Below are 144,179 nucleotides of genomic sequence, written 5' to 3' on the forward strand. Positions count from 1 at the left end.
TAAATTAAATTATTTCACATTTTTTTAAATTTTTGATGTGGTTACTAGAAAATTTAAAACTTTGTATGTAACCTAAATTGTATTTCTATTAGATAGCATTTATCTACACCACTGGGCTCACCAATGGCAGTTGTTTTCTCAGGAAAAATTCCAATGCCAGGTTTTAAAGTGATGTTTAATATCTTTCTCCCCTTCGTACACTATACGGTGAAAACACTATAACACAAAAGTTCATCTTCTCATAGTTTATTTTCCCAGTGATAAAGTAAGAGGGGGTTGTTCATTTGACAAACAGTTCTGGAACTTCACAATACAACTGGTACTAGGGATTTGAGGTGAATGAAATAACATAGAACCCACCCTCAGGGCTGGATCCAGAAGAACTTTATGATCCCTTCTATTTCTAAAATATTCAAGTCACCTCAAACCTTCAATTTTCAGTTGCACAATCTAGAATTCCTCCACTTGTGGTCCAAACATGAAGTCAGAGTCTTGGAACTTGAGAAATGTTTTTCCATAGACGTTCCATTGTAAAACATGAAATATAGGCCTTAGACGACTATATTTTTTAATTGATAATTACAGTAATATATTATTATTCTGCAAACACTATACATTTTTAAGAATTGTCTCATTTAATTTTCAAATCAACCATGAGAGTTCAACATTAATATATTGGCTTTTCAGATGAAGGAACTGACATTCAAAGAAGTTTAGCAACTGTCCAAGTTCACACAGCGTAAAATACTAAAACTGGTTCTTGAATTGTACAGATGTGGAGGAGAGGAGGGCTGAAAACCATAGCATGTGTCATTAAACCCAAGTAGAATTGGAGGAAAAAACTCTTCTTCCTTTCCCTCTACTGGACACTCCATTAGATTTTCTTGCCTTCTCTGTTGGAATTTGATCCAGAGCATGAAAGCTGTTAAGAATCCTGAAACAAATGGGACTTTTTCTCTTACAACTTGTAGCTTACAAAGGATGGAAAATCCAACATACCCTGATTTAAGCCAAACAAAGATGGAGACAGAGTCAGAATTATTGCCTCAGCAATTACAAAGTTTATGGATATTTGGCTTCCAGCATAGCTTGCAGTAGTTCAACCCATGTCATCAGGCCCTGGTTATCTATCCATTTCTTGGCATCTTGTTCTCCTGATTCCCTCTCCTGTGCTCTATGATCCTACAGCTTCTATCCTTCATAGCAGTAAGACTTCCCTTCCCTACCTGCTGCTGGGTGTGCGCTCAGTAGTGTCTGACTCTGTGACCGCCAGGCTCCTCTGTCCATGGGATTTTCCAGACAACAATACTGGTCTTGTTGCCATTTCCTACTCCAGGGAATCTTCCCAACCCAGAGATCAAACCCGTGTCTCGGGTCTTCTACATTGCAGATGGATTTTTTACCACTGCACCTCCTGGGAGACCTCACTTCCCTAGAGATGCTGCCAAAGCTTCATAATTAGCTCTGATTGGCTGTGAGTCATGTGTTCATTTATGAACTCTTTGTGGCAAGCAGAATGAAATGCTCTGGCTGGCCAAACTAGATCACATGTTCACTCTGACCTGGGGAATATAATCAGTCCCACTCAAACCACTGGCCTGAATTGAGGGAGGAGTAATTCCTCAAAGGAAATCTGCTGTTACCAGGGGAGGCAACTGCTGCTGCTGCTAAGTCGCTTCAGTCGTGTCTGACTCTGTGCGACCCCATAGACGGCAGCCCACCAGGCTCCTCTGTCCCTGGGATTCTCCAGGCAAGAACAATGGAGTGGGTTGCCATTTCCTTCTCCAGTGCATGACAGTGAAAAGTGAAAGTGAAGTCGCTCAGTCGTGCCTGACTCTTAGTGACCCCGTGGACTGCAGCCTACCAGGCTCCTCCATCCATAGGATTTTCCAGGCAAGAGTACTGGAGTGGGGTGCCATTGCCTTCTCCAAGGGGAGGCAAAAGAACAGACAAAACCCACAAACATCAACTGTGGGTGTTATGACCAGTATGCAGGTAAACTGGCTCTCAGAAAACAAACAGACCCTGATTTATAACATTTGAAGATGTCATTGATGTAAATAATCTCACCATGGCTAATTTTAAGCTACCAACAGTTTAACAACTCCTTCTAAAATTCCCTAATATTTAACAGTGTGTTCTCTTAAGCAAGTCAGAGGTGACTTCATCATGCCACTACATCCTCCAAAGGAAGAAGAGAAGAACCCTTCAAGAGGAGGTATTTATAATAGGAAAGGGATTTCTTAATCCCTTTTTTATTTGGTATTTTATTAAATAAAAGCGTAAGTATACTCTGAGAAGATGTCCTTCCTCTAATCCCTAGAGCTCAGGGAGAAGCAGGTGACAGCTCCAGTGACCTCAGGGTAACCAGTTCTAATTCTTCAGATACTGTCAGAAGCTCCACCATCCATTTATGCAGAATCTCTCCACAACAACACTTATTGCCCACACTAAAGCTCCTCTTTCTACCTTAGGATTTGGGTTTAATGTTATTATCAAAACACCAATTCACAGAAGATTCTGCTTTCTGTGAATATCTGTTGTCACTGGTTAGAAACCACTCAGACCCAAGTTATTTCCCATCTTGCTCAAATTAACAGCAAAGAGACACCATGGCCAAGTTCTTCTAAACAACATTTAAGAAACTGAGATGTTTCCTTAAATGGGCAGGCAGATGAGAACTCACCATAACAACCATGAGTACCAGGAAGTGCAATGCATATTGCAAACGTGGAGGTAGCTGTATTAGTCTGGGTTCTCAGAGAAATAGAATCAATAGGAGATAGATATGGATACCAGTTGAACTATTTCAAATCCTAAAAGATGATGCTGTGAAAGTGCTGCACTCAATATGCCAGCAAATTTGGAAAACTCAGCAGTGGCCACAGGACTGGAAAAGGTCAGGTTTTATTCCAATCCCAAAGAAAGGCAATGCCAAAGAATGCTCAAACTACTGCACAATTGCACTCATCTCACATGCTAGTAAAGGAATGCTCAAAATTCTCCAAGCCAGGCTTCAGCAATATGTGAACTGTGAACTTCCAGATGTTCAAGCTGGTTTTAGAAAAGGCAGAGGAACCAGAGATCAAATTGCCAACATCTGCTGGATCATGGAAAAAGCAAAAGAGTTCCAGAAAAACATCTATTTATGCTGTATTGACTATGTCAAACCCTTTGACTGTGTGGATCACAATCAACTGTGGAAAATTCTGAAAGAGATGGGAATACCAGACCACCTGACCTGCCTTTTGAGAAACCTATATGCAAGCCAGGAAGCAACAGTTAGAACTGGACATAGAACAACAGAATGGTTCCAAATAGGAAAAGGAGTACATCAAGGTTGTATATCATCACCCTGCTTATTTAACTTATATGCAGAGTACATCATGAGAAACGCTGAGCTGGAAGAAGCACAAGCTGGAATCAAGATTGCTGGGAGAAATAACAATAACCTCAGATATGCAGATGACACCACCCTTATGGCAGAAAGTGAAGAGCAACTCAAAAGCCTCTTGATGAAAGTGAAAGAGGAGAGTGAAAAAGTTGGCTTAAAGCTCAACATTCAGAAAATGAAGATTATGGCATCTGGTCCCATCACTTCATGAGAAATAGATGGGAAAACAGTGGAAACAGTGTCAGACTTTATTTTTGGGGGGCTCCAAAATCACTGCAGATGGTGATTGCAGCCAGGAAATTAAAAGACGCTTACTCCTTGGAAGGAAAGTTATGACCAACCTAGATAGCATATTGAAAAGCAGAGACATTACTTTGCCAACAAAGGTCCGTCTAGTAAAGGCTATGGTTTTTCCTGTGGTCATGTATGGATGTGAGAGTTGGACTGTGAAGAAAGCTGAGCGCCGAAGAATTGATGCTTTTGAACTGTGGTGTTAGAGAAGACTCTTGAGAGTCCCTTGGACTGCAAGGAGATCCAACCAGTTCATTCTAAAGGAGATCAGCCCTGGGTGTTCTTTGGAAGGAATGATGCTAAAGCTGAAACTCCAGTACTTTGGCCACCTCATGCGAAGAGTTGACTCACTGGAAAAGACTCTGATGCTGGGAGGGATTGGGGGAAGGAGGAAAAGGGGACAACAGAGGATGAGATGGCTGGATGGCATCACTGACTCAATGGACGTGAGTTTGAGTGAACTCTGGGAGATGGTGATGGACAGGGAGGTCTGGCATGCTGCTATTAATGGGGTCACAAAGAATCGGACATGACTGACCAACTGGACTGAACTGAACTGAACTCCTTGGAAGGAAAGTTATGACCAACCTAGATAGCATATTCAAAAGCAGAGACATTACTTTGCCAACAAAGGTCCGTCTAGTCAAGGCTATGGTTTTTCCAGTGGTCATGTATGGATGTGAGAGTTGGACTATGAAGAAAGCTGAGCACCGAAGAATTGATGCTTTTGAACTGTAGTGTTGGAGAAGACTCTTGAGAGTCCATTGGACTGCAAGGAGATCCAACCAGTCCATCCTAAAGAGATGAGTCCAGGTTGTTCATTGAAGGACTGATGCCAAAGCTGAAACTCCAATACTTCAGCAACCTCATGTGAAGAGTTGACTCATTGGAAAAGACTCTGATGCTGGGAGGGATTGGGGGCAGGAGGAGAAGGGGATGACAGAGGATGAGATGGCTGGATGGCATGACCGACACGATGGACTTGAGTTTGTGTAAACTCCAGGAGTTGGTGATGGACAGGGAGGCCTGGCGTGCAGCAATTCATGGGGTCACAAAGAGTCAGACACGACTGAGTGACTGAACTGAATTGAACTGAACTGATAGATATCTATGATAAAGAATTGGCTCACATGATTATGAAAGATAAAAATTTTAAGATAAGCCATTGGCAAACTGGAGATCCATAAAACTCAGTGATTTAAGTTCCAGTCCAAGTCTGAGGGTTGATTGTATAATTTTTAATCTGAATCCAGAGGCAGAAGACTGGTGTCCCAGCTCAAAGACAGCCCAGTAGAAAGGATGCTTTCTTTCTTACTCAATTATTTATTCAGGCTTTCAGCAGATTGGATGAGGCCCACCTACTTTGGGGAGGGCATTCTGCTCTACTGTCTTATTATTCAAATGCTAATCTCATACAAAAACACCTTCACAGACTCACCCAGAAGTGTTTAACCTAATGTCTGGGCACCCCCATGGCTCAGTCAAGTTGACACATAAAATTAAGTATCAAAGAAGCTACTTCCCCTATATTCCAAGTGTTCAGCAACAGTATATTAGTCTGAGACCTTATATTATGCATTTTATAGTGGAGTTCTGTAGAGAAATATCACACAAGTTCAATCCTCCTCACTTCCTCATGTTTGGATTCCAAGTGAGTGGAGTGATTCTTAGGTTGCACCACTGAATATCGGAAATTTGATGTTTTTATGCTGGATGTCTTCATCCAGAGGGTTAGCATAACAAAACAAGAACTCAGCTTTTGAGTTTGGATCAGTTCAGGTCAGTTCAGTCACTCAGTCGTGTCCAACTCTTTGCAACCCCATGGACTGCAGCACACCAGACTTCCCTGTCCATCACCAACTCCCAGAGTCTGCTCAAATATGTCCATCAAGTTGGTGATGCCATCCAACTATCTCATCTTCTCTCATCCTCTTCTCCTCCTTCCTTAAATCTTTCCCAGAATCAGGGTCTTTTCCAGTGAGTCCCCTTTTCCCATCAGGTAGCCAAAGTATTGGAGCTTCAGCTTCAGGTGAACAGAACCCAGACTAAAACCTTCTAATGAATATTTAGGACTGATTTCTTTTAGGATTGACTGGTTTAATCTCCTTGCAGTCCTTGGGTTCGGATAGACCTGGGTATACATCCCATCACTACCACTTTCTAGCTGAGTGGCTCTGAGCATATCTCTTTTAATGTCTCTGAACTTAAGTTTCATATCTATGTGCTGGGAATAATAACAGCACTTCTTCCCAGAGAATAATGGTTTGAGAAAATACAAAGAATTTTAGCACTGGGGCTCCCAGTTGATAGGCTCCCAAGTAGTAACAAATAATTTTTGAATCTCAATATTATTCCCTTATTGAAAATGCCCCCATGACTTAGGTGTTAAGCCACTGAAGAGAAGGTTGATAAACACATGAGCTGTGTCTAAGGGGGTCTATAAAAGAGGCTGTCTCATAGCCTGTTTGCTTTAAAGAATGCAAGACTTCAACTAGGTAAGTTTTAAACTTCTTTTGCTGTGAAGTGCTTCTTTCTGTCAGCATTTATTATAATCTATTACACTAGGTGCTGTAGAGGTCACAAAAGAAATAGAAGAGACGGAAGATGAGGAAATGCAGTGATCAGTGTGAATTTAGAGCCCAGCTCTATAATTTTTTTTTCCCCCAACTCTACTACCTTTTGAATGTGTGACTTTGGGCAGGTTATCTAACCTCATCAAGAAAATGAAAATTGTCCCTATCTAACAGTATGATTTTGAAGATTCAGTGAGATAATGCCTGAAAATATCTAGAATTTAGTTAAGAACAACGTTAGAACTCCTCTGCCCACAGGTGGGAGCTGATTTTCTAGGAGAGAAAATAAGATACACAGAGAAGCCATTTGTATTATGTTTACAATGGACCGGAATTTGCATGCTGATTTATCGTGTTCTTCACCTTGTTACTGTCACAGCAAAAAAAAAAAAAAAAAAACAAAACACGATACTTTCCCCGCCTCCACCCATGCTGGAATAAAAGGACTTTGTTGGGGGAAAAATGCAGCCCCATCAAGGAATCAAGCTGAAGTGATCTTAGAGAGGTGTAACGAGAGTGAAGGGAGCACTAAGAGCAGAGAGGGGAGTATCCTAAGACTGGGAGCACCCGGTGAGGGGCGGGGAGGCTATCCTCAAGAGAAGAGTCCTGGACCCTAAGGAATCAAGTCACTCCACCCTAAGGAATCAAGACCCCACCCAGAAAAAAAACAACTTCCAGAGTCTCTTCCTTTGAGCCTGGGCAGCCTAGGTGAGCATAGCTAATTCCCAAGCGCCTCCAGCGATCAGAGGACCAACTGTCAGCTAGGGTACCCACAAAAGCAACCTCAGATGGAGATCTCTGAGGATCAAGAATGAGCCTTTCTTCAATTTTCTTTAGCCTGTGGAGTTCTTTTAAAATCCCAGTGGGAAGACAGACTGAACTCCACCAACCAAACAGATGAGCCTTGAGGATCGATTTGATTTGTTGCAGTAATAATGATAATATATTTCTTGAATCTGAATGCCATTTATAGGTAAGGCTTTGCTAAACATGTTCACTCATATTCTGTCTAGCAAACGTTAATCAGGCAACAAATTGTCCAAATTACCCTATGAGACAGGCTTCAATACTTCCACCTAACAGAGAAAGAAACTGAGGCTACAAGATTACAACAAATTGTTTTAGATCACAATTAGTGAGAAATGGTTAAAGGACATTTATAGCACCGACTATATATTTGACACAGGGTAGGTGGTTAATACATATGTGTTGAATTGATGACTGAATGAACAAAATAGGTAACTTCTCAGTAAAATCCAATTGAAATAAAACTGGATAACAATAATAGCTGGCATGTGCCAAAATTGTTTTAGAACTAGACTCATCTAATCCCCAGACAAACCCTAAGAGATATGCTGTCTCTGTTCTACAGATGAAAAAGCCAAAGCCAGAAAAGTTCGGATGTTTGCTCTGTTAATTGCCTAGGAAGTGGCAAAGTCAGCATTTAAACTCAGTATGTCACTTGGCTCCATAGGCCAAGTGTTTAAGTGCTGTATTACCTAGTGTCTGGATGGGATACGGAGTGAAGGAACAATCCTAGGAATTGGCACAACAGGACCTCACTTTTTCTTTCTAAGATTGGGAAACAGGTAACATGAAGGTTAAGAGCAAGAGCTCTGGAGAGAGAAAAACTTAACCCCAGCTCCCAGCTCCAACACTTTCTAACTCTGTGATCTCAGTCAAGTAACTTTGTTCTTCTGGGACCCAGTAAGCTAGAGGTGACAATCAATTGTGGAGAGAGGCAAATGTTACAGCCCCTAACTCAGCACACAGGACCTGGTGTAATGGCAATAAATGGTGTTAATCATAATAATAAAAGCAGTAGCTAGAATGGCAGTTATGATAATGATGTTGATGATACCAGTGATGAGGAAGGAGGAGGAGGAGGTGGAGGTGGGGAAGAGGAGTCCCTTCCAGGAAGAAGGGACTTCTAAGATGGGTTTTGAAGATAGAGAGGGATACAAAGTCAGAGAAGAGAATATTCCCCAAATTGGGCAAGGGCATCAGGGAGGATAGTACATCAAAAGACACAGACATTAACTTTGGAACCCACTCTTTGCCAAGCATGTGCTGGACACCAGGGAGAGGAGAGCCCCAGACAGGCAGATGAAGAGGCAGCCCCCTGCCAACCCAAGGCCCAGCAGCTTAGCCCCTACAGTCTACAGCCGTTTTTCAGCAAGTCTGTTATTACAGCCCAGATGACTTCACTTGGAGACATTGGATGGCACACACAACAAGACTGAATTTCCAGCCACATCCTCCACATCCATTTTGGCACAGATGCTATTTGCAGGGACCAGTCAGAAGTGTCATCTTAAATGCAACTCCCTTGATTGGAGTAACATCCTCCCAGGGCCTTGAGTGCCTCAGTACACGCAGACAGACACTGCTTGTGCTTGAAGTGTTAGGTTTGCCTGAAGCAGTTGAGCAGAGACCCAAATTCAGAAAACAATTTGCCGTTCATACGGAGCTATCACTCAGAAATGCACTAACCGGATTTGGAGCTTTCACTCAGAAATGCACTGACCGGATTTGAAGAATCAAGGCCATCACCTGTGGCTCCTTATTGCTCTACTTAGATTGGATGACCTTGAGACATGGGGCTTCCAAGGTTCAGGGTCTAATAACATTTTTGTTGACTAAACAAAGACCCCATGCACTGGGGCCAGGAACCAGAGAAGCCAGCATAAGAATCTCAAAGCCAGGAGAAGACAGAATGAGTCTCATGCTTCCTCCTCCCTCTTCTGTCAATGGGATTTCCACTTGTTGCAGTCGTTAAAGACCTTGGTTGTTCAAATCATGGTCCATGGAAAAGCAGTGGTAGCATCATCTAGGAACTTGTTAGAAATGCAGAATCTTAGGCCTTATCCCAGCCTTGCTGAATCAAAATCTGTATTAAGCAAGATCCCAGGTGATTCTTGGGCACATCACAATGTGAGAGGCATGGTTTGGAATGAATCACAGCCTCTGAACTCATGTGCATAGCTGAAAACACATCACTGTAGACTTAACTAAAGGCAAAGCAGTCATACGTTTATGAAAGAATCAGGACAGCTACATTTATCAAGGGACCCTGGCATACCAAGGATAATCCACTTCCCTTCTCCCACTTTCCAGATTCAGCACTGAGACTCAGAGAGGTAATGCAACTTTCACAAGGTTATCCATCAGGTAAGTGACAGAGCTGGGCCAGTTCTGGTTTATCCCCAGACCAGGGGATATGGCTCACTTTCCCAGAGCACATGGCCATAGGCTATATTATCAAGGAAGATGGAAATGGTTATTGGATGGGACACCAACAGTGTCAGCCACATCTGGACTGGAAGAGTAGACTCTATTCACAAAGCCCTGACACTCATGAAATGAGGGACATGTCTCTCAAGAGAGAGCAGTCATTGCCTCAAAGAAGGGAGGGTCTAAAGGAGGTAATGATTCCTCTGCTAGTGTCTGGGTACCCAAGTGCTAGTTCTGATCTATTGCCTGTCCTCATAATAGTACAGGAAGGAAGGGAACTGATTTTGTTCGGTGCTTGAACCACCTGATCTCACTTCATCCTCAAATAGGTCCTGTCATTGTTCTCACTATACAGATGAGTAATGTGTGGTTTGTAAAGTGAAAGTGAAAGTCGCTCAGTCGTGTCCGACCCTTCAGGACCCCATAGACTATACAGTCCATGGAATTTTGCAGGCCAGAATACTGGAATGGGTAGCCTTTCCCTTCTCCAGGGGATCAAGGTGATATCAATTCCCCAAAGACAGCTGAGACTCAGATCCCCTCTGGTACAACAGCAGAACCCAAGCCCATCTTACAATATGACACAAAAGATGATAATGTCCTGAACAGCAAAAGAAATGATAAAGGAGATAAACAGAGGAGACCTCACAGAAGGAGAATCTGCCTGTCTGGGTCTTTCTTTAATATTGCAAAGGCAATATTAAAGGTCATTCTGAAATTTAAAGTTGACCACTGTTAAGCATGGTCAAGTGACTCATCATCCTTGTCAAAGTTAATTGTTTAGCATTGAATTTCCAAGGGTTGGAGAAAGAACACTTTCAATCACAGGGGATCCTGTTCAATTACATAGCATCCTCTTCCTCCACGTCCTTCTCCCTAATGTTTACAATAATTTCCAGAAGGAATATAAGTGAGATCAGAGGCAACCACCTCCAAATCAAATATCCCAGGTCCATGGGAAGATGGCCAAAAGAGCCTGCAACATCTTTTACCCACTGGAGAGGCCTAGGAAACACACCCCCCTCCCACCCCATTCCGCAGATGCTATTACTCACCTGACATCCACACACTCTCTTTTCATCTCACCATCTTTACCTCCATTTCATCTCATGGAACTGACCATTCTTCTTAGGGCGTAACACAATTCCTCCCACCTCAACTCCCTATCTCCTCCAAAGCTGGAGAATCTTTTGGACTAAATATTTGAATATTAAGGAGGAGCTTTTCTCTCATGTAAAACTGCTAAGCCTATTTCCCAACTGACAACAAATCCAGAATGAACATTAACATGTCCTCCCCATGTACAGAACCCCAATCAAAATTAACGCATCTACAGAAAAGCATCACCACAGTTAGTGGTGATGGTCTTCTAACTGCTCATTCGATTCTCTATTGATTGAGCGTTCACATCTACTCTCACCTCAGTCAAACTGATCTTCCACACAACCTTCAGAGTGATGTTTTTAAAAAATCCAAATTGGATTATGTCATTATTCTGCTTAAAGCTTTCAGTGACCTCCCATTGCATTATGATAAATTCCAAACTTGTTAACATGGCCTGTGAAGTTCCACATGATTGGGTCCCTGCCTTCTTCTTACATATTCTCTGATGCTTCTTCCTAAGTAAGTATCACCCTTAGATCTGGAAAAAGAGGAGTCCTCATCCTAGGGCTGTGTCCTCACAGTGTACACAGCCCACAAACACAGAAAAATAAATTTTTAAAGAACACTAGGACAACTCTTAAAACCACTTGAGATCTGTCATTCAATTTCAGCACACGGGGGCCTATACCCTTAAAGATGCGCTCTTATGACTAACACCATTCAAGCCACAGGGAAATGCTCCCTGCATCTTTCGCTCTGTATCTTTAAAGAGGCAACTGCTTCCAAATGCCTTGAAGGATTGTCTCTGATGCCCCTGCTGATTTTGGAAACAAACACTGCTTGGAAGTCAGAGATTTCAGCATTTCACTTAGGTAAGAGAAAACGAATTAGTTGACTCGTCACATCCTTCCTCTCAGATAACACAAATGCAATACATTCTTACAAAATGAAGCAGTGTTTCCTAATAATGTCAAGCAGCCATTTTGTTGCTTCCCTTCATGTTTCAATTCATGAATCCAGAGGTACTCACAGATTAGCACAGTATTTGCAATGGTTGGACATGATAGCTCAGAAATATTTAGCAATATTAAATGATGTATATTACCCTGAAGTTTATATGTAGGTCTAGATTCTATTCAAGGCAAGCATAAAGCATGATATCTAATCTTTACATGGATAACTTGCTGAACCTTGAATGCTAAAATTAGTTAATGAGTTTGAATTTAAGTTCTTTTTAAATAATCTTATTTATTTTACTTTCTTAGCTGTGCTGTATCTTCATTGCTGCACAGGCTTTTCTCTTGCTGTGTCTAATGGGGTCTACTTTTCATTATGGTGGGCAGGCTACTCAGTGTGGTGGCTTCTCTTGTTGCGGAGCACGGGCTCTAGGGCACATGGGCTTCAGTAGGTGTGACATGGGCTTCAGTAGTTGTGACTGCAGGCTCGGGAGTTGCAGTTCCTGAGCTCTAGAGCACAGTCAATAGTTGTGGGACATGAGCTTACTTGCTCACAGCACATGGGATCTTCCCAGGCCAAGGACCAAACCCTTGTCTCCTGCATTGGCAGGCAAATTCTTTATGGCTGAGCCACCAGAGAAGCCTTTCTATTTAAGTTCTTAAAGCCTTGATTTGCTTTATTTAAATCATTTTGATTTGTATTTTGATATTCATATAATATCAATCTCAGTAGAATCCCTTGAGTTCCTCAAGTGCAATGTCCTCTTTCTTACCTCAGGCCTTTGCACATGTAGCTTCCCTCACTTGGGTCATACTTCCCCTCAGTACACTTCTGGACAACTCCTCTCACAGTTTATGAGTGAGTGGGTGAAAGTCACTCAGTCACGGCCCACTCTTTGCGACCCCATGGACTGTAACCCTGCAGGCTTCTCTGTCCATGGAATTCTCCAGGCAAAAATACTGGAGTGGGTAGGCATTCCCTTCTCCAGGGGATCTTTCTGACTCAGAGATTGAACCTTGGTCTCCTCCATTTCAGGCAGACTTCTTACCATCTGAGCCACCAGGGAAGCCTCTCACACTTTATATGTCAGCTTAAACTTCTCACTCTTTAGGAAGCCTCCTTGGTTCCTGGCTGTGTTCCTTTATCATGTATACCCATCAACTTCTTTTATCATGTATACCATACAACCTCTTTTGTTTGTTTTGGTTCAATATCTGCCGTCTCCAGTAGACTGTAAGCTCCTTGAAGGTAGAGACTGGGTCTGTCTTGTTCACACCTTTCTCTCTAGCACCTGGAAGAGAACACAGTATACATCAGATTCTCAGGAAATGTCATTCAACTAAACCAATAACTGGGCAGAGCACCAGCTCCAACCAAACTGAATTGGAATTGCTTATTTAAGTCTTTCCAGTCATGTCATGAGCCTGAGGCCAAAAACTGGCAAACCCTGGGCTACAAGTGGCCTGCAGTTTGATTAGTTAGTCCTGCAAAATACTGCCAACACCATGTCTTTAAATTTTTTAATTAACTGTCAATGTTTACACACTGGGAAATCACACTTTAAAAATCCAGGTTTTTGTCTTGTCCTGAAAAAACTAAAGATCTGGTAACATTTTCACACTGCAATGCTTCTCTGAGCTGAGATGCATCCGCTCCTACAGAGTGCTCACTTGCTCTGCCCACCACTGTCCTGATCTATTCTATCTCACTCCTTCCATTACATGCCTGTGGCTGAGAGTAACATTCCATCACCAAACATTTTCCTCTTCTCCCTGAGCTCAGAGCTATATTACATTTTGCTGCCTGCCTTGCGGGTAGGTATGGCCACGTGACTGAGTACTAGCCAATGAATTCTGATAACATGTGATGAAGATCACTTCCGGTCCCAGCCCATAAAAAACTCCTATGCAAGGTTTTCTCTCTCTTCCCTCATCTGTCATCTGAATATTTATATTCAGGGCAGTTCTGGAAGGCACATGTTAAAGATGGAAAAACCTCATCAGCCTAGGTTCCTGAAAGATTGGGTAGAAACTTCCCCACCTAACTGCTGCCCACCAGGAACACCCATTTGGGACTGTTTCATTAGAGAGTAAAACATTCTTATTGTGTGAAAGCCACTGAAATGTTGGGTTTTATTTTTCACAGCAGTTAATGTTACTCTAAGACAGCCTCCATAAGGCATTTGAATTTGGTACCCCTGCATAGGGTTTTGCTGGTAGCTCAGATGGTAAAGAATCCACCAGCAATGCTGGAGACTCAGGTTCAATCCCTGGGTCAGGAAGATCCCCTGGAGAAGGGAATGAATACCAACTCCAGTACTTTTGCCTGGAGAATTACATGGACAGAGGAGCCTGGTGGGCTACAGTCCATGGGATCCCAGAGTTGGACACAACTGAGTGACTAACACACACATATGCACACATATCTGGGCATAAGCTTTTGGAAAACAGAGATGATATCTTGCTCACTCCTTTATCTGCAAGGCCTACCAGAGTGCTGGGCCCATGATGGATGTTCAAAACATGTTTTGAGCACATTTGCTCATGAATGAATTACAGCAATACAAAGAATCCATGTAAACTGTAAGAGAGATGAGACAGGCCAACTCTACCGCACCACACTCCTTAATGGCAGCACCAGCCCTACCTATCACCAATTCCTAGCCTTGCAGTCCAGACTTCTCCTACAATACCCTCTCCAGTTGGACTCAGATCTCCCTTATCTCCCATGCTGTCATGGCCCATACCTGTGCAAAGGACAGTAGGAAGTGACATGTGGAATTGGCAGTAAGAGATAGGCACATAGTTAAAGAAGCTGCTTGGAAAATAAATTGCATGGAACCAACTGCTACTCCTACTCAAATCTCACCTGGAAACTGCTCTTGGAGTCCCTGCTTCTGCTTCCTTCTCTTGGTTGCAGAATGCCCTGGAAACAGAGTTCCATTGGTAAGAGGAAGAACAGAAGAAAATCTACCTTCAAAATCATGCATCACCAAATATTTATTACGTGACTAGCTTAGATAATAGTTGATGCTGAGCAATTTCTATGTATGCCTTCTTGTCCAGGAATGTGAATATTAACAACTCGTATTTTAGATCACAGCTTGAAAATCCCATTTAATATTGAAACACCCATGTGGTAATATGCAGGCAGGATAGGGATAGATGCATTACACAGATGCAAAAAGTTCTCAAATTTTTGCTTTATATACGCCAGGCACTATGCCTCTTGAGAAACCTGTATGCAGGTCAGAAAGCAACAGTTAGAACTGAACATGGAACAACAGACTGATTCCAAATAGGAAAAGGAGTACGGCAAGGCTGTATATTGTCACCCTGTTTATTTAACTTCTATGCAGAGTACATCATGAGAAACGCTGGGCTGGAAGAAGCACAACCTGGAATCAAGATTGCCAGGAGAAATATCAATAACCTCAGATATGCAGATGACACCACCCTTATGGCAGAAAGTGAAGAGGAACTCAAAAGCCTCTTGATGAAAGTGAAAGAGGAGAGTGAAAAACTTGGCTTAAAGCCCAACATTCAGAAAACGAAGATCATGGCATCTGGTCCCATCACTTCATGGGAAATAGATGGGGAAACAGTGTCAGACTTTATTTTGGGGGGCTCCAAAATCACTGCAGATGGTGACTGCAGCCATGAAATTAAAAGACACTTACTCCTTGGAAGGAAAGTTATGACCAACCTAGATAGCATATTGAAAAGCAGAGATATTACTTTGCCAACAAAGGTCGGTCTAGTCAAGGCTATGGTTTTTCCAGTGGTCATATGTGGATGCAAGAGTTGGACTGGGAAGAAAGCTGAGTGCCAAAGAATTGATGCTTTTGAACTGTGGTGTTGGAGAAGACTCTTGAGAGTCCCTTGGACTACAAGGAGATCCAACCAGTCCATTCTAAAGGAGATCAGCCCTGGGTGTTCTTTGGAAGGAATGATGCTAAAGCTGAAACTCCAGTACTTTGGCCACCTCATGCGAAGAGTTGACTCATTTGAAAAGACCCTGATGCTGGGAGGGATTGGGGGCAGGAGGAGAAGGGGACGACAGAGGATGAGATGGCTGGATGGCATCACCAACTCGATGGACGTGAGTTTAAGTGAACTCCGGGAGATGGTGATGGACAGGGAGGCCTGGCGTGCTGCAATTCACGGGGTCACAAAGAGTCGGATACAACTGAGCAACTGAACTGAACTGATGCTATGAACTTTGTATGCATTATTTCATTCAAAGCTCAAAACTACTCTGAGGCATTTTCTATTACCTACCATTGTGTCTATTTTACTACTGAGGACTCTGAGGCCTAAAAAGATGAAGTGACTTGCTTTGACCCATAAGATAGGAAGACTTAGAGCCACAAATTGAACCCCTGTCTGTCTGACTCTAAGGTGCTATATATTTCTTAGCTTAGTAGAATTTGAATAGTAATTGAGTTATTTTTGTTATGTATATGTCTGTCTTCTCTACTAGATTACGAGCTCCTCTAGGCAAAGACCGAGCCATAACGCTCTTCCCAGCAAGCACGGTGCCTGACACCTCCAACAGTATATATGTGATAGATGACACACAAAAAAGGAAGAGTGAGTGAGACTTTAAATGACCTGCCCACAGTCACAGACCCAGTAGCTCCCTGACTTGAGACTCAGAGTTTTGAATCCAAAAACTTTGCAATAATAGTAATGGGAATAACAATACTGATAGCTATCATTTATTGAGAACTCGCGTCAAGCATTTTTATGCCTACACTGTTTCATTTAATTATTGAAATAACCTTGTGAAATGAGTATAATAATACCCTCATTTTGAAACAGAGACTCAATGAGATTAAATAACTTGCCCAAGATCACCCAGCTAACTAAAATCAAAGACTCAGTTTGTCATATCTGGGTGACTTAACACTTCACACCTTACTTCTCTGAGAGTTGGACCCAGTCTCTGTAACTGTTCCAAGCTGATTGAATCTTTCCAAACCATGACTTTCCACATTTGACTATAAGAACCTCACTACTCAGATGGAGCTGAGATGGAGTTCCACCTCCAGAGGAAGCCCCTTAGATAAGAAGAATGCTCCTCAGAATTATACCAGAGGGGCCAGTAGCAGGAGCTTCTGCACCAGGCAGACCACGTTCCAATGCTCTGCTGCTTTCTAGCTGCATAAGTAGTTAGAAGAAAGAAAGGATTTACTGCAGGCTATTATTTCTCTATTTAGTGTGGTCTTCAGATAGATTATATTCTTTGCAGCCAAAGATGGTCAGCAAAAACAAAACTGGGAGCTGACTGTGGTTCAGATCATGAACTCCTTATTGCCAAATTTAGACTTAAATTGAAGAAAATAGGGAAAACCACTAGACCATTCAGGCATGACCTAAATCAAATCCTTTATAATTATACAGTGGAAGTGAGAAATAGATTTAAGGGACTAGATCTGATAGACAGAGTGCCTGATGAACTATGGACTGAGGTTCGTGACATTGTATAGGAGATAGGGATCAAGCCCATCCCCATGGAAAAGAAATGCCAAAAAGCAAAATGGCTGTCTGAGGAGGCCTTACAAATAGCTGTGAAAAGATGAGAAGCAAAAAGCAAAGGAGAAAAGGAAAGATATAAGCATCTGAATGCAGAGTTCCAAAGAATAGCAAGAAGAGATAAGAAAGCCTTCCTCAGCGATCAATGCAAAGAAATAGAGGGAAACAACAGAATGGGAAAGACTAGAGATCTCTTCAAGAACATTAGAGATACCAAGGGAACATTTCATGCAAAGATGGGCTCAATAAAGGACAGAAATGGTATGGACTTAACAGAAGCAGAAGATATTAAGAAGAAGTGGCAAGAATACACAGAAACTATACAAAAAAGATCTTCATGACCCAGATAACCACGATGGTGTGATCACTCACCTAGAGCCAGACATCCTGGAATGTGAAGTAAAGTGGGCCTTAGGAAGCATCACTATGAACAAAGCTAGTGGAGGTGATGGAATTCCAGTGGAGCTATTTCAAATCCTGAAAGATGATGCTGTGAAAGTGCTGCACTCAATATGCTAGCAAATTTGGAAAACTCAGCAGTGGCCACAGGACTGGAAAAAGTCACTTTTCATTCCAATCCCAAAGACAGGCAATGCCAAAGAATACTCAAACTACAGCACAATTGCACTCATCTCACAGGTTAGTAAAGCAATGCTCAAAGTTCTCCAAGCCAGGCTTCAGCAATATGTGAACTGTGAACTTCCAGATATTTGAGCTGGTTTTAGAAAAGGCAGAGGAAACAGAGATCAAACTGCCAACATCCACTGAATCATGGAAAAAGCAAGAGAGTTCCAGAAAAACATCTATTTCTGCTTTATTGACTATGCCAAAGCCTTTGACTGTGTGGATCACAATAAACTGTGGAAAATTCTGAAAGAGATGGGAATACCAGACCACCTGACTTGCCTCCTGAGAAACTTGTATGCAGGTCAGCAAGCAACAGTCAGAACTGGACATAGAACAACAGACTGGTTCCAAATAGGAAAAGGAGTACGTCAAGGCTATATATTGTCACCTTGCTTATTTAACTTATATGCAGAGTACATCATGAGAAACGCTGGGCTGGAATAAGCACAAGCTGGAATCAAGATTGCTGGGAGAAATATCAATAACCTCAGATATGCAGATGACACCACGCTTATGGCAGAAAGTGAAGAGGAACTCAAAAGCCTCTTGATGAAGGTGAGAGAGGAGAGTGAAAAAGTTGGCTTAAAGCTCAAAATTCAGAAAACAAAGATCATGGCATCAAGTCCCATAACTTCATGGGAAATAGATGGGGAAACAGTGGAAACAGTGTCAGATTTTATTTTAGGGGGCTCCAAAATCACTGCAGATGGTGACTGCAGCCATGAAATTAAAAGACACTTACTCCTTAGAAGGAAAGTTATGACCAACCTAGGTAGCATATTCAAAAGCAGAGACATTATTTTGCCAACAAAGGTCCATCTAGTGAAGGCTGTGGTCTTTCCAGTGGTCATGTATGGATGTGAGAGTTGGACTGTGAAGAAAGCTGAGCACCAAAGAATTGATGCTTTTGAACTGTGGTGTTGGAGAAGACTCTTGAGAGACCCTTGGACTGCAAGGAGATCCAACCAGTCCATCTGAAAGGAGACCAGTCCTGGGTGTTCATTGGAAGGACTGATGCTGGGGCTTAAACTTCAATTCTTTGGCCACCTCATGTGAAGAGTTGACTCATTGGAAAATACTCTGATGCTGGGAGGGATTGGGGGCCAGAGGAGAAGGGGACAACAGAGGATGAGATGGCTGGATGGCATCACCAACTCAATGGACATGAGTTTGGATGAACTCTGGGAGTTGGTGATGGACAGGGCGGCCTGGCGTGCTGTGATTCATGGGGCTGCAAAGAGTCGGACATGACTGAATGACTGAACTGAACTGAACTGGGATCTGTAACACATCTTATATTGTGACTATATATTTCAAGATGTTCCATCCATCCATCCATTCATTTATGCACCCATTCCTTTTTTTTTAATATAAATTTATTTATTTTAATTGGAGGTTAATTACTTTACAATATTGTATTGGTTTTGCCATACATCAACCCAACCCATTCCTTTTTAAATCTATCCATCAATCCATCAAACTTGTATCCTTTACTTTCTTTTATCCATCCTTTTAACAATGTACATTCCATCATCTTTCCTTCTTCCTTCGTTCATTGCTTCCTTTCTTCCTTCAATCCATCTACTCAGGAATTGTCTACTAAACAATTGTCAACTGAAAACAAAAATGCACCATCTAAAAGTTGAGAACTGTCTCTTACTCAGGAAACAGACTGAAGACTAAAGCCTGGGGGAAGCCTCTCAGATACCTCTGAGGGACTCTTCTGAAGAGGTAAGGGAAGAGCTAGGATATATAAGAGGTTTTGCAAAAAAAAAAAAATACATCCAGGTAGTCAGAACATCGAAACATTGCTGTTAATTAAATAAAACCAGATATCTTAAGTTAGTGAATTTAGCACTTTTCTATGTATGGGAAAATACAAGAATCTGGGCTCACTGAAATTATTCCTTTGATATACACCATAACTATCTAAGACCAGTCTCCTGCTGTTGTCCATCCTAAACCTCTTCAGGGTGCAGTACGGGGCAGGTGCAGTGACTGACACTTGATGGCCACAACGTCCTTTGATTACTGGTGTGGCAGGTAACATTTTTCACCCACACACAATAATCCCACTACTGTGTTTCCAACATTGTACTGGGCTCTAGGTTTACAAAGGTAAGACACACACATGATATAGTATGGTAGTCAAGAAAGGGGTCAGCAAAGAGAGAGAACTGAGTTAACATCTGGGCTCTGTCACTGACAATCTGACTTGCAAGTGACAATTACAATTGTCTGAGCCTCTCTGAATCTCAGCTTCCACTTAAATAAAATGGGGGGGGGGGTAGTTCATGACACCTAAAGTTACTTGTGAGGAGAAGACAAGATGAAGCATACAGTCAGTGCACAAACACCCTCAGCTAGCATTGTTATTATAAAGCCAGTTCCTGCCCTGGAGGAACTCACAGGAAGGCACACTTGTAAATAAGTTAAGACTTGTGATAAGAGACCAAGTGGCCGGAAGTAAATAAAATCAGCCTGAGGCATTAAGGCATCAAGAAAGAGAAAGATCCCAGCTTTTTTTCTAATAAAAAGGTACCTCTTCCAAGAGAAGATACATCCTGAATTACTTGATGACCTTGAGGCATTTAAAATGACTTTACGAGTAATCACCTCTCTCCTCCCCTTGACCAAGGTCTCTGCCAAAGTATTTTTAACACCCTGGTTCTGTGCTAATATCCTGTGTCTGTTTTTGAGTTTAACAGAGCTTCATTCTTCCATATACTGCATCTAGAATGTACTTGGATCTTAATATATCTTAGATACATCATAAAATTACAGCAATGAAAAGTACCTTAGGTACCATCTACCCTACACTTCTACACTCACTAGAAGAAAAGGCCCAGAGAGGTTAAGTGAGTTGTCTGAGATCACACAACTAGCCTTGTGACTCAACTGAGATCTGATCCAAGGTATTGCAAAGCGTATTCCAAGGTTACTTCCAGCCTACCATGATGCCTACTCCTGTAATTTCTTATGCCACCTAACACCAAACTGCCACCCTATAGTTCTCTTTCCGTGTGTTACTTTCTCTCTTCCTCACCCATCATGGGGTCGCAAGTTGAGGGCCAAATTATTTGAGAAAACTACTTTGCCTTTCTTCACTGAGTCTGTTTTCCCAACCGTAAATGATCTTGAGAAAGCCAACTTCGTGGATTTGATGTAAGAACCAAAGGAGAGAAGTTAAGTGAAAGCACTTCAAGAAATGCTATATATTGCCTTTGATTTTCAGAACAGAGTATAAGTGATAGAATCAGGACTCAGACTTAGCTGGACCTGATGGCAATGTATATGTGCTTTGCACTACATTTCTGGCACTTAGTTGATGATTAACAAATAAATTCGGGAAGGCAATGGCACCCCACTCCAGTACTCTCGCCTGGAAAATCCCATGGTTGGAGGAGCCTGGTGGGCTGCAGTCCATGGGGTCACTAGGAGTCGGACATGACTGAGCGACTTCACTTTCACTTTTCACTTTCATGCATTGGAGAAGGAAATGGCAACCCACTCCAGTGTTCTTGCCTGGAGAATCCCAGGGACGGGGGAGCCTGGTGGGCTGCTGTCTCTGGGGTCACACAGAGTTGGACACGACTGAAGCGACTTAGCAGCAGCAGCAGCAACAAATAAATTAGCTTCCAAGAAGGTCAAGTAGATGTACTTTTCTCTATTCCTCTGCTAAGTCCAACTAAAATCCCTGGACATTATATATAAAACAAATGTAAGTACAACTTCTACTTCTACCTGAAAGTACAAGGCAGCACCACCCCTCCCCGCTGCCAGAACAGTGTCAGAAAAAAAAAAAAAAACACTCAACCCAAATGCTTCAGGAAGATCCAGGGTCTCCAGCATAATACAAAAATGTACACACTTCAATTAAAAATCACTCATAAAACCAAAAAACCAGGGTTTTTTCTAGATGGCAGAGGAGTAGGTGGATATAGAGTACGTCCCTCTCCATAGATGCATCCGGAATACATCTACAGATGCAACAGTTCTCACAGAACACTGACTGAATACTAGCAGGAGTCCTGATCATATGGATCCATGCATAACTGGCTGTGATGAAAGAAAGAAGGAAGGAGGGGAGCAAGCAGGACCAATCCATACCCTGGGGTGAGGGAGCTTAATTAAGCGAGAGATTCCTGCCTCTGAGGAAATTGGTTGAGACAGAAGGGAAGCATTTGAAGGTACCAGAGAAGGGTGAAGCAGCTGACCTGTGACAGTCTGGATAGAGTGAGAAACACACAGACAATCCATGCCATGGCCCTAAGTGCTCCAGACTGGGACTTGCATCCACTGGTGCATGTGGGGACTGGGAAGAACATGGGGAGAGAGAGAGAGTTAATTCTTAGGTAGGTTGATAAGGAGTCCAGGGATCTCAAGAAGGACTAAAGGGTCCAGAGATGTCGAGGAGGAAAAAGAGACAAACTTTTTTTTCTACATTCCTTTGTTTTAGTCACATAAGACATTTTTTCTTAAACTCTGAGTTGTTATGACAACAATCTTTAAGACTAACTTTCTATAAGCCCAGAGCTAATGGCTAAAAGATATATTTTTCCTTAAGCTCTGTACCAATGATAATGTAACTGTACTAATGATTCAGTTAGTTCAGTTCAGTCACCCAGTCATGTCCAACTCTTTGCGACCCCATGGACTGCAGCATGCCAGGCTTCTGTGTCCATCACCAACTCCCAGAGTAAGGCAATGGCACCCCACTCCAGTACTCCTGCCTGGAAAATCCCGTGGATGGAGGAGCCTGGTAGGCTGCAGTCCATGGGGTCACTGAGGGTCGGGCACGACTTGAGCGACTTCACTTTCACTTTTCACTTTCATGCATTGGAGAAGGAAATGGCAACCCACTCCAGTGTTCTTGCTGGAGAATCCCAGGGACGGGGGAGCCTGGTGGGCTGCCGTCTATCGGGTCACACAGAGTCGGACACGACTGCAGTGACTTAGCAGTAGCAGCATGCCCATTGAGTCAGTGATGCCATCCAACCATCTCATCCTCTGTCATCTGTTTCTCCTCCTGCCTGAAGGATCTTTCCTTCAGGCAAATCTTTCCCAGCATTAGGGTCTTTTCAAATGAGTCAGTTCTTCGCATCAGGTGGCCAAAGTATAGGAGTTTCAGCTTCAGCACCGGTCTTTCCAATGAATTTTCAGGACTGATTTCCTTTAGGATGGACTGGTTGGATCTCCTTGCAGTCCAAGGGACTCTCAAGAGTCTTCTCCAACACCACAGTTTAAAGGCATCAATTCTATGGTACTCAGTTTTCTTTTTAGTCCAACTCTCACATCCATAACATGACTACTAGAAAAACCACAGCTTTGCCTAGACAGACCTTGTTGTCTCTGCTTTTTAATATGCTGTCTAGGTTGGTCATAACTTTTCTTCCAAGGAGCAAGTGTCTTTTAATTTCATGGCTGCAGTCACCATCTGCAGTTTTAGAGGAAAACATAGGCAGAACACTCTTTGACATAAACCCAACAAGATCCTCTTTGACCAGCCTTCTAGAGTAATGGAAATAAAAGCAAAAAAGAGCAAATGGGCCCTCATCAAACTTAAAGGCTTTTATACAGAAAAGGAAACTATAAACAAGATGAAAAGACAACACTCAGAATGGGAGAAAATAATTGCAAACAAAGCAACTGACAAAAGATTAATCTCCAAAATCATGCAACCCAAAAGCAGCTCATGCAACCCAATATCAAAAAAAAACCAAGCAACCCAATCCAAAAAAAAAAAAAAGAGCAGACCAGACATTTCTCCAAAGAATACGACATACAGATGGCAAACAAACACATGAAAATATATTCAGCATTGCTCATTATTATAGAAATGCAAATCAAAACTAGAAGGAGTTATCACCTCACACCAGTCAGAGTGGCCATCAACAAAAAATCTACAAACAATAAATGCTGGAGAGGTTATGGAGAAAGGTGAAGCCTCTCGCACTGTTGGTGGGAATGTAAATTGATAGTCACTATGCAGAATGGTATGGAGATTCCCTAAGAGACTAGGAATAAAACTACCTTATGACCCAGCAACCCCACTACTGGGGCATACACACTGAGGAAACCATAATGCAAAACAACACATGTACCCTAATGTTCACAGCAGCACAATTTACAATAGCCTATCTTACCTTCAATATACTAACATTAAAAGAAAAGAGAAATAGAAAGAGCAGAGAGTACATCACCAAATGGGGTTTTGACCAGCATCCAGACTTAAACAGCTCTGGGAAGTCCCGTGTCACAGCACATCTGGAGTCCGAGTTGGGAAAGGGACATTCATTCATAGATAGATGAATGAATAAAGAAGTTTTGGTACATATATACAATGGAATATTAGTCATAAAAAAGGAATTAAGTTGATTCAGTTATAGTGAGTTGGATAAACCTAGAGTCTATCACACAGAGTGAAGTAAGTCGGAAAGAGAAAAATAAATATTGTATATTAATGCATGTATATGGAATCTATAAAATGGTACTGATGAACTTATTTGCAGGCCAAGAATAGAGACACAGATGTAGTGAACACATTTACAGGAGACAGTGGGACGAATTGAGACAGTAGTAGTGACATAAACACATTACCATGTGTAAAATAGACAGCTAGTGGGAAGCTGCTGCATAACACAGGGAGCTCAGCTTGGTGCTCTGTGATGACATAGAGGTGGGATGAGAGTTTGGAAGGGAAGCTCCAGAGGGAGGGGATATATATATATATACTTATAGCTGATTCATGTTGTTCAGCAAAAAAGCTAAAACAACATTGTAAAGCAATTATCTTCCAATCAAAAATTTTAAACATTAAAGTTAGGAAAAAAATACAACTGAGAATATCTTAAATTGAATGAAAAATGCAATTAATGGATGCCAACACCAAGACGTCAGAAATGCTAAAATGATCTGACAAGAAATTTAAAGCAACCATTGTAAAACTGCTTTAATGAGCAATTACAAATACATGAGACAAATAAAAAGATTGAAAATCTCCATTAATAAGTAGCAACTATTTATAGAAATAGGATAGAAACTGTCAGAAACAGGTAGAAGATATGAAAAAGAACCAAATGACATTTTTAAAAATGAAAAATACAATAACAAAAATTTTAAAAGTCAGTGAATGTGATCAGAAACATAAAGGATGGGAGAGAGGAAATAATCAGTGGACTGGAAGATAGAATAATAGCAATTACTCAATCACTTCATGGCAAATAGATGGGGAAACAGTGGAAACAGTGGCTGACTTTATTTTTCTGGGCTCCAAAATCACTGCAGACGGTGACTGCAGCCATGAAATTAAAAGACGCTTACTCCTTGGAAGGAAACTTATGACCAACCTAGACAGCATATTAAACACCAGAGACATTACTTTGCCAACAAAGGTCCATCTAGTGAAGGCTATGGTTTTTCCAGTGGTCATGTATGGATGTGAGAGTTGGACTATAAAGAAAGCTGAACGCAGAAGAATTGATGCTTTTGAACTGTGGTGTCGGAGAAGACTCTTGGGAGTCCCTTGGACTGCAAGGAGATCCAACCAGTCCATCCTAAAGGAGATCAGTCCTGGGTGTTCATTGGAAGGACTGATGCTAAAGCTGAAACTCCAATTCTTTGGCCACCTGATGCGAAGAGATGACTCATTTGAAAAGACCCTGATGCTGGAAAAGATTGAGGGCAGGAGGAAAAGGGGATGACAGAGGATGAGATGGTTGGATGGCATCACTGACTCGATGGACATGTGTTTGGGTGAACTCCAGGAGTTGGTGATGGACAGGGAGGCCTGGCGTGCTGCAGTTTATGGGGTCGCAGAGTTGGACACGACTGAGTGACTAAACTGAACTGAATTGAACTCAATCTAAATAATAGAGAAAATATGCTGAAAAAAAGAAAAGTGAAAAAGCCTCATGGACCTATGGGACTCTAAAAGGTCTAAGACTCAAGTCATTAGAGTCCGAAAAGGAGAAAGAGATTGAGTTTGAAAAAATACTCAAAGAAATAATGGCCAAGTCTTCCCAAATTTGGCAAGAGAAAGAGACCTTCAGATTCAAGAAGTTAAGCTACTCCCAAACCCAAAGAGAATTACAAATCATGAACAACCTTCTGGAAACTAAAGAAAAACAAATAAAAAATTTTGAGAACAGCCAGTAAAATAAAAATGACACCTTACCAATAGGGAAGAAAAAGTTCAGATAACATCAGATTTACTATTAGAAACCATGCAAACTGAAAGGAAATGGCACAATATATTCAGGTGTTGAAAGAAAGAACTGTCAGTCCAGAATCCTATACTCAGTGAAAACGTCCTTTAGGAATAAAGAGGAAATCAGTATATCCTCAGGTGAAAAAAATAAGAGAATTTGTCACCAGAAGCCTAAAGAGTGGCTAAAGAAGGCTCTCTGAACAGAAAGGTAATACTTTTTTTTATTGGACCATCAAAAAGGAAGAAAAAACACAATAAATAAAATATAAATAAATATAATAGTTTTTCCTTTTTCTATTGTGTTTTCTAAACAAGGTTTAATGGTTGGAGAAAAATAGATAAATTGTCATTATAAGAAGAGAAAAAATATTGGAACTAATAAAAGTTTTGGAAATTTTCAAATAGAATATCTTAATATCTGTATTATTTAGAATATCCAAAAACTTCATTTTTCATTTCCCCTCTAAAAACTCCAAATGCCAAGAAGATCTATCTGTCATATTTCACTTCTTCCTAATCAAATTCCACCCAGGTAAGGCACTATGTGCCCAGCACCCAGAAAATTCTCCTTTGTTTCTCTAGAAAACTTCCTTAAGCATGGCTAAATTAGAACTCTTTGATTGCAAGTAACAAATACTCAGTTTGAACTTTTTTAAGTCAAACAATAGGAAGGTCAGGCCTGGTGCTAAAAAATGACTAGAATAGGTGTCTCCAATGCCATCAACTTACCTTCCATCTCTGTCTCTTGCACTTCTTTCTGCATATCAATTTCATGATGTCCTGTCTGGGCTTTCTCTGAGTTTACATCCTGAGAGCCCTGGACCAGAGTAGAAAAATATTTTTTCCTCTGCCTCTCATTTGAGAAAAAAATATCTTTGGAAATCTCTTGCAGTCCAGTGATTAGGACTCAATGCTTTCGCTGCCAGGGCCCAGGTTCAATCCATGGTCAAGGAACTAAGATCTTGCAAGCTGCCCAGCATGGCCAAAAAGTAAAAAAGCAAAGTCTTAGGAAAGAACGCTTGTTATTTCTGAGAATTTTCTTCCCTTTTGACCAATTTTTAAAATCTATGCCTAGAGGGTGGGATCTTTTACCAAAAGAGAGTTTTGATGCTTGTGAAACACTTAAAAAGCATTGAATCAAAGCAAGGCTTGACTATTCTTCTCCCACTAAATGTATCTTCCCTAGTTAAAAATCCTTAAGGAATCTGATCATAGCAAGGCAGGGTTTCTCTGCCTCAGCTCTACTGATGTTAGTTGCCAAATAAGCCTTTGTTGTAGGGGCCTGCCCTGTGCACGGTAGGATGTTGGATAGCATCCCTGGTCTCTCTGCCTACTAGATGCTAGGAGCAGTGCTCCATCTCCCATTTGCAACAACCAAAACTATCTCCAGATGTTGCCAAGTGTGCCCTGGGAAACAAAACTGCTCCCAGCACAGTCACTGCAGTAAAGGAACGTGACATGGGAGAACAGAGGGCCTTTTCCCAGAAGCTATTACCAAAATGTGCATCTTGAGGGTGAGGGGAAGATAAGGAGAATAACATGGAAAAAGGGAAAGAGGAAGGATTGAGACAGCAGTGCTTCCAGCACCTTCCATCTCATTTACCATCTTCCCATTAGGCCCTGCTGCTGCTGCTGCTGCTGCTGCTAAGTCACTTCAGTCGTGTCCGACTCTGTTCGACCCCATAGACAGCAGCCCACCAGGCTCCCGCATCCCTGGGATTCTCCAGGCAAGAACACTGGAGTGGATTGCCATTGCCTTCTCCGCCATTAGCCCCTGGGAACCAATTAATTTATCATGTTATCTAGCTGTCACCTTGGAAGAAGAGCTAGGATCCCAGGGCTTCTGAAGCAGAATGAAGCATATGAATACTTCAACCTGGGGATGTGGGGAGGAAAGAATGGACTAAGGATTCAGAATCCTTAATTAAGTAGATGGTGATAGTTCAGCATCAGTGACCACAACCTGAGGGTCCTGGACTGTGTTTCTTGTGAAGGTACTGGATTTTTTCTTGAGTCTACTACCAATTGTTATCCATACTAACAAAAGAGATCACTTGTAATTTAGAGTTTTCATTAGGCTTTTCAGACCCAATCTTCTTTAATTCTCCTCTAAACCCTCGAAGTGGGCAAGGTAATATCTTGTTACTCCCATGAGAAAACTGATATCCACTATATAGGAAATAGAGACACTATCACATGAGCACTAAAAGTATGGAGCTTTTAATACAGACAAATCAGACTTCAATTCTTGGTTCCACAACTTGCTAGTTATTTGATCTTGTCATGTTACTTAACACTTCATCTGTAAAATGTAGTCAATGCCTAGGTAATACAGGTTGTCATGAGAACTAGGTTGATTAATGCAGGTAAAGTATCTACTATAGTACCTGACACTTAGTAAGCACATAACAAAAGATAGCAGGTATTATAATCATAGTTATCAATATCCTCACTGAAATTCCAAGAAAAATGAAAATATACCAATATAGCCAGAGTCTCACAGCCTGTAAAGGATGGGTCACGTCCTTAAAATCAACTTTTGAACATCTGGTATCATTTTAATATTCTGTGATAACAGATTGAGTAAGGAGATAAAGACTGATTATTCACTATTTACATTACCTTACTTAACCTCACTGTGTTAGAGAATCAGTCAATGGAATCTCTATTTCACAAGAAACAAAATTTGAGATTTAGAGAAATAACTTGCCCCTGTCACCCAGGTTGAGAGTAGGGTTGGATCATCAGTTTTGTAGTATTGTTGCAAGAAGAGGGACCCCTTTCAGAACATAAATCTAATACCTTAATTTAGATCAGGTGGGGAGAGTCTTCTACTCTATTAGACAGACAGCACCCACTCCCAGAAGAAAGTAGTTACAGAAGAAAGAGATGTCTACCACAGTTCCCAAGATGTATCTTAAGTGAGGTCTCTCGGGGTTGGGGGAAGGGGGGCAGTTATTAGGGAACTGTTGACCAAAACTACTTGTGTTGGCCAGGCTGGTTTACCTTGGTTGTCTCACAAAAGGAGGCTCCTGTAAGGAACACGGTGCTGACACTGAAAATTAACTGGGAGAATTCAAGAGGCCAAAAGTTTCTGGACCACATGTCTTATGAGTCTAGGAAATATTCCCTCTTGTTGCTTATTCCTGTATCTAGAGTTCAGTTCAGTTCAGTTCAGTCTCTCAGTCATGTCCGACTCTTTGTGACCCCGTGAATCGCAGCACGCCAGGCCTTCCTGTCCATCACCAACTCCCGGAGTTCCCTCAGACTCATGTCCATCGAATCAGTGATGCTATCCAGCCATCTCATCCTCTGTTGTCCCCTTCTCCTCCTGCCTCCAATCCCTCCCAGCATCAGAGTCTTTTCCAATAAGTCAACTCTTCTCATGAGGTGGCCAAAGTACTGGAGTTTCAGCTTTAGCATCATTCCTTCCAAAGAAATCCCAGGGCTGATCTCCTTCAGAATGGACTGGTTGGATCTCCTTGCAGTCCAAAGGACCCTCACTATTACAACTATTGATCTCATATAGAACTGTATATCATCAGTTTATTGGAGGCTCAGTCACACACTTGGTAATGCAAGAAACAACAATTTTTTAAAACAGGCAATATAAAAAATATAACAGCTAGGAGTACTAGTAAGGTCATAAGCAAGAACTTAAGTCAAGAACTTCCATGGCTATAGCCCACTATATTCCAGGTCATCTGACAGTCTGTTCTGTACCAACTTTTGTATTTAAGGAAAATTACATATTGGTATTGTCCATAAAGCACCCAGCCCAATTTCCCAGTGCTACTAGTCTGGCTATTCCTAGTACAGTTTGATTGTTCCCAACATAAGGGAGACTTTAAATTTAAATGACCATAGCCTAATGTTAATCCCCTGGTTGCAGATCATGAAGCATCTGATCTTCATCCAAAGATTACTGAGTTAAGCTTCAGAAACAAATTTAGAGTGTTCTTTTAGTAATTCAATTAAAGTTTACAACAATATAACCTAACAACAAAGAACTATCTGGGAAGTGAGTCAGTAAATAGAGACACCAAAAAACAGAATTAGAATTTGATATCCAGAAAAGACCCTGATGCTGGGAAAAATTGAAGACAGGAGAAGGGGACGACAGAGGATGAGATGGCTGGATGGCATCACCGACTCGATGGACGTGAGTTTGGGTGGACTCCGGGAGTTGGTGATGGACAGGGAGGCCTGGCTTGCTGCAGTTCATGGGGTCGCAAAGAGTCGGACATGACTGAGCGACTGAACTGAACTGAACTGAAGCCCACTGGGGCTTCCCTGTTGGCTCAGTCAGTAAAGAGTCTGCCTCCAATGTGGGAGACCTAGATTTAGTCCCTGGGTCAGGAAGATCCTCTGGAGAAGGAAATGGCAACCCACTTCAGTATTCTTGCCTGGAGAATCCCGTGGACAGGACAGCCCATGGGGTCATAAGAGTCGGACACGTTTAAGTGACTAAACCACCACCATCCATTGACGTGTCTCTTTCTCTCTAAAAGTATGTTCTGTTTTTATCAAATATGGTCAAATCAAGATTAATTTGTCTGCGAATTGTCTGATTAATTGATAAAAGATCCCCTACGAGCAGGAAAGCCATGTCAGAGGTTTGCACCAATTTTGCCTTGCAGATTTAAGTGAATTCCTCCCTTTTTGAGATCCACAACATACCTTCAGACTCCTGCACCTATTAGAGGGTGGCCTTCCTTACTTAATTTATCTGATAATGCTGCTGGGAACCTAAGAGTTTCCAATCTCTGGAAAGATCAAGTAGAAAGAAAAGAGAAATTTTTCAATTTTATTCACAGTGGTGTCATTTACGGAAGTGCTGTAAGTCATAAGTAACTTGAGGGGAAATGTTTCCCCATATTTGGAAGACACAATTCAAAACCAGTAATACTCCAAGATGAAACCCATAAAAATTATAACCATATTCACCAGGTCACTCAGTAAACAATCCTGTTGTTAGCTTTTCATGAAGACTTCCTGGTGGCAAGCCCATCTCTCAACCAAGATGGATTCCAGCAAGAAGGACTCTGGGAGGTTGGTCATCTCCTCTCTCTTTTGATCCCTCCTGAATTATCCCAGTTAGCTGTTGGTGGCAGCACTATGCTCCTTATAACTCAGGCAACTCAGGGAAGCAGGCCTGGTCAAGGTGGGTGGTTTTGATCAACAGTTCCCTAACAGTCCCTTGGACTGCAAAGAGATCAAACCAGTCAAACCTAAAGGAAATCAGTCCTGAATATTCATTGGAAGGACTGATGTTGAAACTGAAACTCCAATACTTGGCCACCTGATGTAAACAACTGACTCATTGGGAAAGACCCTGATGCTGGGAAAGATTGAAGGCAGGAGGAGAAGGAAACGACAGAGGATGAGATGGTTGGATGGCATCACCAACTCGATAGACATGAGTTTGAGCAAGCTCCAGGAGTTGGTGATGGACAGGGAAGCCTGGCATGCTGCAGTCCATGGGGTCGCAAAGAGTTGGACACAACTGAGTGACTGAACTTTCTTTCTCCCTAACAGTATGAAGTGGAGAAGGCAATGGCACCCCATTCTAGTACTTTTGCCTAGAGAATCCCATGGATGGAGGAGCCTGGTAGGCTGCAGTCCATGGGGTAGCGAAGAGTCGGACATGACTGAGCGACTTCACTTTCACTTTTCACTTAGAAGTAAATGGCAACCCACTCCATTGTTCTTGCCTGGAGAATCCCAGGGACGGGGAAACCTGGTAGGCTGCCGTCTATGGGGTCTCACATAGTCGGACATGACTGAGGCTACTTAGCAGCAGCAGCAACAGTATGAAGCCCTACCACTCATTCTTTTGCAGTTCTAGCGACTGATTGAAGTGTGGAATGGCAAGATAATCCTGCCCATGAAAATCTGAAAAGTCTCAAGACTGCTGCTGCTACTCCTGCTAAGTCACTTCAGTCATGTCCGACTCTGTGCGACCCCATAGAAGGCAGCCCACCAGGCTCCGCCATCCCTGGGATTCTCCAGGCAAGAACACTGGAGTGGGTTGCCATTTCCTTCTCCAATGCATGAAAGTGAAAAGTGAAAATGAAGTCGCTCAGTCGTGTCTGACCCTTAGCGACCCCATGGACTGCAGCCTACCAGGCTCCTCTGTCCATGGGAGTTTCCAGGCAAGAGTACTGGAGTGGGGTGCCATTACCTTCTTCTCAAAGACTAGGGGACCTTTTAAAAAAGCTTTTCTTCATAAAAAAGTAAAGATGCATAGGGGAAGAAATGGCCCTTCTTTTGTGTAATATGCACAGAATGAATAGCTGCCACCATCTTGCAAGCATGAGAAGAACAAACCAGAGAGGAAAGATGAAACATCAAAGACAGCAGAGCAGATGACAAAGACATCTGGGCCATTGATGATGTCGCTCAAGAAAGTACTGATTTAACAGACCTGGGAGCTCTATGTCAGCTTTGTTTTCATGGGAGAAAATTAATTTCTATTACATTTTAACCATTTGAATCAGATTTTCTGTTATTTGCGGTGAAATGCCTGATAAAATTAGCCATAATGATATCTGTATCTTACTATGATAACTGATGTCTTATTACTACTAATAAGATTTATTGTACACTTACTACATTTCAGATACTGTACTAAGCTTTTCAGGTATTTCCTTTGAAATATTTCATGTTTCATTCCTATAACAAATTCATAAAGTAGATACTATTATTAATTCCATTTTGCAGATATGTAATAAAGTAGAAGAAAAGAAACTAGCATTTGTAGGTTACAAACATACCTATGTAACTTCCTGGGACATTGAGAACATGACTCAGAGTGCAGACTCCTGAGTCAGACCATCTATGTTCAAATAGTTTTTAATCTCGTACCAGCCCAGATCACAGATCTTGGGCACGTACTTACAAAATATTATCTTTGAGCCTGTTTCCTTAAAGTGACATGATAATTGCATCCATCTGAAAGTGTTATTGGATGAAATCAAATTCATTGAATCAACAAATACTGTGTGTATGATTTAATATTTCCCTTAATTTTGCAAGGGTGGGAAATACTACCTCCATTTATGTAAATGAGGAAACAGGTTTAAAGAGGTAAAATTATTTGTCAAATTCTATTGTTATTGTTAATAAGCAGGGTGCTGGGATCCAAATCCAATTAGGCTTCTTTTAGTTTCAAAGAAAATGGTATAGTTACATGACAAAGGTTGTTTGGGTCCAGGGTTGGGACAGAGAGCTGGGGGATGAACTAAACACAGGCTGTGAAGAGCTCTTTGTGCTTTTTCAAGGAAAGCGGGGAACACATTGGTGTGAGAAGAAGGCAGCAAGGTCTAGATCTGGCAGTGGAGAGCAGGAGAAGGGAAGAATTGCCAGATGGGTGACACTCCATCTACAGATATGCAGCCAGTCTCTGGCGATACACTCTCCAAGGATGGCTATGGGATCACCTCATTCATTATTAGATTCGCCTTGTGCATTGTGATATTGTGAATTTTAATAAGACATATGTATTTGTCTCTGTCCTGTTTCTGGCACAGAGCTCATAAAATGTTTAGAATTTTCTAAGTATAGGGAGTGATTTCGGTGTCTTCTGTTATGTAAATGAGGTGAGTTTGGGACCACACCCAGATGAGGGATGGTTGTCCAAGTAACCAACCCCATGATTAGAAGGTTGGAACTTTCAGTCCCATAGCAGGAGGAGAGAGGTGCTGGAAACTGAATCAATAGCCAGTGGCCAATGGCTTAACCAATTATGATTACGTAAGGAAGCCTCCAATAAAAACCCAAAAGAAGGGTGTCCAGAGAGCTGCCATGTTAGCAAACATGTGGAGGTACTGAGCTCCAATTCCCCTCTCCCCATACCTTACTCTTTGTATTTCTTCTACCTGGCTATTCCTGAGTTATACTCTTATAATAAACTGGCAATCTAGTAAGTAAAATGTTTCTCTGATTTTTGTGAGTCACTCTAGCAAATTAATTGAGCCTGAAAAGGGGGTTGTTGGAACCTCTGATCTATAGTCAGTTGGTCAGAAGCGCAGGTAAAAACCTGGATGACCAATAGACATCTGAAGTAGGACAGAATAGGAGTGGGGGACATCCTTGTGGGACTGAGCCCATAACCTGTGGAACCTGACATTGTCTCCAAGTAGGTGGTGTCAGAATTGAGTTCAATTGTAAGACACCCAACTGGTATTGTAGAATTGCTTGGTGTATAGAAAAAAAATCACATATTGAAACAGTGTCAGAATATTATGCACCTTTGTTGACAAAAATCCTTGAGATGTTGCCGATTGTTACAGTTCAGTCACCTTGCCATCAGCCAACATGGGCACAAACTCACCTCAAGCATTTGGGCAATCAGGGCTATGAAGTCTCAAACTTGTTGAGCCACTCAGTGCTGTCTAACTCTTTGCGACCACATGGACTGCAGCACGCCGGGCTTCCCTTCTCCCAGAGCTTGCTCAAATTCATGTCCATTCAGCCATCTCATCCTCTGTCGTCCCCCTTCCCTCCCACCTTCAATCTCTCCCAGCATCAGGGTCTTTTCCAATGAGTCTGTTCTTCACATCAGGTGGCCAAAGTATTGGGAGTTTCAGCTTTAGCATCAGTCCTTCCAAAGAATATTCAGGGTTGATCTCCTTTAGGACTGACTGGTTTGATCTCCTTGCAGTCCAAGGGACTCTCAAGAGTCTCCTCCAACAACAGTTGGAGGAAAGCATCCATTTGAAAGCATCAGTTCTTGAAAGTATCAGTTCATCAGCACTCAGCCTTTTTTATGGTCCACATCTACATCCATACACGACTACTGGAAAAACCATAGCTTTGACTATACAGACCTTTGTTGGCAAAGTAATGTCTCTGCTTTTTAATATACTGTCTAGGCTGGTCATAGCTTTTCTTCCAAGGAACAAGGGTCTTTTAATTTCATGGCTGCAGTCACCATCTGCAGTGATCTTGGAGCCCAAGAAAATTAAGTCTGTCATTGTTTCCATTGTTTCCCCATCTATTTGCCATGAAGTAATGGAACCATATGCCATTATATTAGTCTTTTGAATGTTGAGTTTTAAACGAGCTTTTTCCCTCTCCTCTTTCACCTTCATCAAGAGGCTCTTTAGTTCCTCTTCACTTTCTGCCATAAAGGTGGTGTCATCTGCATATCTAGGTTTTGATATTTCTCCTGGCAATCCTGATTCCAGATTGTGCTTCATCCAGCCCAGCATTTCTCAAGAAGTACTCTGCATATAAGTTAAGTAAGCACAGTGACAGTATACAGCCTTGACATATTCCTTTCCCAATTTGGAGCCAGTCTGTTGTTTCACATCCAGTTCTAACTGTTGCTTCTTGATCTGCATACAGATTTCTCAGGAGGCAGGTTAAGTGGTCTGGAATTCCCATCTCTTGAAGAATTTTCCACAGTTTGTTGTGATCCACATAGTCAAAGGCTTTAGTGTAGTCAATCAAGAAGAATTAGATGTTTTTCTGGAATTCTCTTGCTTTTTCTATGATCCAACAGATGTTGGCAATTTGATCTCTGGTTCCTCTGCCTTTTCTGAATCCAGCTTGTACATCTGGAAGTTCTTGGTTCATGTACTGCTGAAGCCTAGCTTTGAGGATTTTGAGCATGATCTTGCTAGCATATGAAATGAGTGCAATTGTGCTGCAATTTGCACATTCTTTGGCTTTGCCTTTCTTTGAAAGTGGAATGAAAACTGACCTTTTCCAGTCCTGTGGCCACTGCTGAATTTTCCAAATTTGCTGGCATATTGAATGCAGCACTTTAACAACATCATCTTTTAGAATTTGAAATAGCTCAGCTGGAATTCCATCACCTCCACTAGCTTTGTTCGTAGTGATGCTTCCTAAGGCCCACTTGGCTTCACACTCCAGGATACCTGGCTTTAGGTGAGTAATTACACCATTATGGTTTTCTGGGTCATTAAGATCTTTTCTGTATAGTTCTGTGTATCCTTGCCACCTCTTCTTAATATCTTCTGCGTCTGTTAGGTCCATACCATTTTTGTCCTTTATCCTTCCCATCTTTGCATGAAATGTTCCCTCAGTATCTCTGATTTTCTTGAAGAGATCTCTCATTTTTCCCATTCTATTGTTTTTCTCTATTTCTTTGCATTGTTCACTTAGGAAGGCTTTCTTATTCCTCCTTGCTAGTCTCTGGAACTCTGCATTCAGATGGGAATATTTTTCCTTTGCCTTTCACTTCTCTTGTTTTCTCAGCTGCTTGTAAGTCCTCCTCAGACAACCATTTTGCCTTTTTGCATTTCTTTTTCTTAGAGATGATTTTGATCTCTGCCTCCTATACGATGTTATGACCCTCCATCCATGATTCTTCAGGTACTCTGTCTATCAGATCTAATCCCTTGAATCTATTTGTCACTTCTACTGTATAATCATAAGGGATTTGATTTATTTCATACCTGAATGGTCTAGTAGTTTTCCCTACTTTCTTCAATTAAGTCTGAATTTGGCAATAAACAATTCATGATCTGAGCCATAGTCAGCTCCCAGTCTTATTTTTGCTGACAATATACAGTTTCTCCAACTTCAGTTGCAAATAACATAATTAATCTGATTTTGATATCAACCATCTGATGATGTCCAAGTGTAGAGTCATCTCTTGTGTTGTTGGAAGAGGGTGTTTGATGTCTCAAACTATCTTATTCTAAAAAGAAAAAACAACAACAAAAAACATGATCAAGTGGCTACAGTAGGAAGTTTGGGGCCAGACAGAGGTGGTCTGGAATCCTTCTTACTAGGTGATCTTAAGCACAATGCTTGCCTCTTGGGCCCTCAAAATGATGGTTCGAGAGTCAGACTATCCATATTCAAATCTTGGGTTGCCACCTACTGGCTGTGTAACCTCAAATAAATCACTGATAAGCTCTCTGAAGCTGTTTCCTCATCTGTAAAATGGGGAAGATAAGTTTACCTACCTGTTAGAGAGGTTTAGATGAAATTATGTAAGTCCTATATTCAACGAGTAGTTGCTGAGAACCTTCTAAACACCTGTCAGGGTCTGGTGGTGACAAGATAGGCAAGATCCCTGTTCTTGTGGAGCTCACACTGGAGTGAGAATGAAGAGATGATACAGAGATAATTGAAATAAGAAAATAATATTAAGCAGCTATCAAAATAGAGCTGCTTTGGACACAGAAAGGGAGGCCTGAACCAAAGTTGAGTATTGGTTGACCAGGGGCAACAGCAGGTACAAAGGCCCAGAGACAAAGCAGAGTTTGGCACAATCATGGAGGAAAGGACCAGAGTGTCTGGACTGAGCAAAGGGAAGGGCAGTGCAAGAGATAGCCAAGGGTTGGGCCCCAGGAAGCCTTGTTACTCTTATTTTGGGGTTTACTTGAGAAAGGAAGACATTGGTGGAGGTTTTAAAGCAGAACAATCCTTAGCAGAGTGCCATCCATTCTAAAATTCATTCCCAGGATTTGTTTGAATGAGGTATGGTTCGACATGCAGACATGGAAGTGACTGTCATGAGGGAAGAAGTTCATACTCACAGATGCCTAGAAGGAGGGATCCTTCACAGGAGCCAGGCCAACACAGGGAAGCACCAGGTTCAGCCAGGAGGCAGAGGTGGGTTAGGGCAGAGTGTGGCCCAGGGCCTCCATTGGGGTGCTCGCAGGAAAGAAAGGGTGAGGCAGGGGATGCTTGTTGAGTAACTTTAAAGCTGGATGGTTTGAACAATTTTGATGGGCTCTGGACTCTAGTGACAGTCCCTAGCTGTCTAGTTCCTGGCCCTGGGGTGATTTAGGGCAGGGGAAACACTGGTTCTGTGTGTGAGAGTTTGATAAAGGAAATGATTGGAGAGTATGGGTTCTTTACTAGTTGGTTTGTACATCAAAAGCACACTCAACAAGAGAAGTTGGCCATTTCTAGGAATTAGCTAGCCCTGAGAAGGGCCATCTCTCTAGCATCAAGGCCCGAGATGTCAAAACATCAAGAATACAGAAAATAAGGAAGTTATATCCAATACATTATCATATAACAAGTTTTTCATAATTGATATCCATTAGTATTATCTAATCAGAAAAGGCAATGGCACCCCACTCCAGCACTCTTGCCTGGAAAATCCCATGGACGGAGGAGCCTGTTAGGCTGCAATCCATGGGGTAGCTAAGAGTCGGACATGACTGAGCGACTTCACTTTCACTTTTCCCTTTCATGCATTGGAGAAGGAAATGGCAACCCACCCCAGTGTTCTTGCCTGGAGAATCCCAGGGACGGAGGAGCCTGGTGGGCTGCCGTCTATGGGATCGCACAGAGTTGGACACGACTGAAGCGACTTAGCAGCAGTAGCAGCAGCAGCAGTATTATCTAATAGAGATGAGGGCAATGCCTCCTATTTTGAAAAATTGTGAACAATTATTATACAATGTATGCAAAGAACTTAAAACATAGAAAGCACTCAAAATTTTTATTTCTTTCTCTTTCCTGCTACAACACATTTTGACCTCTAATGATGTATTCAGACCAGAAAATACCCTATAGCAAATGGGTTCTGACCTGCATTTTAAACTGATAACAAAGTTTTACCTTCCACATATCAAATCAGCCCTGACATATGATTTTTTTAGTATATTCATTGTTAGATATTGCCACCATATTTGAACCTCTGACAGTTACTTAAAAAGACGGTGGGATGATTTGAGAGAATAACATTGAGACATGTATATTACCATATGTGAAATAGATGACCAGTCCAAGTTCGATGCATTAAACAGGGCATTCAAAGCCAGTGCATTGGGACAACCCAGAGGGATGGGATGGGGAGAGAGGTGGGAGGGGGATTTCGGGATGGGGGACACATGTGCACCCATGACTTATTCATGTCAGTGTATGGCAAAAACCACCACAATATTGTAAAGTAATTAGCCTCCAATTAAAATAAATTAATTATTTTTTTTAAAGTAGTGAGAACAACAGGGCAAGGGAAAGAGAATAAACATTTGTTGAGTGTATGTTATAGGTCAAGCCATGTGTAAGATGTCCATCATCACAGTGTTTCCCCAAATACAGTCACAAAAGATGCTATGGTCTGACCATTGTACCCATATTTCAAATCTTGTGCTGAAATCCTAACCTAAAAAGATGAAGGAGTTAGAAGGTAGGAGCTTTGACATTGATTAGGTCAAGGGTCAGAGAAGGCAATGGCACCCCACTCCAGCACTCTTGCCTGGAAAATCCCATGGACCGAGGAGCCTGGTGGGCTGCAGTCCATGGGGTCTCGAAGAGTCGGACACGACTGAGCGACTTCACTTTCACTTTTCACTTTCATGCATTGGAGAAGAAAATGGCAACCCACTCCAGTGTTCTTGCCTGGAGAATCCCAGGGATGGGGGAGCCTGGTGGGCTGCCGTCTATGGGGTCACACAGAGTTGGACACGACTGAAGCGACTTAGCAGCAGCAGCAGCAGCAGGTCAAGGGTGGAAACCTCATGAATAAAATTGGTGCCCTTATAAATTAGTGCCCCACAGAGCTTCCTAGTCCCTTTCCATCGGATAAAGACACAATGAGAGGGCTCTGTTATGAGCCAGGAAGTGAGGTCTCACCAGCCACCACACCACATCTGCTGGCACCATGATCTTAGGCTTCTCAGCCTCCAGAACTCTGAGAAATTTCTGTGGTTTATAAGCCACCCACTCTGTGGTATTCTATTATAGCAGCCTGACAAACCAAGGCACCATGGAAAAGATAATTTTAGAGATCCCTAGACCCAATATTAAATGGCATTGAATCACCTGAAGGGAGAATTAATCCCTTTCCCACCTTTCCAACTGCAGCAAGAAAAAGTCCCAAGCGGGCCCTGCTGCTGCTGCATCGCTTTAGTCATGTCCGACTCTGTGCAACCACATAGACGGCAGCCCATCAGGCTCCCCCATCCCTGGGATTCTCCAGGCAAGAACACTGGAGTGGGTTGCCATTTCCTTCTCCAATGCATGAAAGTGAAAAGTGAAAGTGAAGTCGCTCAGTCGTGTCCGACTCTAGCGACCCCATGGTCTGCAGCCTTCCAGGCTCCTCTGTCCATTGGATTTTCTAGACAAAAGTACTGGAGTGGGGTGCCATTGCCTTCTCCGAAGCGGGCCCTAGCATTCCTTAATGCCTCTCTAACAGTAATCTCCCCCTTCAACAAAGAAGACTTGGAGCCTTGGCAGGCTACAATAATAGCTAGAATTCTAATGATATTGGTGTTTCCCCTTTGATTTCTTTTTTTTAATATAAATTTATTTATTTTAATTGAAGGCTAATTACTTTACAATATTGTATTGGTTTTGCCCCCCCCGCCTTGATTTCTTAAATGATTTCCTTCTTTACAAAGCAAGAGAGACTAGTGTGACTACATGTGATAAAAATTAATTTAAAAATTAATTTTAAATATCTAATTTTTAAATAGAAGTATTTCTAAGTGAATCGGCTTAAAAAGAAACACTATGTTAATAATAGTACAAGCAGCAAAAATCACGCACATCGTATACACACACAGGAAATACTAGATTCTTTCCTTTATCTCAGTGGCATCCTCATGAGGCAGACACCGTATTGATCTCTGGTTTACCTATAGGAAACCGGGACACAAAAAGGGGAAATGACTCAGCCAAGGTCACACAAGCCTCTGCAACCCAGTTCCATCTGGCTCCAGAGTTTGAGATCTCACCACACTGATAAATCAGGGTGTTTGTTTCCAGAATCAAAAGTTATCAATTTGGGAAAGCCTCCTATGTCTCTCTTAAGGAAGCTAAGGGACCTGCTGTCTTTAGAAATTAGCAGCCAGGAGTCTGGGTAACCCTCACCTGGGAAGCCTGGGCAAAGCACGTGATTCTCTCTTCAAGTCTCCAGCAGCTTCTCCTCCCATATCACAGCTAAAGAGAAAGGCAGAGCAACACTAGAACCAGATGTTACATTATGAATTGATCTCTTAGATCAGTAATGCAGAGTCCCTGGGAAGACAACCTTGTTCTGGAGAAAGCAGCCTTCAGTGCTCAGGTATTCAGGACACTGTGAAATTTCCCTGAACAGGACAGATCATTCTTCTGCCCCACCTAGCCTGGTTCAGCCATTAGATGGCCTGCCTGCTGTCCTTTCTAGCTGTTCTTCTTCTGTGCCCATTGCTGCCTAGTGGAACTGGCCTTATCCAGACATTGATGAGTCATGCTTCTGTACATTTCAATGTTTTATCCCTGCAGGGAAGATTCTGGTAAGTATCTTCACTCTCACTGTTCTTAATACCCCATGTCTCCCTCTTAGGACTATTTCTAAGACTCTTAAAGAAAATTGAACTTTTTGGCAATGATTGGGAATGGGAAAAAGCTCAAAGATTGGGGTGGGGCAGGGGGCGGTGGTCTCATGATTAGCTGGCTGGAAAGAATATTCAAACCGTCTCTCTTCTTCTAGTTTCACAACTTAAGTACCTCGAATGTTCTAGGTGTTACACAGTACGTGAGAATTCTTGGTCTCTGAAACTCCACAAATCAAAGGAAAATGACATTTGGTAACTTTTTACTCATACAACACACAGACATGATGGTAACTCTACTATTATTGTCTCTTTTGGAGCCAATTCTCAGTTGTGCTGAGAATGGCTTCAGCTTTGAGTTGTACAAGCTGTGTTTATGTCCCAGCTCTGATGCTAATGCAGTGTGTGGTCATGGACATATCACTTAACTTCTCTGGATCTCAATTCTCTCATCTGTAAAGTGGGGCACTTGGATAGAATTCTCTCTGTGGGTCCCACTCAAACACTAGGTCATTGTAGGCACACTGCTTCCTCTCTCTGAGCCACAGATTTCCCATATGCAAAATGAGCTACTTAAGCCCTGGTCACTTCACAGAATAATGATGATTAAAATAGAATGGTTTATGTGGCTATACAGGCATACCTTGAAGATATTGTGGATTTGGTTCCAAACTATAGCAATAAAGTAAATATCACAATAAAGTGAGTCACTCAAATGTTTTTATATCCCAGTGCACACGAAAGTTATGTTTACACTATACTGCAATCTATCAGGTGTGCAATAGCGTTATGTCTAAAAAAACACATTAAATAAAAGATACTTTAGCTAAAAGATGCCAACCATCGCCTGAGCCTTCAACTAGTCATAATCTTTTTGCTTGGTGGAGGATTTGAAATATTTTGAGAATTACCACAATGCGACACAGAGACATCAAGTGACAAAATTCAGTTGGAAAGATAGTGCCCTGATGGATGTGCTTAATGCAGAGTTGCCACAAACTTTCAATTTGTTAAAAATGCAGTATCTGCAAAGCCCAATAAAACAAGATATGCCTGTACTTTGTTAAAAGTCCTATCAATTGTGAAGTGTTACTGTAATGAGAATAAAGATCTTTGGCTGATCAATGTGTGTCTTTTAAAGGAAAGGCAGAGTATTAGGGGTGTTTTTGAGAAGTACTCCTCTCATCATTACAGAGTTTTATCTAGACCATCTTTGTCTCTAGAAGATTATTTTTAAATTGTAGGAAGAACATTTGGGCTTCTCAGGCAGCACTAGAGGTAAAGAATCCATCTACCAATGCAGGAGACATAAGAGACACAGGTTTGATCCCTGGGTTGGGAAGATCCCTTGGAGGAGGGCATGGCAACACACTCCACTATTTTTGCCTGGAGAATCCCATGGACAGAGGAGCCTGGCAAGCGACAGTCCATAGGGTCTCAAAGAGTCAGAAACAGAAGTGACTTCGCACATAAGAACAAAGCTGTGGTACATATACACAATGGAGTATTACTCAGCCATTAAAAAGAATACATTTGAATCAGTTCTAATGAGGTGGATGAAACTGGAGCCTATTATACAGAGTGAAGTAAGCCAGAAGGACAAACACCAATACAGTATACTAACGCATATATATGGAATTTAGAAAGATGGTAACGATAACCCTGTATACGAGACAGCAAAAGAGACACTGATGTATAGAACAGGCTTATGGACTCTGTGGGAGAGGGAGAGGGTGGGAAGATTTGGGAGAATGGCATTGAAACATGTGAAATGTCATGTATGAAACGAGATGCCAGTCCAGGTTCAATGCACGATGCTGGATGCTTGGGGCTGGTGCACTGGGACGACCCAGAGGGATGGTATGGGGAGGGAGGAGGGAGGAGGGTTCAGGATGGGGAACACATGTATAATTTTTTTTTAATTAAAATAAAAAAAAAGAAAGGAGCTAGAAGAAATAATACAAGTAGCTAGAAGAAAATAATACAAATATATATATATATATATAAAAAAGAAGATCTGCCCTTTAACAAATTTTAAGTGTATAATACAATATTGTTAATTATAGGCACGATGTTAAAGATAAGATCTCTAGGATTTATTTGTCTGGCATAACTAAAAGTTTATGCCCTTTGAGTAGCAACTCTCCCTTCCCACCCACTCCCCAGACCCTGGCAATCACCATTCTACTTCTGCTTTAATGAGTTTGCTTTGTTTATGCAAGGAGAATCATGCAGTGTTTGTCTCTCCGTGACTGGCTTGTTTCATTCAGCCTAATGTCCTCCAGATTCATCCATATTATCACAATGACAGGAATTTCTTCTTTTTTAAAAGCTGAATAACATTCCATTATTATATATGTATGTACATATGTGTATGTATATATATATATATATATATATATATATATATATATATATAACACATTTTCTTTGTCCATTTATCCATCAGTGAACATTAGGTTGTGGCCACATCTTGGAGACTGTGAATAATGCTGCCACAAACATGGGCATGAGGAGATACTAGAGGGTTCACGGGGAAGCAAGAAGTCACAAATCTGGAATGGGCAGAAAGCATGAATCACAGAAATGTCCCCAGAGCAGATGAGTCCTGTTGGGCTGTCCCCACAGAGATGAGTAAAATCCATCTCTTCTGCCCATGTTCCACTCATTCAAGATTCTAAGCCCCAGCAGACAGAATCTAACTGACCAACTTTAGGGTACCTGACCGGCCCCCACTGTCCCGATTCAAAGGATCTGGCCTCTTCTGCTTCTGTAAAGGGATGACAACTTCCTGAATTCACGCTCCTTCTGAGAACACATCCAGCGGGGAGGATCACTCTTTGAAAGGAAATCAGGATCTGTTAGGAAAGGGAATAAGATTCTGTGCAGCCTCTGAGTGTTAAATAGCCACTTCCCAGAGGTCACTTACATGCTTAAGTATTGGCAATCACAACATGTCACCCTCAGATATGATTTCTTTTTTTACCTTTTGCTGTTGCATGTTTCCCCACCTTATAAGAAAGAGGTCATTTGATGAGACAGACTGGTTGTCTCTTACCTCCATCTCCTCTCTCTTTTCTCCTCTCCTCACTCCTCCCCTTGCTTCCTGTCCTTCCCCTCCTCTTTTCTCTCTCTCCCTCACCTCACTTCTGTCAGGTATGGTGACAGGAGCAAAATGAGCCTTAAAGGCTATTTAGTAGTCTTGTAGGTCTCTCTGAACAAGAGAAAAGACTGTTCTCCAGTTTCAACATCCCGACCAATTACAACCTCCCTCATTCTACCACACACATGCACATGCCTTCCCTCAATCTAACAAGCACAATCTAATGTACACCTATGTGTGCACACATACACACATGAACACACACATATGTGAAGAAATACACAAATACACATGTGCGGGTACATCACAGAGGCCTGCACACACGTGCACGCACATACAAATGCTTGTACTTATATATACATGTTCATGCACACAGGTCAAATACACACACACACACACACACCTAACTTTCAAATCCTTTCCTCTCAGACAAAAGCCCATTTCCTTTCCCTCATCCACAGCCACTCGTCTCCTGTTGATGAAATTTACCTTTTCCCCCCACAGAGCCATAGGGGAGAGAGAGGCACACAGTTATGGAAATAGTCTCTTCCTGCACTGACCACTTGACAGGTCAATAACAAGAAACAAAAGACTTGACCCAAATTCCATGAGAATTGATATGCTCCTCAAAGAACCTAGTGCATGGCTATTACAAGCAGTGCTGTAATGAGTCCTCAGCAGCCCACCAAGATGTCCTCAACCATAAGCCGTGCCTGTGGAGTAAAACCAACACTGCCTAGGAACTCAAGGAAAGCAAACAAGAGGCTGCAGACAAAGACAAACTGGTAAGGGATCTATCGGAGCTGACCAAGGGCAGCAGAGAACCAGGATAATCAGGGGGATATGTCAGGTACCATTCTGACAGCCTAATAGCAGGGAAGGAATGGTCTTCTGTAACACGTCTGAAGGCTGGATGTCTAAGGCGCTGCAACACCACAGGAGGTGTTGATTTCAACAATAGCTTGTAATAACCTGCTTGGCCAAGAGACTTCACACAAGGCATTTTTTCCTATGTATTACTATAAGAATTTTCAAGGATACATAAAAATTGAAAGAGGTTTCACAGTGAAAACTCATATACCCATGACCTAGACTCCACTGTTAATATCACCTTGCTTAAACACATATCTATCCACCCTTCTCTCTAGTCATCAATGCATTTCAATTTCTGATGCATGTTACAGTGGCACACTGAGTTCTCACTCCAGAACTTCAGCAGGCATGTCATTAACTAGAGTTCAGTGTTTGTTTATGGTTCACACACAAGATACTTTTGATATTAAAAAGGAGGGTTAAGCAAAGTTGGAAAAGACACATATAGCCCCATGTTCATTGCATCAGTATTTACAACAACTGGGACATGGAAGCAACCTAGAGGTCCATTGACAGATGAATGGATAAAGAAGTTGTGATACATTATAATACAAAGGAATGTTACTCAGCCGTAAAAAGAAACTCATTTGACTCAGTTCTAATGAGGTGGATGAGCCTAGAGCCTATTCTACAGAGTGAGGTGAGTTAGAAAGAGAAAGACAAATATTTTGTATTAACTCATTTACATACATGGACTCTAGAAAGAGAATACTGACGAACCTGTCCACAGAGCAGCAATGGAGACTCAGATGTAGGGAACAGACTTGTGGGCATGAGGGGAAGGACAGGAGGGCTGAATTGAGAGAGTCACATTAAAACATATACATAACCATATTTAAAATTTGATAGCCGGTGGAAATTTGCCATATGACACAGGGACCTCAAATCCAGTGCTCTGAGATGACAGGGTGGCAGGTGGGAGGGAGGTTCAAGATGCAGGGGACATGCATGTACCTATGGCTGATTCACGTTGCTATATGGCAGAAACCAACAAAATATTGTAAAGCAATTATCCTCCAATTTAAAATAAAAATTTTTAAAGGGGGCCTAGGAAAAGGAAAGGATGAATAGGTGAAGCACAGAGAACTTTTAGGGCAAGGAAAATATCCTTTATGATGCTATAATGATGGATAATGTCCTTAAATATTTGTATAGACCCATAGAATGTGCACCACCAAGAGTGAAGGCTAGTGTAAAACATGAACTTTGGATGATAATGTGTGTGCATGTTCATCAGTTGTAACAAATGCACCACTCTGGTGAGGAATGGGGGAGGATCCACTCGTGTAAGGGCAGAAGAAATATGGGAAATCACCCTACTTTATGCACAATTTTGCTGTGAACCAAAAACTGCTCTAAAAAAACTTAAGTCTGGTTTTTAAATTACATAAATAATTTTTAAATGAAACAAAACATATGACTTAGCTCTAAGAGAGGACTAACAGACTGGCATCCCATGGGCTGAATTCAGCTTCCAGATGTGCTGGCTTTACCTGCCCAGCATCTATTCCCATTCCTTCTGCTACAGAATCTCAACTTTCCTTTGGATAAGTGGTCTATCTTATTTCACAGTCCAAGTGGTTAGGGAGGAATTTACTGCTTCTCTTGGCTCCATCGCTGGACCCATGAGCCCCAGATGACCAATGGGTACATTTTTGGCTGACTTCAGAAGTCCAGTGCAAACTGGTGAGTTTGGTTGACATGGATACACAAGAAGGGCTGGTCCAACAAGAGTCAAGCTTCTCTTTTAGCTCAAGTTACTAACCTGTTAGGATACACCCAAGGATGTCCATCTTATTATGATGCTGTAAGAGCCTGTAAGAGAATGCAGCTAATCCAAAGCAAAGCAGAGTCCACTGGTGGAAAGGGACGGGTACTTTTTGCTCCTGGATCCAGCCAGGCCTAAAGTTCAGCAAACATCCATACTTTCCAGTTATGACTCAATACATCCCTTTAAAAAAATGAAGCTGGTTTGATGGGGCTCTGTAACAACTTGGAGGGATAGGGAGGGGTGGAAGGTGGGAGGGAGGCTCAAGAGTAAGGGGACATATGTGTACCTATGATTGATTCATGTTGACATATGGCCGAAACCAACGTAATATTGTAAAGCAATTATCATTCAATTAAAAACAAATAAAATTTTAAAAATTAAGCTAGTTCGAGCTTTTTTATATTGATTTCAATAAAAAGATTTCTGATGAATACACAGTAGTGAGCTGATCTGCGATATGCATCCAGGTCTGGGTTCAAGACTACACCAAACCTGCCTCTTGAGAAACCTATATGCAGGTCAGGAAGCAACAGTTAGAACTGGACATGGAACAACAGACTGGTTCCAAATAGGAAAACGAGTATGTCAAGGCTGTATATTGTCACCCTGCTTATTTAACTTATATGCAGAGTACATCATGAGAAACGCTGGGCTGGAAGAAACACAAGCTGGAATCAAGATTGCCAGGAGAAATATCAATAACCTCATATATGCAGATGACACCACACTTATGGCAGAAAGTGAAGAGGAACTCAAAAGCCTCTTGATGAAAGTGAAAGTGGAGAGTGAAAAAGTTGGCTTAAAGCTCAACATTCAGAAAACAAAGATCATGACATCTGGTCCCATCACTTCATGGGAAATAGATGGGGAAACAGTGGAAACAGTGTCAGACTTTATTTTTTAGGGCTCCAAAATCACTGCAGATGGTGACTGCAACCATGAAATTAAAAGACACTTACTCCTTGGAAGGAAAGTTATGACCAATCTAGATGGCATATTGAAAAGCAGAGATATTACCTTACCAACAAAGGTCTGTCTAGTCAAGGCTATGGTTTTTCCAGTGGTCATGTATGGATGTGAGAGTTAGACTGTGAAGAAAGCTGAGCACTGAAGAATTGATGATTTTGAACTGTGGTGTTGGAGAAGACTCTTGAGAGTCCCTTGGACTGCAAGGAGATCCAACCAGTCCATCCTAAAGGAGATTAGTCCTGGGTGTTCATTGGAAGGACTGCTGCTGAAGCTGAAACGCCAATACTTTGGCCACCTCATGCGAAGAGTTGACTCATTGGAAAAGACCCTGATGCTGGGAGGGATTAGGGGCAGGAGGAGAAGGGGACGACAGAGGATGAGATGGCTGGATGGCATCACCAACTCAATGGACGTGAGTTTGAGTGAACTCCGGGAGTTGGTGATGGACAGGGAGGCCTGGCATGCTGCAATTCATCGGGTCACAAAGAGTTGGACACGACTGAGTGACTGAACTGAACTGAACTGGGTTCAAGGAGCCACTACACACCCTGCAGCGAGGTCTTAACAAAAGATTAAGACTTCCTTCCTCTTCCTCTATAAGGAAGAAAACCGACCCTGCCCATGAGGTAATCCAAGTCCAGAACTGCAGGTGACAGGTAATGCCTGAGTGGCAGCATAACACGGTAGGTGTTGCAGAGGAGGAGTGTGGTCAGGAAGCTGCAGGGGGTGTGCTGGGCAGGAAAGGCTTTGGGGATGAAGAGTCTCAAAAAGTGAGGAGGGACCAGTGGTCAAGTTACACTCTTATGGGAGGTGGGGGAGAGCAGGTGGGGCCTCCAGCACTCCAAGCCCTTTTACTCCAACCCGCCCAGCTTGAACCATCTCAGTCATAATCACTGTGGGTCTCTCTCTCTATCCGTCTGTCTTTCCATACATCCATCCCTCGTCTCTCCATGTCTCTCTCCGCATCTTTGTCTCTCCCTCACTGTCTCTTCCTTATTTTCCTCTCAACCTCTCCCTCCCTCTCCCTCTTTGTCTGGTGTGGCCCCGTCTCCCTCCCCTTCCTCCTCCTCCCTCTGCTTCACCCACTCTCTCCTAACTTCTGGGAGGCAGTCGGCTCTATCACCAACACCACTGGAGTTCAACGGAGCATCATTTTTCACGTGTCCAACTCAATAGCCTCAAACTTGTCTTCCCACCCTCATTCTTGCCTCCCTTCCATCAATCCTCCACCTCCTGACAAAGCAAATGTTTTAAAATGCAAATCTAACTCTGGCACTCCCCTGCTTACAACCAGGGATAAAGACCGAACTTCTCAGCACAGGCTACAAGGCCCTTCCCACTCTCCAAGCACAGCCAGGTCCATGCACCCTGGCTCACTGCACCCCAGACTCCCACCTCTTCTCAAAGGGTTCGTCTCACTCCCGCCCCAGGACCTTTGCTCTTGTTCTTCTTTCTCCCTTGAAATGCTCTCCTCACTCCCAACCTGCCATCTCTTTCCTGAGTAACTATTATTCATCCTTCCCATCTTCTTTCAGGTCCAAATATCACTTCCTCAGAGAAGCCTTCCCTGATTGCCAAGCCACATCAGATATCACTGTTATATGCTCTCTCATTCCTTTGACTTTTTCTTTAAAGAATTTATCCAAGTTTATTATTATATGTGTGAGTGTGTATGTGTCTGTCTGCTTCTTCAAGGTATCAGATAGATTAATTCATGCCTATCTTGTGCACTTAAGATCCAGGAAAGCAGAGACCAACTTTTTAAAATAACTATATACCCTGAACTCAGTACAGTGGCTGGCACATACCTTTAGTTTTTTTTTTTTTTTACAGTCCTCACCTCTTCCTATGATTTCCCAACACTGAAAAAGTGTTAGTTACAATATGTATTATATTTTTGCAACTGTTTTTCTCAGAGTAAAGAATCATTACTTCATATCCCTGTCCCTGTAAAGGGAGGAGAAATGAAAGCTAGACCAAGAGGGCCAGGTGTCACCAGGAAAATGGCACATTTCCTTATGGAAGTGAAGAATAAACCATAGTTCTGCTCCACTCATGTTTATTACCTCCCCAGGCTTATAGGCATTTGAGTTTGCAACTCTCTCCCCTAACATTCTCCATATATTTCTGTTCTATTATTTAAGATTTGTTGCTGGACATCTCCCTGGCACTGTGCGCTGCAACACAGCAGGGGACAAGACAGAGGAAATCACTGCCCTGGTGTCACGTGGAGTCCAAGTTACATTATGTGACAGTTTTCTGTTGGATACTTGTCCTTCCACTAAACTAAGCTCCTCCCAACTGTTATAGCACAGGCTCTGAAGCCAGACTACCTTCAACCTAATCCCACCCAGGTGGCCTTGGCAAATTACTAAACTTCTCTGTGCTTTGGTTTTCTCACCTGTGAAATGGCGCTAATCATTGCACCTTCCTTCCAGTGTTACCATGAGGATAAAATGGGTTAAGACATAGCTGTTTCATAAACCCCCAATCAACGTTAATTTTCATTACTCACCTCTGTATCCTAAGCAGTACCAGCTTCACAGGCATGCTGTCACATAGGCCCCTTTCTTAGAAGAGCTCCTTATTTGGTTTAATGCTCTGCTGTCTTTAATTAAAATTAAAGAATTTTAATAACCCTAAAATTCTTAATTTTTTAACAAAGGCCCTACGTACTCATTTTTGCATCAGGCTGTGCAATTATGTGGCCAGTCCTGGTCGACATACATCAAATGTCCAGCAAAAGTCTGTTGAAAAATGAATAAGTATATAATTTTCACCAACCACAGTTGTCAGCTCGCATACACCATTGTCTTAGAGAACCAGTCAAGTGGGTCAGCACTTGAACAAAGTGGGTCAGACCTTGTTGTTGACTCATCACGTCCCTCTCCCAGAACCAAGAATACCCAAGGCCTGACCTAGGACTGAAAGGCTTTCTCATCCAACCCACCCATTTCCCAGGAAACTTGGACTTTGACAAGCTGCCAAGGCTCTTGATAGAGCCACAGAGAACCCAGTCCAATTCTCTGTTCTCCAAAATTGTACTCTGCACTGTCTCTGCTGTTCCACACCCTCTCTCCCTCCTCAGCATCCTTCAAATGAGGCATACCTAGTTTCCTTCATCCCCATTTTATAGATGGAGAGATGCAGGCTCAGAAACAAGGCCCATTAAAATTCCCCATGTAGCACAGTTCCTCTGCTCAGTCAAGTTTCTGGTTTTATAAAGAGTCTCTAACCAGAGTCCTCGTTCTTCTAGTCAAGGCTACGGTTTTTCCAGTGATCATGTATGGATGTGAGAGTTGGACTATAAAGAAAGCTGAGCGCCAAAGAACTGATGCTTTTGAACTGTGGTGTTGGAGAAAACTCTTGAGAGTCCCTTGGACTGCAAGGAGATCCAACCAGTCCATCCTAAAGGAGATCAGTCCTGGGTGTTCATTGGAAGGACTGATGTTGAAGCTGAAGCTCCAATACTTTGGCCATCTGATGTGAAGAGCTGACTCATTTGAAAAGACCCTGATGCTGGGAAAGATTGAGGGCAGGAGGAGAAGGGGACAACAGAGGATGAGATGGTTGGCTGGCATCACCGACTCAATGGACATGAGTTTGGGTGGACTCTGGGAGTTGATGGTGGACAGGGAGGCCTGGAGTGCTGCAGTTCATGGGGTCGGACAAAGCTCATGCTGCAGCAGAGTCGGACACAAATGAGCGACTGAACTGAACTGGAGTCCCAGAATCCAACCACATAAATTATTTTTAAAGTATCAGTCATACATGATAATTACATGCTAAACCTGAGCTTGTGCCCTCCCCAACCCTACTGGGGCCCAATTTTTTGACCCTCTATTCCACAAAGACAAACTCATTTCCCTATACCCTGCATGCCCCAGGTCAGTGCTGCCAGGGCCCTCCATTCTTTCAGTGTTTGTTGAGAAGCTGCAAAATGCAAGCACTGTGTAGAAGCACAGATAAGAAACAAGCTAAAAAACAAATTGTATATAGTATGTCCATGGTGCCAAGCTTAGAGAGAAAATCGAGCAGGGGAGGGCCAGAGGAGTAAGCATTTTGGCCAGGAGTAGGGTGAAGACCTCAATTTTAAATAGGAATGTTAGGGAATGCTTCAGTGAGAAGGACACATATAAGCAAAAACCTGAAGAAGGTGAAGAAGCAGGTTAACACAGTTTTCTGGAGAAAGAGCACTACAAGCTGAGGAAAGAGCCAGTGCAAAAGCCCTGAGGCATTATCCATGGGTCACAAGGTAAGGAAATCTCTAAATAGCCTGGAAGCTTTGTCAAATCACACACACCTGCCCTTCCCGAACCCCAGTTTCTCATCTCAGTCTGGTCGCCTGCAGACAAATCTAATCTATAGGTTCTTGAACAATTATTTGCCAAACCTCTATGATGGCATGCTTTATTTATTAACAACCTGGAAGGTTTTGTTTTGTTTTGTTTTTATTTGGGGTAATCACATTTAAATGGGAGAGTTCACAGAAAAGTTTTAATATCCAACTTGGCTTGAGTTATCATGTGGCCTCACCGGGCCCACATGACTCTGTAATAATCTAACAATGACATGTAATGATCTAACAAATCTAATGATGGGAACTGGACACAGGTTGCTTGTTGGGCAGGGGAGAGGCAAGATAGAGGGGCCAGGAGCCTCTTTATCTTGGGCCACCTGGAGTGCACCCAATTCACTTCCCTCTTGCAATAAATGTTGAAGGAGAGTGGGACACAGAGGGGAGACTTAGTCTTCTCTCAGCTCATCATATGCTCCTGCCATGGCAGCTGTTCATCCCCACCTCTCCTTGGGATTTATTTTTAATTTTAATTGGAGGCTAATTACTTTACAATATTGTAGTGGTTTTTGCCATACATTGACATGAATCAGCCATGGGAGTACATGTGTTCCCCATCCTGAACCCCCCACCTACCTCCCTCACCCATCTCCTTGGTATTTCTATAGAATCTCTAACTCTGTCACACACACTGTCTTGAGTCCTGGACAGGCATATCTCCTTTACCAACTCTGTTGTGGCCCACAAAAGAGCCACATGGAGAACTCTCCCTCTGCCTACTGTGACATGGGAGTGCCTGTTGACCCCAACTCTCCAAGATTGCTGATATCCCCACCAGCTTCATTTCTTTTATCTTTCACTCAACCTTCAAACATTAGTCCACCCCGCAGATAGTTTCCACGTGCATCTGTCTGGGTGCCCCCTGAGTGTGGTCATTGTGCATGTTGATGAGGGTGCCCCTCCATTTTCACATGTCTAGATGTGGGATGAAAGGGTTTCCACGTGCAGGCCTGAGTGTATGAGTGCGCCCCCGTGATGAGGTACTACGTTTGTGAGCATGGATGAGTCTGCCTGTGTGGCTGCCATCCTATCTCTGGCAGGAGGGCTCCTGTGTGGAGGGCTTCTGCTACCCTGCCCGCATCCCATTCAAAGGCACTCAGCTCAGGTACAGCCCACCTCGGGCCTCCCCCAGAGTCAGCACACACACTCAGCTGCACACACTCTTTCTTTTAAACTCGGGCCCTCTGGACCAGGAAAACAGAGAACCCTAGAGCATCCTCATGTATGGATGTGAGAGTTGAACTATAAAGAAAGTTGAGCACCAAACAATCGATGCTTTTTAACTGTGGTGTTGGAGAAGACTCTTGAGAATCCTTTGGACTGCAAGGAGATCAAACCAGTCCATCCTAAAGGAAATCAGTCCTGAATATTCATTGGAAGGACTGATGCTGGAGCTGAAGCTCCAATACTTTGGCCACCTGATGGGAAGAACTTACTCACTGGAAAAGACCCTGATGCTGGGAAAGATTGAAGGCAGGAGGAGAAGTGGATGACAGAGGATGAGATGGTTGGATAGCATCACCGACTCAATGGACATGAGTTTGAGCAAACTCCGGGAGTTGGTGATGGACAGGGAAGCCTGGCGTGCTGCAGTCCATGGGGTCACAAAAAGTTGGACACGACTCAGTGACTGAACTGAACTGAACTGAGAGCATCCTTGCTTCTACTACAGCCTCCTCTTCTCACCCCCTGCCCTGAGTGGAGAGTCTTCTGTAGGAGATGGACTTGAAGCACTGGCAGGAGGGAGGAGGGGGAGCGGTAGGTAAAGGGGGAGAAGAGAGCTGGATGAGGGGAAGGTCGAGAAAGGCAAACTGAGGACACGCCGCCTCGATACAGAACCTTTGCTGGAGAAGCAGGTCCCACCCACACCACGCCCCTCCCACTCAGGGCGGGGGACGGAGGGTTGGAGATGAAGGTAGCCTGTTTCCACCCAGTGTTCCTTTGGGGTTCTCAAGTCTAAGTTCATATCTCCTCCAGAATCTGGAGCAGAAAGGGGCAGCTGGGACCCCTTCCTCCAGGGCATCTCACTCGACCCCGCCACCCCTTCCTTCCACCGGGTCCAGGCAGTTGCTGATTGGCTGCGGGGACCGGCGTCCCAGCCCCCCGGCTCCGAGGCGGGAGCCGAGCGAGCCCGAGGTGGGAGGCGCACAAATGGGCTCCGGGAGCCCCTCCCGAGTCCCAGCGCCCAGCGCCCTGCGGGAGGGCTGAGCCGGGATTCCAGGCGGGCAGGTGCGGAGGGAGCGGAGGGGACCGCGGCCAAGGGTAGAAGCAAGTCCTGCGGGAAGAGAGGCGCTGCTGCTCCGGCTGCTGCCTAGGCGGTCGCCACCACCGAGCCGGCGTCCGGAGCGGGGCTGGCAGGCCGGGCGCCGAGCCGCGGGGAGCGAGGGGCGCGCTCATGGAGCACACGCACGCCCACCTCGTAGCCAACAGCTCGCAGTCCTGGTCCCCCGGCTCGGCCTGCGGCTTGGGCTTCGTGCCCGTGGTCTACTACAGCCTCTTGCTGTGCCTCGGTTTACCAGGTGAGGGGCGTGGGGGAGAGGGAGGGAAGCCGAGAGCCCAGAGAGTGCGGGGCGAACCCTGCCCAGGGCCCCCGGGCCGGGCCACCTTCTCGGTGAGATCCCTGGCGCCCCCTCTGCAAAAAGTTTACGCCTTTCCGGGCAACTGCGGACATTTCCAGACTCTGGGGGGTGAGAGGAAGTTGCGGTGGCCTGGCGGGGACGGTGCGTGTGTGTGTGTGTGCTTCTCAAGAGTATGCGCGGTGGGCGATGGGCCAGGATGTGTGGGGGGTCGGTGCGAGCGAGGGGACTTTGAGCTCCTCGGTGTGTATTTGTGTGCGCGACTGAAGGGCTCGGTCAGGCGTCCGTGAGGGGCTCCAGGGAGGGCCGTGTGTGTGTGTGTGTGTGTGTGTGACTCGACTGCAAGTCCGGACAGATGGTGTCATGGGGGCCTCCTCTCTCCCGTCGCCCCCCACGTCCACCCAGACTAGGGGCACCTCTGCCCCGCGCCGCCTAACCCCAGAGGACGCTGGAAACCCTGATCCTGGGCACTGTCTTGTTCCGGGGGGTGCTGGGATGGAGCAAGGGATGAGCCCCCCGCTGCCACCCTGAGGAAGGCGAGGCCGGCTAGGAAGAGTCAGGGTGGCTCCAGGACCATGACCTGGACAGGGCAAGGGTGCGGAGGGACATGCGGGCTACCGAGGCCGCCACCGCAGCGGGTCACAGTCTCCTTGACGACCTGCCTCACCCCTTGGCTTTGCCTCCCAGTTCACCGACCCTGGGCAGCTCACTGCTGCTGCAGATGTCTGTCTGGTTCCACATCTTAGCCTGCTGTCCGAAGTGTAGCTGAGACTTGTACTGAATTCCTGAAGAGAGCTTGGGGGGGCGGGGAGGGCGGCAGGGGGCGTTGCCGACGCGGGGAAGTGGGGAGTTGGTGCTTGCCAGGGCACCTGAGGCAAGGAAGGGTTTGGGGGGCTCCAGCTGGAGATGGACATTTCTCCCAGATAGTCCCTGCGACAGTCCCTGAATCTCTGTGGCAGAAATATTCCTGAAGATCACTTGCGGGCAGATGGGAGAGAGGGACAGAAAGAAATAGGAAAAAAAAAAAAAAAATCCAGTCCTACCTAAAGCCTAGAATCATAGCATCATCTACCCTACTGCCTTCAGGATCCTGGGAACTTGGGAGCTGGATTTCTGAAGAGCCTGGCTGAGATTTCCTTTCCAAAACATTCAACTTGGTAGCCACAGCCTCTGCCGTATTTAAATAAATCACCCCTCTCCCAAATTTGGCAGGTAGGAGAAAGCATAAGTTTGCTAAGACTGAGCCTCTCTGTCAGTGAGTGATGAGGCTTTTATTACTAACTAATTGCTCTGACTGCCCTGGCAGAGAGCTAGCCTGATTCGCACTGCTGGGGTGGCGGGCACGTGTCCTGTAATTACCCCAAGCTGGGATCGATTTAGGCCCAGCTCCCACCTCCCCACCCCTACCCCCTGGCCCTCCTGAACCTCTCCAGAACTGTCCTTTGGGGAGTGTTTTTGAGAAGGTTGCTTATTTGATGAACCACAGTAATGACAGAGCCCCCTTTCCTTTTAGCCCTCATAACAGAGTATATCTGACTCCCATCAGTCACCTCTCCATCTCCTCTTTAGACTGAAGTTACCACTCTCTTAGGCTTTTCTTCTGAAAACCCCTTGAGGCATAGAACCATAGAGACAAGGAAAGGCTCTAAGGGTCCAGAGCAGGGAAATGAGGGTGGGGAGAATGAGGGAAAGCTCGTATCTTCAAACTCCTCAGGGTGGGAGTCAAGGTACTGCACACATTTACAGATTAACTCCCATGCCTGCCAGGACCTTCCTGGCCCTAGCATTGGCACCTGTCTTATGCCAGGCACAGACTCTTCAAGGCTGAGCCCAGGGCTTGGAGATTTAAAAGAGTGAGGAATTTTGATTAGAACTTGGAGGACATTGATGTGTTCATACATTCAGAGTTATGACCACCTACTGTTGTGCCAAGAGCTGAGGAGGTATGAAGAGGTGACTCAGAGACCCCTAAGACACAGTCTCTGAGATCAGGGAGCTCAGAGATGGACGCAGAGGGACCAAACATCCTGGAGAAGAACCACTGGAGAGGCCAGGCTTGCAGGAAGATCATGGGCTGGTAACAGCTTGGTTAATGGCTTGCAAGGTAGTTCAAGGGTGACATCCTTAAGTCATTCTCTTAAAACTGTAAGGACAAAAAATACGTCCTAGTGACTAAGAGTGCAGACTGTAGAATGAAGCAGAGTTGGCTGTTAATCTATGAACTTTTTAATGTCTCCGTGCCTCAGTTTCCCCTTCTGTGAAATGGGCATTATGAGAGTACTTCCCTGGTGGCTCAGACGGTAAAGCGTCTGTCTACAATGTGGGAGACCCGAGTTCGAGCTCTGGGTTAGAAAGATCCTCTGGAGAAGGAAATGGCAATCCACTCCAGTACTATTGCCTGGAAAATCCCATGGACAGAGGAGCCTGGTAGGCTACAGTCTATGGTGTCGCAAAGAGTCGGACACAACTGAGCAACTTCATTTCACTTTTCACCCTTGAAATTGTGGTGAGAAGTAAAGATGTTGATGGAGATGAGGGTGCAAGTCAAGCGCTCAGCTCAGTGCCCAACACACCACGCATTGATTGCTGCTGTGTGTGCTGCTGCAGTTGTGGTTATCATGAAGCTGATTCAGTTGTAGGAAGGATGGGGGCTGCTTAGCCATGCCTGAGCTGGAGGAAGGACTTGGAGGCATGCTGAGAAGAGCATTGGGCTCAATGCCGGCTCCTCCGGCAGAGCTCACTTCGGTATTCCCCGCCCTGCCCCCAGCCCCCAACAATTAGCAAACCCTGCCTCCGAGGCTGAGCTATGCTGGGTGTGAAGTAACAGACCGAAGAGTTTGGTAATATTGTGAAAACTGAGATTTTAATTGAATCACTTTCCTGGCAGTGGACTCACCCCAATTTCAAATTCTCACTGTGGTGGTAGAGGGTTAGGGAGTGGCTGTGTGTTGGCAACAGGGGAGCCAGTAACTAGGAGAAAGCAAGGCTGTTTCTTAGCCCCGTCAGCCTCTAGATTGATAGGAAGAGCTTGAGAAAGGCCATATGGTCCAATCCCCTGCCTCTAGGAATTGCCCCCAGACAGTCTGATTTAACTGGTCTGGTGGAGCATACAGGGGTTTCTAACGTGGAGTATAGGCAAAGCTCTGCCACTTGAGAATTCTTACTCTCTGCACCACAGTTTTCCCCACCCATAAAATGGGCGGAGCACACAGGCAGTTTATGTTAAGATAACCTATGTTAAAATGGCTTACCACAGTGCCCAGACTGTGGAAAGCACTGTCACTCAATACCTTCTCCACACTGGATCTTTTTCCTGTATTATATGCTTATATTGTTGCACTGAATCTCCCCATGATGTGTCCATATCCTGAACGTGTTTTACGGAGGAGCAAACTGAGGTTCTGAGAAGTGGAGCATCTCGTCTATAGTTGAGCAGTCCAACCAGCATGTGAACACCTGTCCTTTCCCTTGCATCCAGTACCTTCATTACTGTTGAGAAGTTATTTCACTCACTTCAGTCCTTGCTGTGTGCTCAGTGGAGAAAATTGGTGTCCCAGCTGTTCCTAAAACTCAGTCTCTTTCCTCCTCCTTTTAAAATAAGCAAGATATTTCCAACTTTTCAAAACACATACAATAAGCCAACAAAATTGAGTTGGGGACCCTGATTGGGCCAGCTGGGACAAGACAGTGCACAGCAGAAGGCAGTGCAGGAGGAAAAGATGAGCCTGAAATGCTTGAGGAAAGAGAGCAGGAGAGAGGACCAGTGAGCCTGCCTGATAAGGAAGGAGAAACGCAAAATTATACTGAGATTTGAAAGAGATATTTTTAAAACTTTTCCTGCTAAAAGGCACAATGGATGTTAAGGGAGACAAAGGGAGGGAGATGAAGCCTGAAACTACATGCCACACAGCAGACGGGAGCGTTTGCCCAATTGCCTGTCTGCCTCTGGGGGTTGGTGCAGGATGAAAGGAGATGATGAGGCTGTAGCCTATCAGGTAGTAAGTGCTTTGACATGTGCTAGTTACTGTCGTCGGAGAAGGCAATGGCACCCCACTCCAGTACTCTTGCCTGGAAAATCCCATGGATGGAGGAGCCTGGTAGGCTGCAGTCCATGGGGTCGTAAAGAGTTGGACACGACTGAGCGACTTCACTTTCACTCTTCACTTTCATGCATTGGAGAAGGAAATGGCAACCCACTCCAGTATTCTTGCCTGGAGAATCCCAGGGACAGGGGAACATGGTGGGCTGCCATCTATGGGGTCGCACAGAGTCGGACACGACTGAAGCGACTTAGCAGCAGCAAACTGTTCTGAGCCTTCTAGACGTGTTCTCTTTTGCCTCTAAACATCTTTGGAGAAAGTGTAGTAAACAGATTAAGAGTACCCAGTCTGAAGCTGGACTTCTGGAGTTTGAGTCTTGGCTTTGGTACTTAGAAGCTGTGTGACTTTAGACAAGTGACTTTAACTCCTCTGTGCCTCAGTTTCCCCATTTGTAATGTGAGGATGATGACAATAATGGAGTCATAGGGTTCCTGTAAGGATTAAATAAGCACTTAACACAGTGCCTGGCACACAGCAAGCACTCTATAAGTCATTTTTTCATCATTTAAAAATTAGGGAAATCAAGGGAAGATTCCTGACTTGTTATATGACATCAACTTTACCCTAATATCAAAACAAGACAAAGACATTATAGGAAAACTAGCAACCAATAGTCCTCATGAACATAGACATAAAAATCCTTAACAAAATATTAGCAACTCTAATCTGGCAATATATCAGAAGGACAATATTGAGTTGGCCAAAAAGTTTGTTCAGGTTTTTCCATAACACCTTATGGAAAACCCAAATGAACATGTGAGCCAACATAATACACAAGACCAAATTGGATTTATCCCAGGAATATAATATAGTTATATATAGTTATAAAATAGTTCAATAGTTGAAAATCATTCACCATATTAACAATGTGATTCACCATACTGACAAACTAAAAAAGAAATTCTGTATTATCATTTTAATAGATGCAGGAAGTACTTGACAAAATTCAGTATCCTTCCATTTGATAAAAAACTTATCAAACTAGGAACAGAGAGAGAACTTCTTGAATCTGATAAAGAACATCTATTACCTACAGCTAACATCACATTTAATGATGAAAGATGGAATGCTTTTCTCCTAAGATCTAGAACAAGGCAAGGATGTTCTCATCACTCCTATTCAGCATAATACTGGACATTTTAGCCAGTGCAATAAGGCAAGAAAAGGGGAGAAGAAGGTGTACATGGAGGAAGAAATTAAATTGTTTCTATTCACAGATGATATAATTGCCTTCATAGAAAATTACAAAGACTCCACAATAGAAGCTTCTAAGGACAAAATTAATGAGTTAACATGTTTGCACACTGTTAATATGCAAAAACCCTATTGTATTTCTACATATTAGCAATGGACAATTTGAAATTAAAAATTGGAATTAGGGGCTTCCCTGGAGAGGGCAATGGCAACCCACTTCAGTACTTTTGCCTGGAAAATCCCATGGACGGAGGAGCCTGGTAGGCTGCAGTCCATGGGGTCGCTAAGAGTCTGATAGGACTGAGCGACTTCACTTTCACTTTTCACTTTCATGCATTGGAGAAGGAAATGGCAACCTACTCCAGTATTCTTGCCTGGAGAATCCCAGCGACAAAGGAGCCTAGTGGGCTGCCATCTATGGGGTCGCACAGAGTCGGACACGACTGAAGCAACTTAGCAGCAGCAGCAGCTGGTGGCTCAGTGGTAAAGAATCCACAGACGAATGCAGGAGACACGGCTTCAATCCCTGGTCCAGGAAAATCCCACATCCCCCAGAACAACTAAGCCTGTGCACAACTACTGTTGAGCCTGTGCTCTAGAAAGCAAGAGCCGCAGCTACTGAGCCCATGCTGCAACCACTGGAGCCCACACGCCTCGAGCCTGTGCTCTGCAACCAGAGAAGCCACCACAATGAGAAGCCCAAGCACCGCAACTAGAGAGTAGCCCCAGCTCACTGCAACTGGGGAAAGCTCTCTCACAGCAGTGGTGACCCAGTACAGCCAAAAATAAATAAATAAATAAAACTGAAAAAAAAAAAAAAAAAAGAACACTTAATTTCAACTCTCTACTGTAAAAAAATAAAATGGGATTAAAAAATATATATTTCCAGGTTCCCTTAAAAAAAAACAACTGAAAACATTAGACTCCTGTTCCCAAAAAGTAGCAGTCAGCTAGAGCTGAGCAATAGGCTGCTTTGCCTTTCCTATGCAATTATGTGTGTGTGTGTGTGTGTGTGTGTGTGTGTGTACACGCACATTAACAGGTAATAACATTCATAGTACTTGAAAACCTAATAGTATAGAAAAGGCACACATTGCAAAGTCTCCCTCCCGTTCCCTTTCCCCTGCTCATCAATACCCAAAACCATCCCACCATGACCACCACACATAAGTAATCACTGTATTAGTGTCTTTGTTGTCGTGTTTCAGTCACTAAGTCCTGACTCTTTGTGACCCCATGAACTCCAGCATACCAGGCCTCCCTGTGTTCTGCTATCTCCCGGAGCTTGCTCAAACTCATGTGCACTGAGTCTATGGTTCCATCCAACCATCTCATCCTCTGTCACTCCCTTTTCCTCTTGCCTACAATCTTTTCCAGCCTCAGGGTCTTTTTCAATGAGTCGGCTCTTCACATCAGGTGGCCAAAGTATTGGAGCTTCAGCTTCAGCCTCAGTCCTTCCAATGAATATTCAGGATTGATTTCCATTAGGAGTGACTGGTTTGATCTTGCTGTCCAAGGAACTCTCAAGAGTCTTCTCCAGCATCATAATTCAAAAGCATCAATTCTGCAGTGCTCAGCCTACTTTATGGTCCAACTCTTACATCTGTACATGACTGCTGGAAAAACCATAGCTTTGACTATACGGACCTTTGTCAGCAACGTGATGTGTCTGCTTATTTAATTTTAAAAAAGTGTCTAGTTTCCAATTTATTTCAAGGTTTTTTAGTGTATATATACAAGCAAATATGAATAGGGGATTTCAAGTCTCCTTTTTTTTTTAATTCTCTTGAGCACATAATATACACCATCCTATATCTTGCTGTTTTCTCACTTCGTATATCGATAACCCAAAACAGTATATATAATGCGTTTTCCTTCTTTAATGAAGCGATGTAGGATTCCATTGTATATTTGTACAATCTATTGAATGGTTACCCCTTCAAAAGGACACAGGCACCCCAGCTCGAGACAGTCCCTATGTGGTGCACCTAATTCTCTGTAACCTGTCTGGCCCCTCTTAATTCTCATTTGGGCTTAGGATCCTCGTTATAACAGTGGGAGAAAGAGCTTTGCATGAGGAGTCCTGAATTCCAGGCTTGGTTCTGGTAATAACCCACTGTGTGACCTTGGACAAGTCATTCTTAATGAGTTTGTTAAAGGCCCAGGAGAGCTGAACTCTGCTTGTGTTGCTCAGTTGGAGATATTCCCCATTGATGGGATTTAAGCACAGACCAATGAGATAGCTATGCTGGAGGCTGTCTGGGCTGGCCTTGGGCTGGAGTCCAGAACAGTAGCTTTGTAATCCTTGCCTCTGACTAAGAGTTCAATAAATGTTATTAACCTTCTATTCCCTGCATTGTTTTGTGGTAATTTGAAGTAAAACATGCAAAGGCTTCGCATGGTCCTTCACACATTGTAGAAGCTCAATAAATAGTAGCTCAGATTGTTTTTATTGCCTAACGTATCAGTGTGTTCAAGCACTGTAAATCCCCTAAGCCACAGACTGCTTTGTACATAGGACTTTTCCATAAATGCACAATTCCACTCCAAGTGTACCCACCAGGCATGAAGCTCCACGTCCTGGCAAACTAGGAGAGAATGATCCAGTGGATTAAGCAATCAGTGCCATCATAAGCCTAGGGAATTTGTACCCCTAAGAGAGTTGCCTGTGGCTCAGTGAAGCCTCCAGAAATAATATCAGTCCAGGTCATGATATGGTCTTCAGCTAAAATTTGTGAAGAGAATGATAAGCACCACCAGCAAGTTCACACTACGTGCTACAGCTAGGATGGTGAACAGACGAGGGAAGAGAAGTGAACACAGATCCTGCCACTCAGCCTCTATGTGGATCTGAAATATGTGGATGATGTTTATAGGAGATGCAGCTCTGCAGTGCTAGGGGTGGGGCAGTGCAGGTGTCTTGAATTCAGATACCTGCATGGGGCAGCCCAACAGTGTAAATAAACAAAATGGGCCAGTTTTAAGAACTGTTTCACTTATCCAAAGAATTGTGCTTCCCTGCTGTTTTGCTGAAAACATGTGACTCTTTCAGTCTATTTCCTTTTTTATCAATGGAGACATATGTACCAAAAACACTGCCCTTTCCTCTTAATGATTGCTAACACTTATGTAGCACTTACTTTGTGCTGGAGATTCTTCAAAGCACTTTACATACATTCAGTTCAATTCAGTCACTCAGTTATGTCTGACTCTTTGCGACCCCATGGACTGCAGCACGCCCAGCTTCCCTGTCCATCACCAGCTCCCAGAGCTTACTCAAACTCATGCCCATTGAGTCAGTGATGCCATCCAACCCTCTCATCCTCTGTCATCCCCTTCTCCTCCCACCTTCAATCTTTTCAATGATTGAGCATCAGTCTTTTCATCAGAGTCTTTTCAAATGATTCAGTTCTTCGCATCAGGTGGCCAAAGTATTGGAGCTTCAGCTTCAGCATCAGTCCCTCCAATGAACACTCAGGGCTGATTTCCTTTAGGATGGACTGGTTGGATCTCCTCACAGTCCAAGGCACTCTCAAGAGTCTTCTCCAACACCACAGTTCAAAAGCATCAATTCTTTATAGTCCAACCCTCACATCCATACATGACTACTGGAAAAACCAAAGCTTTGACTAGACAGACCTTTGTTGGCAAAGTAACGTCTCTGCTTTTTAATAAGCTGTCTAGATTGGTCAGAACATTTCTTCCAAGGAGCAAGGGTCTTTTAATTTCATGGCTGTAGTCACCATCTGCAGTGATTTTGGAGCCCAAAAAATAAATTCTGTCACTGTTTCCATTGTTTCCCCATCTATTTGCCATGAAGTGATGGGACCAGATGCCATGATCTTAGTTTTCTGAATGTTGAGTTTTAAGTCAACTTTTTCACTCTCCTCTTTCACTTTCATCAAGAGGCTCTTTAGTCCTTCTTCGCTTTCTGCCATAAGGGTGTTGTCATCTGCATATCTGAGGTTATTGATATTTCTCCCAGCAATCTTGATTCCAGCCTGTGCTTCATCCAGCCCAGCATTTCTCATGATGTACTCTGCATATAAGTTAAATAAGCAGGGTGACAATATACAGCCTTGACATACTCCTTTCCCGATTTGGAACCAGTCTAGCTTATTTAATTCTCATGACAACCCTTTGAGGCATGGACAATGATTATGCCCATTTTCAGATGAGAACATTGAGACACTTACCCAAGGTCACACAAGTAGAAAATGATAGAGCAATATTTGGTACTGCTGTCCAGGTTTATTATAAGAAAATGGCAGCAGGTGTGCAATGACAGCTGACAATTGACACTCAGGCTGGACTGAGAGGTGGGGGTGATAGACATAGGGAGGAGGAGGACCTGTGAAGAGTTGACTCATTGGAAAAGACCCTGATGCTGGGAGGGATTGGGGGCAGGAGGAGAAGGGGACGACAGAGGATGAGATGGCTGGATGGCATCACTGACTCGATGGACATGAGTCTGAGTGAACTCCGGGAGTTGGTGATGGACAGGGAGGCCTGACGTGCCGCAATTCATGGGGTCGCAAAGAGTCCGACACTACCAAGCGACTGAACTGAACCACCACTCAGTTTACCAGCCAATTGTCCAGTGTTGTAAATTGTTCTAAAAACTCTAGAAATCCAGATATTTACATGAAATGCCCAATGTTTCAATGTTGGCACTGAAATTCAAAAAATTTTAAATCACTGTGTGAGCCAGCACCACCAGAGCCAAATCAAACATGTCTGCAGGCTTGATGCAGCCCACCAGGCTGCCAATTCACAAACTCCCAAGTGGGCAGAACTTCAAGAAGGACCAAGAAACAGCAAGCAGGTCACAGTGAATTGAGAATAAAAACAAGCTGAAGGGAGGAGCAAGAAATAATAGAGATGGAAACCAAAAGAAAGTGTGGGTAAATCAAAAAAGCATACCAACTCAGAAAACCAGGGACTTGGCATAAACTGGAAGGAAAAGTTCCAAGAAATCCACAAACTTTATGCTGACAGTGTCTTGAAAGCCTACCATTTAGGGGGAAGGGAAATGCCCTGCGAATCTGACAGTGATCGCTCAGTGGTCCCCAGCCATGGATTCAGGTTCTAAATTCGTGGCTTCTATAGGTGGGGCTCTAGCAGATTGCTCAAAGCTCTCTGAGCCTCCACATTCCTCTCTGCAGAGAGAGTGGAACAGTGCCTTTCTCACAGGGTTGATGGTATGGACAAAATGAGATAATTTGAGACTAGCCAGGGCCCAGAGCCTGCCACTCCACGGTTGCTGGGTTTTGGTGAATCTAAACACTCCCATTTCCCAAAATGAGGAAACTGAGACCTCACCCAAAATCGCAGTGCTGGGAATGGCCGGGTCTGAACCAGAACTTGGTTTTTCCAAGTCTTACTTAGTTCACTTCTTACAAGGTCACATGCTAGTGGTCTCTGAAGAGGAAACAAACTGAAAAGAGTAAAGGAGCAAAAGGCTGCTTTTAGAGCTAAGAGTGATCATCTAGATGCAGAGGAGGGGGGTGGGGGGCGGCGCTGGTCCTGTTGTTGTTTTATGTAGGATTATTTTAGGTGGTACAAGGCTGCAGCATCAAAATCCCTTTTCAGTTTTCTTAATCCTTCTAATTCCATCAAAGGGAGAGTCTCAGCTAGGTGCCAGTGTGTCTTTAACACCTTTTCACATGTGCTAAAACTCTCCCTTTCTAGCAGACACAGAGCAGACCTAGAGCTCAGCACCTCGGCAGGAAGCAGTATCTGGCGAGAATTTAATGTCACTCTTGTATTGTTATTGTATTTATTTTTAAGGCTACCTTCTGTTTACAACAGGGAGGTGGGTTTGTTTGTGACGTGTACGATGGTCACATGTCCATGCTGTCCAGTATAGTCACCGCCAGCCACATGTGGCTCTCGAGCACTTGACATTTAACTAGTACAACTTGCAGAACTGAGTTTTTTATTTCATTTCATTTCAATTAATTTACAATTAAAATCTGATACTTGACTCAGTTATTAGAAAATAACTTTGGAACAACGTGAGTATGTAAGTCTATCCTTTCAACTGTACATTTCATGACATCTAAACAGATCAAGGATTTTCAGTGAAAATTTAGCATCCATAGAGAGATGTGCAGGAAGTATAAAAAAATACAGCAGACTTTGGACATTTAGTGTGAAAAAAGAGTTAAATATCTGGATAATTTCCATTGATTACATTTTGGATGAACAAGGTTAAATAAAATATATTGTTAAAATTAATGTCACCTGTTTCTTCTTATTTTTTTCTAATGTGGCTTCTAGAAACAATGAGAGTGCATATGTGGTTCACATTACATTTATATCGGAGAGTAGTATTGTATAAAGTATAAATTCAAGAAAAAAGCATATCACTTTAAAACAAGATGCCAAATAAATAATAGTACACAGGACACAGAATATGGCAAAAGTCACAACATTAATGGGTCAGGTACTAAAATATGGGGAACACTGATCTAATAGAATGTTCTTGATGAAGAAACTGAGACCCAGAGAGGGCAAGTTCCCCCAAAGTTTCATAGCTAATTAGGGGTGACCTTGACCCCAAACCTTCCAGATTCCAAAGTAAGTAAGCTTTGACCACAGCAAGGGGAATAACCCTTCCATCTCCACCTCCACCAAAGGAAACATAAGGAAAGATGGATCACCGTGTGGGGAGGAGGTGGCTACCCTGAGTCCCAGTGGAATTCAAAGGGAAGGAACCTCTTTGTATGGATGACTTAGGAGCTTGGCCTTCCTACCAAGTGAAAGCAGAATGATTGGGACTTCTCTTGAGGAAAGACATGACCAGCTGAACTACATTTAGGGCAAAGTAGGCTTTTATCCCAAAGATAAGTATTCATTTTGCCCCATGACAAAGAAGGATGAGATAAGAAATCAGACAGCACAGTTCCATTCAGAGAGCATCTGCACTCATTGATTCACTAATCCACCCATCCCTCCATCCATCCACCTGTCCATGTGACGGGCAATGCCAAGTGCCAGGCACTGTACTGGCATGCCGTAAACCAAAAGAGATCCCCGCCTTGCCTTTGTGTGCATGTGCACACAACCACACACACACACACACACACACACACACACATGTACATAAAGAGATGGGGAAAACCAGCATGATCAGAAATCCTAATAAATGTAAACAGTCACCTGTGAAAAGATCTTGAAGCAGAGAGGGGCACGTGGTGACCTGCACATATAGGGAGCCTCAAGGGGAACAGCTGAAACCCGAGGCTGAGGAAAGAAAGGATGGAAGGATGAGGGCAACGGGAGTGGGCTGTGAAGCCACCCTTCAGGAGGGGACCCGGTGCCCACACAGCTGAACAGAAAAGGCACCCAAGTCTGGGAGTAAGGTGGCTGAGGCAAGGCGAGAGCACGGTGTGAGGTGCAAGCAGAAGGGAACAGAAAGCCAGAGCTTCATTAAAACCATGCACACCGATCCTGAGCTGGGACAACACACTCTGCAGTGTGAGGACTGGTGTGTCCACCAGCAACTTCTATCCTTCCCCATCGTTTGCTCTTGCTAGAGCTCAGGGAGTTGCTTTTCTGCCACAGACATTTCTTATCATTTTCAGCTAAGTGCAGAGCAAGCTATCAGCCATATCTCTTCAACTGGGGGCCTCTACACACACACACACTCACAAACAGACACATAGACAGACACATACAGACATGCACACATATACACCCCCCACACAGACATATACTCCATAGTCAAAGGAAAAGAATGGCCTGTGATTCTCTTCTGGCTGCAACCCTTGCTTTTAGCATTCCTGGCCTCACCCCACGGTTCAGCTCCACAGAACCTGCTGACAAGGGCCATCATCTGCCTCTTGAAAAAAAAGCAGCGGCGTCCCTAGAAGGTGGTAGAACAGAGTGGTGATTGCAGGGGCCAGTGCTGTGAGGAGGGGGTGCTGCTGCTGCTGCTGCTAAGTCACTTCAGTCATGTCCAACTCTGTGTGACCCTGTAGACGGCAGCCTACCAGGCTCCTCTGTCCCTGGGATTCTCCAGGCAAGAATACTGGAGTGGGTTGCCATTTCCTTCTCCAATGCATGAAAGTGAAAAGTGAAACTGAAGTCACTCAGTCATGTCCAACTCTTCGCAACTGTAGACTAGTCTACAGTCCATGGCTCCTCCGTCCATGGGATTTTCCAGGCAAGAGTACTGGGGTCAGTTGCCACTGCCTTCTCCGAGGAGGGGATGGATGTGCCTTAAAGGAATCACAGGCCCCACGAGCTCTTGATCTTCACAGAGCACGGTTCTCATACATGTCCGCCCTCCACACCCAGGATCCTTCCAGAACTCCACTGCTCACAGCCAGAGGGATCACAGAAATAACACTGGTTTAGGAATTAAGTGCCATCTTGCCAGTTGTGAGGTCTCTCCCCATCTTCAAGCCTCAGTCTCCCACTGCGCATGTGTCTGTGGAGACCCTGTCAGGTGCCAGGTACCCCTGTGGGCACTGAGGGAGGCAGCAGGCCCTCCAGGAGGCAGACAGCAGTGAGCGAGAAAACAGTGTTGCCACAAAGTCACGTTAGACGCTGATACAGTCTGAGAGGGTAAGAAGTGGTAGAGGGAGGGGTTCAGGACAGGGCTCCCCAGAGAACTATGTCTGAGCAGAGGCTAGAATGACAAGAAGGAGGGGCATGGCAGCGGGAAAGGAAGGGGCAGGCAGAGTGTGAAAGCGGGGGAGGGGGTGTGCTGCTCGAGCTGGAAGGCAGGGCTAGGGGGCTGGAATGTGACGCTGAGAGGTGGGGATCAGGGAGTCGCACGCTGGACGGTGTGGGCCTTTGGGGTCGATGAGGCGCTTGGTTTTACTCTAAGTGTTGCAAGACACACTAAGCAGGTGACATGACCTAATTTGAGTTTTCCAAAGACCTGTCTGGATGCTGTGAGAAGAATCGAGGGAAGGTGGTGGGAGGGGAGAGGCTGAGGAGGTGGCTGCCGTCGAATGGGGTGTGAAGGGCCTCCGGGAGCTGGCACAGGGCAGGGCATGCGGTGGGAGTGTGGGTCAGAGGTCACGTGTACAGCCCACCCCACATCCCACTCCTGCCCCATCCACCATCTCCTCCGTCTCTAAGTAAAACAAGCAGCCAAGAGAAGTGAGCCAACTGAGGATGTCTTCGGACATGTGCCTGCTCCGGGGCGGTGTGGGACCCTGTGCTGGAAGATCCCTGATCAGGGTCGTGGCCCCGAGCAAGTCCCGCTGATGACCCAGCTGTCAGTTGCGGAGAGTTCTGACCAGAGAGGAGGCGAATGCCTGGGTGAGAACAGTAAGTCACCTTCAGCTCTATCACTTGACAAAGGAACGGGAGCGAGTTGTGGCCGGCGTGGCAGCAGGACGTCGTCATCGTGGCTGCACTCAGCTCTGAGGCCTAGGGTCCAGTAGGAGGAAGGGAGTAATGTCCCCAGGGCTGTGGTGGAGACGCTGAAGACATTGGGACCACAGACGGAGAGGTGTGTGGAAGACGGCAGAAAGGGCTCTTGGATCGTCTCAGAGGAGGCCTTCTGGCCAGAAGAGGAGGAGTCTGAGAAATGAGATGACCTTTTTTTTTTCTTAATCACTGCCAGCACTAAATGCTGGTCAGATGCTTGCTGATTAACACCCTCCTCAAGCCCTTTGTTTCACTTCCGGAAGAGGTCTAGACCGGGGGTCACAGCTTCCGGCGGCCGACTGGAAACTCAGACCTTTCAGAATATGAGAGAAGCCTATTCAAGGTTTTCTTAAAAAGTAGCAACTTCTCTATTAACCTTCAGAGAGAAGTTCATAACAATTTACATTACTCATGACTCTTGAGAAATTTTAAAGTCTGGCCAAACTAAGCTCTCCCCGACTGTTATCAAGCGTCCAGAACCAGGAAGCCTGACCACCTTTGCAGGGAGCTGGTGCTGTGCAGTTTACCGCAGCCCCACCTCTCCTTCAGTTCAGTTCAGTCGCTCAGCCGTGTCCGACTGTTGCGACCCCATGAATCGCAGCAGGCCAGGCCTCCCTGTCCATCACCAACTCCCGGAGTTCACTCTGACTCACGTCCATCGAGTCAGTGATGCCATCCAGCCATCTCATCCTCTGTCGTCCCCTTGTCCTCCTGCCCCCAATCCCTCCCAGCATCAGAGTCTTTTCCAATGAGTCAACTCTTCGCATGAGGTGGCCAAAGTACTGGAGTTTCAGCTTTAGCATCATTCCTTCCAAAGAAATCCCAGGGCTGATCTCCTTACTCACGCTCAATACAAAGATTTTTTTCTTCTACCTGGCCTGCATCTCTCACTTAAGTCCTCTGCCTGGCCCCTCTAGGATTTTGAGTTTTCTGTGTTAATACCTTTCCTCAAAGGTAACTATGTGTATACTACACACACACCCCCATGTAAAGTGTGGGGGTGTAAATGGACATGGGTGTGTGTGTGTAGTGTATAATTTTTTGCATACTTTTTTTGCACACTTTTCTTACACACTTTATTGCAAGAAAAGTTGCTAAGACCTGGATTTGAGACCCACTGGACTTTCTAGGTGTATGTAGTTAACCTCTTTGAGCCTCTATTTCCAGATCTATTACATAAGGTTAAGAGTACCCACCTTGCTGAGAATACATGACATCATGTACATCAAGGGTGTAGCAGGTGCTTAATAAATAAGGCTGACAAGCATTTCCTATCTGATCCCCACTTGGGCTCTTAGGCTGCATAAAGTATCAGGCTCCATTTCATGAGGTCCTAATTTGTGCAGAAGATTATAGGGGATAATGATGGAGGGAAAGAAAAAGATACAGTGAAATGGTCCCTTAAATCAATATCATAATATAATGTGACACATTCTCTAACAGAAATGAGGGTGAGGCATTGAAATTCATGTGTGAACCCAAACTTACCTCTGCCTGGGAGCAGCAAAAAGATACTGAGTTAGGTAATGTGCCCTTGACAGTAGGCACAGAGTCTGAGTCCTCTCTTTGATTCCAGTGCCCTCTGGTTTTGGCACATGCCAATGGCTTTGGTAAGTATTGGGTGGGTGGATGAATAGATGGATGGATGGATGAATAAACAGACGACTGCCATCTCAATGCCATAAGTATAACTTCCTTAATAATCTTGAAGAGACTGAAAACACATCTTGACCATAACATCATCATCACCACCACTACCATTACTGAGCCCTTACTCTGAGACAAACACCAGAGCAAACATTTTGCTCCACAATGCCTCATTTAATCCTCACAGCAGTGGCTATGAGCTTGGAACTTCTGTGGCAGGAGGGGAAACTGAGGCTCTGAGAAATACAGTGAGCCACCCGAGAGAATTCAGCCACTGAGCAGCAGATCTGAGCTGTGACAATCCTGTGCACCCCTGCTTGTGCCTGAGCTGCCACTGGGCCTGCCGTGGACATTGGTATTCAGAGTATAAGAAAGGACAAATGCTGTGTCTACAGACCTCTGCCTTGGTTCACCCTCCCAGCCTGGTCTTTGCAGGCATTTTGAGGGACTAAGTCTTCCTTTCTGGTTGAAGACACTTCCTGGTGTCCCTATTGCCTTTTCCCCAAGCAGATGCTTTAATTACTTGAAATTATTTTTAAGCAAGGACGGGAAGGTGAATTCCCTATCCACCCCACACCTAACCTACAAAATGGAAATTGAGTTGCTTTTTTTTTAAGTAGCATATTGTGATGAAATGACTCCCTGAAAAACTCTGCCATCTTCCAGAGACTTCCAAGGTGTCCTTTATCAGTCAGAAGCAAACTCACTTCAGTCAAGTGCTCAGAATTCCAAATCCAATTTATGTGGTGAATGTTTATTGACCACCTATTATGTGCCAGGCTCTGTTCCTAATCCTTAAAAATAGTCATCAGTAATAGCCATTAATGTTAATATAGTGTTGGCCAATATACAAAGTGAATTAAAATTTACAGAGGGCTTGCTCATCCATTATGAAACTGAAGTTAGGAGAAGTCAAACAGCTTTCCCAAGTTACTCCCAATAGGCAGGCTTGGAAAAATAAAACTACATCCTTGAACCTCAAACCCAGGGCTCCATGTTCCACTAAATGCACAAAGCTATGAAAGACAGGAATGACCCCTACCCAAAATGGAGCCACCCCTCTGAATCTTGCTAGGACTGTACAGTATTCATTCGTTTGAAAATAGAGTGCTCCCTACTGGTGCCACAAATAGATCTGTGCTCCTGTCCTTGGGGAGAGCACAGTCTAGTTGAAGAGATGAAAAAGCAGGTACATCTGTGTGGTATACATCTGTGGGGTGTGGTATACCATGGGACACAGAGGAAGGTATCAACTGCAGTCCTGGTATGGGGGATGGCAGTGTTGGAGATGGGGTGGAGCTGTCAGGGCAGATATTTACCACTACCTGGAAAATCCCCTCTTCCCCTCTGGGATCTGACATGCTACGTGTGTTTTGATCACAAGTCTGTTTCTTCATCACACACACACTAAGCGTCTCCTTCAGTGTCAGAACCACTGCCAAGGACTGGGGATGAGAAAGGAGAATGAACTTTTCCCATGCTTTCAAGACATGCACTACACTGTCCAGCACACAAAACAAGTAAATTGAAAATGATTAGGTTGTATCATATGAAATTGCCAATATTTGGCCACTTCTTAGCTTTTAAAAAGTCCATTCTGTATGGTTCAATCGATTACTCAATAATGTAATAACTTGCTGTACTAAAGAAAAACTCAAGATGATGTGAAAGTCCCAAACCCTCAGCACACTTCTTCCTCCACCATCCCCCTGTGGCAGAATCCACAGCTGCAGCTTGGAAAGCAGGACCACTGAAACCTTGATGGTAGAATCATAACGAACTTTGAGTGTCTGCTACCTGTTGGACACTGTTTCCAGCACTTTCCATGAATTAACTAATTTAATCCTAATCAAGTAGGTGCTGTTATTACCCCTCATTTTACAGATAAGGAAACTGAGGCACAAGGTAAGGGATTAAGTGGCTTGAGGTCACGCAGTTAGTGCTACTGCAAAGACAGACCTCTGACCCAGACACCAGGAGCCAGAGCCTGTGTGCCCATCTATCAGCTGCAGCAAGAGATGGAGATTTCCATGGTACTTTCCACCAGTTTTGTGAGAGATTTAGGGAGATTTCAGGCACAAGCAGGGCTGCTTGGGAACCCAGGGGACAAAGTACAAACCAGAGTTGGAAAGGAGACCATTCTCCCCACCGTTGGGAGCTTAGAATGCTGTGGATAGAATCTTCTTTCTGTTCCATTTTCTAATCAACTATTGTTATTACATTTGACTTTGGTCCTCTTGAGGTCTCAGCTGCTGGTCCCAATAATGTTTTGACTACTTTCTTGAGTTCTCTAAGCATACTATTGTATTATCTCCAAATAAGAATAATAAGTTATGCTTTCTTGAATAGTTTCACCTCTTTGTTTAGTTTCCTACCTTAGCATTTTGTTTAAACTGTAGATTTGTATTAGTAGTAGTATTAGTATGTAACATTAGTTAAGTTAGTTTTACCAATTTCATTAGACTGAGGAAAATGGATTGAGGTTTTGAGCATATGTAGACAAATGGCTTCAGGAACAGAAGGGCAAGAGCCAGGGTGGAGCTGAGAAGTCCTGCAGTAACTCAGGTATAATATGATGCCATCTAGACGTGGTTGCTGCACTAAACAAATATTTGTCAAGTGTCTACTATCTGTCAGAAACTGTGCTAGAGACACAAAATGAGGCAGACATACACCTGTCCCCTACCCCAGAGCTCCCAGTATCAGGCTGCCTGAGGAAAGAGAAAAGACAGGGTGTATCTAGGAAGTATTTGGGTAAAGAACTAGCTGGATGTGGTCTTACGGGTGAGCAACAAAAATTATTTCAAGCCTCAAAATCTGGTAGTATATAATTGATAATCACTAGGAAATCAACTGATATTTTTATTAGCTTCCAAAATCTATTACAATCTACTCACCTGAAAAAAAAAAAAAAAAGATGAGAACAAGGAAATGGGAATTTTTCATTTATGAATGCTTTTGAAAATATGGATTCAAGAGAAATTAACAGGCATTTTAATTTTCTGCTATCTCATTCCTGATACCAATGAGGCTCCTCTGAAATATCTTGTGATAATTAACATTTGCCTAGTGCTCTTCCAGTTGCAAAGCCGCTTCCCATGCATTGTCTCCTTCAGTCCCCACAACGACCTTGGGAGTTTGCAAAGCAATTTCACTGAGGTTCTCACTCTGCAGTCTTGAATTCTCAAACCTCATTTCCCCACGGTCCATATGCTAGCCAAGCCTGTCATTTTACAGTTCTGCAAACACAGCATGGTTTCACACTTGCTTGATTTTGTACTTGTGGTTCCCTCTGCCAAGAAAGAAGCCCATCCCTTCTCTGTCCAACCAAGGAGGGCCCTCTGCATTCTGGGAAACCCTGGGCAGGTAGGGAAAGACCTTTTACCCTGGGGCAGCAAGGAAGGTCCAGTACCTTGGAGTTGGGAGCACCCCAGGATGGTGCCCATGTCAGTGGCAGACCAGCAGACTAGTGAACACAGAGTCTGTCCTGCAGCTGATTTGGTGTCAGTAGAAGCAATGGTCCCAAGGCCCTCTGACTTCTTAAAAAGTGTAGCAGTTAACATTTTGCAGTTGGACAGACCTGAATTCAAATCCTGGCTTTGTGACTTAATAGCTGTGTAAACTTGGGCAACTCTTTAAATCCAGTACAATACCCTCCTCTATAGGATGGATCTGATAATACCCACCTATAAAGTGAGGGAAGCAGCAATGAAAATTGAGTATAAAACACTTATCATAAGATTGCTAAGTAGAAGTTATCCTTTTTATTATTAAGACCACTTCCAGGCATTCCCTGGCAGTCCAGTGGTTAAGACTGCACTTTCACTGCCAAGGACCTGGGTTCAGTCCCTGGTCGGAGAACTAAGATCCCACAAGCCATGTGATGTGGCCAGCCAAAAAAAAGAAAATGGAAACAGTGTGGAAACCTGGAGAAATATAGTAATATTATTTTTTAAAAAGACCACTTCCTTCATGACAGAAAAATATACAGAATCATTCATTGTCATCATCATCATCATCACTGTTACTACTACTGCTGCTATTATTATTTACATTTTCTCTTATATCTAAAAGGGAAAAAAAAGACTTGCATTTTTTACTGACATTTTCCCTATCATCTCTTGGAAATGGTATTTCTGCTAAGAAAAGAAAGAGAGGCAGAGGCAGATTATTTTGTCATAGGGAGACCATAGGAGCATCAATGGGGGGAGGGGTGGACTAGACCAGCTGGCTCCTTAAGGGTCAAGGACAGGGGTCATCCTAATGAAATGGATGAGGAGCATTACAGGAAGGGAGAACTCCATAGGCAAAGGCTCAAAGCTGGAGACAATGGGCTTGTTTGGGGTGCTGCAGGTGCCACGATTCCTCTAAACTGGGAAACAGGGAAGGAAAGAGTGGTGAGTGAAATGGGATGGACAAGGGAGCTGAGGTCATAATTCCAGTGGTGTCTACTATGCACTTTTCTAAGCACTTTCGATGCATTGACTTATTTAGTCCTCACAGTTGTCTCCATTTCAAGATGCGTACATGGAGGCACAGAGAAGTTAAGTGATTTGCCCAGGGTCACACAGCAAGTAGGAGTCAGATCTGGATCCCGTGCCCATGCTCATCATCACAGCACTAGTAAGGGCACTACTGGTTTCTTTTCTTCTGTGATGTTCAGGCAGGTGTCCCCAAACCATAAAAGATACAGGCCCCCTCAAAATCACAAAGAAGCAAACTGTCCTTCACCTGCTGAACCCAGCTTGGGCAGAATGGTAGCTAATCTCTCTCTCTGCCACCTCCCTGTGTGCAGAGGTGGGTCTTTAGAAGTTCCCAAACATAAATCCATTTCCATATAATTATAGCTCCTTGACCTACATGTCGTTCAGCTGTGTACATGGGCTGGAGGCATAAAAACCAATTTCTCCAAGCAGAGAAAATTGCTTCCTGAGGCCCCCGGGTAATTAGACATTGTCTTCCGGGCATGGCCTGTTCCCTGTCCGTCCACGTCCCCTGGCACAGGTGCTGCCACTTCAGTCCCGCATCTGCTCAGGGGATACAGGTCCCCTTGTGGAACAGAACATCCACCAGGACGGTGGCCTTGAAGAGCGTGCAGCATATGGGGGGTGTGCATCAGAGAATTTTCGATGTTCTTGAACATCCAGATCCTGTGGAAGTTTCCCCTGCTAGCCTAAGAGGAGAAGGGGACACATTATGCAGGAAGATGGTACCTCTAAACATTTCTGCTGCTGCTGTCAAATTGTATATAGGAGGAGAGTTATTGCATATATGAAGAGAGTAACATGGAAACTTACAATACTATATGTAAAATAGATAGCCAGTGGAAATTTGCTATATGACTCAGGGAACTCAAATGGGGGCTCTGTGACAGTCTAGAGGGGCGGGGTGGGGAGGGAGATGGGAGGGAGGTTCAGGAGGGAGGGGGACATGGGAAGAAAAAAACAGGAAGCTACAGTGCCAACCCATGTTTGAAAGTTTCAACGAAGTATGTAAAGGAAACTGTTCTCCACCACCCCTTCATCTACCTTCAGGGATGTCTGTGGTTAGGTACAGAAATAACAGTCCTCTTCCTTAGTAAAACCCTTTAGTGCTTAAAGCCCTTCAGTGAATCTCCATTGCCTCAGGACAAATTCAACTCAAACCCAGTTTAAATCATTAGAATCAAGTGCTATTACTTCTCTACCTCTTCTCCCACCAGGGCTCCCTCCAGCTCCCAGTCCAGCTCTGGGCTGGGGCAGGCAGATGGCAGACATGAGTGAGGCCCATGGGGGACTTGCTGAGCTGGAGGCTAGCCCCAAGCGGAAATGTGGGCCCAGTGAGGCCTGCCTCCAAGAGCCTCCCTCAAAGAGGTCAAATCTTTGATTGGACATGAAATATTCCAATTTGTAAACATGGCAAGTGATTCAAAAACCTCAAAGACACACCTGCAGCCTGAAATCAGCCCCTTGGGCCCCCAGTCTGTGATTCTCTAGGTCAAACTCATCACCCCTTCCTAAGCACATCCAAAGCATGCTTCCTCCTGCTATTGTGGAGCTTGTCTCTGGGGATTGATCTGGCTTCTGCCAGGCTAGGAGCTCCAGGAAGGAAGAAACTATTTCCTCTGATTTACTAGGGCATCCATGGCTGTAGCAAGGTGCCTGAATCCAGCAGGAAGTCAGTATCTCTAAGGGTTGGCCAAAAGGTTCATTTGGGTTTTTCCATGTGGGCATGCACGCAAAGTCACTTCAGTTGTGTCGGACTCTTTGCAACCCTGTGGACTATAGCCCACCAGGCTCCTCTGTTCATGGGATTCTCCAGGCAAGAATACTGGAGTGGGTCGCTGTTTCCTTCTGCAGGGGATCTTCCCCACCCAGGGATCAAACCCACATCTCCTGTGGCTCCTGCATTGCAGACGGATTCTTTCCACTGAGCCACCAGGGAAGCTCACCTTCCTCTGTAAGATGGCTCTAATAGGACTTAGTTGTCTTTAACTTCATTCAGAACAATTTTCTTAGATAGTATTGTGATGGCTGACATATCAGGATGCATTTTTCAAAAAAGTATCAAAATTGGTCAATTTTTGTGTAACCATTTTATTACTGAAGATGGAAGGGAAAAAAGCAACATTTTTGGCATATTATGCTTTATTATTTCAAGAAAGGTAAAAACACAACTGAAATGCAAAAAAAAATTGTGCAGTGTATGGAGAAGAGATTATGACTGATTGAACGTGTCAAAAATGGTTTATGAATTTTCTTGCTGAAGACCTTGCTAGAACAGTTGAAGCTGATAGTGATCAAATTGAGATATTAATTGAGAACAATCAACATTATACTACACAGGAGATAGCTAATATACTCAAAATATGCAATTCAAGTGTTGAAAACCATTTGCACCAGTTTGGTTATATTAATCACTTTGATGTTTGGGTTCACATAAGTTAAACGAACGGAGAAGGCAATGGCACCCCACTCCAGTACTCTTGCTTGGAAAATCCCATGGACGGAGGAGCCTGTTAGGCTGCAATCCATGGGGTCGCTAAGAGTCGGACACTACTGAGCGACTTCACTTTCACTTTTCCCTTTCATGCATTGGAGAAGGAAATGGCAGCCCACTCCAGTCTTCTTGCCTGGAGAATCCCAGGGACGGGGGAGCCTGGTGGGCTGCTGTCTATGGGGTCGCACAGAGTCGGACACGACTGAAGTGACTTAGCATAGCAAGTTAAATGAAAAGGAAAAAAACCTCCTTGACTGTATTTCCACATGTAATTCTCTCCTTAAACATAACAAAAATGTTCTATTTTTAAAACAAATTGTAATGGGTAATGAAAAGTGGATATTGTACAATAATGTGGAATGGAACACGGGACAAGTGAAATGAACCACCACCAACAATACCAAAGACAGATCTTTATTCAAAGAAAGTGATGTTGTGTATATGGTGGGATTGGAAGTGAGTCCTCTGTTAAGAGCTCCTTCTCGAAACCAAACAATTACTTCCAACAGTACTGCTCCCAGCTAGACCAACTGTAGGTAGCGCTTGATGAAAACCATTCAGAATTAGTCAACAGAAAATACATAATCTTCCATCAGGATAACACAAGACCATGTGTTTCTTTGATGACCAGGCAAAAACTGTTACAGCTTGGCTGGGAAGTTCTGATTCATCTGCTGTATTCACCAGACATTACATCTTCAGCTTTTCATTTATTTTGGCCTTTACAAAATTCTCTTAATGGAAAAAATTTCAATTCCCTAGAAGAATGTAAATGGCACTTAGAACAGTTCTTTGCTCAAAAAAATAAAAGTATTGGGAAGATGGAATTATGAAGTTGCCTGAAAAATGGCAGAAGGTAGTGGAACAAAATGGTAAATATATTGTACAGTAAATTTCTTGGTGAAAATGGAAAATGTGTCTTTTATTTTTACTTAAAAAACTAAAGGAACTTTTTGGCCAACCCAGAGGTAGGAAAGGGCAGGAAGCTGGACTGAGTAAGGAGTCCTGGTGAACACACAAAGTCCTCTTCACCCCTGAGTCTCTTTCGTTGAGCTGGCAAGCAACAAAATGACCACTTACTGAGCACTCACTGTGTGCCAAACACGCTTCTCAGCCCTTGATTTAATTCCCTCAAGAACCCTAGGAGACAGGAATTATTTATCCCCACTTTACAAATGAGGAACTTTAAGGCACGGATTATTTAAGTAACTCAGCCAAGACCACAAAGCTAGGAATTGACAAACTTGGGATTTAAGTCCACAAAGTCTGGTTTCTGAATTGGTGCTCCCCGCTTTCCGACAAGGGAAAGAGTTGATGCTTTAAGAAAGAAGCTATCACATCCAATGTACAAGTGTGTGTGTGCTCAGTTGTGTCAACTCTTTGTGACCCATAAACTATATCCCACCAGGCTCCGATGTCCACAGAATTTTCTAGGCAAGAATACTGCAGTGGGTTGCCATTTTCTCCTCCCGGGTATCTTTCCTACCTAGGGATCGAACCTATGTCTCTTGCATCTCCTGCCTTGACAGGCAGATGCTTTACCACTGAGCCACCTGGGATGAATAATACTTTTGAGCACCTACTAAATGCTAGGCATAGTATGAATGCTCTACTGTATGAGGTTACTCAGTCTTCTTTTTTAAAAATGTATTTATTTATTTTTGGCTGCCCTGGGCTTTGCACTTTTGCCTTCACTGCTGCACATGGGCTTTCTCTAGGTGCAGCAAGTGGGGAGTACTCTCTAGTCGCGGTGCACAGGCTTCTCACTGTGGTAGCTTCTCTTGTTAGGGAGCACAGGCTCTAGAGTGCAGGCTTAGTAATTGTGGCACATGGGCTCAGTTGCGCCATGGCATGTGAAATCTTCCTGGATCAGGAGTTGAACCCAGGTTGCATGCACTGGCAGCCTGATTCCTATCCACTGCACTACCAGAGAAGTCCGACTCAGTCTTCTTAAGAAGTCCTTTGGGAAATAGTATTATCCCCATTGCACGGATGAGGAAACTGAGTTAAGATCATGCCTGGACAAGTAAATGGGTAATCTGAACCCAGATCCATCAACCATCTTAGGAAGAAACAAGAAAATTTTCCCAAGAGGCTACCTAGAGATACAGGGTTTAGAGAGAAGACAGAGGGATGGGATAAGATCATGTCATCATGGACAGAATGGAGCACCTCAGAAGTGACAGCCAGCAGATGAATGCTCCACAGAGACTGCCTTGGGGAATCCATTCATCCACTCATCCATCCATCCACCTGTCACTCTTTTATTTCTCTAACATTGACAGAGTGCATACTCTTTGTCTGCCCTGTGATAGGCCCCCAAGGTTCACAGAAAAGAAATACAGTCTCTGCCTCCCAGGGACTCCCAGTTAATGGATGGTAAAGATTATAAAAAGGTTCTAAATACTCTATCCAATAAGGTGCTTACCTCAGTGCCTTGAGAATAGGAAAGGCTTTAAAAATAAAAAGTCTGCCACGCCAAGTGGTATAGGCAGGGAAAGGATTCCAGGCGGAAGAAATAGCCCATAGTGTGCTACAAAGCTAGAAAAGAGCACTGCACCCTGGGGCAACAGCTCATGGAGTGAAGAGCATTTGCATGGGATGCAGAAGGGAGCTAATGATATGGAAGGTATCTGGGTGTCGGTGCAAAGATACGGGATTTTGCTATAGAGCAGAGGTCTCAAATCCGAGACCATGGGTCACTGTGTGTTTTTGTATGTGTGTGTTGCTTGCAAGTCTCTCTTGAATTATTGGATAACCAAGCCACAGTTGGCTTCCCTGGTGGCTCACTGGTAAAGAATCCACCTGCAGTTTGACCCCTGGGTCAGAAGGATCCCCTGGAAACAGAAATGGCAGCCCACTCCAGTATTCTTGCCTAGAAAATCCCATGGACAGAGGAGCCTGGCGTGCTGCAGTCCACAGGGTTGCAAAGAGTCGGACATGACTGAGCAACTGAGCACAGCCACAGTTGGTTGTCATTCCCTCCTGGGAAACCACTTGTTGTTGTTGCTGTTGTTTCTCAGTCATGTCTGACTCTTTGCAACCCCATGGACTGCAGTACGCCTGGAGTTTATTCAAACTAATGTCCATTGAGTCGACGATGCCATCCAACCATCTCATCTTCTGTCTCCCCACTCTCCTGCCTGCAATCTCTCCCAGCATCACGGAAGCCAGTAGGTGAAACTGAACAGTGGCCGCTCTCTTGAAAGGGGATATAAGCTAGGGAGTCGACTAAAGGCCCCTGCAGGCTCACCTCACACATTGATGTCACCTGCCTGGTATCTTGTGCCATCTGAGTTTATAAGCCATGGCATAGTCATTGAAGGGAGCAAGGAGTTTGAATGATTTCTCATGTTGCCTTGGGATGAGTTATTCAGTAAGATCTCAGCGCCCTGAGCCCAGGGTCCTGTACTCCTTGAGAGACTGATCCAGGCTTGGCACATAGTTAGGCATCACTAAATTTATACTGAACCGAAATTGGAGTCACATGGAAGATTCTGGCACAAAACGTGGAGAAGCTGATAGTCTTTAAAAGATCTCTCTCCCACTGAACACTAAATTAATTTCCAATTACCCTTGATCACATCACCTGACTTATTTTCCACAGTAAACACTTAGCAATCTTCTAGTCTATTCAAAACTATGACAAAGCCCTTTTCTGCATGTCTACAATGCCACATTAATCTATATTCATAATCATTCATTCAATAGATATTTAGAGTACCATTTAGAGTACCTACCATATGCCTAGGGCTTCTTTCATGGCTCAGTGGTAAAGAATCCACCTGCCAATGCAGGAGATGCAGGTTAGACCCCCGGGTTGGGAAGATCCCCTGGAAAAGGAAATGGCAACCCACTTGTGTATTCTTGCCTGGGAAATCCCATCAACAGAGGAGCCTAGTGGGTTACAGCACATGCTTGCTAAGTTGTTGCAGTTGTGTCCAACTCTTTGTGACCCAATGGCCTGTAGCCCACCAGGCTCCTCTGTCCATGGGGATTCTCCAGGCAAGAATACTGGAGTGGGTGTCATGCCCTCCTCCAGGGGATCTTCCCTACTGAGGGACTAAACCCGTGTCTCTTATGTCTCCTGCATTGGCAGGCGGGTTCTTTACCCACTGAGCCACCTTGGAAGCCCGAGTTACAGTACATGGGGGTCACAAAAGAGTCAGACACAACTTAGTGATTAAACAACAACCATATGCTTGGGACTGTGTAAGAGGTTGGCAATACGTGAATAGTAATAAGCAAATACACTTCATGCCCTTCTGGACTTCTAACCTAATAGTTATGGTGTTAAAATTATATGGCCTATATGGTACCATGCACTGTGCTTGACACTTTCCATGTATTAATTCATTTAATGCTCACAAAAGCCTGTACTGTATCACCTTTTACATAGATGTACCAAGTGAAGCACAGAAGGGTTAAGTAAATTGTTCAAGTTCACACAGCTAGAAAGTGGCAGAAGCAGGTTTGCACCCTAGCAGCAAGTCTCCAGAATCTTTACTCTTTGCCTCTTTTCATTCTGGGATGACACTGGGAATCCCTGAAGTGCCTCCCAAATCATCAAAGAAGTGGTTGCGAGAGTTGTGCTCAGGTTGGTGGTGTCTATGGCAGTGGAACCCTGGGTAAGTAGATTAACCTTTACAACGTGTCCTGGGACTTTTGTTATCCTAGTGAGTGGGATTTGTTTCTTGGCATCACCTGGTATTGCTTTTCCTTCTTTTAACTTGGAGACATTTGATGCAGACCTTATTCTAGAAAGCAGCTGGAGGTGCAAAGTCGACAGCTGATTGCTGCAGGTTATACCTGGCTTTAGCTGCAGGGCAATCAGCTGTCCCTAGGAAATGGCCCCTGGGAAGAGAGCCTTCAGGCTAGAAAGACAGCTTGGGTTATTAGCTGAAGAATTATTTGTTTAATTTATCTATTATGTTCCTCGTTCTTGACTGTGTCACCTATGACCCCATTTCCTTTGCTCATGCAGGTCCTGGATCCCAGCTCCTCTTCACACTTTCATGCAGCTTTCCCAGGCCCCAAAGTCAGAATTCATTCCCACCTTCTCCCTGTGGGACCAAGAAAATACCTGGGCCCTCTAGATCACACTCGCTTCTCAGTCATGCAACCTCTTTCCCTTTCTGCCTCCCTTGCCAGTGGAGAGAGACTTGCCTCCTCACTCCAGCAGCCTCAGTACTGTGAATGCCACTTAGCACCTGCCCAGTACATGCTTTTTGAATGAGAAAAGGTCCAGAGAAACGCGTGATTCACCTAAGGCCTCAGAGCTAGTAGGTAGCAGAACAGACCTCTACTTGGTTAAAATAGATCATAAGCCCCTTGTGGACTCGTTCCACCTATGTGTTTGCACAGCACTGCATCTGCAGTGCATGGCCCCGTGCCTGGCACAGGGTGAGTTGCTCAGTAAATGTTTGTGAAGTGTGTAAATGAGTGCCAGCCTCCTTTAATTGTCCCATTGTCCTTGACTGCACAGAAGAAGACAGGCAACAGAAATGAAGCTTTCATACTGGCTGTGTTTTATATGCATGATTGATAAGAAATTTGCCCATAGCTGCAAATACCTACCCCCAGCAGCCATTGGGAGACAGATGGTGCTTAGCGCAAGATGTTTAATCAAACAGTGACAACCTGAGCGCAGCCACAATTAGCCTCTGACACCCAAGTGAACTCCAGATGAAGAGCCCAGAAGCCTCTGACTTCCTGTTGGTCCCCTGACACCCAGTGACCATCACTCTGGGTCCACAAAACTGTCAAGCAAATGAGCATCCTGTGTACACAGCAGCCACCAGTGGCAAGCACCTGGGGTGAATCCCAGGGAGGATTAGCCGGTGCGAGCACCATTCCATATCCGGAGGAGCCATGGAGAGGGCCCCAGTCATAAGCCTTGTACTTGAAGGAAGAAATTAGACCCTCAGAGGCAGAGATGAACCCCCTGTCTCTTTACCCTTGTTTATTCCCAGGGGCTGGGAGTGGTAGGTGTCCTTTTTTAAAAAAAATAACTTCTTACTTTGTATTGGGGTATAGCCAGTTAACAATGCTGTGATAATTGCAGGTGAACAGTGAAAGAGTTCAGCCATATGTATACCTGTTTCCATTCTCCCCCAAACTCCCTTCCCATCCAGACTGTTGCACATCATTGAGCAGAGTTCCATACGCTATGCAGTATGTCCTCATTGGTTATCCATTTTAAATACAGCAGTGTACATGTCCATCCCAAACTCCCCATCACTCCCTCCCCTTCTTTCCCCCTGGCAACCATGATTGTTCACTATGTCTCTGAGTCCCTTTCTATTTTGTAAGTTCATTTGTATCATTTCTTTTTAGATTCCACATATAAGGGATGTCATATGATATTTTGCCTTCTCTGTCTGATTTACTTCACTCAGTATGACAATCTCAGGGCTTCCCAGGTGGCGCTAGAGGTAAAGAACCCACCTGCCAATGCAGAAGATATAAGAGACCCAGGTTTGGTCTCTGGGTTGGGAAGAGATCCTCTGGAGGAGGAAATGGCAACTCACTCCAGTATTGTTGCCTGAAAAATCCCATGGGCAGAGGATCCTCATGGGCTATAGTCCACGGGGTCACAAAGAGTCAGACATGACTGAAGTGACTTAGCACTTAGTATGACAATCTCTAATCTCTAGGTCCATCCATGTTGGCTCTATTTCATTCTTTTTAATGGCAGAGTAATAGTTCACTGTATATATGTACTACATCTTCTTTATCCATCCCTCTGTTGATGGACATTTAGGTTGCTTCCGTGTCTTGGCTACTGTAAACAGTGCTGCAATGAACACTGGTGTGCATGTACCCTTTGGGATCGTGTTTTTCTCTGGATATATGCCCAGAGGTGGCACTGCTCTATTTTTAGTTTTTTAAGGAACCTCCATACCATTCTCCATAGTGGCTATACCAGTTGGTGAGTATTCTTGAAGGACTTACAAATCCTCTGTAGGGAAATTTTCCCTCAGCTACCTCATGCTATATACATGCCAGCTGATACCTACTGTTAAAAAAAAAAAAAAAAGAAAGAAACAGAGAAAGAATTGACCCTTTTCTACTTAATGGTCGGTTCCCTTGAGCTAATCAAACATACTCTAAAGTCTAATAAATTGTTTTTGGATCCTAGGTCCAGCGCACATCTAGTGGGCCAGTCTCTTAACCCACGGAGCCTCAGTGTTCTCAACTCTATAATGGGCCTATTAATAAATAGTATCTATCTCCTAATGTTGTGTAAGGATTAAATCTGATTCCAGTAAAACCTCTAACAAGTGGGCCACAATAGCAAGTGCCTAGTAAAGGGAATCATTATTAATAAATGTCCCAATTATTACTGCATATGCTCAGCCCTTGTATTACAGATCTGTGTGAGTGGAAGAACTGGGAGAGGCATTTGACACTTTTGCATCCAACTTCAGTCAACTTCTTCACCCTCTGAGCCTCAGTCTCTCTCATCTATAATAAAGGAATGAAAAGAGTACTTACTTTATTAGCAAATATTGTATATTGGATATTTGAAAGTGAAAGTGTTAGTCACTCAGTCATGTCTGACTCTTTGCAATCCCACGGACTGTAGTCTGCCAGGATCCTCTGTCCATAAAATTTTCTAGGCAAGAATACCGGAGTGGGTTGTCATTCTGTTCTCCAGGGGATCTTCCCAACCCAGGAATCGAACCCAGGTTTCCTACACTGTGGGCAGATTCTTTACTATCTGAGCCACTAGGGAAGCCCTGTTGGATATTTAATATTAGATAATGTTTGATATTATAGACATGAAATGTGCTTCATGTATATGAAGAACTGAGTTCAGAGTCTGACACACAGTAAACACTCAATAAATATTAGCTGCCCTGCGAGGATGGTGAGGGATCTTCCTTTTTCCTTCTCTTTGCCTTGGCACATACTGGTCACACTCTCTGGGAGCCCTCCCTTTTCTTGTGTACCTGTTAAACCACTGCCCACCTTTACCGAATGGGAGCTATGATGCTATTTTTTTTCATTATTGCTTTATTAACTGGCTCACTTTGCAGATCTGGAAATTGAGGCTCTGAGAATGGAAGCAACTTGTCCAGGAGCACAGAAGTGTCTACGTGAGAACTCAGTCTAATCCCGAGGGGTCTTCTAATAATATTGGAAAAGCTAAGGATGCTTTCTTTCTTCAGTTTTATCAAGATATCATTGGCATACATCACTGCATAAGTGTAAGGTGTACAGTATGATGGCTGACTTACGTATAGTATGAAATGATTACTCCAATAAGTTTAGTTGACATCGTCATCTCATACAGATGCAATACAAGAAAAAGAGAAAGCAGAGAAGGAAACAAAAATAGTTTTCCTTGTGATGAGAACTCTTAGGATTTACTCTCTTAACAACTTTCATATGTAACATACAGCAGCCTGAAGGACACTTTTACTGACCAAGTAAGAAAAATAAGTCAGAGGTCTCTTCTAGAGCCAGTTCTCCAAACCTCAAGAACTACACCAGGAGAAGCCCCACCTAGATTCGTGCTGTTGCCTCTGCATCAGGCTTTTGCCTGGTTCAGTTTGTCGCCTTCACAGGACTGGTCATCACACTCAAAGACACTAACTGAGACCATTTACCACACGCTGTCCCTGTACCAGGCACCATGCCAAGAGCTTTATCTGTGTGTGATTCCCTCTAATCCTCAAAATAGCCCTCTGGACCAGACACCACTGTTACCCTCATTTATCAGTTCCCCCTGCATTTACTTGCCCAAGGGTGCCATGAGAAATGTGAGGATCTGGAGCGCTAACCCAGCTCCTCCAGACTCCAAAATTCATGCCTCTCACTTTAACCCAAGCCCATCCTTTCTGATAACTCTTCTGCTCTGTGTTTTCTGGCCAGTCACCTCAAGCCCTGCCCACATCTGTCTCTGTGACAAAAGCCTCAGAGCTGAGAAAACACAGCTGCATCCCTCACTTGGTACAAAACTTGACCCAGAATGGCACCATCAGGTGCTCTCAAAATGCTTCTTAGACTTCCCAGCTGTGCCATCTTGGGCAGGTGGCTCACCCTTCCTGAATATTAGTTTCTCCTCATTTGTAAAGTGGAGATCAGAGAATGCTTGCACTGCCATTTTATATACTTCTTTAAATCAACTCACTTTTTAAATAAAGTTATTTTATACACAGGCTTTGATCACTGCCCTAAATGGAAAAATAACATTCCTCTAATACCATTTAAATTAAATGCATAACTTTGAAAGTAAAAATGTTCACCAGCAAATCTCATAAAATCATCTCATCTATACAAAGCCACCCAGCACACAGTAGATGCTCAATATATGGCAGTCATAAGACAATGAAGCTTGGCACTGAGAAGTGTGGTTTGGAGACATTTGAGTAGTTGGCCAACTTGAATGTGGTTTCCCAGTTGAGAATCTAGTAGTTGTTGTGGTTACCCAAAGAAGCTGCCCCTGGTCAAAAAGCCAGAATCAATTTTACTGACAAGAGAAGGCCAACTGATTGGCCCTTGGCCTAGATGCTGACTCCCTTCTCCCCATTGCCCTGAGTCAGACTGACTGGCCTGGGGTGGCAGCCATCTTAGCTCTTGCTGACTAGGCAACTGCAAAGGCAGGCTTGGTTGACAGTGGTTTAGTCGCTAAGTTGTGTCTGACTCTTGTGACTCCATGGACTGTAGCCCGCCAGGCTCCTCTGTCCATGAAATTCTCCAGGCAAGAATATTGGAGTGGGTTGTCTTGCTAGGTCTCAACTAGTCCTGGTCAACACCGGAAACAACTACTTCCTTAAGTTCTGAGGGAAAGGAAAGCTGCACCATGGATCCAGGTCCTAAGACTTCCTCAGGGCAAATCCCCACAGCGTTTTTGTTTTCTTTCTCCCATGATGGCAGACATCACCAATCCATCACAGCACTACCAAACACAGGTGTGATTTTGGGGAAAGTTTCAATATGGTGCCCAGCAGCCCCTACCAATCAATTGAAGATTTAATATTTTTGTCATCCCTGCCTCAAGCTCTGCTCTCATGCTAGGCATGAGATCCTAGAGCGAATCAAGGAAAGCAGGAAACACTGATCCTACTTTGAAAAGAATACATTCAAATGCTATGTGTGGCGACAAGTAGTATAACAGTGAAGGACATGATAGTAAAGTTACAAAGAAAATTAAGGGGCTATCAAAATAAGAACTAGAATTTAAAAAGAACAGAGGCTGTTTCAGAGAACGGAAGAGACAACTGAATCATCAAGTAGTAAAGCACAATGTTTTTCCTCCACCAAACAGAGAAACAAAGAGGAGGCTGGAGGTGAAATACAGATGCAGCTAGAGGGATTGGGAATGAAGAATTTCCAGATAAGGTGACAGGACTGTAATGCCCAGAATGATCCATAGAGGTAAACAGGACTCTTCTATGGATTCTTTGAGAGCTCGGACTCTCTCCTATTCAGCTGTACTTCCAGCACGGGGTCTGGCCTCCAGCTCAATATTGTCTGCTGAACTGAACAGTGTGTTCAGGCCAGATGTGAAAAGTAACAACTAACATTTACAGAGTGCTCACCATGTTCTGGGAGCATTTTACACACTGTATTTCCTCTATCTTTCCATCAGTCTATGATGGTATCATTTATATTGATGCCAAATTCACAGATGTAGGAAATGAGGCTCAGGGAGATTAGTCACTCTACTTCATAACTTCTTCCACTATGATTTGCAACTTTTAGCCTGTAAAGAGCAAAAGGAACAAACGGCCCTTCCAGGAATCTTGAAGGCATCTCTCAGGGATTACCTTCCTATGAGGTGGGGCCCCGCGACCTGATCTCCACTCCACCAGCCACAGTCAGTTTTATGCCTCTAACAACCAACTTCAGGAAGGACATTCCACATTCCCTGGCTTCTGCTCTGAACCAAGTGGAACAACAGGAAACAAGGATGGCCACTGGCCAGCAGGCAGTGCCTGGGGTTGGAAACCCTTTCCTGCTCCTCTCCTAGGAGCCCTCAGGAGGGCACAACCTCCTGAAGACCTCCTGACACCATCCACAGAGGTCAAAAAAACTGAATACCAAGTCTTGTCGGCATCATCTTCCCCACCACCCCACCCCCACTGGAGACAGATTTTCCTGATGCTGATGGGGTGGGAAAGGCCCAGAGGGGGTGGGGGCGGAGTCAGTCAGCAGATGCAGAAGCAGCCTGGGCATGTGGGGGTAGGTTAGGATGCATTTGTTTTCCTTGGGTTTTGTGGCTCCTTCTTTGGGGAAAGGAGAGAGCATCTTGAGCAGGGAAGAGTTTGAAGAGCAGTGAGGGAGCAGTTAAGGACAGGACAGCTGAAAGCTCTTAACCTGAGAGGACGCAGCACCTAGGCAGCAGTGTCTGTGTGGGAAAACAGGGAGGGGCACCGGGCTGCTTCTTGGGGAGGGGCACAACCTTGAGCTCTCAAGAGTACCTGGTGTTCCCAAGCGGCGTGGAGCAGAGCCCAAAGCCCCTTTCCTGTGGGCCTTTTTTAAAGGCATTCAGGAAACACCTCCAGGACGTTCAGAATTGTCCTTTAGGCTCAGCTGGGGCAGGGGATGTCCCAAGCTGAGTGCTGTCCTGCCGCCAAGTTGAGCCCCCCTCCTAGCACACAGCATGGGTCTGCTCTGCTCCTTGAGAAGCCACAGGTATCAGGCTGGGCTCTCGGGTCTTCCCTGATGTCCACCAGGAGGCTGGGCACCTCCGGGTAGTGGTAACACCTCCGGATGCCACTGATGCCACACATTCTCTGCAGTGGAGGCACAGATGACAAAGACATTGGCCTAAGGGTGGGAGAGTATACAAGAGGGTCATACTCCCCCTGGCCCTGCATCCCACAGGTTTGGGCCCACCATGCACTCAGGGCACTATAATCATCAAACACTGCAGAGCTGTACTTCTTGGGGAAGGCATCAGTTGTGTAGCTCTGAGCCCCATCACCCCCCACCACACACCTGATACTCTGCATCGCAGGTGTGGCAGCTGCAATGGAAACAATGCCTCCTTCCTCTTCTGGACCCTCTAGATGCATCAACCTGGTGCCCTCCCCACCACAAGGGAACCAGGGCAGTAGCACCAGCCTGGTTCAGGATTCCAGAGCTAGCATCATTTTGTTTCCCCTTTCTCCACTCCAAGATCTGTAATTGAAAAGGTAACAGTAGGAAAGTGACAGCCCAAAAGAGGCAATGTCCCATCACACAATTCAGCCCCCACAGCTGACTAAACAAGGACACTGCTGATTTCTTGCTTGCAGGACTTGGAAATTGCTTTTCCTAAAAATCTGTCCTTGAGGTACCTTCCAGCAGCCACATAAATAACATGACCAGAATTGCTCACAATGTCAGGGGTCCTGCTGTATCTGTAGGACATGTGGACTGCCTCTTCTAGTGCAAAACATGGGCATCTGAAGGAGAGGGGGATTCATTTAAGTCACAGGGGATGGTGGCTGAAAGGGTTGAATGGTTCTCTTTTGGGAAATTCACAAGAACATGATTTAGAATGCAGAGAGAGAGGATTTATAGAAGGTAATCCCAGGAATTTAATCAGCCCAAATACACAACTCTGTTCTTTTTGGAAGACCTGCATGGACCAAACAGCTGTGGTATCAATGGCCTGCTCTAGTTCACATAACTGCCACTGCAGTCAGAAAGTGCTCTTTGATGTCTAACCTAAATCTCTTTGTAGCTTCAACTTGAGCTCCTTTCCTTCTTACAAATTCTATTAGCTGTCTTTAGGAAGAGAGGAGGCAGACAGGGAGGGAAAGAGGGAAGAAGAAAGCAAAAAGGGAGAAAGGGAAGGAAGGAGAGAGAGGGGAAGAGAAAAAATGTGTTATCCTTTAAACCAGCATTTCTACTTTGGAGAACTTATTCCACAGAAATATGCAAAGATGTTTATATATTTGTAAACATCTGTAGTGGCCAAAATAATAAAAACTCTGTAGCCAAAACTCTGTAGTGGCCAAAATAATAAAACAAGTAATGTCCATCCATAGGTGAATATTTCATGAATATTGTTGACATGCTGCTGCTGCTGCTAAGTCGCTTCAGTCGTGTCCGACTCTGTGTGACCCCAGAGATGGCAGCCCACCAGGCTCCCTTGTCCCTGGGATTCTCTAGGCAAGAACACTGGAGTGGGTTGCCATTTCCTTCTCCAATGCATGAAAGGGAAAAGTGAAAGTGAAGTTGCTCAGTCATGTCCGACTCTTAGCGACCCCATGGACTGCAGCCTACCAGGCTCCTCCATCCATGGGATTTTCCAGGCAAGAGTACTGGAGTGGGGTGCCATTGCCTTCTCTATTGTTGACATAGGAAGATTCTAATTTCTAATTAAAAAAAAAAAAACCAGCTTGCATGACAGTATTAGTGTATGATCTCATTTTGCGGTGATGATCATATTACTAATTATATTTATAATTATAGGCATATAAATATCCTGGAGAAACAAACACCAAATGCTTAACCTCTGTTCTGGTTGCAGCATCGTAAACTATTGTAAACCAGTACTTAGAGCCTTAACACAACAGTTTGGGATTGTTTGTCCTGGTTCTTAGGCTGACTGGGCTCAGCTGGATGGCTCTTGCTCCAGGTCTCTAGCAGTTGCAGCAGAGGCGCAGCTAGGACTGCAGTTATCAGGGGTTCCACTGAGCTGGACATCCAAGAGTGCTCACTCACATGACAACTGGTGTTGGATGTCAGCTATGAACTCACCTGGGGCTTTCAATCAGAGTCCCTACACATGGCCTCTGCAAGTGACATGGACTTCTCACAGTTGGACTCCAAGACAGAGCTTCCCAAAGCAAGTATTCTTTTGAAAAACTTACAGTCTAGTTTGCGCAATGTCACTCCCACAATAGTCTACTGGTTAAAAGGGAGTCACGGGACCAACTCTGAATCAAACGGAAGAGACTACACAAAGGCATGAATACCAGGAGGTGGTTCACTGAGGGCCATCTAAGCAACTAGATATTGTAATATTTCTAGGAAATAGGATTTGGACAGACTTTCACTTTCCAGGGTCTGATGTAATAGTTAAATGTACAAATGCAGGAGACAAAAAGCCTGGCTGTCCTGGCTCACCACTCGCTTTCTGAGTGACCTCAAACAAGTTACTTATAACCTCTCTGAGCCTCAAAGCTTTCAGATAACTGTTATGACCTCACAGGGTGGTTGTAAAGATTAAATTGAAGTATTGTGTGTAAGATGCTTAAAAATAAATGTTCAATAAAAGTGAGCTAATAATATTATTATGCAGTGATATGTTTAATTTTTACAAGTATATTTTACTTTTATAATTGAAAAAAATAATTTTCAAAGACCAAAAAAAAGAGACATGTAGCAGAATTAAGAGATGTAAACTCAGAACTCCCAGTCAGGGCTCTTCTGAGGAATCTGAAGGGACTCTTAGACCTCATAGACATAGAAAATACCTCAGGAAGACCTTGACCCTTCCCCTCTGCTCCAGTCAACCGTCCAGTGGTGGGGTCTGACAGCCCGACCTGTGTTGTTCTTTTAGCTGTTCCCCAAATCCTCTCAAATTTGTGTACGGTAAGCTGCAAAGTATAGGAAACGAATCTCCCCAATAATATAACCAAGAAGCTTTGCAATCACAAAACATGGGCTTTATATTACCCAGGAGCTTAAACCTGTCCAAAGACAACATTGACAGAAAGGATTTGTTTTTTAGAAGCATTGACATTTTGATCATGAAGTTCATGGGGACTTGCTTGGATGGGATTTGGTTGGGTTTCCACACAACAGATTCTTGGGCCAGTTAGTTTGAGGAAAAAACTAAGAAATGGAATTTCAGGTGGTGATGACTCGGGTTTCTTCGCTTATTCAACCTTTATAAATACAGGGCCTGTCAACACCGCTCCTTTTCTTTGGGGAAAAAACTGTCACAGTGGAAATGAAAGGATTTTTCAGTGTGAGGAATTATAGCAAATGTCAAACCTTAAGAGTTGAAAATTCTACTTTCTGATTTCTTTTTCAGAAAATCAATACACAGGCACTGTTCCATTCCCCTCTGGGTCTCTGTGGCTCACACATCTCTCTCATCCCAAGGATGTCTTAAGTGTTCTTGATGTTGCCTTGGGGGCAAAACTACCTGCATGAAAGAAATGGGAAACTCAATGGCTGCGGGTTAGTTTCTCGAGAGATGCAATTACTAGGAACTTAAGGAAATGTCAAATATGAATAGCTGGCAATTTCATCTGAAGTTGATGACTTGCCTGGCTTAAAGGACTAATTAGATGGAGCTTGAATATTTTTAAAGAGTTTAGTTATGAAAGATTTTTAGCACCACACTACAAATAGGTTTCGATGAAGAAGTAAGAGATGGTGGTGAAGAGTCACTCTCTGCAGAATATATACAGTCAGCTCTCTGTATTTGTGAATGGCAACCCAGAGAGTCAGAGAGCCATCTGTACTCTACAATTTTATACACAGGACTAGAGCAGTGGCAGATTTTGGTATCACAGGGGGGTCCTGGAACCAATACCCTGTGGATACTAAAGGATGACTGTATGACATTTTTTTCTGGGGAGACTTCAGCATTTATTCATTCTGTCCCCCCTTATAAGGCGGGAGCAGAGCAGGGACATGAGAGAGAGCATGGGCATTATTTAATGAATGGAAAAAGAGGTTCTGAGAAATAATGGCACTTTTCTAAGTCAGAGGCAACCTAGAGAACAGAAATCACTTTTCTCTGGCTGGAAACAAAGTGGAACGTGATATGCCATAAAGTCAGACAAAGCTGGATAAGTAAATTTTTGAAATTTCAGGATTAATAAAACAAAGAATTTTGCTTTAATGGGCCTCTTTTCTTAGGTGTTGACTTAAAGTTTACTTATAATGTTTCTTCATTATACAGGGTGTAGCATACCTGCATGGTACTCCCACCCCTGTTTAGAAGTATTGATATTATCAAGTGGTTTTGAGCTTGGGTATTAGTCCTGGGTTTGAATACTGGATAATTAATATAATTGGTACCTTAACTCTCCACCACTTCAAAATGTAATTTCCAAGTGCCTTGAACAAGAACAAGGATGGCACAGACTTAAACAAATAAATCAAAAACCTGACAATGCCAAGTACAGAGAGGTCATGAGCAACTGGAACACTCATAGTCTACTGCTGGGAGTGCAGGTTAGTAACACCACTCTACGGAGCAGTTCAGCAATATCCGGTAAAGGCGAAGGTGCACATACTCTGAAACATAGGAAACACACTTCTAATATGTATATACTACCTGAGAGAAACTCTCACATGTAGCTACTTCTCATGGAGAGCCATATCAAGGTATTAACTATAGCAGATTGTGAGAGCAAAATCCTGAAACCAGTTTAAATGCGTGTGAGTGTATATATATACACATATAGATGTCCATATAATATGTCAGTATATATATACACTGTAGACAGCTAGATGTATATGTCTATGCAATATGTGTATATATACATAGAGACATATATAGACATACGTTTGTATATGCATAAATATGTCTATGGATAAGTGAATAAATAAATTCTGGCAAATTTATTAATGGGATTGCTCTATAGTCATTAAGATGAGTCAAACAGATCTACATGTATCAGTAAAAATAGATCTCAAAAGCATCTTGTTGAGTGAAAAACAGCATCATGTAGAGTGGCAGGTTCTGCATAAAAGAAAGTTAAGATTATGCAAATGTGGCCCCAGAGACAACAGCACTGTGGCTGCCTCTAGGGAGGGAATGGGAGAAGGAAAGGATGAGCTGGAACAATTTCAAAGAAGACTTCAACTGTGAATATAGCATCATTCCTTCTTTAAAAACAAAATTAAAGCATATGTGGCAAGATGTTAACATTTGTTTAATCTGAGTAATGAATACGCCAGGGTGTGTATACTACATCTTCACTTGTGAACTATTGTGAAATAATTTTAAAGATGCATGCAAGAAAGACAGCCCTGGATACCAGCCCTGCCACTGCACTTCAAACAAGGGACATAAATTCTCTGAGACCCTTGTTTGCAAACTATGACTGCTAAGTCACTTCAGTCGTGTCCCACTCTGTGCGACCCCAGAGATGGCAGCCCACCAGGCTCCCCCGTCCCTGGGATTCTCCAGGCAAGAACACTGGAGTGGGTTGCCATTTCCTTCTCCAATGCATGAAAGGGAAAAGTGAAAGTGAAGTTGCTCAGTCATGTCCGACTCTTAGCGACCCCATGGACTGCAGCCCACCAGGCTCCTCCATCCATGGGATTTTCCAGGCAAGAGTACTGGAGTGGGGTGCCATTGCCTTCTCTGAAAACTATGATTAACAATGTTCAAATTTCAGAGTTGGTTGTAAGTTAATGAGAGTCAAGTGTAGAATGACTTTCAGATGTTATCCATTGGGATATCCTTTTAGAATGAGTCCCTAATGACTTTGCAGATGTATCTTACTCAGAGAGATATTTGCTTCTTAAAATTGATCAGAAATTATGTGGATGCATTTCAAAACAATTCTGATCTCCAGAAAAATAATGTATTACTATTCTTTTTGCAAAACTATATACAACATGTATTACACAGACATGTAAAGCACTAATTATTTAACTATGATTGCCCTGAGGGAGGGGTAATTGGGTGGTTGGAGTATAAGAGTGGAAGGAAATTTTATCTTTCTCTCATATTAACTTTAATTATGTACCATGTGTATAGACTACTTATTCTAAAAATAAATATAATTTATTTAAAAAATAATTTAAAGGTCATAATCTTCTCCATTCTAAACCCACTTACAAAGGAAAGGTCTTAAAATCTAAGTTCTAAAGATTCTCTAGAGGTCATATAGTCCAATCTCCTACCTGAGCACAGGAAATGCCATTCCAGCCCCATATCCTCCTTGAAGTCAGACGAAAGAAAGAGCACAGGATTAAGGATTAGGAGATCTGAGTTTGTTTCCTGTCACATGAATTACTAACTCTTGACTCTAATCAAGTTCCTTACGTTCTCTGAACCTCAGTTTCATTTCAGAAATGAGGACAACTGCAGCACCACTGTTGTGACTGCGTGAGGACAGACAAAGTACAATGAGAACATGAAATTTTGTCATATAGTATCAGGATGTTTATATGAGATGCAACTGCAGTGCAGAAGTTTCCCTCAAGAACATGGGTTCAGTCCCTTTGATTTCCGTGGGAGTGCCCAAGACACTATTCCTAAGGGGCCCCTAGTAACCAATAAAGTCACCTTGCTTCAGATGTAAACCAGATTCTCTTCTCTCCACAGCAAATATCCTAACCGTGATCATCCTCTCTCAGCTGGTGGCTAGGAGACAGAAGTCTTCGTACAACTATCTCTTGGCACTTGCTGCTGCTGACATCTTGGTCCTCTTTTTCATTGTGTTCGTGGACTTCCTATTGGAAGATTTCATCTTGAACATGCAGATGCCTCAGGTACCCGACAAGATCATAGAAGTGCTGGAATTCTCATCCATCCACACTTCCATCTGGATTACTGTCCCATTAACTATTGACCGGTATATTGCAGTATGCCACCCGCTCAAGTACCACACGCTCTCCTACCCAGCCCGCACCCGGAAAGTCATCGTAAGTGTTTACATCACCTGCTTCCTGACCAGTATCCCCTACTACTGGTGGCCCAACCTCTGGACTGAAGACTACATCAGCACGTCCATGCATCATGTCCTTATCTGGATTCACTGCTTCACTGTGTACTTGGTACCCTGTTCCATCTTCTTCATCTTGAACTCCATCATTGTGTACAAGCTCAGGAGGAAGAGCAATTTTCGCCTCCGTGGCTACTCCACGGGGAAAACCACTGCCATCTTGTTTACCATCACCTCCATCTTTGCCACCCTCTGGGCCCCACGCATCATCATGATCCTCTACCACCTTTACGGGACGCCCATCCAGAACCGCTGGCTGGTGCACGTCATGTCCGATGTTGCCAACATGCTGGCCCTTCTGAACACGGCCATCAACTTCTTCCTCTATTGCTTCATCAGCAAGCGGTTCCGCGCCATGGCAGCCGCTACTCTCAAGGCCTTCTTCAAGTGCCAGAAGCAACCCGTTCAGTTCTACACCAACCATAACTTTTCCATAACAAGTAGCCCCTGGATCTCACCGGCCAACTCACACTGTATCAAGATGCTGGTGTACCAGTATGACAAAAATGGAAAACCTATAAAAGTATCCCCATGACCCCATAGGTTTGACACCTAGTGCCTCTGCATAATCCATTGCCAGATGGGAATGTGGCCCATCCTGTGGCTGAAGAGCTCTCCTTAAGAGTGCTAACCTGATTTCCTGTCTCCACAGACTGAGCACCTTTCAGACTGGTAGATGAGAAAAGATGGAGGAGAAAAACAACAAAAGCTTGAATCTTGTTTTCATTTATGCATTTGTTTCCACCGAGTCATGTAGACAGCAAAAGTCTCTACCAGCTTGAAGACGTCATTGAAGGTTGTGTCATTCTCCTGTTGCCTGTAAGGACACACCAGAGAGAAATAGTCTATGGACTTAAGCTTGGCATCATCCAGTCACTGGGAACTGCTCATTTACCTGACACATCAAGCCACAGTAACACATAGCTGAGCCCACACTCTTCTTCCGAGAACTGAGATCATCCATCATTTCCCTGTGTTGTTACCAGCAGCTAACAATGCAGACCGATTCGGGAATTGTCCAAGGCTCCCTTTGTCCTAGGGAGGGTTTTGGTCTTGAAGTGGCCCTGACATACCTATCTGCAGAATGACACTGAGGGGGCAGGGGAGGATTGAATCCTGCACAAACTCTGGCCAGAGTTTCTGTGAAAATGCTCCAACCAACATAACCATGACCCTCAGACCCTCAGGGGTCTAAGATCCAGTCTTTCTATTTGCCATCATGTATAGGTTTTATCTAACACCTCCAAAACAAAGACCCTGCCTGGTGTGCAGGGCCATAGGAGGAATTCTTGAGCCCAGAAAAACAAAAAATAAGCCCACTCTTGCCATTGTTTCAATCCACCCTTGAGTCAGCTGTGTATGATCTCTTTACTGAAATAGCTTCTTCTTGCTGTGCCACTCAAGCTTCCTGGAGAAGCCTTTATGTGTAGTGTTGCCAACCCTGCCACCCTGCTTGCTGAAGCCCTCACCAAACTGTTTTATTTGAAGTGACTTTTGAACTGGATTTAATTTTCGAGGGTCAGGAACAGTAGCTCTCCAGGTGTGAAAGGAGGCAGTCTCAGCTCCACCCCGCAGCCCAGCTGGCATTGCCATTTGGTCGCAAATGGTGATGAGAAGGTGCCCATGTTGTCTGCATGTCTGCCCTTTGATGCACATGGCTCAAAAGGGTGGTGCCAGTTTTCAGTGATGCTATTTAACCCAGATCCTTTGCAAAATAATACAATATGAATTTATTTATTCTTCCCTTGCCTGTACAAGGCAAGAACAGTTCTAGGGTATAATTAATGGAGGTTTCCCTGGGAATTACCACTCATGTGTGCATACACACAGACTTGAATACATTAGGCTCCTGTGTACACCATGGTGTGTTTTGAAAGAAAAATCTATGCTGGAGTTTTTCTCAGTTTTTTTTTTTTTAACCTTCTTCCAGATTACCAGTATTTGAAGTTATCCCTGTTCTGAAAGAAGTATTCCAACATGATTTTGGAATTGTATGATATTTTTGGTGACCCAACAAAAAGCAGAGAGTCCACTTGAAACACTTGGTTCCTCGGGCTGGATTTTTACTGCACTTTTGTCCCTAAATTGGAAGACACATCTACCCTTTTAAAGGGAACTTGCAATAAATGAGCAGGGTAGAAAAGGCTCCAATGCCACATAATCCCGAAACTTCAGCCAATACCCTCAGCACAACTCAGTACACAAATCAGTACAACTTTAGGTTACGTTCACCCTAAAGATCCTAATTCCTACTCTGTTTAAATGATTGCAGAAGAGTCTCGTCTCACCCAAAGATTAGTTCTGAAGTCAGTGGAAAAAATCTGGCAGAGCCAAAGTTACCTCTGCAAAGTTCTCAGGAAGGATCCATGTTGGAGACCATATTCTATCCCTTAAAATTCCTAACTCAGATAAGTTTTTTTTACCCCAGCATTGGAACAGTTTGCTGTTTCTTCCACTGAAGACAGGACAGAATTGACTTACATTTAGAGACCGTATTGTGTGACTCCATTGTATTTGAGAACGTTAGGATCACACTGGTGCAGCAAGGTGCTCCCACTAAAAGATGTTCATGGAAGTTTGAATGAGGGAAGAGCAGATTCGTATCTTCCAGGTCACACTCTCCCCAGGGCAGTGTGCATCGTGTGGGAGAATGGGCAGATTTCCCGTTAAGTTGCATTTCTGTTTCTTTTTTTGCCAAGCATGTGTAGTCGGGTACCTGTTCATTAACTGTGTGTATGATATGACTCCATCACACCCCTTTGTGAATGAACCAAAGGCTACCTACACCTAATATATATAAGTATTTATTTGATTATTTATTTTTAAACAATAGGTCTGAAAAATGCTAGTTTGAGCTATACATGAATGAGTCACTGTGCAATATCTATAATGGTTAAGCAATTCCTTTTTGAGAATGAATGTAAGATGAAAAATATGTATGTGGATCTCAGTGCTCTCTGCTCCACATTTTTAGGTGTGTGTAAAAATTAATTATTGATGTTTAAAAAGTAAAAGCTGAGTGTGTATTTGGAATGTTTTCCTCATACACTCATTTATTACTTCTCTTAATAATAGAGGCTATACCAATTAGTATTTGATCTCTTGTCCTTCTGACTGTATTTTATATTTTGATACAATAATATTTAAAAGAGGTCTGATTTTTGAAGGCAGTCCATGAGGAGTTGTCTTCTGGTTATCATGCATACAAATGCCTGTTGGCTTAGGTTGATACATATCTCCTAAAATTTATCTCAAATAATATAAGGACTTTTAATTTATTCTTATTTATAGTAATAATTGTGGACAAAATTTAAAAGCTTTTTAAAGAGAAAACAAACTTTTAAGCCTTTTCTTTGAGGCCAGTTTTGGAAATATAGCTTTGAGTTTTGAAGCCTGTCACATAAACAGCTGCTGTTGATGGCACATAAGCAATTGCCTTATATCAGGTTTTTGTGATGCCCCTTTCAAAGACGTTAACTAGCGTCCCTCCTGTATGATCTGTGTCCTTGGTTGGACATGCAGTGATGCTACACATGTACACACTGTGTCTTTCTACTGAACAACTCAAGGACTGAGCTGCCTAATGGGAAGGAAATAAGGAGGATGACAAAGAAACCGTAAAAGACAGACCATGAGAAGGCACGAAGTTCCATCTTGCAAACACTCTGCAAGTGGAAACTTACTTTGCACAGTTGGTGCCCACTGGTCCAACCTGAGGGGCCTATCTGAAGTGAATAAGAGACTCTAATGTTGGTTATTCCAGTTCAAAGAATGAGAAAAAAAGTTACCATAAAAAAATAGTAAATGTTCATATTTTCTTAATTAGATATTATACTGTGTTTGGACTTGTTTGTATTATAATAAATTCTAATATGGTGCACAATTGGGGTTTCGTATATGCATATATGCTCAAGAGATGGCAGAACTCAAATTAAAATTTTGAAATAAGTATCTTCCTTATACTTTGTGCTGGTGCTAGAATGAAATCTGCGTCCCACCTGCCCCTGGTTATCCAGGTATATTCCAGAATTGAAGACTATTGAACTCTGCTTTCTATAATCCTAAACTAGGGATTTCCCCGGTAGTCCAGTGGTTGAGAATCCACCTTGCAATGCAGGGAACACAGGTTCAGAGAACTAAGACCCCACACGCCATGAAGCAACTAAGCCCACACGCTGCACTACTGAGCCTGCGCACTCCAGAACCTGAGCGCTGCGACTACTGAGTTGCCACTACTGACCCAGCGTGAGACACAACGAAAGGTTCCCCGTGTCGCAGGGAAGCCCAGATGCAGCCAAATAAATAAATAAACAAGCATTTTTTTAAATCCTAAATTAGGTATCTTACTGGGAGTAAATCTGAATTCTCTCTGATAACATCCCCTAGGCAACTTTGAGATAGGGAGGGCTATAACCATGGTGGAAATCTAGCAGAACGGCTAAGAATTTAGGCTCTGAAGTCAGAGGGTCACAAGTTCAAGTCCTTGTTTCTCCAAATACTATCTGGGTTGCCTTGAACAAGTCCTTGAAGACCTCTGAAATATCGTCCTCATGCAGAAAGTGGTGTAAAAGTTAACTTTTCCCAGGTAACTGCAAGGTAAGCAGACACTCTCAAGGTCAGGAAACCAAGGTTTGGAGTGAGTCATTGTTGGCTACAACTTTGCAGGCTCTACCACTTTCTAGCTGTGTAGCCTTGGGCAATGTTTTCAATCTTTTGGAGTCTCAGTTTCCTCTTCATAAAACAGGGCTAATAGTAATTCTAGTATATACTTTATGGGATGATAATTATTAATAGTACAGTTAAAAAGAGCCTCCATTGTACATTCTCTTACAGGCGAGGATGCGAGGCCCAAAGACATCAATGATTTGTCCAGAGTAGAACCCAAGTCACCCAACACTTTATCCTTTCCACTCTACCTCATTGCACCTCTGCAAGATTCTGACTCATCCCTTCCAAAGTTCACATCATTTTTGTGCCCTTTTTAGAGTTGGGTATATTACCTAGTTTTCCAACTCTTCAAATACAGGTCATCCAAGCATGAGATATATTAAACAGCATCATAATTAAAACACTTAATTTGACCTTTCCCTGTGAGGTAGGATTTTTTTCATTGACTCTATCAGGAATCCTAACCCCAGCTCTCAAACTAGCTATGCATTTCCCATACATACCACCATCAATTCTGACAGCCACCGACAAACTATTGTCATAACCTATCTTTGCATCAACCTGAAGAATGAAAGTAACTTACAAGTTGAGAGGGAAGTACAAAAAAGCAAAGATTTTGCTAAAAAGGTTGCAAACAGAAGCTGATAGGCATGACCACGTTATTCTCATTAATTTTGTTCACCAACTCAGGGAGGCAAGATAAAAGTGAGTTGAAGGAGGTTGAACTGCTAAATAATCATCCTTTTAGTAGTACACTTGGTTAAATGTGATGGCTCAACCTCTGTGAGGGTGTACAATTAATCTGAGTACTTGCCAGACACAACATGGGGGATAAGAGTTGCATGTCTATGGGATAAATAGACACTGAATTTCCTGGGTTTATTGAGAGAATTTGTCACCGTCATGCCAGAAAAAGAGAAAGAAAACTTTTCTGATTCAAAAAGAGCACAACAAGTCTACAGGGAAGAAAGATGCCATCTGACCAACTCTGCATGAGGCATTACCTTGTCTATGGGGCTTTGTTACCTAGTGAATGGCAGAAACATAATATTTTTCTCCACTGGGGATAGAACAAGAGGGAATGAGACTTAAACTGCAGTACAAAGGATCCAGATCAAACCAAAGAAGAAAATTTTGCAGTGATGTCTATTAACTCCACAAATGGTTTTCCATGGGGATTCTTAGAATCTGCTTCTCTGGATGTATTTCCAAATGAATTGTACAATAATTAGAGTCTTGGAGAGAAGCAAATCTCACTCAGATGATTTCAATAAAAAGACTTTAACAAAGAGACTATTAAATAATGGTCTGAGCAAGATCATGGCAACTCTAAAAAGAGCTATTGTGGAACCCAGGAACTAGAGATAATAGGAAGACTTACCTTCCTAGGCCTGATGGGGTAATGAGAGGAAACAGTTGTTACTGCAGTTCAAAGTAGGCTGTGCTTTGTAGAAGGGGCCCTCCAGCAAGCAGTCCCATGCTGCTGCCAGAGATATAATGCCAGAGAGGAAGGAAGTGACACCCCAACCTCTTTTTTCCTTCCCACTGATATCATACAGATGACTCCACTGGCTGATCTCAAAGAGAAGTCAGCCAGGAAAAGTGCAGGTGATATAGTCCATACTGGCCAGATCCCAAGGCACAGGGCAGTGAAAAATCAAAGGTGAAGTGAGATAGGAAACAATTACAGAATAACAAGCAAAGGTTAAATTCTTATTTTACTATCACCAATGCTGGACAAGATCTTAGAGATTACTTCACTCAAATATCAAAAGAAAGAAAGCTAAGAGATCCCTTTGTCCAAGATTACATGACCTAGATGTTTGGCAAGTCCAGTATCCAATGATTTCCTAGCACATTCCCAGAAACATATGTTATAGACCTTTACAAGCTTGCTTTCTAAACTTCATCATTAGAAATTTCTTTCATTAATCTTTAGCATCTCCAATGACTAGACTGTCAACTTGAATATGTCTAGGAATGCAAATGAAGAATATCAAGAGAGTGGGCATTTATTCAATATCCACGTGTCCCAGGCACTCCCATGGTCATTGATTTATTTGACTAATATTTATTGAAATACACTGTGTGCCAAGATCTATTCTAGGCATAGTGATTCAAGACAGATTCAGTGAACAAGACAGATAGGGTCTCTGCCCTAGTAGGGGAGACAATACACAAAGCCAATAAAATAATTTCAGATAGTGATATATTCTAGGAAATAAATAAAAGTAAGTGACTCAGGTCACATAGAAAGAACAGCAGACAAGTTAATCAGGGAAGGTCTTTTTGAGAAGGTAACAGAACTGGAATCCAAATTAAAAGGAAACAGCCATATAAAGAGCATTCCAGGCTAAGGGGGAAAGGACAGAGTCCTTGAAATGGGAATAACTGAGTACTCAAGGAACAAAGAGAAGACTAGCATTGCTGAAGCATAGTGATCCAGTAGAGAATGGTGTTGAAAAAGACAAGGAGGGGTGGGCAGAAGCAAAATCATGTAGAGCTTTGTGGGCCCTGGTAAGGAATTTGTGGGAAGACAGGGTAGAATTTTAATCAAAAAGTTGATGTGATCTTATTTCATTTAATCAGCATAACTCTGAAAATGTTGTTACCTCCATTTTTCAGATGAGAAAGCTAAATCTCTGGGGATTAAATTAAGCTTGTTTTAATACAAGGTCATAGTGAGTAACTTACAAATTGTTATTTAAGCCCAGTCCTGTCTAGTTCCATGAAACACTTCATCAGGCCACTGTGACACATTTTTCTTGACATCCCAACACTCTCCTGAATTAGCAGTTTGTTCCCATTAGCATTTTCACCATCCAAGGTTGCTATTTCAGCTAAAGTCATCCTCTAATTCCAGTAATGGGGATTCAGAAACCACCAGGTCATATTATCATATGGTCTATTTCATGATCCAAATCATGTGTCTCATGAAATCTGACAGAGTATCAGCCAAACAAGATTATGAATTGGACTATAAAGTAGGCTGAGCATCAAAGAATTGATGCTTATGAATTGTGGAGCTGGAGAAGACTCTTGAAAGTTCTTGGACTGCAGTGGGATCAAACTAGTCAGTCCTATAAGAAATCAACCCTGGGTATTCAGTGGAAGGATTCATGCTAAAGCTCCAATCCTTTGGCCACCTGATGTGCAGAACTGACTTGCTGAAAAAGACCCTGATGCTGGGAAAGATTGAAGGCAAAAGAAGTCTGTGGCAGAGGATGAGATGGTTAGCTAGCAACACTGACTCAAAGGACATGAATTTGAGCAAACTCTGGGATATAGTAAACGACAGGGGAGCCTGATGTGCCACAGGCCATGGGGTCTCAAAGAATCATACACAACTTAACAACTGAACAATAGTAAAGTATCTGTTCAGATTTTTTATTTCTTCATGATTCAGTCTTGGTAGGTGGTATGTTTCTAGGAATTTATTCATTTCTACGTTATTAACCAGTTTGTTGGCTCAAAGTAGTGTCATATAGTTCTTTGTATTTCCATGGTGCCAATTGTTAAGTCTTCTCTTGCATTTCTGATTTTGTTTATTTGGGTCCTCTCTTTTTTCTTAATGAGTGTAGCTAAAGTTTTGTCTATTAAATCTTTAAAAAAAAAAAAAAGATTATGAATGAAATGATATAGGCTCTACTAGAGGGCAAGGCATTAAGTACATACTTTTTAAAACTTTCTTGAACCACCCTCAGTAATATTTTCGATGTCATTGTCTTGTAAGTGGTTTTGTGTGCAGATTTCAACTCTTAATCTTTCTCCAGTTTAAGTACTGGTCTTTCCCAAAAAAAAAAAAAAAAAAAAAAAAGCCAATGCTTCTGTCCAAGGTGCTGATGCGATTGGGCCACAAATTTGGTTTAAGCATTAACACTTAATGTAACAAGTGTTTCATTTAACATTAAGCATATGTTAAGAAGATTTTATGTATGAAGATTCAGATTTTGTCCCCCCTTCATTAAAAAAAAGGTATTGGGACAACATTATTTACCTTATGAAGCAATTTTAAATCGGATTTCTTACAGAAACAAAATCCACTGTGGTCTTGCTCTTCTACCTCACAGGAGCATTGCATGGGCAGAGTGTGTAAAAAATGTAGAATCACAGACCTCAATGGGCTTGCTGAACCAGAATCTGAATTTCAATACAATCCCAAGATGATTCATACACATATTAAAGTTTGGGGCGCACTACACTGTTACACTTTTAAACAGTGGTTTCACACCATTGAGAAGCTTTTGAAAAATCCCAATCCCAAGATGAAATCCAGAGAGCAGTATTTTTTAAAGTTCTTCAGATAATTCTAGTGTTCAGCCAAGAAGGAGATTTTTTTTTATACTGAAGTATAGCTGATGTACAATTATTATATAAGTTACAGGTATGCAATATAGTGATTCACAATTTTTTAAGTTTACACTCCACTTATAAAGTATTGGCTATATTTCCTGTGTTGTACTCTATTGTGTTGTATTCTTGCAGCTTATTTTATACATAGTAGTTTATACCTCTTATTCTCCTACCCCTATCTTGCCCCTACCCTCTTCCCTCTCTCCACTGGTAGCCACTAGTTCGTTCTCTATACCTGTGAGTCTATTTCTTTTTTGTTACATTTATTAGTTTGTTTTATATTTTAGATTCTTCATATGAGTGATATCATAATTATTTGCCTTTCTCTGTCTGACATATTTCACTTAGCACAATATCCTCCAAGGTCATCCATATTGTTGCAAATGGCATGTTTTCACTCTTTTTAAGACTGAGCAATGTTTCACCATGTGTATGTATGTGCATATACATATATGGCACATCTTCTTTATCCATTCATCATGAACACTTCCATATCTTGGCAGGTGTAAATAATGCTGCTATGAAAATTAAGGTGTGTGTATCTTTTTTAAATTAGATTTTTGGATATATTCCCAGGAGTAGAATTGCTGGATCATATGGTAGTTATATTTTTAGTTTTTTTGAGAAATCTCTATACTGTTTTCAACAGATGCTGCACAAATTTACATTCCCACCAACAGTGTATGAAGGTTTCCTTTTCTCAGGGGAAGATTCTTCCCAAAGAAAACTTTATGTCACTATCATAAATGAAAACTGGTATCACCTGCCATAAACAGGTAGCCACCATTAAAGAAAATGGTCAAAGACTGTCAGTAATTCTTAACCTTACATAACTATCAGAAACTGATATCTACTCTCTGGTTTTTTTTTTTTAGAAAAGGTAGATGTTAAGGGCCTACTACCACCATATTGAGAATTTTCTTTTTTTTTTTTAAGGTTTTTTATTTTAAAAAACAGTGGAAGAATACACACAAATCTAATAAAAGCAGATCTGAGTTATCAAAAAAACAGAGACAAGAATGAAAGCTAGACTTGGAGATGCATACTTTTGTAGATTTTAATTTTTGTTTCACAAAAGTTATGTACTAACTCATAGCAAAATAATAAATGTATAATAAAATCTTTTTATAAGCACACAGATATAACAGAGCAAAATATTAATGATATTCATCTCTTTATGATTTTTTGTTACTTACTTATTTAATTTTTATTCTGTTTACTTATTTGTATTTTGTGAGTTTTCTGCAGTAAGTATTATTTTCTACAATAAACATGTATGTGATTTTCAGAATTTTCTTTAACCTAAGCAGAAGAATTAATAGCAAAATAGAAAGGTAGAATTTTTTTTCGCAGTGTGCTTCAGTGTAATGGCCATCTCAGTCCGCTCATACACCCTTTGTGTTATGAACACTAAACTTTGAGAAACGTGGGAGTCTGCAGCAGTTTCTTTATTTCAGTGATTCCCAACATCAGGTGCACTTTAGACTCACCTAGAGTTTTTATGCCTATGTCCTGACTCTACCCCCAGATGCTTTAAATCAGAACCTCTGGGAATGGGCCCAAGGCATCAAAATGTTCTAGAACACTTCCAGGTGCTTCTGATGTACATCCAGAATTGAGAATCTGCTTGCCTACTTGGTAACACTTGAAGAACTATAAGAACTGAGAAATTACAACATCGCTTTCCCAAATAATCTGTCATCAGGCCAGTTCCCTCATTCAAACTCTCCACAGTTTGTTGAGGTTTCATGGCATTCGCACTTCTCACTGTTTGAGGGGCCTGACAAGTCATATCCATCTATCCCCTTACTCTCATTGTGGAACCACCTGAGAAATTGATTCAAGAAATATACTAGTGAAGATCAATTATCAGCTCTATTACTGGAAGGGTAGGTTGGAAAACGTCAGTTGAATTCAGGGTCAGTGAATTTCCTACCCAACCAGTTTAGGTCTTGGTTCAAACATCCCTGAGGGAATCTGGAACTGTGTACAAGACAGTTACCCAGATGATTGCAGGCGGAGTTTCTGTTCCCCAAGTAGATCCCTACTAGTGGGGACAATTCGAGATGGACATCCATAGCCTCCTCTAGAAGCCAAGCTTGGATCACAATGCAGTTAGGGTTCCAATATGGGAGATGGGGGCACAGAAAGAATTTCTCCCTTCTAGAGGCCTGAGAAACAGAGGGAAGGGGGTTTTCTCACATATGTTGTGCTCCTTCTTCCAGTCCTACAAATCAGTCAAGGCTTTCCTTCCCCATCAAGGATGGAATGAAAGAGAAGGGTTGAGAGAAGTTATATTCCAAATACTTCTGACTGTAAGATTAAGAATTCCTAAATTATGGGCTAAAATAGAACTATTAGAAAAAACAATTCCCCTATACTCACTTCCTCATGACCTAGGGAATTTTATAATTGTGACTCAGGGAATTTCACAACCCTTAAGGAGACAGACAGTCAGGTGTGCCGTACTGTTAAAATACTTTGAGAAAAGGCAAGAAAAGATTCTTCTGATCTACCTAGGGCTTCACTGTCTTCAAATTAGGGCTACTGGGCACATCCAAAGGCATGATTCAATCTTCAGGGTCTGAGATTCCAGACCCTGGTATATCGAGCTGGCACACGGGTACCTAAAAGCTCTGAAATCAAAAATAATTTTAATTGACTTTAATTAAAATAAGGATGCCAAACAGCATGTTTAGGAGTGGAAAAAAATGGTGTCAATACCAGACATCTTCATAACTTTGCCACCCTCAAGCCCCCATATTTCTGGTTTGCAAGGATATGGATTGTGCAGATCTGGATTCAAATCCTGATTCCATCAACTTGATGAGTGACATCGGGCAAGTTACTCCCAGTCTCTGAGCTACTGCTGGATAGGGTGTCAAATGAAATAACAATAGTGGGAAATATTGAAATATTTTTAATATTATTAAGTGTCTAGAACATATTTGTATTATTAATAAACTGTATTATTATCATTATTATTTAGTTCCCTTTGGTAAGGACAAGAAGAACATGGCGTATTCCAGGACTTCTGTGGGAAACTTGGTTACCTTTACAATGATGAAGACTCTCCCAGGAAAAAGGGGTTTAGCTGTGTTATTTTCCAGCTCTCTCCTTTTCCCAATGTAGAAAAAGCATATCATTCATTGCAGTCATCCAGTGGCAGTCCCTGAAAAAGATACATCATCAAAGATCTGGAAGACTAGAGGCAAGCCATCAGTCACTCCATGCATGCTTGTCCTCAGTCACTTCAGTCATGTCTGACTCTTTGTGACCCTGTGGACTGTAGCTGCCAGGCTCCTCTGTCCGTGGGATTCTCCAGGCAAGAATACTGGAATGGGTTGCCATGCCCTCCTCCAGGGGATCTTCCTGACTCAGCAATTGAACCTGCATCTCCTGCATCTTCTGCATCACAGGTGGATTCTTTACCACTGAGCCACCTTGGAAACCCCCAGTTATTCCATGGTGGTTTAGTCACTTCGTCATGTCCGATTCTTTTTTTTTTTTTTAATTTTATTTTATTTTTAAACTTTACATAATTGTATTAGTTTTGCCGATTCTTTGTGATCTTATGGACTTTAGCCTGCCAAGTTCCTCTGTCCGTGGGATTTTCCAGGCAAGAATACTAGAGTGGGTTACCATCTCCTTCTCCAGGGGAACTTCCCAACCCAGGGATTGAACCCAGGTCCATTGCAGGCATTCTCCTGCACTGCAGGCAGATTCTTTTCCAACTGAGCCATCAGGGAAGACCATACTCACTCCATACTCAATTCCAATTTTCATTGAAATGTGGCCTCTAGTTTTACCTTAATTCCTTCTCTCAGACAGTTTGCATCCCCTGCCAATGTCTAGAGCAAAACCTCAGCCTTTAGGGGCAATATGATGGCGATTGCATAAAGGCCACTTGCCCATCTTATTAGAATTGCTATCACTTGGTTCTAATGATGAGAAAAACGGAAATAGTCCTTCCTCTTGGTGGATGGAGGTTGGTTCAGATGACCTGTATGTCCCCACTATGTCAAGTATGTCTCTAGGGCTCTGAGAGAGGATACAAATATTCCTCAGCTGGAGACAAGGGCTCCTTGTTATTGTAAATTAATCTTGTAAATATCTGATTTCTAAGGATTTGTAAGGAAATGACTCCCTACTGCCATACATGTGTGCCTCTTAGTGCATCTGATTGCTGGGGCATGGTGATGTGTTCTGACATTGCTGTGCCAGTGAGGTCTGCGAGGGAAAGGCCACAGCCATGAGGGGAAAGGACAGGGTCATCATAGCATCAGTCATCTGGGGAAGAAGCAGGTCATCACACAAGGAGAAAGGAAATGTGCCTGGGAAGGTAGGAGAAAGGGCTCAGATCATCTTTGTCTTCACTTGGAGAGTTTAGATATCAGCAGTGATTTTCCTGGGCCAGAGATGTTAAAAATAAGGGGTGAAGCCAGAAGGAAAAGGACTAGGATGGGCCATTTTTCCTGAGGCCCCGTTGATGAGAAATGTGTACTTGAAGCAGCAACTCTACTTAAAGCTTGACCAGCTCCTTGTGCTTCTCTTGGTTAGTTTCCTGCTATAATCCCAGGATTTTAGCAAAGCCCTGTTTAAATATTCCATTTTGTCTCAGTTGAACTGAAATCTCAAACAAAAATATACTCTCAAACAAGGCCAGCACAGCCATAGACCTCCCCCACCCCTCTCAAAGAGAAAGTGAGCAGGATCAGATATTTATGATAAGAGATGCCCTGCCTGGGGAAGCAGCAGTATCTTTGAGAGATTTACTTCTCCCTTTGGTTTACACACATCCTCTTAGGGGTATAAAAGGATTTAATGGGTGCCATATTACCCACAGCCCAGAAAAGGCTAACATGTTTAATAATCCGAATATGTTCCTGCTTCATCATCTTACAGACACACAAAGAACTACACTGAGATGCTGCATGAATCTCAGTGTTCCAAAATGTTTATATCTTGCCTGTGTTCACACAGGTCCCTCCTTCAATGTTCTGGGAGTCTCTGTAGTCACTTCCCATATTCTCAATCTGTCAGTTACCATGTCTATGTGGGGTCCTGGCTAATTCTCTCCAGCTCCTCACCTCCTCCTCACTTCTCAACCCACTGCCACCCAGCCTCCGACACACCCATTCCTCTTCTCTTGCCTCACGTCCTCCTTGTTGCTGTCTCCCAATAATAAAGAACTTCAGGGACTTCATCGCTGACACTGCTGACAGAGGCCACATGAAAAGGCCACCAAGGAGCTGGAGCAGGGCCCCTTCCAAGTAGAGGTGGGAAATAGGCCCTCTTCCTGGTCAAGTCACATAGGCACACATTTGGGGGGAAAAATATGTGAAAGTTCTGACTATGAATAGGCAGTTAATAAAAGAGAAACTCAGATGACTAATAATAAAAGTAAGCCCTAGTTCACTAAAAATCAGAAATGTGAATATTAAGACATCAACAATGTTCACATCTATCAGACTGGTAATAATTAAAAGAAATAGACAACCTTAAGTATTGGGTGGATGTAAAAAAGACAAGGGCTTCTGGTGAGAGTGAAAATGGATACAGCCACTTTGAAGAGAAACTGGGCAACATATAGAAAAATAAATGATGTGTCACCTTGCAACCGAATGATTCTATTTCCATGTGTATGCTGAAAGGTAAAAACCTTATATGTGCTTGAAGAGATGGATACAGCAATGTTTATTTCCCCTTACTGCATAAGCAACAAACTAGAAGCAACCTATATGCCCATGAAGAGGAGAACAGATAAACAAAATACTCTACCCCAAAACAAATGGATGTACTAAGGCCACATGTGTTAAGAAGGATAGGCCTCCAAAAGGGAATGTTGAAAGTTGACACCTATGTACCATATGATTCTATGTATATGGAGTTTCTCTGCATACATACAAATAGAAACGGTATAAAAAATCATGAACAGAGATGGGAAATTACCAATTTCTGAGACTGAGTACTACTTGGATAAGAGAAAGAAATTAAGAAGGGACAAACATTTCCAGGGGCTGAAACTCTGTTTCATTACTTTAAAAAAAACTCTGACACAAACAAGACAAACTATCAAGATATTATACAGATGAGTATCCTTTCTGTCACTTCCTTTGATTTTCTGTGCGTTTATCATATTTTAATAATAATGTGGCAGATACATCCTAAAGTAAACTTCAGTGAGTCAAGTCCTTAAAGATACCCTCCCTATGAGTTCAAGCAGAACCTGTGACTTGATTATAACCAATAGAATACAGTAAAGAGGATGGATTGTCATTCTCATGATTGGGTTATGTCTTATGGCAAAGGTGATAGGGTGTCACTGTTATGATTTCATTACATTATATAAGACTCTGCCTTAGAAGATGAGAGTGAGAGACTCTTGCTGGCTTTGACAAATAAGCTGCCATGTTGTGGGAAAGCCACACGACAAGGAACTGTGAGGGCCCTCTAGGACCTAAGAGCTGCCTGTGGAGGCACCCTGCAAGAAGCATGAACCTTCAGTGATACAGTCACGAGGAAATGACAGTGGCTTGACCACCCACAGGTCTGAATTTTTCCCAGTCAGGATTCCAGATGAGAACACACCCAGCCAGTCTTTTGAGTCTAGCATTCTGGGATCCAAGCAGAGGACTCAGAAGAGCTATATCTGCATTCCTGACCCACAGAAACAGAGACCATAAGGCTATGTTGTTTTAAACCTAATTGCTAAACTACTAGATTTGCAAAACTTGTTACACAGTGGTAAAAAGCTAATAGAAATAAAATATTCATGAAAAGAAACAGGAGTTTAGAGGAAAACCATAAAACTGCTACATCACAACATTTAGGTCTCAAGAAGAAGGAAGTGCTTAGCCAAACAAATGTTGTCAGACTAAAGTAGGGGATGACCAAGACATTTCCTTGGCTTTAGTTTCAAACCAGTGGGTAGGTCCGAGGCTGAGTGCCAGTGGGTTGAGAGGTGAGAAGGAAGTGAGGAGTTAGAGACAGCTAACTAAGAAGTGTATTAGGAAGGAAGGCTGAGAGGGAGGGAGGCTCTTGCTGCATGGAGGGGTGAGGCTGAAGGAAGCTTGCTGGGTTTCTTTTTTTTTTTTTTATATGGACCAGAAAAAGTTTCTAATTTATAATGGGATGGTGTATACAGGTGTATCTCATTTTATTTCACTTTGCCTTATTACACTTCTCAGCTTCATTTTTGTAAACTGAAGGTTTGTGGCAACCCTGCATTGAGTAAATCTATCCATGCTATTTTCCTCACTTTGTGCATCTGCTCACTTTGTGTCTCTGAGTCACATTTTGGTAATTCTCAAAATACTTCAAACTTTTTCATTTCTATATTTGTTACAGAAATAACAAATGTTATCGTTATTGTTATATTTGGTGACCTGTGAACAATGATCTTTGATGTTACTACTACCACTCATGGAAGGCTCAGAGGATGGTTAGCATTTTTTTAGCAATAAAGTATTTTTTATCCAAGCTATGTATATTAAAAGACGCTTACTGCTTGGAAGGAAAGTTATGACCAACCTAGATGGCATATTCAAAAGCAGAGACATTACTTTGCCAACAAAGGTCCGGCTAGTCAAGGCTATGGTTTTTCCTGTGGTCATGTATGGATGTGAGAGTTGGACTGTGAAGAAAGCTGAGCACCGAAGAATTGATGCTTTTGAACTGTGGTGTTGGAGAAGACTCTTGAGAGTCCCTCGGACTGCAAGGAGATCCAACCAGTCCATTCTGAAGGAGATCAGCCCTGGGATTTCTTTGGAAGGAATGATGCTAAAGCTGAAACTCCAGTACTTTGGCCACCTCATGCGAAGAGTTGACTCACTGGAAAAGATTCTGATGCTGGGAAGGATTGGGGGCAGGAGGAGAAGGGGACGACAGAGGATGAGATGGCTGGATGGGATCACTGACTCGATGGATGTGAGTCTGAGTGAACTCCAGGAGTTAGTGATGGACAGGGAGGCCTGGCGTGCTGCGATTCATGGGGTCGAAAAGAGTCGGACATGACTGAGCGAATAAACTGAACTGATGTACATTTTTAGACATAATTGCTACTGCACACTTTAGTATAACCACAACTTACATCTGCACTGGGAAACAAAAGATTCATGTAACTCATTTTATGGAGATATTGGCTTTAGTACAGTGACCTGGAACCAAAGCCACAATGTCTCTGAAATCTGCCCATATCTAGTGTATACCAATGCTACAAAATACTGTTATTAATAAAATATGAATATATGCTACAACATGGATGAACCTCACAAAAGTCATGTCAAATGAAGGAAACCAGACCCAAAAGACCACATACTGTTTGATCTTATTTATATAAAATGTCATACTCAAAAAGACAATTTTATAGAGACAGAAAGTAGATTAATGGTTACCTGAGACTGAAAGTGGAAGTGGATATCAATCGTAAACTTCTTTTTTCTTACCACTGTTCCATTAAAGAAACTTTTTCACCTCATTTGTCCCCAGGTCCTGGCTCCTGGGAGTCTATCCTTCTATTGGGGCAATGTCCTCTCTCTGGATGATCCTCATGTGTGACATGCCTTTGAGGATGACTCACAGCCAGCTCTTTTCCATGAATAAAGTGAGGTGACCTTGGCTGTGAAACTGGGGGAATACAAAGGAAATCTCATCTCGTACTCTGCTTTGAACCAGCATCTTGGCTCTGGATTGTTAAGAATGCAACAGGTAAGAGTTGCTCTATTCCTCAAGTTTCAGGGGATTTAATTCAACCTATCCAAGCAGATATCTTTAATTCTACTACCACCCCCTGCTGCCCTGTGGCTGGAAGAGGAGGGATAAATTTATCAACAGTCTAAAAATTCTCTCCAAAAAACATCTTAAGTCTTTGGTTTCTTTACCCTGTACTGTCTTTAACTTCTGAATGAAACTTTAGCCTCTGTGCCTGGAGGCTGGGGATGAGATAATGCTAGAAAACTATCTGGGGGCCCACGAAGGTCCTCTCAAGAGTCTAGCACCTCACTTTTAAATATAAGGATCCTTGGCCCCCATTTATTTCAGCTTTGGGCACTCATCCCAAAATCTGAGATGAGCTGACTGAACCATATGAACCATCTATGATTTCATCTTTGTTGGCTGTCTGAAGCAACCAGGATGTATAATGACCCAGTTGTGATTTGAGGGTGTGTGTTACTTCCAGGTAAAGACACAAGTAAAGGGATGTGTTACCTTAAAGGGAAAGGCATGCTCAAGGTGTTAAGGCACTGGGTTTTAGCTTGGACATCATTCAGATGGCTGTGCTGTGATTATCATGCTTAGTGGGTGTGGGCTGTTATGAAATATCATCAACCTCACCCAGCTTTTCTCATTCAAAACTGCACACTGCCCCAGCTCACTAACACAGGCAAAAGTCTAAGAATTGGATGGGCCAGACTCCACATCCAGGGCATGATCCATACCTTGAGCCATTAAGCTATGGTTGTTCTGGCCTGTAGCTTCATTTCTATATAGGTGATAGTTCCCAACATGTGACAATTTTGATATGTTATCATGTCAGTTATCATGCAGCTCATATCAGTTATTCACCTTGAAATACACATTGGTTCTTCTGTAGCATAAGACTCAACAAACTTTTTCTGTAAAGGGCCAGATGATGGTTTTGACTTTGAGAATCATACCACTTTCATCAGTTACTCAGCTCTGCCATAGTAGCATGAAAGCAGCCATAGACAGTACATAAATCAATGAGTATGGCTGTGTGCCAATAAACCTTTATTTACAAAAATACAGGCAGAAGCTATACTTGGGTCATGGGCTGTAGTTTACCAAAGCCCTGTTTCAGCAGATTGAACTATCTGTCAAAAGATAGGTAATCAGTGATGAAAACAACATAGGAGGGGATTTCCCTGGTGGTCTAGTGCAGGGGGGCCTGGCCATCCCTGGTCAGGGAACTAGATCCCATGTGCCACAATTAAAAGTTCATATGCTGCAACTACAGAGCTCACGTGCTGCAACAAAGACCGAGATCCCACGTGCCGCAACCAATACGTGCTCAGCCAAATAAGTGAATAAGTATGCAACAACCTGGATGGACCTAGAGACTGTCATAATGAAGTAAGCCAGATAGAGAAGCAGGGATACCATACGACGTCCTTTATACGTGGAATCTAAAAAGAAATTATAAACATGAACTTACAAAACAGAAATAGATGTACAGACTTAAGAGAATGAATTTATGGTTATTGAGGGGAAGGGAAATTAGGGAGTTTGGGATGGACATTTACACACTGCTATATGGTGGCTCAGATGATAAACAATCTGCTTGCAATGCAGGAGACCTGCATTCTATTCCTGGGCTGGGAAGGTCCCCTGAAGAAAGGAATGGCAACCCACTCCAGTATTCTTGCCTGGAGAATCCCCATGGACAGAGGACCCTCGCGGGCTATAGTCCATGGGGTCACAAAGAGTCAGACAGGTCTAAGCACAGCACAGCACATATTTCAAGTGGATAATCAACAAGGACCTACTGCATAGCATATGGAACTCTGCTCAGTGTTATGTGTTACGTGGCAGCCTGGATGGGAGGGGAGTTTGGGAGGGGAATAGATACACGTGTATGTACGGCTGAGTCCCTTTGTTGTTCACCTGAAACCATCACAACATTGATAATCGACTATACTCCAAAACAAAATAAAAAGTTTTTTTTTAATATTTTTAAAAACATAGGAAATATTTTTCCAAGTAATCTTTTTCCGTGGAGCCTTATTTATTGCCCAATAAATTGTACATTTATATGGGAAACAACTTTTGAGATACTCTAATTGATGTTGGTGGAAAGGAATCAATACAGGACAGAAGTTGAAACAACTGGAAAGATTGGGGGTAATTGATGGAGCAAAGACCCTGAGAACCCAAAAGGGGGGATTCCAGAGCACAGGTGAGACACCTCTTGGACCCTAAGGAGAGGGAAAAAATGCTCGGTTATAAAGGAGAACCTCCCCGATGACTTTACCCACTGATGAGGGTAGGGATTGTTTTTCCTGGTGCCCAACCATGAGAATAAATAATACCAATTCATATAGTGGGGCAGTACCTTCTTTCTCTCTTCTATTCCTACTTTCCTAATCATAGGAAATCATAGGTCCTAATCATAGGACCTCACATCAAAAGTCCCCATTTGTACTGGCATGTCTGTAACACCTCTCTTAACACGTGCTAATTTCCTATTTAACAAATCATGATTTGAATCACCTGATTCAGAGCTTGCCCTGAATGGAATTTAATAGTGGGTTTGTTCTCCTCCTATTTATTTTCATGGCTATCTTCTACTTATAGCAACTGATTGGCTTTTCATTCATGATATAAATATTACGCAATTTTTCCTTTTAAAGTAAATTTATGGTGAGTCCATTTAATAGAAAAAAAAACAAATAACTAAATCTTGAGGTAGTGCACAGATAGGGAAAAAACAATGAAGTTGTTGAAAGAATCTGACATCACAGATAGGCCCCCCCACCCCCCAGAGAAGGAAAGGAATTTCCCCCAGATCACACAGCATGCTAGAGGCTGAGCTCGAATCAAACACCAGACCTCTCTGTGCCCAGTTTCTTAGTCTTACTGGTAAACCAGGCCTCGGCCTCCCTGAACAGCTTCCATTACTTGTATTGTACAGCCCAAAGCTGAAACCCCATCAGTAACACTTTCACTCTCTCTTCTCAGGGGTGCACCCTGCTAGGATACAGTCACCAGTCAGTATGGTGGACCAAAGGATTCCTGTCCATCAGCTCTGGCTTTTCATGCAGGAAAGTGGAGCTGCACCCTGGTACTCGTGGGGAAGCAGCTAGTCAGGGGCTGGAGCTCAGGGAGCTTTATCCCAGAGTCTCAGGAGGAATCAAGACGCTCCAGCAGCCACTGGTGCTGATGAGAAAATGTAAGGGACATTTGAAGGGAATGCTGAGGGTCTGGAAAGGGCAGTGAAACTTGATCCAGGTAGGGGTTTCTGGAGACCAAGGGGCCAGGCCCACTCAGAACTTAAGGACAAAGCCCACTGCCCACATCTTAAATGACAATTGCTGCTGTGCTGTTGGGCGTGAGTGGTTCTCGTTTTGTTCTCTACTATATCCCTATGTCTTAGCAGGTAGTAGACACTCAGTGAAAATCTGCTAAATGTCTAACAAAAGTGAGCCTGGAGCAAGAAAGAAAGGAAAAGGGGAGGGAGAGAGGAGAGGAAGAAACACAAAGGGGAGAAGTGAGAAAGTGGAGGCTGTAATTTCTGTGCAGGCAGGGACTGTTTCTAACATCTTTCCCAATATTTCCACAACAGGTAAGATAGTACCCGGCACAGGGATGACTCTCCTTGGATATCTTTTAAAGAAATGAATGAATGGGAGAGCAATAAGAAGTATTCATAAATAACAACGCTACGATTAAAAAGTGGCAATAGTCAAAACCGCTCTATCAGACAGCATTTACTAAGAACTTACTATAAGCACTCAGTGGATATTAATGATGTTAACTGTTGCTACTATCACGAGTTTTACTGAACACCAGGCACAATGCTAGGTTATCCCATGTAATCCTCAGTATGCCTCAAGGCAGGACCTCTTATCAACCCCACTTTACAGATGAGAAAACTAAAACCTAGAGAGGCCAAGAATCTTACTCAGAATCACTAATCTAATAAAGAGAATTGTAGAGCCAAGACCTTTGTCCAAATCTATTTGTCCCCAAAATCTGAGGTCTGTCCCTTATATGTTGCTATTGTTCAGTTGCTAAGTCATGTCCAGCTCTTTGTAACCCCATGGACTGTAGCACGCCAGGTTTCCCTGTCCTTCACTGTCTTCCAGTGAAAGTGAAGTCATATCCGACTCTTTGGAACCCCATGGACTATACAGTCCATGGGATTCTCCAGGCCAGAATACTGGAGTGGGTAGCCTTTCCCTTCTCCAGGGGATCTTCCCAACCCAGGGATTGAACCCAGGTCTCCCACATTGCAGGCGGATTCTTTACCAGCTGAGCCACCAGGGAAGCCCCACTATCTTCCAAAGTTTACTCAAATGCATGCCCATTGAGTCAGTGATGCCATCCAACCATCTCATCTCTTATATGATTGTGATTAATAGATTTCAGAGGTGTTTGAAAATAATCAATCAGACACAGAAAGTAGAAAGAGGGAAAGAGATAAGAGACATTGTGGGAGATATTACTAGGACTCACCAAGATTTGGGGCTCCCTGCCCCAAATCTTGGCATAGACATACGACTTTCTTTGGCCAGTAGAATGTGAGCACAAGTTACATTTACCACTTTTCGATATTTTAGAGCTATTCAGTAGTTGTCTGCACTCTCTCCTTGCCAAGTCATTGTTGAAAAAATCTGGGCCAAGCCAATACATGGAGGTCAGGCACCCAAACCCACAGTGAATTTTGAATGACTAAGAAATAAATTTGTGTTAAGCAACTATACTTTTGAAGACGTTTGTTACTGCAGCATCATTTTCCCTACCTTGTATAACAGGACAATAGCTATGAAAGTGTTACAAAGAGGTGGTACTTGTAAAAACTGAAATGTAGGCAACAATGTTTGCATTGAAGAATCTATTCATGGATGTTAAATCAAAGAGAGCATTTTTCAGTCTGCTTAAAAAAGAGCAGCAATATCAAACCTTTTGAAAGGATGGCACGAGGTGGTAGAGGAGAGTTGTCTGACCACCCTGGGATTAATTCTGGTCTTGGACACTCACCAACTGGGTAGACCCAGCCTCTCTGAGTCCGTTTTCTCATCAGCAACATAGGATTGACAGTAACACTGACCTCATAGAGTGGTTACAAGTTTTAAATGGTACTTTACGCATAAACTACTTGACTTTGCACCAGGCACAGGGTAAGCCCTCAAGAAATGTAACTATTATTACTGAAGGAGGAGGCCAGAGTCATTGGCAGGGATGAAAAGCCTGAATTTCCCCCTCCCAACAATGCCCCGTGAGCCCTGCAAGGGTTAGCCCAAGACACGCACGCGTGCACATGGTCACAAGCGCAGGCACACGCAGCCCCACGCACTGCCCTATGATTCGTCTCCCAAGGCAGGAATGGAGATGGAGTCTGCCAACTGTGCAGCCCTAATTGCATTTCCTTCCTGAAAGAGGGTCTGGTGCAGAACACCTGCAGTCCAGCGCTACGTGACACCAGGGCTGTCGTGCAGGCAGCAGTGGCACAGGCAGCCTGCAAATTCGGGGGCTCTGGGACCTGAGATGTAGCCAGACCCCTGGATGCCCTCCCAACTGCTGTCCCCACTGCGGAAACACGACTTCCTGCGCAAGGCTTGGGGCAGTCTGGAATTTTGCAACTAATCCCCTTTTCAAGGGCCCCCAGGGGCTGAAGGCGGGGTGGGGTGGGGGGTGGGGGAAGGGAGTGCAAACATTTTCCCAACACCCTGGAAGGCAGAATACAAGCCTGTTGCAGAGAACAGAGGGCTTTAAAATGGAGGAGGCAAACTCCAAATCAAGCTCTGACGTCACTAGCAGTGCGAAGTAAGCAGGAGTTACAGACTCTGCAGAGAACCAGTTTCCTCTGCTGTAAGACTTGAAATGGTAACATTTGCAGGCCTGTGTGGGGTGATGTATCTAAGGTGCTCAGCCAATACCTGACATGTGGCAGGTGCCCGATTAACTGCAGCCATTATAATCAGGACAGTTCATTCATTTATTGGGCAAACATTGGTTCAGCTTTTGCCATGTGTCAGATACAGCTTTTGCCAAGTGTCAGTTCCAGAGACCAAGTCTCTGCCCGTACAGAGCTTATATTCTTGTAGGGCAGAGGAAAATAAGCATGCAAACCAACTAGATAAATTTAGCCTAGGATAAGTTCTCTGAAGGAAATAACACAGGATGTTCATGAAAGTGTTCTCTGGGGCACCTGAAGGAGAACGTGTTTGGCAACTATGAAAAGACAGACTGTAGTGTGTTTCAAGCAGAAGGAACAGCAAGTACAAAGGCCCTGAAGCAATCTCTCAGTCATCCGGTGCAGAGGTGGCAAAGAACATCCTATAAACCACAGCTACCACCATTCATTCAGGCTCACAAGAACTGGGATCAATCTTGAAGGTCTTTAAATGTTTCAGGGTTCTGATGCAGAGGGAGCAGATTAATTTTCCATAAAATGTAGTCTAAGACTGCTTCATCCACTCTACCAATATTTCCTGAGCATCTCCATGCAGCAGGAAGTAGGCTGGATACTGGAAAACACAAAAGGTAAAATGAGATGGCTGTTGCCTTCCATGCCTGAGACCTCCCTATATCCCAAGCTCCAAGCCCAGGGTCTGGAAGGTAGAACGTAATCAGTAAACACCTGCTGACAGAAGCAACAAGAACCATGACATTTGTTAAGTTCTTACTCAGCTCTTCTACACCATTAACATATTAACTCATGTAATAGTATTTATACTATTTTTACCCCCATTTTGGAGAAGGAAATGGCAACCCACTCCAGTGTCCTTGCCTGGAGAATCCCAGGGACGGGGCATCCTGGTGGGCTGCCGTCTATGGGATCGCACAGAGTCGGACACGACCGAAGTGACTCAGCAGCAGCAGCAGCCCCATTTTACAGAAAGGGAAAGTGAAGATATCAAAATGATCAAGTAACTTGCCCAAGGATCACACAGCTAGTAAGTAGAAGAGCCAGGCTGGGCTTCCCTGATCACTCAGTTGGTAAAGAATCCATCTGCAATGCAAGAGACCCTAGTTCAATCCCTGGGTCGGGAAGATCCCCTGGAGAAGGGAAAGGCTACCCATTCCACTATTCTGGTGTGGAGAATTATAGTCCATGGGGTCGCAAAGTGTCAGACACAACTGAGCAACTTTCACTCACTCACAGGATTCAAACCTTGACAGAACCTTGAAAGGTTCTGCAGCTCATGATCTTAACTGGCAGCAGTGTGCCCACCCACCCCGATTTGCCTGGAGCCATCCTTGATTTAGTGTTGGAGGCCTCAGGTCTTTGGAAAGCCCCTCAGATCTGGGCAAACCAGGACAGTTGATCACTCTACCCAGTACTGACTTTCTAACAAGATATATTGCCATTAAATAGAGTAAATTGCAACATGGTGAGCTAAGTAGAACTTAAAATGCATGCACACCTCCAGACTAGTAAAGAGAGGGAGACTAGACTCTTTCTGGAGAGAAGGGAACTTTCATATAAGACTCCTGGAGGAAAAGATGTCCAAGATGGATGTTGAAGGATGAATACAAATTTTTCCTTTTGGATAAGATACAGATGACTTTGTGGGCAGAGAAGGAAAGTCGGTGAAATGGTGTTGGATGGAAACTCAAACCAGTAGAGTTTACTGAAGTAATAAAAGTTTAAGGACAGAAAATGTAAGAGCAAAGAGTAAGGAAATAACCATCAGCTCAGAACTTGGAAACCTGGAGCTCAGATTTATCCTATAGTCAATAAGGGGCCATAAAGGACTTGAGGTCAGAGAGGGACATAGATTTGCATTTTAGAAGGACCACCTGGGGTGGTTTGTGGAGGAGGACCTGGAGGGCTATGAAGCTATTTCTCATAGTGGTGGGCTTGACTGAGAAGTGGTGGCTCTGAGATTAGAGGAGGAATTAAATGATGCCTCTATCATTCTTGAATAGGAAGGAGTCAGAACCTTCAGTAGTGACCCAAAAGTAAAGGAAATATTTAGAAACAAGGACTCTGGAATTGTGGGGAGGAGTTCCATAATTCCACCTGATATCCAGTTTGCTCCAATCAGTTGCCTCTTCTCTGTATTTGAAGGACAGCATCGTTCACCAAAACCAACTGTTCCCAACTTGACTCATACAGTCATTTAATGAACAGAGCCAGCTCTTTGCTAGGCACTGTACCAGTCAAGGGCATTGAGGATTTGCAGCTAACCACACAGATTCCACCCTCCTGTCACTCTTAGTCTAGTGGGGACACAGGTACTATTAAGAAACTATCAAAGACAACTGATGCATTCTACATAGTCAGAAACCACGAAGTAAACCAATACCAATAAAGTACCAAAGGAGTGACTAGTTCTGGCTTAAACTAAAAAGTAAGGCAAATCCTTCCTGGCCCCAACAATGGTCAGCCAGCTAACAGTCAGGCAGGTGAGCATTCTCGGTAGAGGAAGCTGTGTGTGCAAAGGCCCCGAGGTAGGAAAATGATTTACTTGGTTAGAAACTTCAAGAAGATACATGGAGTTGAAGCAAAGTGAACGAACTGGTGAGAGACACGAGATGAGCTGGAGAGAGGGGGCAAGAGCCAAATCATTAAGGGCAGTGAGTTTGGATTTCATTCTACATGCAAAGGGAAAAGCCACTGGAGGGTTTGGCTAGAAAAGGGTCAAGTTCACATTTTACAAAGATCTCTCTGACTGTTAGATGCAGAACAGATTGAAGATGAGCAAAAGTGGCTGCAGGAATGCAGATGAAGAGGCAATTACAGGAGTCCAGGCAAAAGATGATGCAGGTTGAACCAGGCTGGTGAGTATAAACAGAGACATCTGGGTGCAGTGGAGAGTTCTTTAGAGGAAGGTAGACTCTATCTTCGGAGAAGGCAGTGGCACCCCACTCCAGTACTCTTGCCTGGAAAATCCCATGGATGGAGGAACCTGGAAGGCTACAGTCCATGGGGTTGCTAAGAGTCGGACACAACTGAGTGAATTCACTTTCACTTTTCACTTGCATGCATTGGAGAAGGAAATGGCAACCCACTCCAGTGTTCTTGCCTGGAGAATCCCAGGGACGGGGGAGCCTGGTGGGCTGCCGTCTCGGGTCACACAGAGTTGGACATGACTGAAGTGACTTAGCAGCAGCAGCAGCAGCAGACTCTATCTTTATTTCAGTCAGCTCAGTTGCTCAGTCGTGTCCAACTCTTTGTGACCCCATGGACTGCAGCATGCCAGGCTTCCCTGTCCATCACCAACTCCCAGAGCTTGCTCAAACTCAAGTCCATCGAGTCGGTAATGCTATCCAACCATCTCATCCTCTTTCATCCCCTTCTCCTCCTCCTTCAATCTTTCCCAGCATCAGGGTCTTTTCTAATGAGTCAGTTCTTCACATCAGGTGGCCAAAATATTGGAGCTTCAGCTTCAGCATCAGTCCTTCCAAAGAATACTCAGGACTGATTTCCTGTAGGATTGACTGGTTTGATCTCCTTGCTTTCCAAGGTACTCTCAAGAGTCTTCTCCAACACCACAGTTCAAAAGCATCAATTCTTTGGTGCTCTGCTTTATTTATGGCCTTTCTATCTTTATTTATTTATCTTAATTGGAGGATAATTATAATACTGTGATGGCCTCTGTCATACATCAACATGAATCAGCCATAGGCATACATGTGACCCCTCCCTCCTGAACCCCCCTCCCCACACTGTCCTTCCAGCTTTGGGTTCCCTGCACCGTACATCAAACTCCCACTGGTTATATGTTTTTACATATGGTAATATATATGTTTCAGTGCGACTCTCTCCAATCATCCCATCTTCTCATTCTCCTGCTGTATCCAAAAGTCTGTCCTTTGTGTCTGTATCCCCTTTGCTGCCCTGTACATAGGATCATCAGTACTATTTTTCTAGATTCTATATATATGCATTAATATATAATATCTGCCTTTCTCTATCTGACTTACTTCACTGTGTATAATAGGCTCTTGGTTCATCCACCTCATTAGAACTGACTCAAACGTGTGCCTTTTTATAGCTGAGCAATATTTCATTGTGTATATGTACCACAACTTCCTTATCCATTCATCTGAGGATGGATATCTAGGCTGCTTCCATGTCCTAGCTATTGTAAACAGTGCTGCAATGAACATTGTGTCTTTTTCAATTCTGGTTTCCCACTACTATATGCCCAGCAGTGGGATTGCTGGGTTGTATGGATAGTTTTATTCCTAGTTTTTTAAAGAGTCTCCATACTGTTCTCCACAGTGGTTATATCAGTTTGCATTCCCACCAACAGTTCCCATTTATCCATTCCCTCTCCAGCATTTGTTGTTTGTAGACTTTTTGATGATGGCCATCACTTCGAAAGAAAGACCTTAGCATCCACCCAGTTTCTTAAACTGGGACCTTAGGTTATCTTTTTTCTTGAGAAATGTCTCTCCACTCATGGGGAATTAATCATGGCTCACATTTCCCTGTAAGTTTTCTTTCTCATGGAAAATAAAACCATTTCCTAACACATTGATCTTATTCTGCTCCTTTGATGGGCTGAATTTTGTCTCCTGAAAAGATATGCCCTAAACTCTGTATGTGTGTGTGTGCTCAGTTGCTCAATTGTGTCCAACTATTTGCTTCCCTGATAGCTCAGTTGGTGAAGAATCCACCTGCAATGTGGGAGACCCCAGTTAAATTCCTGGGTTGGGAGGATCCCCTGGAGAAGGGATAGGCTACCCACTCCAGTATTCTTGGACTTCTCTTGTGGCTCAGCTGGTAAAGAATCAGCCTGCAACGTGAGAGACCTGCATTCGATTCCTGGGTTGAGAAGATTCCCGGGAGAAGAGAAAGGATATCCACTCCAGTATTCTAGCCGGGAGAATACCATGGACTGGAGAAGTCCATAGGGTCCCAAAGAGTTGGACACCACTGAGTGACTTTCACTTTCACCTTCTTTGGACTGCAACTCTATGGACTGTAGCTCACCAGGCTCCTCTGCCCATGGATTTTCCAGGAAAGAACACTGGAGTGTGCTCCCATTTCTTCCTCCAGGGGATCTTCCCAATCCAGGGATCGAACCCATGTCTTCTGCATTGGTAGGCAGATTTTTTACCACCTGGGAAGCCCAGGTCCTACACCTTAGTACCTAAAAATGTGACCTTGTTTGGAAATAGGATCTTTACAGATGTCATCAAGATGTGAATTAAGACAAAATTATACTGGTTAGGGTAGGCCTGAAGTCTAGTCACTGGTGTCCTAAGAAGAGACACATAAGAAGAATGACATGTGATTATAGGAGTACAGATGTATTTACAAGCAGAGGAACATGAAGGATTTCAAGCCAAAAGAGACCTCCCCATCACCCTCTGTTGGTTTGCAAACTGGCCTCTGTACACGGAGAACAAGGAAAGACCAAAGAAAGAGACAGCCACTCCAGACTGGCAGGAGGAGGCAGGTTTAACAAGCAAGGGGAACTTACAATAATCTAAGGCTTGTCCTAGGCACCACAAGATGAGCAGATCTCCGCATGTGCCCATCAGAATCTTAATAGCTTATAGAGGCCTTAACGTAGTTCAGTCACATATACAATCCAGATGGTCTCATCAACACATTACTCTCTGAAGCCTGCATCCTTGAAAACAGCTCCCACTGTGGGAACAGTAGGTGGAGTATACATTCCAAGGACAGTGAAGGACTGAGGAGCCTCTCATTGCCTGGGTCCATCTCAAGGGTCAACTTGTGATCATGTCCTCTTAATGACCTCCTCCAACACTCTTCAGAGCTCAGGAAGATCCGCGCCCCCCCCCACCCCCCACCTTTTGACTGCTTTAAATACAAAGAAACTGAGGGAGAAAAAAATCTTTCATTAGACCTCACTCTGTCTCAAAAGTCCCAGGGCAAGATATACGGCAACATTTGCTACCAGTAAGAGTCAGGGGCTGGCAAACAACAGCCAGATCAGCAGGCTGCCTGTTTCTGTAAACAAAGCTTTATTGGCGCACAGCCAGGGGCAATATAGTTTAAAGGCACAAACTTGCAACTAGCAGATAAATAAGTTCTGGAGCTCTAATTTAAATGCACAGCAGAATGACTACACTCAACAATACTGTCTTATAAACTTCAAAGTCCCTAAGAGACTAGGTCTTAACTGTTCTCACCACAAAAAAGAAAGGATAATTACATGGCATGATCGAGGTGTTGGCTAACACCCTGTAACAATCATATTACAATATATAAATGTGTAGATGTATGTTTCACACTTTAAACTTATACAGTATTACACACCAACTATATTTAAATTTAAAAATAAAAATAAACAGGAAGGTCTTTCTTTTTCCTCTCTCCCATCTGGGATATACAGTTTTTCACATGGCCCTCAAATCATTTTCTACACACAAATATCCTTTAAAGTACACACACACACACACACACACACACAATGGTATCATACTGCACCTGTTGGCATATACTTGCTTTTTTCACTTAGTATATCCTGGATATCTTTTTATGCCAGCACATATGGAGCAAACAAAGTATTCTGTAGTAAGACAATACCATGCTGTGCTGTGCTCAGTCACTTGAGTCATGTCCAACTCTTTGCAACCCCAGGCTCCTCTGTCCATGGAATTCTCCAGGCAAGGAATACTGGAGTGTGGCCATGCCCTCCTCCAGAGGAGGTACCACAATTTATTGCTAAACTTTCAGTGACATTCAGTATTTCACTCTCCAAAATGATATACCAGATGGACTGGTTTTTTCCATGGCCTTCATTGAACATCATTCAGACAACAGTTGATCTAACGCCTGAAATGAGCCAAGCACTGCATTAGGTACTGGGCTACAGAAGTGAATAAATCATGGTCCCTGTCCTCAAAGAGCCTACAGTGCCTTCCAATGATAATGTTGATAAATTTAATGAGCATCTACTGTGGGCCATTCAGGATAATGATATTGGCATGCATTACCAGAGCCAACCTTCACAAAAAGCGCTTTATGAGGCAAGCACACCTATGAGCCTCACTTTACAGATGAGACTGAGGCTCAGAGAGCTTAAGCAACTCATCTGAATTCAGACATCTAGCAATAGTTTGAACTGGAATTCAAAACCAGGCTGGTTAGCTTTCACCCTACACTCAGGAGTGCGTGTGTGTGTGCTCAGTCTCCTAGTTGCGACCAATTCTTTGTGACCCTATGGTCTATAGCCCACCAGGCTCCTCTGTCCAGGAGACAGGATTAAAATTCGTGCAAATGGTATCTTTGAGGAAGGAGCAAAGGATTCAATTGAGGACCTCAGGAAAGACTCCACAAGGAAGTGACAACTGAGTGGCATCAAAAAGAGCGAACAATTTCCAGTGGACAAGGAGGAAGAGGGAATTCCAACCAAAGAAATTAGTATGAACAAAGCCATGGTGCTGTGAAGACATGAAATTTCTGGGAACCCGTGTATGTAACTCTGCATGATTTAAGTGCAAAATGAGACAGATAAGACTGGAGAGGGGCATGGCAGGATCACAACAGTTCCTCATCCTAGCTGAGACTCTCAACTCTATCCTAAAAGTGATGAGAAGCCATTGAAGGGCTTTTAAGCGGGAAATCCAAGATCAAAGTTGCTACTGGTTGCAGCGGGGAGAATAGATTATAAAGAGGAAGGGGTGGGGGAACAAGGAGACTGATTAAGAGGCTGCTGCCATCATTCAGGCCAGACATGGAGAGTTTGTCTTCTTGGGGTCAGCTTTTGCACTAACAAGACATCAGGGTGGCATCAAGAGCAGAACATGCCAATCCAGGGAGACCAGGAGCTCAGGGGCTCCTGATGGTGTTAAAGCAGACTCAGTCCCTGCTATTTTCCTTAACGTTTTTTATTTGGCTGCATCAGGTCTTGCTTGTGGTACACAGGATCTTCGATATTCTTTGCGGCATGTGGGTTCTTTTGTTGCTGCAGGAGGGATCTTTAATTGTGGCATGTGAACTCTTAGTTGTGATGGGTTTCTCTCTAGTTGCAATGGGCAGGCTCCAGAGCACGTAGGCTCAGTAGCTGGCTCTCTAGTTGTGGCACGCGGGTTCAGTGGTTGTGGCACATGGGGCTTAGTTGCTTCACACATGTAGGATCTTAGTTTCCCGACCGGGGATCAAACCAGCGCCCCCTACACTGCAAGGCAGATTATTAACCACTGGACCCCCAAAGAGGTTCCCAGTCCCTGCTTCTGCCCACGATGTGAGAGCTGACAGCTGACTGCCCAGTGGGGGAATTTAACCTAGATCTGGACCTATTTCATCCCATGTTCACAAAGCTTCCAGCAGCTGAGAGACATCCTCGGGTCATGCAGTCCTGGTGAGAGGAGGATGTCTTGAGCAATGACCAGTCCACTTCCACCACACCCCGGTGGCACCTCATGGCTGTGGGCCTGCAGAGAGCTGAGCCAGGAGGCTGCAACATCATGAGTCATCCCAGCAGGTTCTGGCTTTTTTCCCTGGGATGCCAGAGGGCCAGTGGAACCATGTCTTGGCGAGGCCAGGCAGGAGATCAATGGCCTGCCTGCCAGGGGCTGCCAGGCGTGGCTGTGGCCCGAGGGGGGGATGGATGCCTACAGCCACCTGCTGACCTTGTGGGGAGGAGGAGAGCCACTGGGAGGGCCTTGCTCACTTCCACAAGGCAGGCAGGGCAGCCAGAAGCTCTGGGTCTGAGACACAACACCAAAGGAGCGCGAGGGAGTGGTGTAGGGGGTTGAGGTTGGCAAGTAATACAGCTAACTATCTACTGAGCCCGGACTCTGGGCCAGGAGCTGTGCTAAGCACTTTACATCATCATCATGTCTGCTAAAATACTTTATAGCTATTATCTCACTGAATCCACTACAACAGGAGTCAGCCAAATCCAGCTGGTGACCTGTCTTTTTATGGCTCATGAACTAATAAGATGGTTTTTACATCTTTTAAGGGTTTTAGATAAAACAATAAAAAATATATAATGGAAACATATTCTGTGTCAAAGTCTAAAAATTTAGTCTGGTCTTTTAATGAAAATGTATGCCAACTCCTGCCCTAGAGTATAAGCTCCAGGTGGGCACGCAGGGTGTGTGTTGTACGTATGTGTTCCACTTCTATATTCCCCAAGGCAGAGTTCTTAGTGTATAGGAAATGCTCAATAAATGTCAAATGAGCAAATGAACGCACAAGTGTATAAATTTTATTATATCCTAATCAGATAGAAACTGTCAGCCTCATTTTTCTGATAAGGAAAGCTCACCGTGCTGAATCAACTTGCCCACATGAAAGAGATTGATCAATAGCTTGGGGGGAAAGTAGATTGAAAGCTAGGAAGTCAGAGAGCAGGGAATTGATTCCTGGTCATGTTGCAGTGGAAATCCAGACCATACGAATCCAAGGCTCAGACACATCTAGAATAGAGCTTGAGCATCTCGGTGCAGAAGATCTCCAGTGGGGCACAGAACTTCGCCTTACTGAAAACATTAGGAGCAAAAATCACAACCATTTAAAAGCACTTTAAGTGGGAGTGAGCCACACTCCCACTTAAAAGCACTTAACTTTATCATTTTTTTCTCAAGTCCCTTGATTTTTAAATCAACAACAGGTTTAAATCATTCAGTCAACATAATCGTTACAGTTAAGCGTCTCTTGTTTTTGTAGCAAAACAGTAAAAGGAAAGAAAGGAAAGGAAATCTAGAAAAGAAAGCAGACTGGGGCAGAGAGCAGAGAAGCCAATAGAGAAAAGGCAGACAGCCCACCCAGCTAGTGGTAACACACGAGGAGATCAGAGAGAGAGAAACCGGGGAAGCACGAGGCCTCCGAGGCCACACAGACCTCTTTCCACCACTGGCCGGCTCTGCCTCCTTGAAGCCAGCACTAATGAGCACGCGTGCACACACACACAGCCCCAAAGAACTTTCTTGTGTTTGGGGATCTAGGATGTGAGGAGGGGAGCTGAGCTGTGGTTTCTTTCATTATGAAATGGAACAAAAATAGCACAAATGTTAAAAGATGATGTTTTTAAAACAAGTGAATCGGGGCCGGTGCACTGTGATGACCCAGAGGGATGGGATGGGGAGGGAGGTGGGAAATTTTATAATTTCCTGAAATTATAAAATTATTTCAGGAAAATTATTTTATAAAAAAAAGAAGAAAAATAAATAAATAAAACAAGTGAAATATTGACCCTCATACAAATGTAAACACATGTCAAAGATTTTATTTAACTCATTCATTAATGAGAAAGTCAGAAATATGTTCGCAGTGGTTCAAAGGAGAAGCCAAAGAGCAGACACTTGGGCATAATCAGGATTCCAGAAATAAAATTTGCTTAATAAATGCAAAACTCAATATTCACATAATCATAATCAATTGCATTCTACTAGACACAGCTCATTTGCATTTCAATGGACAAGAATCATTTGCATTATTATCAGTTTTCTGCAAGTTGCAAAGTTGTAAAATAGCTCAAAGACAATGAAAGTTGGGCATCACGCTTGAGTGTGTGCTTAGTCACGTCCAACTCTTTGAGGCTCCTTGGACTATAGCCCTCCAGGCTCCTCTGTGCATGGGATTTTCTGAGCAAGAATACTGAAGTGGATTGCCATTTCCTCCTCTAGGGGATCTCATCGAACCCGCATCTCCTGCGTCTCCTGCATTGGCGGGTGAATTCTTTACCACTAGAGCCACCTGGGAAGCCTATGAAAGGTCAAGATAACCCAGAAACGTGCACTAGCGAGGAAACCTAGTCTTGTCTTAACAACGTTTGTTAAGTGCTTACTATTAATAACAGCTCCAAGCAAATGGCAGGCATAACTTGTATAAAGCTACCAACAATGCCTGAAGTTGTACGATACTCAGTTCACGAGGTCTGTGAAGTGGTGTAATTCACCCAAGGTCACAACAGCCAGTAAACACTGAAGCTGGGATTCAAGCCTGGCTGTCCCACCCTAGATTTAAAATTTTTCCCTTCTTGTATTCCCTAGCTCCCAATCTACTTTGTAGTTGCATGTGGGGAAGGGAAACTCTTTTATCACAGACATTGTTTAAAATTTCTGGCCAAAGCTTGTCAATAATAAAAAAGGAAAAAGGATGCCCACCATAGTTTCAATATTGATTTGAATTCTCTGCTGACAATGACACCCCCTCCCATTTCCTACAAATGCTGAGCAAGTCCCTATAGGGCACCTGGGCATGGAGGCCTTTTTGTCTTTCATTTCTTTTTTTTTTTTAATTTATTTATTTATTTTAATTGGGGTCTAATTACTTTACAATATTGTGGTGGTTTTTGCCATACATCAACATGAATCAGCCACAGGTGTACATGTTATAGTCAACCCACTCCAGTATTCCTGTCTGGAGAATCCCATGGACAGAAGAGCCTGACAGGCTACAGTCCACGGAGTCGCAAAGAGATGGTCTTTCTTCTTACAGGCAAGACCCTAGCCTCCCTGACCTTCTCTGAGATCCAAAGGGCAGAACACTTGCTAATCAAGGGAGGAGCAGGGACTTGAGGCAAAAATTAAAGGGACTAGAGAGGCTCATCAAGATTAAGAGGCTGGACCAACTAAGGCCCTGTGGTTGTTGTTGTTCAATCACCGAGTCATGTCTGACTCTGCAACCCTGTGGACTGCAGCACACCAGGCTTCCTTGTCCTTCATTACTCCTGGAGTTTGCTCTAATTCATGTCCATTGAATCAGTGATTCTATCTAACCATCTCATCCACTGTTGCCCTCTTCTCCTTTTGCCTTCAATCTTTCCCAGTATCAAGGTCTTTTCCAGTGAATTGGCTCTTTGAATCAGGTGGCCAAAGTATTGGATTTTCAGCTTCAACATCAGTTCTTCCAATGAATATCCATGGTTGATTTCCTTTAGGATTGACTGGTTTGATCTTCTTGCTATCCAAGGGACTCTCAAGAATCTTCTTCAGCACCACAATTTGAAAGCATAAATTCTTTGGCACTCAGCCTTTTTTACAGTCCAACTCTCACATCTGTACATGACTACTGAAAAGACCATAGCTTTGAATATATGGACCTTTGTCAGCAAAGTGATGTCTTTGCTTTTTAATATGCTGTCTTGGTTTGTCATAGCTTTCCTTTAAAAAACAAGCATCTTTTAATTTCATGGCTACAGTCACCATCTGCAGTAATTTTGAAGTCCAAAAAGAGAAAATCTGTCACTGTTTCCATTGTTTCCCCATTTACTTGCCATGAAGTGATGGGACCAGATGCCATGATCCTAGTTTTTTGAGTGTTGAGTTTTAAACCAGCTTTTTCACTCTCCTCTTTCACTCTCATCAAGAGGCTCTTTAGTTCCTCTTCACTTCCAGCCTTTAGAGTGGTGTCATCTGCATATCTGAGGTTGTTGATATTTGTTCGCACAACCTTAATTCCAGCTTGTGATTCATCCAGACTGGCATGTCACATGATGTACTCTGCATATAAGTTAAATAAACAGGGTGACCGTATACAGCCTTGTCTCACTCCGTTCCCAATTTTGAACCAGTTTGTTGTCCCAGGTAAGGTTCTAATTGTCATTTCTTGACCCACATACAGGTTTCTCAAGAGACAGATAAGGTGGTCTGGTATTCCCATCTCTTTAAGGATGTTCCACAGTTTATTGTGAGCCACACAGTAAAAGGTTTGGCACAGAAGCAGTAGTAGATGTTTTATTCCGGAATTCCCTTGCTTTCTCTATGATCCAATGGATGTTAGCAATTTGATCCCTGGTTCCTCTGCCTTTTCTAAATCCAGCTTGTACATTTGGAAGTTCTCAGTTCATGTTTGTATACTGCTAAATCCTAGCTTGAAGGATTTTGAGCATAACCTTACTAGCATGCAAAATGAGCACAATTATATGGTAGTTTGAACATTCTTTGGCATTGCCCTACTTTGGGACTGGAATGAAATTTGATCCTTTCCAGTCCCATGGCCACTGCTGAGTTTTCCAAATTTGCTGATATATTGAGTGCAGCCCTTTAACAGCATTGTCTTTTAGGATTTGAAATAGATCAGCTGGAATTCCATCACTTCGAGTAGCTTTTTTTGTAATAATGCTTCCTAAAACCCACAAATTTCACACTCCAGGATGTCTGACTCTAGCTGAAATGAAGTGAAGTGAAGTGAAGTGAAGTTGCTCAGTCGTGTCCGACTCTTTGCGACCCCATGGACTGTAGCCTACCAGGCTCCTCCATCCGTGGGATTCTCCAGGCAGGAATACTGGAGTGGTTTGCCATTTCCTTCTCCAGGAGATCTTCCCAATCCAGGGATTGAACCTGGGTCTCCCGTATTGTAGGCAGACGCTTTACCATCTGAGCCACCAAGGAAGTCAGGATGTCTGACTCTAGCTGAGTGACCACACAATTACGGTTATCTGGTTATCGTACAGTTATCATTACGTACGATACGGTTATCGTACAGTTCTTCTGTGTATTCTTGCCACCTCTTCTTAATCTCTTCTGCGTCTGTTACATCCTTATTGTTTGTCCTTTATCTTGCCCATCCTTGCATAAAATGTTCCCTTGAACTTTCCAATCTTCTTGAAGAGATCTTTTATCTTTCCCATTCAACTGTTTTCTTCTATTACTTTGCATTGTTTATTGAAGAAAGCCTTCTTATCCCTCCTTGCTGTTCTCTGGAACTCTGCATTCAGTTGGGTACATCTTTCCTTTTCTCCCTTGCTTTTCACTTCTCTTCTTTCCTCAGCTATTTGTAAAGCCTCCTCAGAAAACCACTTTGCATACTTGCATTTCTTTTTCTTGGGGATGGTCTTGGTCACTGCCTCCTGTACAATGTTATGAACCTCCATCCATAGTTCTTGAGGCACTCTGTCTACCAGATCCCTTGAATCTATTCAATACCTTCACTGAATAATCATAAGGGATTTGACTTAGGTCATACCTGAATGGACTAGTGGTTTCCCCTACTCTCTTCAATTTAAGCCTGAATTTTGCAATAAGGAGCCAATGATCTGAGCCATAATCATCTCCAGGTCTTGTTTTTGCTGACTATATAGAGCTTCTCCATCTTTGACTGCAAAGAATATAATCAATCTGATTCTGCTATTGGCTATTTGGTGATGAACATGTGTAGAGTCATCTCTTGTGTTGGAAAATCTTGTCAGCAACCCCACCACTTTGAAACTTTGCAGAAGCAAGAATACAAGACTGTTACAGCCTTGACCCTTATCATGTGCCCCTGCCTGACTATATAATCTCTCTCTATTAACCAGGGAGTGGGGCTCAGTTCTTGAGGTGCTAGCCTACTGTGCTTCCCCTTTCCTGGCAGAGAAATAAAGCACTCTTTCTTTCTCCTCCATAACTCTGTGTCCCTATTTCTATTTTGAATTGGTACACAGAGAGCCAAGATTTTGGAAGTACTACTGGGGCAAACTGCTCACATCACCCCTCTCTTTGATAAGTCATCTTCACCTTTAGCCCTATTCTCACCCCTACCCCTGCCAAGAGTGGCCTTTGTAGCTAATCTCCAGCTTCTCTCCTGCTTTAGAAGGGATGCTGAGTGTGGGAGTAGAATTCCTTAACATACTTGAGGGGCTTTTTGAGGCTGCAGAATGGGAGAGGAAAAGGAGGGAGAGGAAGGGGAAAGAAGAGAATACAGGCAGAGACCCTGCCTGTGTTGGGAAGAAAACTTGATGGGCAAAACTACAGATGTTTAAGGCAGAATATATTTGGGTTTCTGCAGAATGGAGTGTAATGTGAATCACATTCCCACATCCATGAAATCTCCAGGAAAAAGAGGATGAAAAACTCAGTCCTGTCCCCAGGGATCAAAAAAAAAAAAAAAAAAAAAAAGCTGGTGGGGAGGAAAGAGGGAAAGAAAAGAAAGAGGGAGGCTGGATGGCTGTCAGATAGCTGTTAAATGAATGACAAATTCTATCTACCAAGAATGATGATTGGATGCAGGGATAAGGTGGGCTGAGAAAGTTTTTTGGAGTCTTGACATAAGATCAAGAGTTGGCCAAGGAGAAAGGCAAACCAGCACTGTCAACCTGCCTCAAAGGATCTCGAGGTCTCACTGAGACACATATGGGCCTCAGTGTCTATGAAACCGAGGCCCCTTAAAACCAAGTTTCCTTGCCTTTATAATTAACCTGCCTCGAGGCTGAGATTCCTGAAACATCACCGTATTACCTCACCAGCAGCCAATCAGAAGAATGTTAATAGCTCATGACCAGCCTACAGCCCTCTCCCCTAACAGTCTTTAAAAACTCCTGCCTGAAAGGAGTTTGCCTGGGGAGCATGAGCTGCCCATTCTCCTTGCCTGCTGTCCTGCAAATAAGCCCTTGCTTTGCTGCAAACACCTACTGTCAACAGTTTGGCTTTTTGTGATGCTTATACCCTCAGCCCATGATAGGTAACATCTAGAGGACACAATAGAAGGGAGGCTTGTCATTGAAAACCTTTTCAAGCCTTTTGAATTTTGAACCATGTGGAAATGTTGCCTATTCAAATATAAAAATAAACATTTTTTTTTAAGTTGGCCAGCTTAATAACTATTAGGGAAGAGGATCTCCAATCATATATTCCCTCCCTTGAAAAACACTTGAGAAATTCTATTTTCTCTCCTTTCAGGAATCAGAAGGCCAGTGCTTGCTTCCTTCCCAGCCCCGGAAGTAATTAGTTGAGGATTCAGCCATCTCCTGGGCACCTACATAAGGGCTGCTGCAGGAAACCACTCCAGTTGAACACTGCACAGCCCTGGGGGCTGTCAACTCCATCAGTTATAATGTGAATGAGTTTTTCAGTGCCCAACCTACACAACCATATGTGGTGACACTCTCCTGCTCCCACGGCCTAGCCTGCTCCAAGGTATAAAGGTTTCATCAAATTCAAAATCCAAAACAGTCTCCACCAAGAACCTCTTTTCTTTCTTCCAAGAAGGAGTTAGTGGATGTTGTTTGCTTATTGGTTTTTAAAAGTGAAGAAGGAGCAAGCAAGGTCTCCTCCCCATGAGCTCACTTCCCTCTGGCCCAGCACTTGAGTTCCTCGCCCTTGCTAATGATCCCTCACCACAAGTGAATTGACTCTGCCCACAATAGCTAACAATGAGCTGATGGTTTGTTTGCCTGCTCCAGGAATCCAATTTGAGGAGTCTATTGTATGCTCCAAATAAGGGAGTTTGCAGCATCCTGACCGCTCAGGATGTGAGGGTTTTATGAAAGGGTCAGACAAAAACTGCTTCTCCGGAGGCACCTGGGCAAACAGCACATCATCCTCTTGCCCTGCCTTCTGTCTCCAGAATAAAAGCATGAAGAATCAAGACCAGGCTGACCCTAATGTGTTCCCAAGAAGACTCTTCTTTCTGATAAAATCTGTCCTAGACCCAATAGTCTACTGTCTGCAGCTCTATCAGACAGAGGCATTGTCCACTAGGACCACCAACCACAGGGTAAAGCCCAAACCTCAGCCAAGGCTTACAGTGTCTGATTCTGCTCTCCTCCGTCAATTTCCCCCACACTGAATCAGTTTCAGATCCACATGCTCTTTAGCCTCCTGGCCTTTGCATATGCTGATCTGTACACCAAGAATGTCCTTGCATGATAGATGATCAGTGCAATAAACCATGGTACACTCTTACAATAGAGTGTCATGAAGCCATTAACAACAACGATAGAGAAAAATATTAGGTGCCATGGAAAATGATACAATATATTGAAAAAACCCAGTTATGAAAATCATAGTAGCAACTAACGTGTACTGACAAATTACTCTATTCTATAGTTCTAAGCACTTTACATATATTAACTCATTGATTCCTCAAAACAACCTTAGAAACAGGGTACACTATTATCTGCCATTTTACAGATGAGGAGACTAAGGCTCAGAGAGATTATACAACGTGTCCAAGATGACAAGCCCAGGCCATGGCAGAGCTGGAATTAGAACCCAAGCCATTGGTCTTTAGGGTATACATTCTTAACCATCATACAGCCCTGTATCAAACAGAAGCATTTGTAACCCTGGTTTTATAAAAACAAAGCAAAACTATACACATGAAAGATGGAGAGTTTTAAAACATCACATTGATATGGCCAGAATGGTCAGAGTGGTTATCTCCTAAGACTGTGATTGATGAAGTGCAATGTTGCTGTGGGTTCCCCAGGAAGCAGCCTCTGAAATGGAGTTTACCACAAAGCATGCTTATTGAGAAGGACTCTTAGGACCAACACCTTTGGGAGAAAGAGGAAGCGGGAAGCAGGCAGAGGGAGAGCTTGGACTTCGCTACAGGGAGCTATAGATCTAGAACAGTCAGTCCTTCAGAGGGTTCCAAGTTGGGCTGAGACCTTTATGCCTCTGCATTCATCAGTCACTGGATGGTACTGGAAGGCTGGCCACCAGGACCAGACCCAGCATCTGGGCAACACATGCTTCTTTAGGAGAATCTGAGGGGTGGGTACAGCATATGCCCCTACAGGTGATTTTAATTCTCTTCCTTTTGTTTGTCTATGTGGGTTATGATTAATCCATATCACTTGTGCAGCAAGGGGAAAAGCTACCAGAAGAAAAGAAGTCATCAATCCTCAATTGCATCAAGGCCAGAGGCAAGTCTGTCTCTGGCATTAGAAGTAAACAAGGCCAAAGTGGTGGATCGTGCCCACATCAGACAGGAACTTGGCCTTCTGGGATTGCTTGAGTTTGAATAATAGTTCAAATACTATACACGAATTAATTGGTAGGTCTCCAAACACAGAAAGCTGACCAGTGAGTGAGAAGGACTTTGGCCAAGAGACTGACTGGTTATCTGGCCTTAGGGAAGCATGTAGCAGCTGCCGACTCACCCCGAAATGCAGGGCTCATAAACTATTCCATTGTGGCCACCAGTGCCTTTTGGTCTATATCCTTGGCTCTGAAATTGACCAATGAGACCAAAGCAAGTGCAATGCAAGGAGGTTTAATAAGCATTTAAACAATGGGCTTACCTTCTTGGAACACTCCTCTGGGAACCTAGCCACCATGCTGTAAGGAAGTCCAGGCTGTCCTCCACATGGAGAGGGCCTAAAAGGTGAGAAATGTGCCGAGAGAGTCCAGGTACAAAAGAGCTCCCAACTGAACACACCAGCATGAGTGACCCAATCAACACTATGTAAACAGCTTTGCCTAGTCAGTTCACAGAATCATGAGAAATAAGAAATTGTTATTGCTTTAAGCCACTAAGTTTGGACTTAATACCAATAGAAAAGTGAAACAACAGGGCTGAGCTGAAAAAGAGGTCATTAGATAAGTCCAGTCACCCTAGCTTGCCACAGCCTGTTCTTCACTATGAGTCACATGCTCAGTGGCTACTTTCAAACCAGTTCAATCTGCCCACCAAGCACATAGCCACTGACACATATTCAGACAAGGATACCTCAAGGATATTCAGAACAATATCCTTGAGGTCTCTTTCTGTATCCCAGAAAGGCAGCAGAGAATATGAGCTCTAGACTGAGCCTGCCTTGGTTTGAACCCCAGTACCCCTACCTACGGGCTTCCCAGGTGGCACTAGTGGTAAAGAACCCACATGCCAATGCACGAGACATAAAAGACGCAGGTTCAGCCCCTGGGTAGGGAAGATCCCCTGGAGGAGGGCATGGCAACCCACTCCAGTATTCTTGCCTGGGAAATCTCATGGACAGAGGAGCCTAGCGGGCTACCATTCATAGGGTTGCAAAGAGCCGGATAGGACTGGAGAGACTGAGCATGGATGCACGCACCCCTATCTACAAGCTGAGTGATCTCTCTGAGCCTACTATGTAAAGTGGGTTAATAATAGTCTATATTGGGTTGAATACTATTCTCCTTAATCTCCTGATTGGAAACAGTCTTTGCAGATGTAATCAAGCTAAGATGAAATTCTGAATTGAGTTGGGTCCTAAGTCTAATACTATTGGTGTCCTTATGAGAAGAGGGGCATATAGACACAAAGACACAGACAGACAGAAGGAAGATGGCCATGTGAAGGCAGAGACAGAGATTGGAGTTATGCTGCCACAAGTCAAGAAGTATCAAGGGTTGCTGGCAACTACCTGAAGCTAAGAGAGGCAAGGAAGGATTTTTCCCTGGAGTGTTTGGAGGGAGCAGGGCCCTGACAATACCTTGATTTCAGACTTCTGATCTCCAAGACTTTGAGAGAATAAGTTTCTGTTGTTTTAAGCCACCATTTTGTGGTCATTTGTTGGCAACCCCAGGAAACTAATATAGAGCTCTTGCTGAGTGGTGACTGAATGAGTTAATGTAGGCAACTTTCTCTAGCAGAATTCTCACTATGGAAAGTAAGGGAATAAATAGGTTTGAATAGTGGGGGACACCTATAAGGTGCACTTACTTTCATGGTTGACAAGAAATGGCAACCATTACTACTGTTAACCAACTGTCCTTCTAGTCTTATCTTAGACAGTCTCTGATTAGTGACTGTCCTATATCAGTGATGCTAACTTTAGGGTATTCAAAACCACTTGGGGGATCTCACTAAAAATACAGCTAATGGGACGCACAACTCTAGAGTCTGATTTAGTTGACTGGGGTTGGGCCCATGGATAGTCATTTTTTAACAGTACCCCAGGACTATACAAAAGGGCAGTCTATAGATCATACATATTAGTCTCTGGATTTGCCTGTTGGTTTGTCCTAAGGGATTCCAGTGTGGACCCACCCCCTGGCTCCGGCCCATCAAAAGTAGAATGTTCTACTGTGGCACTAGCTAGATGCCAGCAGCTTGGCCAACCCTTCACTCCCTGGCACATCCTAACCCTAGGACATCAGAACTGCTAACACTTGGGCAAAAGGTTTAAGGCTGTTGAAAAATAACTACAATAACACCACTTATTGAGCATCTACCCTATGTTAGGCTTTCACATACATTATTCCTAATTCTCAAATTAACCCTGAAAGTTAAGTTTTAGACATAGTGTTGTACATTTGAGAAAACAATATTTTATAAATTCAAAGCTGATTTTTGTGTATACTGTTGTATATACTGGATATGCAGCCAGTAACCATGTCTGACCCAAAGGCCACATCTTCTCCTAGACACCATAATTCCTGCTTACTTGGTCCCTCTTTCTCCTGCCCTCATCCTCCTGGGGGACAGAGAATACCTGGCTGTATCAGTCAGGGTAGTTGACAATAGCTGCTGTAACAAATATCTCCAAAATCCCAGTCCCTTAACAAACAAAGGTTCATGTCCTATACACATCACAGTCCAATGAAGGTTGAGAAGCTCTCCTGGAAAGCTCCTTTTCACAGGTCATCGTTCATTGCATGGTATAGTGTATAAACTTCAAAATGTGGCCTGAATAGTCACTACAAAAGTCAGAGAGAGATCATGAACAATTTATAGGGGAGTTTGTGGCCAAGCCCATATGAATGCAGAGTTCCAAAGAACAGCAAGGAGAGAGAAAAAAGCCTTCCTAAGTGAACAATGCAAAGAAATAGAGGAAATTAATAGAATGCGAAAGACTAGAGATCTTTTTGAGAAAATTAGAGATACCAAGGGAATATTTCATGCAAAGATGGGCACAATAAAGGACAGAAATGGTATAGACCTAACAGAAGCAAAAAATACTAAGAAGAGGTGACAAGTATATGCAGAAGAACTGTACAAAAAAGGTGTTAGTGACCCAGATAACCACAATGGTGTGATCATTCACCTAGAGACAGACATCCTGGAGTGCGAAGCCAAGTGGGCCTTCGGAAGCATCATGATGAACAAAGCTAGTGGAGGTGATGGAATTCCAGCTGAGCTATTTCAAATCCTAAACGGTGATGCTGTTAAAGGGCTGCATTCAATATGTCAGCAAATTTGGAAAACCCAGCAGTGGCCACAGGACTGGAAAAGGTCAGTTTTTATTTCAATCCCAAGGAAGGGCAATGCCAAAGAATGTTCAAACTACCACACAATTTTACTCATTTCACATGCTAGCAAGGTAATGCTCAAATTCCTTCAATAGTACATGAACTGAGAATTTCCAGATGTAGAAGCTGGATTAAGAAAAGGCAGAAGAACCAGAGATCAAATTGCCAGCATCTGCTGGATCAGAGAAAAAGCAAGAGGATGCCAGAAAAACATCTCTTTCATTGACTACACTAAAGCCTTTGACTGTATGGATTACAACAAACTCTGGAAAACTCTTAAAAAGATGGGAACACCAGACCAGCTTACCTGCCTCCTGAGAAACCCTGTCTGCAGGTCAAGAAACAACAGAACCAGACATGGAACAACAAACTAGTTCAAAATTGGGAAAGGAGTACGTCAAGGCTGTATATTGTCACCCTGCTTATTTAACTTCTATGCAGAGTACATCATGCAAAATGCCGGGCTGGATGATGCTCAAGCTGGAATCAAGATTATCTGGAGAAATGTCAATAACCTCAGATATGCAGATGACACCACCCTAATGGCAGAAAGCAAAAAGAGCCTCTTAATGAATGTGAAAGATGAGAGTGAAAAAGTTGGCTTAAAACTCAACATACAAAAAACTAAGATCATGGCATCCAGTCCCATCACTTCATAGCAAATAGAAGGGGAAACAATAGAAACAGTGACAGACTTTATTTCTGGTGGCTCCAAAATCACTCTGGATGGTGACTGCAGCCATAAAATTAAGAGACACTTGCTCCTTGGAAGAAAAGCTATGACAAACCTAGACAGCATATTAAAAAGCAGAGACATCACTTTGCTGACGAAGATCCAAATAGTCAAAGCTATGGTTTTTCTAGTACTCATGTACAGATGTGAGAGTTGGACCATAAAGAAGGTTGAGCACCAAAGAACTGATGCTTTCTAACTGCAGTGCTGGAGAAGACGCTTGAGAGTACCTTGGAAAGCAAGCAGATCAAACCAGTCAATTCTACAGGAAATCAGTCCTGAATATTCATTGGAAGGAATGATGCTGAAACTGAAGCTCCAATATTTCAGCCACCTGATGTGAAGAGCTGACTCATTGGAAAAGACCCTGTTGCTGGGAAAGATTGAGGGTAGGAGGAAACGGGCAACAGAGGATGAGATGGTTGGATGGCATCATCAACTCAATGGACTTGAGTTTGAGCAAACTCCAGGAGATAGTGAAAGACAGGGAAGCCCGGCGTGCTGCAGTCCATGGGGTCGCAAAGAGTCAGACACAACTGAGCAACTGAGCAACAGCAACGAGAAGAGGGTCATATCACTTTAATCCAGTTCCACTGGACAGAATCCAGTCATATGGCCCCAATCTCCTTGTATAGAAGGCTGGAACACCTTCTTCCTATATTCCCAGGAAGAGGAAATGAGATGGGTATCCAGCCAGGTTAAATCATACTTTTCAGGAGCTCCCATTTTTTAAGTCATGTGCCAGGTAGTATGAACCATGCGCCAGGCAAATGCTTTACATGCATTTACTCCCCACAGCATTATTAGGTAAGTACTATTATTATTCCCTAATATCATTGAGAAAACAAAGCTTTGGGGCAGTCAAGTGACCTACTCAATGTTATATAGCTAGCAACTGTATAAAGCAGGATTTGGACCCAGATTTAACTGCAGAATCCATGCTGTTCATCACTGCTCTACACTGTCTCCCATTGGCCAATAAAAGAAACCGCATCTGTCCCAGTTACCAAGTTAGATTCCCAAAGCTAACTATCCACCGTGGGGAAAATGATTTTAACTGAAAAAAAGTAAGTAAAACCATTGAAATCAGAGTTAAATTAGGTCCAGTGGGAGGCTAGGAAGTTGTAATATACAGAACACACTCAAGCATAGATCCAAATGAATAAAAAGAATGCAAGCACATCCCCAGTGAATGCAAATCTACGCAAATGAATGTATTCAACTATGCCGGTCTATGTAAATAGTCATGTATTGAAAAGCAAAAGTGGGGGAGGGTCAGCTTTTCAGAAGGCAGTGCCCCTTTTCTTATCCTCTGTTGGTATAAAGATCACCACTATGCAAAAGGAAAAAAACCTCTATATTGAATATTGTAAAGAAAAGATATATGAGAAGTGACATTGAGACCTTTGCAGGAGTTCAGACATCTAACAGGAGGGAGGCTGAGCTTATCCAGCTCCCAGTGAGCTGCCAGATTCAATAAATTAGTAAACATCAGTAAGGAAAGATCCTCTTTGCAAACAAGTACCCATTTTCTTGTCCCAAAGGTAAATTAGCAAAAGCTGAATTGGAAATCCATCCTTCCAGTGCAATCATAGTCAAATTTTGGTGTGCATTAGAATCACCAAGTGTCCTTGCTTAAAGTGCACATCCCTGTGCTAGTCCTCAAGACCTCCTGAGTCAGGCAGGCTGGAAATCGGCACATTTTAAACACATCCTGATGATTCTGAGTCAGGAAGCACATGGATCATCTTTCTAGAAACTGCCATTTTAAAAACACAGATTTCAGAGCAGATAGACCTTGATTTGGTTCTCAGTCTGACCTTTACTCGCTGTGGGACCTTGGCTAGTTGACAAGATGTCACAGTCCCAGGGACACCCTCACTTATAAAATGGGTCTAATTTTATGCTCCCTTTCGAAGGATTCCTGTGAGGACTAAAAGAGGTAATTCTTTTAAAAGACTTGGTGCGATGCCTGACACATAGTATAAACTCAGTAAATATTTGGTATAATTACAACGATCATTCTCTGATGAAAGGGGGGAACTAGCACTTCCTTCACGAAGTGTCTAGACTGATTCATAAAGTAGTTGTACCGTCACTGGGTGAATAAGACTGTACCTTCCCTTCTGCCTCTCACTGACTCCTCCTGA

The 144,179-nt window shown here is 43.3% G+C and overlaps 1 protein-coding gene across 1 annotated transcript; it reads left to right on the forward strand.

Annotated features, from left to right (window-relative positions):
* Positions 1–54,195: 54,195 nt before the first annotated feature.
* Positions 54,196–100,734, forward strand: GPR139 (G protein-coupled receptor 139). The gene is made up of 2 exons (XM_086376814.1): positions 54,196–54,772; positions 96,386–100,734. Exons 1-2 carry the CDS (start codon positions 54,649–54,651, stop codon positions 97,318–97,320), a joined length of 1,059 nt encoding a protein of 352 aa, XP_086232940.1. The 5' UTR covers positions 54,196–54,648; the 3' UTR covers positions 97,321–100,734.
* The last annotated feature ends 43,445 nt before the right edge of the window (positions 100,735–144,179 follow it).

This window comes from Bos grunniens, chromosome 25 (genome assembly GCF_055505025.1).
Source record: "Bos grunniens cultivar Pamir isolate PY7600 chromosome 25, Bosgru_T2T1.0, whole genome shotgun sequence".
NCBI lineage: Eukaryota > Metazoa > Chordata > Mammalia > Artiodactyla > Bovidae > Bos > Bos grunniens.

Excerpts from the sequence above, each read along its gene's own strand:
- GPR139 (XM_086376814.1), top strand. The coding sequence starts at position 54,649 with ATGGAGCACACGCACGCCCACCTCGTAGCCAACAGCTCGCAGTCCTGG. Across the intron at positions 54,773-96,385 it reads GCTGTGCCTCGGTTTACCAG|CAAATATCCTAACCGTGATC; the intron begins GTGAGGGGCGTG and ends TTCTCTCCACAG.